Source organism: Phoxinus phoxinus, assembly GCF_949152265.1.
Source record: "Phoxinus phoxinus genome assembly, chromosome: 12".
NCBI classification, from domain to species: domain Eukaryota; kingdom Metazoa; phylum Chordata; class Actinopteri; order Cypriniformes; family Leuciscidae; genus Phoxinus; species Phoxinus phoxinus.
Genome location: NC_136887.1, coordinates 15,937,570 through 16,046,518, shown reverse-complemented (window position 1 = coordinate 16,046,518; position 108,949 = coordinate 15,937,570). Strand labels below are relative to the sequence as shown.

Below are 108,949 nucleotides of genomic sequence, written 5' to 3'. Positions count from 1 at the left end.
GCTAATTAAATTTTTTCACAGCTTGCTCCACCTCATCAACTGTCATTGTGTCTGTTTTCACTTGCAGTTCTGGGGTGAAATCCCTGAGGTCAAAATCAAAAGTGCTCTTTGGCTCAGGCTGGTTCAAAGACTCTCGGAAATGCTCAACCCAACGCTGGTCTTGCTCTTCTATCGTCAGCAGCATATTCACACACACACACACACACACACACACACACACACACACACACACACACACACACACACACACACACACACAAATCAAGTGTTTATTGTCCCATTTCCTCTAATGTGATCCAACTGAATTGGAAACTTGACCTATTTATTGTACAATTAAATGCTTATTGGAAACACATTTGAAAGAAAAGTGTTGCAGTAAGGAAAGAAATGTAATGCAATTTGTGCTGCCATTGTGAGGGAAGTGGGAGAAAATGTTAAGAGTTATATGTCTGTTCAGATATACAGTATATCGGTATATTATTATATATTCTGTTCTGTAATGAAAGTGAGTGCAAATGTTTCGAAGAGCCTAACACCTGAACCAGACATGATAACTGTTTTATTCATTCTAGAGTGCTGTCCAACATGTTTTGATTACTATAAAGCCGAGGACACACTTAATGACTGTAAGGCTGATTATTAATGTCATTTGATACTTACGACTGATCAAGCCCAAACGTGCCGTGTCAGAGACAGTTGCGTTCAGTCAGTATTCACAGTCTGTTTAAAATCTGCTCGAGTCATTGGAAACAGTCTGTAAGTGTGTTCAGTTCAGTCTTAGAATGTTTCAGCTCGTCGTTAAGTGTGTCTCCGGCTTACAAGTGTTTCCATGTTCTGTTCAAGTGAGGTGGAAGATATTTTGGTGAGGTTTATCAGGGAATGTTATAATTTCAGAATAGCTGTGTCTTTTGTGTGATTCATTCTTCTGTAGAGTCTTTAGAGGTCAGAGTTGAGGTTATTTACTCACAGCATTAAGCAAACCAACAAATCTCTAAAATGGAGGTTTGTTTTACCTTTAAAAAATGAGAAACAGCTCCCTTGCTACAATACCCTAACCAATTTAAGAATGCTACTAGTACAATCACAATATGGTGAATTATCAAGGTATTATTCTGCACTGGGTAAAAACAACCCAATGTGGGTAGTTTTTAAGCGCACTGCTGGTTAAATACAGGACAGAACACATGCTGGATTTGTACCATCTCGTCCACTATGATGACGACAGCGTGTGTGTTTTTTCTTCTCAGGGTGGCATGCTTGTGTCTCCGCGTTGAGATCTTCCCGGAGACGGACCTCAAGGGACGTTCAAGAAATATTTAGACTGGGTTCTTACATAATGGTTCCCCCTTCACCATCTGTGAGAGAGAGGAGGAATTCAGCGCACCACCCGCAGCCATTGTCCCAACGGACGCTAAGCCTGACGCAAACCAAGAGCCAGAGCTCTAGCCTGAGCCCCAGATCGCCCTGGAGCCCGAGCCAACCATGTCAGATTGTCAGGTGCGTGAGCCGGCAACATCATCCGTAAGTGAGGGAATAGTGTTGAAATACGAGAAGATGGAATGGAGCCCTGTCCCTTCAGCTAAGGTGACTGTAGATGCTCTAAACTCTGAGCCCCTGATTGATTTGAAAAATGATTGCACCCTGCCTTTTCCGTCACCCTGCACCAAGCCTGTTTCGTCACCCAGCACTGAGTTATTGATGCCTGTGTTCTCACCCTTCCTCCCACTCCCATCTCCTCTGCCTGTTCCGAGTCGTCAAATAGTGCCATTCCTGAAATGTCAGCTTGTTCCACGTCGGCCTAGAGAGTAATTCCTGAAATGTCTGCCTGTCCTGTATAGGCCAAGGAGGCTGTTCTTGAGAAGTCTGTCGGTTTTTCGAAAGCCGTTTTGTAATCCCCTGCCTGCACTGCCCAGTTCTTCAGGTCTTCATCTCCTGCTCGGTGCTTTGTGAATTCGCCTCAGACTAATTGTTCGCCAGTTCAGCCCTGGACTGTCGATCCATTTACTCTGCCTAGAACCTCTGTGCCCGTCAATGGCTGCTCGTCCCCAGCTCCGTCTTGGTCTCCAGGACCTTCTGTGTCGACCGGTCTCGTCGGCACTTTAGCTCCGCCTGGTTCTCCACCTACATCTGATCCTGCGTCTCGGTCGGTAGTTGACCTGGTTCCAGCCACCAAGTCTTCACCATTGCTCCTCCTTCCCTTAACTCCGAAATGGACTTTCGTCCTGGGGTTCCTACTGGGGATTTCACCTTGGCTCCTCCCACTATCATCTCCGCCCTGGGTATTACCGCCTTCAGCTCCTCCCTGGATTCTCTGGTTGGTTGCTCGGCCAAGAGTATCTGTTTGTCCCTTGTGCCTGCCCTGCACCCATCACCTAAGCCCCATCCTGTCCTCTTCTGTTGGACTCATTGGTTGATGATCTGCACCTGTTCTCTATTTCGTTGATTAGTTTATCTTGTGTTATTTTAAACTTTGTTCAGTTCATTGTCCATTCTCATCAGTATTATATTGGTTGTTCTGTTCTACATATTTGTAGATTGACGTGTTATTTTGAGTTTGTTTTCATTAAACATTCACTGCTTGAGATTAAATACACCTTTTTATTACATCGTGTTTGCAACCAGCGCTGCACATTTAACCCAGATGGTTATTTAATTTTATCTCATGGTTAGCCTATTACTTTTATTGTTACTTACAGATAAGTCAGTAAATCGTAACTGAATTAACAGTGATTTGACATAAAAATCATGACTTTTTATTTATTTATAGAAATTTAGTGTTTGTAAGTCATGACAATTTCATTTAAATCGTTCAAATTAAAATAATATTAAGACATAAAAATACAAAAACAGGTCAGTTTTTTATTAAATGTTTTATTCTTTCAATCTTTGCACTTTTACATTTTGTATGACTGTTTTAATAGTAGTGTAGCCTATACAATTGAGTGTAAAAAAATGATACATATATTTTATTTTATTGTTATTTCTGCACAAAAAAAAAAAACTTTTACAACAATGTATCAGAGCTTTATTATAATGGTCAAAAATTTAACTTTTAAGTGAAATGTGTTTGTAAAGTGAAAGTGTCGTGTTGCTGTCCTCTGAAGCCCCTCCCAGAGCACCAGAGCGAGGGGTCTCGGTATTTAAAGCCGGTCACTGCTGCTTCCAGCGCCGCTGTGGAGTGTGCGTGCAGGGAAGCAAAATGAAGCGCTTAACTTTGTTTGCTCTGGCTATCACATTAATCGCGACAGTTTTCGCCGCGAAATCCCCGTATCAAGCGGTTCTTCAGCACAGCAGGATAAGAGGAAGAACTCATGGGTAAGGGCTGTTTTGCTGTGAGTCTTTCATTGATTATTTTAAAGACTGTTAGCCGTTGTGTTCCCTAAATAGGATTTAATACAATGAGCACAAATAATGTCATATGACCCTCTGATTTATATGCACATAAACATGGTTTTGAACATCAGTAAAAAGTTGTAGCCTACCTTTTCTTTAGTCCTGTACAATGCATTAAGCGTTTGGTGAATGCATGGAGCTTTTAAAAAAGGGTGTGTTTATTTGATTTGCTTTGCAGCCCCAATGTTTGTGCTATGCAGAAGATTCAAGGAACGGATAAGAAGTACTTCACCAACTGCAAGCAATGGTATCACCGCAAAATCTGTGGCAAACCAACGTGAGTTAGCCTACCAGATGTCTTAATATTGAAAATCTGAAATGATATCTATCTATCTATCTATCTATCTATCTATCTATCTATCTATCTATCTATCTATCTATCTATCTATCTATCTATCTATCTATCTATCTATCTATCTATCTATCTATCGGACAGGTACTAGTCAGGATAACATTTTGCATTTTGCAAACATGTTCCAGTATTTTACTGTGCTGTGAAGTCTGAGCCAGTGTACCAGACATAATAAATATTTCTTCATAGGTAAAATAATACCATTGAATTTTCAAGTTGCAGAGGAAAAATCACTCAGGACATAACTAGATGGAAAATATTTCACCAGTGTCATACCAGTCTTTTCCCCACATTTATGGAACCAGATTGAAGTTACAGTAATGACTTATTTTCAGCATTTTCGTCTAAACTGCCAGAATGTGCAGAGATGAATATGTGAATAAACTTATATCACCTTTCCAACACAGTTTTCACAGAGGAGTTAAAATGCATCATCAATGCGGTTTGAAGTGGTTGTACTAAATCATATTTATTACCCTGAGATATATTCATAGCTTATGATAACTTTGGTGAAGCATTCTTCAAATTGCAACCTTTTGAAGTGATGAAGAGAAAATGTCTTGTTAAAGTGTTAATGACTGTTGTATGACACACTTTGACATCTTTCAGTCTCCGTTTTCCACCAGCTGCGTAGCTCATAAAGTTATAATTTTACACAATGGACAGATTAACTTTTGTTGGTAAAGGCCTTGTTTCTTTTGTATGAAACAGTGAACAGGGTATTTGAGTTCAAGTTGACGGTAGATATAGAAGGACGTTGTGTAGTAATGGTTACCATATGTCTCTTGGTAATTGGCTTCAGTCTTCATGGGGTTAAATTGCCTAACATCCTGAACAGTGCATTAATGCGAGGCTGACAAATCTGTGCCTTTCTGTCTAAAAGCTCTTCAGTGCTCCAGGACCTGGATTACAATTACAACTTGTAGAAAACACTGTTTGATTGACAGCCACTTAATGTCCCCACAGGGGGGAAAGGTGTTAAGAACATTCCACAGACATATATATAATATATATATTCAGGAGAAACCGCATGTTCAGTGTCTACAATACAAGAACAAAAATGATACTTATAAAATACAAATAAAAATCATAGTTGCCGTTTTGGTAGGCCTACAATACGTTCCATGATGGATGGTTATTAAGAATGTTGGAATCTGGAGTGGAGTCTGGAATGTTTATTTGGAGACATTATGTAAGAGATTAATGTTGCTTACATAAGGTGTGCATGCTAAAGTAGGTGCACCATCAAGTTTTGGGAGTTTTTTAGTTGCAGAAGTTTTGAATAATCCTGTCCTGGCTAATAATACTTTTTACTGAATTACTGTTTACGACACCATATGTTATGCATATTTTTTACAGTATGTATATATATATTTTTTAAATAAGTCTCTTATAGTACTCACCAAGGCTGCATTTATTTGATCCAAAATACAGTAAAAACAGTAATATTGTCAAATATTATCACATTTTAAAATGACTGATTTCTATTTTAATTTTTAATTTTTTTATGTAATTCATTCCTGTGATGGTCAAGCTGAATTTTCAGCATCATAACTCGAGTCTTCAGTGTCACATGATCCTTTAGAAATCATTCTCATATGCTGATTTGGTGCTTGAGAAACATTTATTATTCACTTTCAGTTGTGCTGCTTAATATTTAATGAACAGAAAGTTCAAAAGAACAGCATTTATTTGAAATAGAAATCTTCTGTGACATTATAAATGTATTTAATCTCACATTTGATCAGTGTAATGCATCCTTGCTGAATAAAAACATTCATTTATTAAAAAAAAAACGTTTGGATGGAAGTACATAAATGCAATGTTGTGAAAGAGTGACACGATTTTTCCCATTTCGTAAATATAAGGATGTTAGCATAGATAATTTAGAAAGACTTATTAATTTATTTAGCCTGTTATTTGTCATTTTCCATTATTTCTTGATACAAATGATTAAAAGCTGTCTGTTTGGCAACTCTGATCAAGAACAAAATGTAAGAGTGCACAGCGAAATCTTGAGATAGAGAAGGATTTGTTTTATTCATCTTCCCCACTTTCCCAGTTTCTTAGCAATTCTCAAGAAAGAAAGAAGGAAGTCAGAGTTGCTGTGGACGCTTGCTTCTAGGAAATGATTTCAGTTGGGAGTCCTGTAGAAGGCCTATCCCCAAACGCACACAAATCATTGACCAGGTCTCAAGGAGTTTTTCTGATGTGTTTCTGTGTGAAAAAAAGAAAGAAAGTCTTGCAGTGAAAGGTTGTCCCTTCCTCAGGAAACCCCAAGGTTGTGTTCTGTGGCATTGAAGTTCACTTGATTTACAGAGTTTCGAGGTTTTGGGGTGGGAGGAATTTTGTGGGAATAACTGCACTCTTTGTATGACTGGTTTATAAAGGTCAGTTCTGTGGAACATGATGTTTCCAGGTCACTTGAGGCGAGACTAATAACTTTCTTCAGCATTTACTCCCTATGCTCTCTTTTTGCTAGACACCTGGTTCAGGTGCTTTATTTTGATATATAATGGTGATAATATGGTTTGATAACTTCAGCAAACCTTTCAAATGTGTGTGCTTTTAAAGATATAATTAAAGACATTTAATCAAATTAGCAATGATTGTTGTCATCTCCTTTTTTCTAATTTAAGAAGAAGTTATCCGAGAAATCACTTTTGATATCCTTTATGGGAAGTGAGATGTTTTAGAAGACGCAAATAATAAATCAGCTGACCATTCATATACTGAAAATAGATTTCAACATAATCTAGTATAATACAACTTTCACAATACTTCTGGGAACCTCTTGTCACACCACTTGAAAGTGCACAATATGTATGTGGCCTAGCTGTTTATTTAGTCAGAAATCCATGGCTACCATCTTTGCTTATGTTGGCAGAAGACAAACAGGAGTTGAGTTACCATCTGTTTTGATAATCAGTTCAGTCTGCTTTCCTCTTCCGTACGTTTTACAAGTCTACCCCATGCCTGAATGTCAGGATTGTTGTCTTTGTTTAGATTTGTCTTCTAGTCTTCCACTCTATCACACTCTTAAGATGCTGCGGGTTACTCAAGCTAGTATGCTAACAATTTGTTGCAATTGGTATGCGAGCGACCTTTAAATAATATATAAATCAAATGACTTTGTCTCTAAGTGGTCATACCACTCATACCACATCATCGATGTATCCTCAAGGATTCTTCGGCAAAATATGTTAAACAAATAAGTCAAAGAGCTGTTTTATAATATGTCAAGAAAACTATGTAATAGCAGATTCTTATGTTGCATAAGCATATTGTTAAAATAAGCACAGACATATTTTACCTTAAGTCTATAGGCTTCAAAAGAGATTTAGTGATCATTATTTAGTCCCGTACAAGCACTTTTTTGTGTCACTGAAAAACCCTTACTCATGAAGTAATACAATGATTATTTCTTAGAAAAACAAACAAACAAAACAGGCAAACAAAGACACTTTTTTTAGTATTGAATTATTAGTAGCGACCTAAAATGATTATGCACATAAAGATTAACCGTGATCATAAATTAAGGAAAAGCTATGTGTCAATCTCTTGCACCTTTGTATGGTGGTTCCTAGGAATTTCCCATTGTTTTTATTGGCAGGACTACTGGTGTTAGAGTTCCCTCTCAGGAGTTTCCCCCTGGCCCATACTGTGCCTCTGGATTCTTCTGCATCTAAAGGAAATTAGATTTTATGACCCTCTAAGACCAACTTAAGCACAGGCCTTATTTATCATGGAAATATCTGGCGAGAAATCAAATGAAGAAGTACAGTATAGCTTGAGCCATGCAGTTTAAAACACAGAGGAGTGTGTTGGTTGTCTCCGCTTAAGCCCTCGCAATAAAGAGAGAAATATAGACCTGATTTCCTGCAGAACTTTTTGAAGAACTCCCATTTCCAATGGAATCTGCACCGAATCTTCTGTAAAACTCAATGAAGTGTAGAGCAATGCTTTTTTTTTTACCTTGTTCAATCTTTTTGTAGGGTGATCAGCTATGAGTGCTGCCCTGGCTATGAGAAGGCCATTGGAGAAAAAGGCTGTCCGGCAGGTATGTAAATAGAATTGCATGCATTAAAAGAGGTGTGTTGGTGTTATGATACAGCAATAAAAACTTGATTTGTTTTTCAAAGCTTTACCTCTGGCGAACATCTATAAAACCCTGGGTGTGGTTGGAGCCACTACTACTAAGATGTACTCTGAAAGAGCAAAATTGCAGGAGGAGATCGAAGGACCTGGCAGCTTCACATTCTTCGCTCCCAGCAATGAGGCTTGGGCTGCGCTTCCCACTGTGAGTTCCCAGCAATGCGTCTCCATAGATCATGTAGAACAAATAAAGTGTTCACAGCCTGTCGTATTCAGGCTATGTAGGCAAAGAGTTCCCAGAAAACATTATGTATTGTCTACCAAACTGTAAAAAATAGCAAGAAATATCAAGATTAGCTCAATGTGCTGTAGGAAATTCTGGATGCCCTGGTGAGCAACGTCAACATTGAACTCCTCAACGCTCTGCACTACCACATGATCAACAGACGCTTGACTTCTGACGATCTCAAGCATGGCTCTTCGTTCTCCTCCATGTATCAGGACTTTGATGTTCACATCCACCATTATTCTAACGGAGTAAGTCAAATGTGAATGAAATCGGTTTGCTGCTTTAACCAAGTCTTGTTTAGATTTTCTCACCAGAAAATATGTTGTTTACTTTATCTATAGTTAGTTAATACTATGTTGACTAGTGTTTTTGGTTTATAATAAGTATACAGTAAAAAAGTACTTAAAAATAATTTGCAAACTATTAGTTTATAGTGAATTTATTGTTCATATATTGTAGCCTCTACATTGTTAATATATTAATAGGTTATATACAAATAGTGAGTTCTTTTTTTATTGTCACTGTAATTAACCAAATTATTGTTTAATTAGCCCATATGTAAAGAGTTTTTTTAATGCCTTGTTAACTTATTAACTGTAAATAGTTCTCACAAAATGTCATTAATTAAGTGCTTTAAACCAAGTATTAAGTGTTCCTTAAAAAGTGTACAAATACATTAAGTGTGTGTGTGTGTGTGTGTGTGTGTGTGTGTGTGTGTGTGTGTGTGTGTGTGTGTGTGTGTGTGTGTGTGTGTGTGCGCGTGCGTGACTGTGTGTGTGTGTGTGTGTGTGTGTGTGTGTGCGTGCGTGCGTGTGTGTGCATGCGTGCGTGCTTAATGTATTTGTAATCTTTTTAAGGAACACTTAATACTTATGTAATTAATGTCTAATAAAGGTTGGTTTAAGCACTTAACTAATGACATTTTCACATTTCCTATGATCTAATCTAAAGCGAGAACTATTTACTCCTAATAACCAATTAACAATTCCTTTACTACGAGCTAATTAAACAATAATAATTGTGTTATTTACAGTGACAATGAATGTAGAACTCACTATTTGTATATAACCTATTAATATATTAACAATGTTGCGACTACAATATTTTAACTATGAATAAACTATAAAAGTTTGTTCATGATTTGTAAGTACTTTATTACTGTGTGCTTCTAAACTGTTACCAGGTTTGTTTGTTTTATTACAAATGATTTGTTGTGAAGTTGTCTGTACATTACCAAACCGTATGTTTTGTTGCAGATTGTGACAGTGAACTGTGCAAGGCTTGTGAAGACAGACCAGCATGCCACCAATGGAATTGTGCATGTTGTTGACAAAGTCATCACCGCCATTACAAACAATGTCAACTCTTTGATTGACACCGATGATGACTTGGACACTCTACGGGTAGATTGAAGGAGTTTACTGGTTCAATAGGCATTCAATTTAATTTAGTATAAATGGTACAAAGTACATTGAATGACTTTTTCCATTTTTATTTAGACTGCCGTTGCTGCTGCTGGTCTCACAAATCTGTTGGAGAACCAGGGTACCTACACCATCTTCGCTCCTACCAATGAAGCCTTTGAGAAGATTCCTCCAGAAACACTGACCAGGATTCTGGGAGATCCTGTTGCTCTTAAAGGTACTTTTGTTCTTCTTCAGCATAAGGCACTTGTCACAACTCATTTTACTTCCATAATGTGATGCATTTCTGAGTGAAACAAGATATCCGATGAGACAAAATGTTGAGTGGGACTCATTTTATCCATTGGGAAGTGATTGGATTGTAAAAAGTTGGCATTATAGTGCATACCAGATTGGAGCCAGGTGGTGGGAGGAGGTAAGAGAGATTCATTGTAACGTCAGCCCAACAGAAAAATGTTTCAGAAGCCAAGAAAGCTATTACATTTTGCTAAAAGATTACAAAGACAAACGTTTTGTAAGTAATAATGTGCACTTGTGAATCTCCCAGATGCTGCAACAGCAGTTTATTTTTTTTCTTCCAGAACAATTATTATGGTATGTCTTTTTCCAGTAGCACAGCTGTGCTGATGTTGAGATGTGCCGTCACCATGTCATCATTTTTTGGACTCAATCCACTTTAGATCTGCTGAATTACCACATTCTGAAGAACTTGCACTGCTCTGAGTCCATCGTGGCTGGAACTCCTCTGGAAACCCTGCAGGGCTCCGTGCTGGAAGTCGGCTGCAATGGTGCCGAGATGACCATCAACGGCAAAGCCATCGTCATGCAGAGAGATAAACTTGGAACCAATGGAGTTGTTCACTACATCAATGAACTCCTCATCCCTGACTCAGGTATGATCTTTAGGAGACTTTTAGATGCTGTTTTATGGTCAGTGTCATGACACATTTTGTAATTGTATTGCTCTATTAACCCTTAAACACATACCTCGGGTCTTTAGTGACCCGGGACGTCATTCACTACCCTCCTCCTCATTCATTTTTTGAAGTTAGACATTAAGATTCTTAGTATTCCTAAATCAATTAATTCTAAACAATATAAAAAGAAATTACTAAAGAATGTCTGTTTTCCCATTTTTACTTGACTTTTTAACCATGTTGTATTCAATGCTTTACTGTGCTTTCTTGTTTGTTTTAGCCAAGACCCTCCTGGAGCTTGCAGAGGGATCAGTTGTTACTACAGCCTCAAAGCTTTTTAAAGATGCTGGTCTTACTGATCATCTCATTGGTTCTGAGGCTGTGACCTTATTAGCCCCACTGGATGATGCTTTTAAAGGTTAGATCACTCCATTTTCATTAATCTAGCAAATGAGCTTTAAGAAACTCTATAACTGTAATTGTATAATTTGTGTGCAGACAAGAGCTTGGCCATGACACCCGACATGAAGAAACTGCTGAGAAACCACATTCTCAAGGAGAGGTTTTCCTCCAAGAGCCTTTACCATGGGCAGGAGTTGGAGACTCTTGGTGGATTGAAACTGAGAGTGTTTGTGTTCAGAAATGTAAGACTTTACATGTCAATCCATCAAATACACATAAGAGCCACGTTTTTTATTTCTAGCCATGTTGTAGCTGGCAGCGACGGTGGTATAGTTATGTCTGCGCTCTCACATTTCTGCTTTGTAATGGAATTCCCAGACCACCGGAAACCTCTCCTTTGGATCACCCTAACATTTTCCACAGCCCACTTCATGCTTCATCAGTCTTGTGAGAAAAGAGAGCTTTGAAACAAATGTGCTGATCTGTATTACCAATAACCTTAACCATTTCACTTGCTTACGTTGCAGAACCTGTGCATTGAGAATGCTTGCATTGCTGCCCATGACAAAAATGGACGCTATGCGAATATGTTCATTGTTGACAAGGTCCTGGCACCCCCCATGGGAACTGTCATGGACGTCCTGAAGGCAGATGATCGTTTTAGGTAAGAAGATTATCAACATGTTCAAAGGAAACTCCTTACAGTGAAGTCTTAAAGGGATAGGTCACCCAAAAATTACAATTCTGTCATCATTTACTCACCCTCAAGTTGTTCCAAACCTGTATGTGTTTCTTTCATCAGCTGTACACAAAATAAGTTATTTTAAAGAATATACTGCAGGTAATCAAACAGTTGCTGGTCCCCATTGACTTTCTATAGTATGTTTTCCCTACTATGGAAGTCAATGGCTACCGTCAACTATCATGTTACCAACATTCTTCAAAATATCTTCTTTTGTGTTCAGCAGAAGAAAGAAACAAAAACAGATTAGGAGCAACTTAAGGGTGAGTAAATAATGACAGAATTGTCAGAAATTTTCACCGTTATTCACTGAATCTTCCCTTCTGCAGTTGCTCTGAAATCATATAGCATTTGGTCAGAAGACACATGAGAACAAATGGCGTTTGCTCTCAAAAGACACCAGCACACCAAAGCTTTTAAGTCGTATAGTCTACTTTTATGATGTTTTTACAGTTACTTTTTGGATCTTGACACCCAAACGACCTTGTCCTTATATGGAAATAATGTTTGTTTGTTTTTTAACTCACCTTATGTATTCTACATAAGACAAAGTGTGTTTAGAACGACATGAGGTTAAGTAAATGATGACAGGATTTTCATTTTCCTTTTAAATAAGATTCTAATGACTGTTTAAGCCTATCTAGAGATATTTGGAGAGAAGGAGCTTCAGTACAAAAGATTTAACCTCACATCAGTGGTGCCAGAAATACTCCAAAAAAAAAAAAACGAGAAGAAAAAATGTTCCATCATAAAGGGTGTAATTGTTTTCACGGTCTTATTGAAAGGAAATATGCAGCTGCCGTTTCTCACCCACTTTCAAAGACCTCAATGTCAGTCGCTCAAAACGTTTTTTTTCTTTTCTTTTCATAATGATAATGTAGTTGCATGTTCAAACTTGAGGCTGTAATTTCTTCAGATTTCTGATGACCTGGGTGGAATTTGAGCTGTCAGTCTAACTGTCTTTATAGCCTAAAGATATACTCTAATAATGTGCTTTAATGAACTTCCATCCGTACAGCACCGTGGTTGGCGCCATTCAGAGAGCAGGCCTGACTGAGCTCCTGAACAAAAAAGGGACCCATACCTTCTTCGCCCCCACCAATGCTGCTTTCAGCGCAATGCCCCCCGCCGACCTCAACAAACTCATGAGTAATGTCTTTCAAGTGCCACTCTTGTTTCACCATTTGTGTTCATAAAACAGATGTTCAGTACATGATTACACAAGCTGGTCAGATTTGGGAATTCTGTAAGGCAGCAGTGTAAGTGTTTGTGAATGTGCAGCATATACTGACATCTGTTGTTTCCCTGACACTGTATGTTGTACATAGGAGAGCCCAAGGAGCTGGCAAACCTTCTGAAATACCACATTGGTGACGAGTTCCTGGTCAGCGGCGCTGTGACCTCACATACCAGAATGAAGCCCCTTGCAGGCGATAAACTGGAGTTAGGCACTGTCAGTACTCACAACTCCAATCAGTCTTATCTTATTATTGAGTGAAGAAAATAAATGCTTTTTAGATTGTGTATCTTCAATAGAAGTAGAGTATGGGTTGACATATTGGTACACTGCCGTTCAAAAGTTTTATGAAAGAAGTCTGTTCTGCTCACCAAGGCTCCATTTATTTGATACAAAATACAGTTAAAACAGTATTATTTTAAAATATTATTACAATTTAAAATAACTGTTTTGTTATAAAATAACTATTTTTTTTATATATTTTAAAATGTAATTTATTCCTGTGATGGCAAAGCTTCAGTCACATGATCCTTCATAAATCATCTTAATATGATTATTATGAAACATTTCTCATTGTTCTCAATGTTGGAAAAACAGTTGTGCTGCTTAATATTTTGTTTAAACTGAGATACTTTTTTCAGGATTCTTTAAAGAATAGAAAATTCTTTTGTATTTTTAAAAAATATTTTGTAACATTGTACTGTAGGTCTTTACTTTTGATCAATTTAATATGTAATTTCTGATTAAAATGATTTTTTTTATCTTATTGACCCTAAACCTTTGAACGGTAGTGTATACGATATATATATATATATATAATTTCTGTCATTATTTACTCACAGTTCAAACACTATGCTGTTATTCTGCAGAACACACACACATATACACACACACACACAAAATCATGAATCATCAAATAATTAACGAATCTGCTGAATCTTCACATTGAAGATTCATTACTAACTGCCGTTCTGTCGAAAAGGTCAGTTTGAAGATTCTTTAAAAATCTCCTTTTAGAGAAAAAAGAACATGTTTTTTTAACGAAGTCAGGGAGGGTAAATGATGACAGAATATTAATTTATGGGTAAAATATTCCTGATTTCATCTGATAAATAATTCATTATTTTTTGTATGACTTTCAGCGTAACTCCACCATATACGTGAACAGGGTGCCTGTTGTGGAGGGTGATCTGATGGCAACCAATGGAGTTGTACATGCTGTTAATGCAATCATAAAGCCACTGCGTAAGCCATTAGACAAATTTTCTTAAACATTTGGACAATAAAAAGATCTTATTTCAGAGCTTCATAACAGTGTGACGTGCCACTTTGTTTTAGCTCCTAAAATTGTGAGTGACCAGGCTGAAGGCTCAACAATCAGACGCACCTCTGCTGTTAGGGTTAGTATAATGTCATAAACTGTTTTTTTCCAATATCATTGTATTTTCCAATATAATTTTTTTATAGATATTATTGTCAAAATAAATTAAATATATCTTCTCAATTTTCCATCCCAGGCTGGGACTCATGGAATGAAAAATGGTATGCATTGTTCACTAACTTTTTTTTTTACCCCCACATAAATAAAGAGTCAGATATATTTCATCTTTTGCTTGTGATTGTATTGAGATGTAAAAACTAATGAATCTTAATATATTTCTTATCACATTCCAGATGATCTCTTCCAGAAGGTCCTGAGAAGTCAGAGCAGCAAAGCAATGTCTCGTGTTCAGTAAACTTAGCTCTGAAAAGTAAACCTGCAATTCATTTTAACCTCCACCACTTTGAGAAGAAGGAAACACACAGTCCTAAGTCTTATTTTGCGCAGTGGAGAGATGATCAGAAGACTAAGACAATCCAGGCAACAAAATACAGAATTCTGAAAATGGAAACCAGTTTGCGTTGCAAAGTGCAACTTTTTCACATGCCAAAGACCCTTGGATGAACAGCAATGTTTTTTTAGTTTTTTTAATATCACAACTTGATGACAGCGATTTGTTATGGCACTTCATATGTTTTGGATATTCATTCGACTTCCGTTTTGGACTTTCAGTCTGAATTATTTGAATCAGATGTTGGTTCAACACTTTTTATAACATTTTGTACTTCTTTTCATTGTTTTTGGTTGTTGTATTTGATATACCTGTAGCATGTTTGCATGGTTTAAGCTGGAACAAATGCTATTTGGGCACATGAAAACACAGACCAAATGTATGTCTTCATTTCCCATGATCTGCAATGTAAAACCTGTAACTTGTGCAGATTATTTGTCATGTTGTATCAAAGATATTTTGTAAAGAACCAAAGATCTCTTACGGCATATTTCATAATAAAATGACCATTTTGTAGCCACAGAGTTATAGTTTACATAGTCAGTGCCATTGAATGTAGTTTGCTCTGTCTGTTATAAGTCAATTTGTCAGTTCACTGCTGAATTCACAATGTGGTGGATTGTCATAACGTGGAAATGAATCTGTGTGGTAATTAAAAGTCTCACTCAGATGATCATTTGAAAGTCTGCTTGCTCCTATTATTCATGACTAAAGAAGTTCTTTATGTTTCATGTTTCTTTCTTAAAAGCAAATTTTTATCAATCCAAAATATATATATGGGGTGATATATATATATATATTTTTTTTTTTTTTTGCTTCCAGACCTGGATTGTACATTAAACATCTCCCAGAGACCCAATGTTGTTTTTTGTAAAAAGTAACAGAAAATTCCATCAATTATTAATATAATATAATATTAAGTTTAAAAGTCAAGTAAATAATCTCTCCTTGTGTGGTGCAGGTGGTTTTAGCTCTCTTCTAATACTTCTAATATTAGAACTGCCTTGCTTAAAGGAGTACTTAATGCTTAACATATTAGATGCTAATGTGTGATATCGCTTGTTAAAAGTTTGATTACTTAATGCAGTCTTGTAATTCAGACGTGTGGCATTAGAATATACAAAATTAAATGCAAGAATCATGACAGGGTAGGGAGCTAAACAAAATTCACTTTGAGACTATTTGATTCACTTGAAATGACTTCATTCCATGATATTGAACAAATTATGTTTGTTTAACTTATTGATTCATGTGGGACAGGTGCACAAGATTAAATCATGTAAATCCAACACAATATTTTTCCAGTGTGGGAGGGGCATTCTCATTCTAGAGAACATCTGATTGGACAAAAATCTGAGGTGCAGGATGAGTCATCAATATTTCGTTCCTATTTCCCAGAAGAGAAAAATACTATACATTTTAAAAGCATATATCTTCTAAAGGTGAATTTTGTCAGGAGTTTTTGTTTATGGCTGTACAGTAGATGACCTTAAGCTAACACATGGACTAAAGCAATAAAACTATTATTTACATTTCATGGGGTCTTTAAAAGTTGTTAAACCTATTTAATTTGCTATACACTCATAATTATATAGTTCATTGCATTTTATTATTTACATTTACCATTGTCCCACCCCCCTATCCATAGTCATACGTATCAGAAAATACCTGCCATTTTTGGATCTCAACCAACAACTGGAATCTGAAAACGTGACTGCCAATGGGAGCTTCCGTAATGACTTTACATGAAAAGATGCCTGTTGTTTAAACCTCCCATTTCGCTTCACTGTGCTTGTTATATCACCGCATACACTCTGGAATAGTTTGAGGATGTTAAACGGAGCTTCTGTACCCCGCAGCGGTCCTGGGATGGGATGTCTCGAGTTCCCCAACAGAGCTGGAGTAGGAAACATATGTGCACAGTACCCTTTCTCAGCTGGCAGCCCACACCAAACATTCCAACAGCGTTTTACTTCCATAGCAAGACACTGGCAGACTGTTTTGTGTCTGAGATCGAGGGCAGTGAGGTTTAGTGCTACTGAAACCTGCTGGCAAACACGCTTAAGTTAAGTTATTACAGTTTGCAGTGTAGCAACCAAAGAAATATTGAAGATACGCTCATCTCCTCTTAGAAATGTTTAACCACAAAGTTAAAATCATTACAACACCGCGCGGAAACAAATGTCAAGTCTAATAAGTCTACATCTGTATTAAATCCAGGATTATACTGTATGCCACTATGCCTGGGACCTTTATAAATCATTTGATGTCTGTTTTCCTTTAGCATCAATCCAGAGTAATCAGACATGTTTTGTCCACTATTTTGACCGCCTGCATTTAAATCAATCCGATAACCAGTTTAAATGTTGTTATATAGCGATATCAGTGGTGATTTACAATTCTCTCCACACAAATCGAAAAAGAAGTACACCTACGCACGGCTATTGTATCTCCTAATGGAAAACACATGTGTGGCCATTGATGGCTCAATATAATGTGTTCTCTCACTCTCTGTATATCAAAAATGTGCTTCATATTTGGTCACATCTACATGGTTCTATTCAAGTCAAAAATAATATTTAATTTGTCTGATTCTACCTGACTTCATTTGGTTATACACCAAACAGTATTTTTTAAGATCAAGTATAAATATAATGTAACAACATGTATTGATCGAACTATCCAACAGAGACACAAAGTATGACAAAATAGCATTGTTTGGCAACTTGAACCTTGCTTGGAAATGGAATATGCACAAATAAAGCAGAGCTTACTTTCAAACACAAGTGGAACTTATGGCAGTCGTTTCATGTCATGAGTTACGAATTAAATCTTTGTATTGCATGCAGCTGTTCTCTTTTAGCCTGAGTGATGGAGGGAGTTTTCATTGATGGAGAGGCTTACAGTAACAGAAACCAGCCAGCTTCAGTGTTCCTTCAAAAAGGCAGTGGCATAAAAAAAGACAAACTGTTTAGATGTGTGAAAGCAAAAAAGAATAAGTCCTTCTTCTGTCCTTATAGACAGACACAGATGTTTTGTGATCTGGGTGGATGACTTTGACAACATGCATGACCTGCTCTACATATGTTGCCCTCTGATTTGGCCTTTTGCTGTGTGGGCTTGACCCACAATAGCTCCCTTATATCACATTCAGGACACCCAGCGAGAACAGATTGTAGAACCAGGTTTCCAGTATCCATAAAACTCTCAGCTTGCGAAAGCCTGAGCCCTGTATGAAGAAAATCTGCGAGGACAAGGGGGAGACGCAAAGTAAAACAGGAACAGAAATTAAACTTAATCACCTCAAACTGCACAAAAAACATCTCGCTCCACTCAGGAAGAGTAATGGTTCATTTAATACCACTTAATAAACTTGTGGCCTCTGACACTGTTGTTTGTTACTTCAGGTGTCTTCAGTCCTTCAAAAATATTTTCCAAAAATAAACTGTGAAAAATAGTACTGTATCTTAATATGCAATATTGTTGTGTGTTTTAAAACACAGTTTTTCGTAAATCTTTAAAGAATCCTTTACATCAAGTTGAAAGATTTTTTTTTTTAAAGAATATATTAAATTGAGATTATTTTTTTTTTGAAGAGAAAGACTGACCCCTGGTGATTACTTCAGGATGTGTCTTCATGTTCCATCGAACAAGAAACACAGAAAACCTGGATGTTAGAGCAATAACAACTATTTTTATTGGAGTAATAAATGTGATTTGAAGCTACTGGTTTTCCAGGTTTTATTATAGTTACTGATATAAACATATACAAATATAAACATAAAACGTATTAAGTATTCAAAATATTTATTATTTTATCATTATTAGTGTTCTTGTGATTTAAAAAAAATGTATTGGAGGGGGCTACAAGGATAAGGTGTAACAATGGTCAGCCTAAGTGGACGGGTCATCAGGGGTGATTATATGATTTCAATATTAGGGAGGCTCAGTCCCCAATGAGGGTATTATTTAAAAAATGATCATTATATATTGTTTGTATACTAGGCATGAACAATACACTAGTTACTACACTACCAATCAAGGTAATCCCTGAATATTGAATTAATTTCTAATTTAAAATATCCAGCTAATATTCAATAATATTCATTAAGAATGACAAAATGTATATTAAATTAATGTAATTGTTTAGATTGGCAATATGGGTAAAATATTTTTTTCAACACATGTAATGTTTAATGTTTCCATGTGTGCAGTCAAATTAACTTTAAAGAAGTTATTCACATTTCTAATTTTCCTTCATGGAGATAACATGGACAATGTGCCATTAGTGGAGGATTTCTGTCACCTGTGAAAAATAAACACATTTAACATGAAAATGACATGAAATTACCACTATAACCACGTGGCTGCAGAGGACCACCTAGCTAATTTGCCATTTCCACTCTACTTTTATGGTGTGTTTGACTTATGGATTTATTATAAATTTAATATTATATCAAATATTTTGCAATTTTATTGCACTGAAGTAAGCCTATGAAGTATAGCAAGAGTAGGAAAAGACAAAGTCTCATGCCATTTAGATTAAAGGAATTTTATTAAATAATTCAATAAATAAATAGATAAATAAGCACTGTAAAAAAAAAATGTTGGTTTAACTTAAAAAAGCAAGTTACCTTAAAAGATAAAAAGTTGTGATAAATCATGAAAATATTTTTTTACAGTGCAGATTGTACAGTGAATGGGAAACCGTCTTGAATTGCTCCCGCATCATATTATGTAAACTGCATTTATGACAAAGAACTACACAGACGCAGATATCATAACAATCTATCAATAAATGCACACACCTTGTCCTCTGCGTTTGACACTGGCCCTGCGCTGCTACAGATTCAAGAACAAGCTGAATAACGCAGCCTAAAATATGGGCATGAGCCGAGCCCGAAGCCTACTGTCGGTGGGACTGAGGCGATCATGAATTACATGTTGTACTAGTTAATCGCAAATGTTTAGGGGGCCTTGGTGAAAATTTAAGTGCCTCCTAAAATGGCCCTAGTGACACCCCCTGCGGGTCATCTTGTATAGGACATCATGTCTTAAAAAAAAAAAAAAAAAAAGCCAGTGAGTGCATAGGTGGGATCACAACAGGGGAACAGAATGTCAACACAATGTTCAGATAAATGTGAATCATGTGAATTTGAATCTAGACTTACCTCTTGGCTAATTCAGGACAGTATCATAACCCTGTTTGAGATGCTTCTTCATTCACTTCTTGAAAAAACAGAGAAACCCTGTGAAAAACTCGGTGTCAGTTAAAGGTGTTTTCACATCTGTGCAGTCAGGCGAATGCAACTTTATCATAATAAGCACCATGTAGTGTGATACTTACTGTTAAAACACTTTCTTATTATTTAACCACGTACTAGAGGTGTTACTAAACGCTAGAATATACATACTTATAATGAACTTAAATGTATGCTATATGCTTATTGATTAATGATTATACATTCGTACAACCACTAGATAGACACACAGACAGAGACAGAGAGACTCTGTCTCTGTCTGTGTGTCTATCTAGTGGTTGTACGAATGTATAATCATTTTATTATTTTTCCTTGTTATATTGTTTATAATTAATTGATTGAGGAACAATATGGTTGATGTCTAACTTTAATAGTGAATGACGTCGCAGGTCACTAAAGACCTGAGGTATGCGTTTAATCTAATATTTTAATCTAATATTATAAACAACATAAGTCCATCTTGATAGATAGATAGATAGATAGATAGATAGATAGATAGATAGATAGATAGATAGATAGATAGATAGATAGATAGATAGATAGATAGATAGATAGATAGATAGCCTATGGTCTTTAATATAGGCCTAAATGTTTCTCCTCGCCCAATAATACAGATGGACAAACTAATTAATTTGAATATGACCTCGTGTGTATGCGCGAGTAAGCAAACACCGCGTAACTCACTCTCTATTGGCTGTTGCACTACTGAAGTTTTAAAAGCCAGACAGAGTGGAGCCAAGTTTCGTGACGTCACGTGACCGTAGCACAACTTCAAGACGGCCAAGGCATAACATAGCAACCAACTGTATCCTTCCGCCTTTATATCTAGAGTAGACTATAGACCTGAATGTATGTGGTATTCGCTCATGACAAGTTTGATTATATGCTGTACACATACATTTTTTTGTCACATAATTTTCACATAAATAGATGTATAGGCCCATAAAATAAGCCTAGCGCCTAATGTTGAAAGTAATAAAATAACAAAAGCCCGTTTTAAAATATCAAAATAATAACATGCCTAAAATAGCCTAATACTGTGTTAGAAATGCATTGCCGCGTGTTTTATAAATTGCCAACCAAACCCAGGTGTAAATTAGGCTACATTTTATTCACTTCGTTCGGTCAGAATTGACGACATTTTTATTTTTTATTGTATAATTCAATGATATCTGTCTTTTGGAAACATGAAAACCATACTAGGTAAGCTATAGGCTATATGGGGCCCGACACAGCAATAAATGCACATACTAAGAAACTGTGAATTGCAATAGAGGTAGCCTAACTGTATCACTTACAATTACTTTCGCCATCATATAGCCTAGTGCCTTCTGATCTAATTAGAACAGGCATTTTCCTCTTAGTAAATGCCTTCTGGTGTTGTCCATCTTACAGGCACAATAGAGATACCATCATACTCACACATAATACTATACTCCATTTATCACAGACATCTTCCTTTTGATCATCTCAAGTGCACTGAGCTAACAGAGCTCAGAAGAAGAGTGGTCGGTTGTCAAATGGGCGGATGGATATGCACTAATGTGCTTCGCCTCCAGTCTGTTTGACGCCAGGACGGGTGAGAGAGAGAGAGACGAGGGAAAGAGAGGCAGGAAAGAAGGGGAAAAAAAACTCCTTCATGTCGGTGTCTGTTAAACAGAGCAAAGGTCGACAGACGCTACACCATTTCATGAAAGGTATGCAATCTAATGATAATACATATAGCCGATAAAGACGGTTCAGCGGTCACTTATCAACTTTATTCCAGTAGGGATGGTGGCTTTTCCGCAGGGGGTGTTGAGAAGTGATTGAAAAAGTTTCCTTGCTGGGTTTTTCTTTTCATTTTTGTACGAATGAGGTGAGGAAAACACGTGAACGAAGTATATTTACATTTTATACAAATGATATTTAAATATGTATAACATGTTATATGCAGCATTTTGAGTTTGTAATTGTTATTTGGGTTTAATTAAACCGCAAATGTAAATGGCTAACTGGCTATGTAGCAACTCGGCTAGCAGTAAGTTAAGTTTTTACACAATAGAGAAAAACAAACGAAACGAAAATATAAGCAAAAATGTATCGTTGTGATTTTAGAAAGTTTTGCAAACGGATAATGTTATCAAAAAATAAAAGCGGTTTAAATTTAAAATTAATACCCATGTTTTGAACTCAATTCCACAAAGTTGTGGCTAAAATGTAGCTTAGCTTCACTCCTCTCGTTTATTGAGCCAATACATATTTACGGTTTATCTCTGATCCGCACATATTTACATAAAAAACCCCACGAGGATCAAATAAACAACAGTGTATTTAATAATAATTGGTGTGTAGTAGAAGAAAGTGACTGTTCGCATTCTTGTGAGGAGAGATGTGCGTGTCGTGGCGTGTCTTTCTGGCTGTGTCTCAAAACCTAGTGTGCTTCTGCCCACTCAGACAGCATTATGGGGCTTTATAATCTCAAAAACTAGTGTTCTTCCTTGGCTCAAACTTTCTAAACGTGCTTGTGATGCCCCAAGATGCTGTCTAGATGGGCAGCTGCCTCGGTTTTGAGGGACAGTTAGTGAGTCTGTCTGATATTAACCCCGTGAAAGCACATTCACAGAGCTTTGTTTATCGTTTAGCGACCAAATCGTTCATCTGAGTGGTAAAGTTTACGTTTTTTTCTCTTTGGTCGAGCATTTGAGCTGGTGTGATGAGCATTTGATCTCGCTTTTATCATTCATCCACACTTGCAGTCTTTGGAAATATCCACAGTGTCCTTCTCAAAGTTCATAATTGAAGCAGTTGTGAGGATGAAGATTGTTGTCAAGATATAAATAGGTGTTTTTTGTTTGTTTTGGGGTTTAAATATCGTTAATGTGTTCTGAGACTTGTTTGTTGTTGGAGTGTTCCTTGAACCTTAGATAAAGAGCTTCAAAAGGAAGGTTTTCCCTGGCCTTGAGGCACAATGACAGATGCTACACTTTAAATTACTTTCTTTTTTAAAGTATCAATGTCAATCCTTTGTAGAAACAGCATTTGTAAGCCCTCAGCTTGTTTTTGACCTTGACAGAGGGGAGGTTTAGAAACGGTCAGCTTGTAACATGTTAACAGAGATGGAGTGCATTTAAAGCGCAGCATCACCATGTTCCTGGCTTTCATGCATCACATAGTAAGATTCTGATTTGTAAGTGTAATATTGCTGGGTTTTTTTAGTTTTTTTTGCATGGGGTTGCATAAATATATTTTACGGCTGTCTTAACTTACTTAAAGGGACAGTTGTTCACCCTCAAGTTGTTGCAAACCTGTATGAATTTCTTTCTTCTGCTGAACACAAAAGCAGATATTTTGATGGACCCCATTGACTCTTATACTTTTTCCATACTATGGAAGTCAGTGTGGGTCCATCAACTGTCTGCTTACAGACATTCTTCAAAATATCTTCTTTTATATTACACACAAGAATGAAACTCATACAGGTTTGGAACAACTTAAGGGCGAGTAAACGATGACAGAATTTTTTAGGGTAACTATCCCTTTAACTGTCTTACTTAAAGGTCTTACTCTGCTCACTTTTTAAAAACAGTCTGGGTTGGTAAACAAGATTAACAATGTACATATACATAACAATAAATAGCCAGTGAATGAAAATAAACCTTACAATGGGTCTCATTCATTAATAATTGCTTGGATTATTTGTATTTATTCCGACTAATTCACAACACGTGCATAATATACGCAGATTACGCACATGGATTTGTGCTTACGTTAATGAATTTGGAGTATTCTGAATGAGCGACCGCGTGCCCGAGGTTAGAAATTTTAATATAACATGCCAAAACCATGTCCATATAAGGGCTTTCCTTTCGTCTCTCTCAGTAAACATGATGCTCAATAGGACAGCAAGATCCTAGAGCAATGCCAAGTGTGCCATCCTCTAAACAAGTTCACACACAAAAACCTATTACAAATATAGACCTCTGATTAACCCGCTGTATATCTGCATCTTTTTGCACAGCTATATCGACGATATTAGTTAGTATTTCAACATGTCAGCGGAAAACTTACTGACACATCCTCATATCCTCATTATCCTAAATTTCTTTGGTCAAGAATGAGTTGGAGATTGCTATATATTTCCTCCTTCCTATAGCTACCAAGCTTGGATGCGCAGTGAGGAAGCTTTCCTGTCATATATAGCCTATCACGTATACACACTTCAATAAGCCCAAAGAACGCAGGTTAATGTTTACATGTCGGGAGAAATCGGGGTATGGGGCAAAAATCGAGCTGTCAATCGGTTTATGCTTAAACCGTTTATTAAGACAATAAGTTACGAGCGTGCATGTAAACACGCTTATTTCATGAAAGTCAAAGTGAAAGCAAAAACCTACTGAGCTTTTGGCATCTGTCGCTGCATTAAAGACGCATTCTCTGAGACATTGAGATGAATCTACCTCAACAAAAGCTGATAACGGTAGCCTATCAACTATCTTAATGTACTGGCTTAATCATTTTCTTGTTGACCATACAAACATTAATGACAGTGAAAAAAGTAGAAGAATCCGTATTTCTTGTTGAACAAGTTGTTGTACTTAAGTTGAATTTTGAAGCTACATTTGATTTTCACAGATGACTGATTTGTGCAAACCTAAAGACTGTTATTAGGCCTATACAATTTTAGTGATATTATTAGGCAAGTTTATTTATATAGCACATTTCATACACAATGGTAATTCAAAGTGCTTTACATGGATAAATTGCTTACAAATTATTAAAATAATTTGTAATTGTATTGTTACTATTAGTTTAATTAAATGATTTGTTAATGAGCCGTGGAAACAACGAAATGCTGATGAACACGATGCCATTTTCATCTTTACAGTTTTGTAGTCGGTTTCAAATAACTTATAACAAAATATTCAAATAACAAATTTTATTTGAGGCGTACAAATCCTCATACGTGCGTGTCACAAGTGTGGTGATGTCGTTATGAAATTAGGGAAGGCACACATACAGTAATGTTTGTGTATACTACACACACACACACACACACACACACACACACACACACACACACACACACACACACACATAGCCTATATATGTATATGTGTATATATATAAATAATAGCATGTAACATGTACGTTTAAAATTTCATCTAAACCGGTTTGTAAGACCACCCAGAGATTTTTGTGTATGTGTGGTTTCAGTTGTTCCTACATTTAGAACAAATGTTATTAATTAATCATGATTTGTTCGTAAAAATGTTCATACGCACAAATCATTACTTGCGCACGGTTAGTGAATGAGACCCATTGAGTATGCCACATGATCAAGCATTTAAGTAGATGATATATTTGGTTAAAAAATCGGGTCGTACTTTGCTTCTACAGTTTTAGTCTGTATAGCGCTTAGTTTTTGCAATAGCAGAATTTGTTTCCATTGAGTCTCTGAATATCTGCCAACGTGTAACATCTGTCACGCATAGATGTTCATGTGAGTGCTCACATCTGTTGTCGATCTTAAGCTGTTACCTGATCATGAATAATATCAGTTGAATCGAATGTAATGCATTGAAGATGTATATCATTAGAAATGTGTTTTTCTCTGCATTCTTGATAGTGTTTGAGCCAGTGAGAACAATAGGGTGGTTATTGTTTATGTGCAACATAAAGATGGTCTATCTATTAGTGTCTACGATGTAAGGCTCCAGGGATGGAGAGACTGGATGGTGTCAAGCAATTAAACAGCCCCCCTCGTAACGACTGCATCTTCGTCTAAGATGGGTGTGACCCTATTTACAAAAAAAGAGAAATGATCTTGTTCTGGGTTTGTAAGAAAGCCGTATTTGTCTTATCATAGTCGAACTGATAAAATTGTAAGTCTGTCTTGCCTCTGTCGTGCTCTTAAATGTCACTGAAATGTTAGATGGCTCTTTCAATCTGGCTATTATACCTAATTGTATACGTAATTTGATTTTAAGGATAATGCATGGGTTGAAGCCCACTAGAGGCATTGCGACTGCACGACAGTCCTTGTAATAAATCAATTGATCCAGTAGAGAATAAAAGCGCCTCTTCCTTGGTCTGGAGCTCTACATTAGTGTCAAAATGTGACTCCATTATGATTTAGAAGGCTGATTTCATGTGTAATTTTGCAAATGGGACTGCCCTTGAATGTATATCATAATTACGAAGCAGCATTAAGATGCACATCTTCTGATAATCATGTTGCGGCTGTGGTCAGAATCTTAACATTATTTTCATTATTTGGGATGAAGCAGATGACTGTCCATTTTCATTTTAATGACATTATTAGACTCACGCCAAACATTTCTTCTTCGCTTTTTAAAGCAAAATTGCTTCCTCGCCATGAAATAAGAGCACAGAAAGAGTAAAAGCTTTAAGTGGGAGGCTTTAGTGACGGCTAGAAAAATCAATACGGGTAATGCTTTCTGTGCTTCTTATTTTGCAAGTGGAGCAGCTGAGTGTGAAGGCAGGATGGAGATAGGGAACAGGGAAGTGTGTGTTTGTGTATTGAGCCTCTATATTGCTGATCTTAGTCCTGTACTTCCTATTGTTAAAGCTTTGTTATCATCAGTCCCTCAGCAATAAAGACAGAGTGTGCTGGTTACAAGCTGATTGCTTGCCCATTGAACATAATCTCAGGAAGATTTCAGGAATTCAATCTCTAGATTTATTTTTACCATTATCGATTTGCCATTGATCAGACTTTAAAATAATGAGTTTTAATACGTTACGCTCTTGGCACAATTTACCAGCAAATGTGGCTTATCATACATTAGGCTACCTACCACAAAAAAATCTTTAATTTTTTTTTAAAACATAGTACATGGGCAGCTTATTTGACATGTTGCTTTTTTTAAGCCAAGGTACAGCGGCAAATTATACATGTTTCCGTCAGCCTAGTATGAAAATAGCTTTTCTGTATGCCTGTCAGCTCCTATCATAGTAGCTATGAAATATTATGTGCATTCTGCAAGTATCCAAGAAGAGGAATGTTTACATCCCTAAAAAATATGTCAATGACGAACGGGGTATGAAGTTGACACTTACCTCCACTTGGTATTTCTACAGTAATGAGTGTTTTTTTTTGTCGTGTGACTTAATACATCTCCAGTAAACATTTGACACATACCCATTCTTGTATGCAAGCATTGGTCTTACTGCAAATGCAATTTTTTTGGCAAATTTTAAAGAATTAGCCTAATTTGATTTAATTTTTAAATGCATTTGAATGTTTATTTTTAAAACTTTAAACCCTTGAAATACATATCCCCATTACTTGCTAGTAGAACTACCATACAATTTTTGGATTTAATTTTCAGTTTAACCAGAGCTGAACTTTGGGATCCATTTTTAAAAATAATTTAGCACAATCATTCAGAAGGATGCATTAAATTGATTAAAAGAGAGACAAGATTTTTATTTATTACAAACGATTGCTATTTCAAAGAAAAATGCTGTTCTTTTTAATGTTCTGTTCAAAGAATCCTGAAAAAAGTTTCACAGTTTCCAAAAAAATATTAAGTAGCACAACTGTTTTCAGCATTCATAATCATAATAAATGTATCTTAAGCTCCAAATCAGCATATTAGAATGATTTCTGAAGGATCATGTGATACTGAAGACTGGAGTAATGATGCTGAAAATTCAGCTTTGCCTTCACAGGAATAAAGTGCACAGCCATTTTCAGATCTCTCCAGAGATGTTCAATCGGGTTCAAGTCTGGGCTCAGGTTCAAGTCTGGGCTCTGGCTGGGCCACTCAAGGACATTCACAGAGTTGTCCCGTAGCCACTCCTTTGTTATCTTGGCTGTGTGCTTAGGGTCGTTGTCCAGTTGGAAGATGAACCCTCGCCCCAGTCTGAGGTCCAGAGCGCTCTGGAGCAGGTTTTCATCAAGGATGTCTCTGTATTGCTGCATTCATCTTTCCCTCGATCCTGACTAGTCTCCCAGTTCCTGCCGCTGAAAAACATCCCCACAGCATGATGCTGCCACCACCATGCTTCACACTGTAGGGATGGTACTGGCCAGGTGATGAGCGGTGCCTGGTTTCCTCCAGACATGACGCTTGCCATTCAGGCCAAAGAGTTCAGGTGCCTTTTGGCAAACTCCAGGCGGGCTGTCATGTGCCTTTTACTGAGGAGTGGCTTCCGTCTGGCCACTCGACCATACATTGGTGGAGTGTCTCAGAGATGGTTGCTTCTTCTGGAAGGTTCTCCTCTCTCCACAGAGAAATGCTTGAGCTCTGTCAGAGTATTGGGTTCTTGGTCACCTCCCAGACTAAAGGCTGATTTATACTTCTGCATCGAACCTACGCCGGAAGCGTAAGTTTTCCACGTTGACACGCAATTACACATGCTTGTAAAACCCAAGGGAGGGGTTCTTGCAGACCAATCGCAGCGCTTGTTTCCGCGTAGAATTGATGCGCTGTTACCTTTTTGGATAGGTGCACGTCAGGGAGGGTACGCCGTGCTACACACTGCCTACGACGTAGCTACGGCATGAGTTCGACGCAGAAGTATAAATTGGGCTTAAGGCCCTTCTCCCCCGATCGCTCAGTTTGGCCGGGCGGTCAGCTCTAGGAAGAGTCCTGGTGGTTCCAAACTTCTTCCATTTACAGATAATGGAGGCCACTGTGCTCATTGAGACCTTCAATGCTGCAGACATTTTTCTGTACCCTTTCCCAGATCTGCGCCTTGAAACAATCCCGTCTCGGAGGTCTACAGACAATTCCATGGCTTGGTTTGTGCACTGTTAACTGTGGGACCTTATAGACAGGTGTGTGCCTTTCCAAATCATGTCATATCAACTGAATTTACCACAGGTGGACTCCAATCAAGTTGTAGAAACATCCCAGGGATGATCAGTGGAAACAGGATGCACCTGAGCTCAATTTTGAGTGTCAAAGCAAAGGCTGATGTGATTTGTTTTCCCGGTTTTTATTTTTAATACATTTGCAAAGATTTCAAACAAACCTTTCACGTTGTCATTATGGGGTATTGTTTGTAGAATTTTGAGGAAAATAATGAAGTTTTATCAGCAGATATGGCCTGATGATGCAGATGTGCCTTTGCTCATATGAATATCTGACGACTAAGTAAGGTTTGTGTTTTTCAGCAAAAGTGTGCACCCTTCACTGAGAAAAGGTCAGGGAAAAATCTGTAGAAGGACAAAAACTTCATACAAGTCCCGTCGCTGCATTTGCAGGTGTTTTTTCCTACTTGTTAATTGTTATCTTTTTGTTAGAACATGTTAATTTATTATTTTTATTTATTTATTTTTTGACAGCATTTTCAGTATATAAATATTCTTAAGCATTAAAAGAATTATTTACAATAATATCGTTTATTGCAATTGGGAAATACATCGCCACCTAAATGACCTACCGGCCTACCTAAACCATTGAGTTCGAGTGGAGCATGTACTGTGAACGGAGCTGCTCTGAGGAGAAAGAAACTAGTAACCTGCATGCATGTAAATAATTAAAGCACTGTGCTTTACTCTGAAACCTGCAACGTATATATTTATTTAACTGAATTGCAGCCTTTGTGATCTAATAATAACACCTTTTATCTTATGAACTGCACAATTTGATTTGTACTCCTGGTGGAAGACAATGACATGTCAATTAAAGCTTGTGCTATTAATGTCAGAGCTTGTTTGAGAGCTCCTGCTTCCGTTGTATATACGTGCCTGTACGCAAACAGGGCTTGAACAATATAGGGGCAACTCTGTTGTACTAACACTGATGGCAAAATGTGAAGAGATTACCTACTTTACTTAATTTTTGTAGATGTTCAGCTGTTGCTCGCCCATCTTAACTTTACATTTCACTAATAATGATTACTGATCCATCATTCTTGTTTTACATAAAGCATGGTGTGGTTTTGACAGGACAAACACCATAGTGGTCTGGGAGTGGGGAGTGCTTTGAATAGTAACATTTTGTCCCGAAGAGCCAATAGGCTGATGTTTGGCAGCTGAAGAGGTCAAGGGGAAAGGAAGTGGCTACAGGAAGTGCCTCTCAGAGGTCTTATATCCTCTCTGTCCTGGTTACATGTGCAGCATTTTCAACAGCTGTGCTGTGCTCCCGCTCACTCTCGCCCTGGGAGCTCCCTGGGTGGGGCAGCGGGAGGCTGTTGCTTACAGATCCAACACAATGAGTCTGTTGTAGTTCACCATAACACATGGAAGATGGGTACATCCTAACAGTTATCTGCAAGACCCCAGATGTGCGCGTACGTGTGTTGTTTTTATAAATTAATAGCTGGTAGCTTTTTGTGCACATCCTTTGGACACTGTGTTTTTATGTATTTTTTTATTATCATTGTGGGCAGTAATATTGTGGTTTTAAATGTTTGGTCAAAAACTCGTAAGGAGTCTAATTGTATTGTCCAAACATTGGATTATATAATCTTAACCCGTTATTAACAACTGTGTAGAGCTGAATAGCTGGAGGGTCATTTTTCGTCATCCGTAAAAGGCTATGTACTTATTTATTTTTCTGTCCATATCAATTTTAAGTTAAAATTTATGTGAATGCATAGGGATAGTTTATATCTTAGATCAGGAGTTCTCAACAACCTTTGTGACTCCAAGACCTTCCATTGTCCACAACAATATTTGAAGACTCATATAGGCTATTTGGTATAATGACAGTTTGTGTTTGTTTCAATGTGCAGTAGCTAGGAGTGTGCATAAATTAAAATAAGAAACTAAAGTAGTTATTAATCAAATTTCAGCTACATTTTCTTCAGGGATCCCAGTCTGAATTTACATGACTTTTCCAGTCGTTTGTGATTTACTGGATAATTTACATTCATTTTTTAGGTCTAGAAACTACACTTTTTAAAATGAGGCATACCTCATATATCCAGGTTTTTTTTAAGATACAAACATATTTTGATGATCAGGTGCATTAAAATAAGAAATATCTTGATTTTCAGTTATGCTTATTTCAAAGCTTTTGTCTAATTGTAAATAAATTAAGTTGGCTGTAGTCACCATTTCACCATTTTATGTCTCAAGTCTCTCCTGTCAGATATTTGTCATCATTATAAACTGCCTACACATATTTTATTTCCAAACTAATGTCAGTTTCTCTTTTTGTTGCAGGTGCCCCTTCTTGAAGTTTCAACCTCTGGCCACGATCCATAACTGGCATGGATTAGTCTCTAATATCTAATAGCTGTCTCATCTGTATTTTCAGCCTTAATTCCTCAATTGCCCTTTACACTAATTTTCGGAGTGGTTGTGACCCAGTTCCACCCCCTGCTTCACTGCAGGCCTTCCTGAGCCCTGAGCACCAGCAGCTGCGTCCTGCCTCAACTTCCTGTCCTTGGTCCTGCAAGGCTAAGCTTGTACACTCCCCGCCCCCCCCATATACACAAACACACACATAATCATCTTCCTGGCACACTGCTGGTCGAGAGAGCTTCAGATCCCACTTCCTGGTGCAGCTCGGCACTATGACCTCCATGTCCAGTCTGTTCTCCTTCACCAGCCCGGCGGTGAAGCGGTTGCTGGGATGGAAGCAGGGTGACGAGGAGGAAAAATGGGCGGAAAAGGCTGTGGATGCTCTGGTGAAGAAACTGAAGAAGAAAAAGGGTGCCATGGAGGACTTGGAAAAGGCACTCAGCAGTCCTGGGCAGCCCAGCAAATGTGTGACCATCCCCCGGTCGCTGGACGGGCGGCTACAGGTGTCCCACAGGAAAGGCCTCCCTCACGTCATCTACTGCCGTGTGTGGCGCTGGCCTGACCTGCAGTCCCATCACGAGCTCAAACCCCTCGAGGTGTGCGAATATCCGTTCGGTTCCAAACAGAAAGAAGTGTGTATCAACCCATATCACTACAAAAGAGTTGAAAGTCCAGGTAAGTCATGACTGGTGTGTTCATATTACTCGTGACATAAGTCTTGTTATAGTATTTCTTCTTATACTGCTTAGTTTTGTGGAAACGCTGCATTTGAGTTTTCTTTGATGAATTCCAAAGAACAGCATTTTTTCTTTACTGTCACTTTTCATCAATCCAATGAATCTTTGCAATAAAAAAAACTTAAACTTGCTTACCCCAAACTTTTGAATATTAGTGTATTTTTCAACCAAGCGCTATTTAGTCTCAGCAATTTAATATTTTTTGATGAACAGTGTTAAAACTCATTTGACCAATCACACATCATTAAATCCTTATCGACTGATTTCATCTGTCTGTCAACTCAGTGTTTTCTTTTGAGAAGCTACCGTTGACAGTAAGCAAACAAAAATCAGACAAAGATTGGTCAACATATATGTACCCTGTGAGGATATGCGGCCTGTCTTTTACTCGGCATATCCAGTGGTATAGACCGTGTTGACTATCAGATATCTTTAGCCTCCAGAGGCCCTCTGATCTCTGTAACCTCTGTTGCCCTCTGCTTAGATTGAGATGTACACTGTATTGAGCTCTTCAAGGGCAGATATCACATGTCACTCAGGAGAGAAAACGCATTTCTGTTGAAGCTGGAAAACTGATCTGTTGTGCCTTAGCTATTACCTTGGAGCCCGAGCCAGCCAATTGACACACAGATGTCAAGGATGCTGTTTTTTTTTGCCATAAATATTTAAAATAGAATGTCAGAATGATCTGTTAGGATGTTTAAAATGTTATCAATCTTTTCTCAGTGCTTCCTCCAGTTTTGGTGCCACGACACAGCGAGTTCAACCCTCAGCACAGTCTTCTAGTGCAGTTCCGCAACCTGAGTCACAATGAGCCTCACATGCCTCTAAACGCCACCTTTCCAGAGTCTTTCCAGCAACACAGCGGAGGGAGCTCCTTCCCCATCTCTCCAAACTCGCCCTACCCTCCGTCTCCCGCCAGCAGTGGCACCTACCCCAACTCTCCTGCAAGCTCTGGGCCATCCAGCCCCTTCCAGCTCCCAGGTACACACAACACCAGTCAAGATATTGATAGACCTTTCAGGATATTTTTGCCAGTGGCAAACTGATATTTTCATTTTCTTTGCCGCTGCAATCGCAAATGGATGCGTGACGCTGAATGATTAACCCGTGATATGACGGTGAGTTGTGCACTGTCGATTCCTGTCAGTAAACAATGGAAATGCCAGCTAAGCAGCACACTAAAGCCCAGGGACTTCAGTCCTGCTGGTGGGTGCCCATCACTTGGCACTGGCCCGCACTTCCTGTATTCTGCATCAGAGTGATTTGCTGATGCCTGCATCCGTAGGCTGGGTGCACTCAGGCAGAAGGGCAACAATGTTTTATAGCACTGTGGGTTAGAACTAAAGCTGGATTTATTCATAGAAATTGCTCGATTCATTGCAGCATCTGATCTGCTTCAGTGATTAAACAATCAAAGTACTTGAATCTTTGACGTATATGGCATGCACATTGTGAATATAACTTATACAATATAAGGTCCTTTTTGTGGCAACAGCAGTCTTTAGTGGGATAATCACTGGTGTGGTTGCAACAGCATCAACATTTAAACATTACTGTGTGAAAATAATGTATTAGTATTTCACAATATTAGCCTTGATGAGCATAAGAGACTTTTTTCAAAGACATTTTTTCTTTAATTACTGACCCAACTTTTAAATGGTAGTGTAAGATTGATCAGGTTTTTTTACAGCAAAAAACGGAAAAACACCATAATGTTGTTTTATTTGTTCATGTAAAAAACAACAATCTGATATAGCTGATCCACCAGACGAGCAATGTGACAGTGCTCTTTTCCTTTGGCTTCATTGAATTTGTCTGGAAACATGGTAACATTAACTTATCAAACCCTTTTTAAAATTCTTCTTGCATTAGATAACATCTTCCAAGGATTTATTTAGAGCCGGAGGTGTTTTTTTTTTTGTTTGGTTTTTTTACTATAATCAGTTTCTGGAAGAGATTGTATTTGAATGCAATTTGCTGTTCTATGGGACATTCAGTGGTTGCATGCATAGATGGTAAAACAAACACTTCTAAAGCAATATGTATGTCCAAATAATAAACAACCCTGCAATCATGTATTCACACTTGCTCGGATTATACAGTCAACAAAAAGCTTCTCTTTAAGTGGTTGTTTGTTTCTCTGATTGTTTCCACATCTTGAATATATGTATGGTGGGTGTTTGATGTAAGGGATTTGTGAAATCTGAGACTAAAAGGTTTCCATAAGATGTGAAGCAGCTTCCTGTAAAGAATAATCACAATTGAGGCTCTAGGGGATTGCAGTGGAAGCACATTTGTTTGCAGCAGGCTTCATCGTCTGACCACTCTCTCTCTCTGGTGTCTTTTTACCAGCTGATACCCCTCCTCCTGCCTACATGCCTCCAGATGAGCAGATGGGACAGGACGGGTCTCAGTCCATGGAGACTGGCAGCAGCAGCTTGGTTCCTCAGAACATGCCCAGAGGGGGTAAGAAACTATTAACATCCTAATCAAAAGTGGTCTAGGTGTGATATCAAAGAACATATAAAGAACTCCCACAAATCTGAGTTTCATCATGTAGCTTGTTCATTTCGGTAGTATTTGTCATAGCCAAAGGTCAAAGCAGACTTTTGAATAAAGGCATACAATTTGAAACGCTTGAGACGGCCCAGGCTGTTGTGATTGGTCTTCCACTTACAGTGCGTGTCGGAAACGAAACGCACATTGTCATATCTGAATTCAACACTTCCTCAACACTTGTATATGCAGTGATAAGGACCATAAAAATGGCATTGGTTTTACGGTATCAATTCGAGCCTGCAAAGTGGATTTGCTTTCACAGTAGGGCTGAACGATTAATTGCATTTGCGATAATATCGCGATTTGATGATTAGACTCTGGTCACGTGACACGCGATCGTAAAGCAGTCTGCACTGCAGATGATGCATCAACTTGGCACGCTACGCATATAGGCCTGGCATAGGCTCCAGGAAAGAACAGTTTGTTTAATTTATGTGATTGTGTTATAGATTATCTTCAATGATTCAGATAATTTCAGAATCGAGTCTGAGCTTAGTTTTAAACACAGATGCGTGATGACGCTGCGTGCGCTTTTTAACAACCGTATGCTGCTTGCTTCTAATTCCTCTGTCACACACACACACACACACACACACTCGAACCTTCAGAAAAATAGTCTTTCATACAGTTCGGAAAAGTTGAAGCGAATTGGACATTCGCGGGCTTCATTGTACTACTAGATCGTATGGCACATATGCGCTGTGAAATACTCGCGCTTTCACTAGTAGTGCGCGGTCTCGCCCGCCGGTATTTTCCTTACAAATGCTCTATAAAGGCATCGTATGTATTTTGGAATGCAGTTGGCTTATATATTAAAAATAAAAATATGAAAACCATCGACAAAAGCTGCTTTCAATTTCAAATACTCACGCCCGCTTTGTGAAGAGCGCTCTCACATGCGGCTGTGAGCGACTCTGTCTACGTGTACTTGCATCTCAAAATGCGTTTATGACGCGAAATTAATGTAAACAGTCAGTTATTAAACAGACAGGACAAACCACATCTTATATTTCAAAAGAGATCTGTGCATTAGTGTGAAGCAGCTTATCGTACTGAAAGCACTCTTTGTTTATTGCTTGTAATGTTTTTTCCCCGCTTTATTGATAGCTTTTATGTTTTGAAGATATTCGTTGATATAGCCTATTTAAATTTCTTAACATGTAAGTGTATTAATTTCGTTTTTAAATGTGTAATTATTTTTAAAAGTAGCCAACTTATAATTACATATGTAATGAAATAAATATTTGAAGTTTTATTAATAAGATTAATTAATAAATAAAAAAAGTTGATCGGCTCATGAGGTTCCTAAAGATTCTCATCCATATTTTACAATGATTTATTGCTTGTGTTTGTTGAATAATATAAAAGATAAAGAGCTTAAAAAATAATCGCATATTAAATCGCAATCGCAATATTGGTAAAAATAATCGCAATTAGATTATTTTCCAAAATCGTTCAGCCCTATTTCACAGTGCAGAAAACAGCGTCATCTCGACAACACAAACTTTTCCGGGCTACAGCTACAGTGTTTGAGGGTCAAAGTAGATGCTGTTCGGGGGCAGTCAATGAAGACTATAGGCTGGCATAATGCAAATTTGTTTCAAATAGGGATGGCGAAAACTAAAAAAATTCTTGACCGACCACCGAGCCTCATTAGCCGGTTGAAACCGGTTAACCGATTAGTTTAAAATATGCTACGCTATTTGAAATAACAGCCATTTCGAGCCGCGCCATATCAAAAGCACCAAGCTTATGGCAATTTATTGAATGGTTGGAGCACGTCAAATGTTTAGTGAAGTGTTGTCCATACTTCAACTGAAAACCGCTTTAACTAAAAGCTCAATCTTAGGATTTAAAGGTACACACTGTAACTTTTGCCGCTTTAGCGGTTAATAAAGAGAACTGCATCAGTTTTGCGGAAGGACATTGCAGCCGGAGCTACTTCTCTCGTTTATGCGTAGGTTTGGAAGATAGATTCATGATGAACTTGCTGATTATATAAATTTTGTAAATTTTAAATAAAAAAACAGTTAGATTGTTTAAATTTAAGAATCTGTATTGGTTCATCAAAAGAAGAATTGATTCAAACCCAGCCCTAGAAATGACTTGTAAAATGACCAACAACAGTTCACTCTTTGTACATAACATTTGGGGGCGTTTAGCAAATTAAATGACTACTTTTTTCTCAGAAGCACTCATTGTAGCAACCTGGCACTTTGAAAACACAACTGTTTTGTGGCAGACCAAAATAAAACCTGTGCATGGCAATTGTGTAAAGCCAGACAGTCCGATTGTAGGTCACAAAATTGACAAAGCTCATCACGCATGTTACTCAAAAATGGCAAGTCACACTAACAACTTCTGGAGTTAAAAACATTGTCATCATGACTTGGGCATCCTGAATTTCTAACACCGTTTGCTTGTTGTAACTGCTAAATCCCTTTGGCAGGTATCCCCCTCTAATCTCTCCAGTATGTTTATCTAGCTGATGTGGTGAAGTATCTGAGCGAGTTGAAACAATAGATGGCTTAAGCTCAAGGTCTTGTTTTATTTTCCTCTTTCAGATGTGCAGCCAGTGGAGTATGAAGAGCCCAGTCATTGGTGCTCTATTGTGTACTATGAGCTGAATAATCGTGTGGGAGAGGCTTACCACGCTTCCTCCACCAGCGTTCTGGTTGATGGATTCACCGACCCATCCAACAACAAGAACCGCTTCTGCCTGGGCCTGCTCTCTAACGTCAATCGCAACTCCACCATTGAAAACACCCGCCGCCACATTGGCAAAGGTATGCATGCAGTTATAATGCACAAAGTGCTCCATTTCACTCAGTCCTGGAAAACCAGTAGGAGTTATGAAACCCAGTGTGGGAGGTGAAAGCTCTGCTGTCGTCTAACAAAATATTTTAGATGATGAAATAAAGCTGAAATCAAATAGTATTATAAGAAATATTTAAATATAGTAAAATATACAAAAATTACTAACTGAACTAAAACTGAAAATCGATTAACTATTTAGAAATATTTTATCTAAATAAAAATGAAGAATTTTTTTTCCCAACTAAAATGAATGTGTAAACTGAAAATATTAAATTAAAAGCTAATTCAATTAATCTATATACCGGTACCTGTTCAGTAGGATGGAAGCTGTAACGAGTGGAAATAAAGTGTAGCCCCTTTAAGAGCTGCACGCGCTCTGTTGAACTGTCGGCAGTTTGTATTTTATGTGCGCCTCGAACACCCCATGTATGCGGCGCCAGGTTATTTCTGTTTGATGCTCATTCTTATCCTATTTTTGTTTATCAAGTAACGCTGTGGACGGTAGAATGTGTGACAGACAGTTATGGCGCTTTTCCACTGCATGGTACGGCTCGGTACGGTTCATCACGGCGCGGAACGGTTCGGCTCGCTTCGCTTTTCCACTGCATGGTACGAGTCGACTCGGTACGGCACGGTTCGGTTCGCTTTAGCTCGGTTGCTTTTCCACTGCAGTTAGTGCCGCTTCAAAGTGGGTGGGACTGATCGTTAAGTTGTAGGTCCGGTGGTAGCCGTGTGCGGCTAAGAGCTGTGCTACTTCCGCTCCTCGGCAACCAACGAGAGGAACGTCTGCACCTCGTCCACTGACCACGACTCAGCCATTTCTTGTTTGATTTTTTAAAAACTTTTTTTGTCAAGTAAAAACTCTAAAAACAGGTGCTACCGCGTTGGCTGTTGTCTGGCTATTTAAATATAGCGGGTTTAGTGTCTCGTATCGCAAATACAATGACGCTGAAGTGACTGACCAATCAGTGATCTGCAGTGTTTTCACGTCACATTTAGTATCGGTACGGTACGCTTGGAACCTCAACAGAGGTGGTACCATTTAAAGCGAGCCGAAGCGAGCCGTACCGTACCGTACCATGCAGTGGAAATGCGCCATAAGTGAGCCGTACCGAACCGAGCCGTACCGTACCATGCAGTGGAAAAGCGCCAAAGCGTGCCGTGCCGTACCGAACCGTACCGTACCATGCAGTGGAAAAGCGCCATTACACGAGTTCGATTGGGGAATAAAGTGCAAGTTGTGAGATGCCAATCGCCTCCGTGAGTCTGTCTGGCCTCTGTAATAACTTCATCTGTGAGCTATCCCTATTTTTCCTCCTGACACAACGCGTTACAAAGCATCGGACCACGAACCGGCACAGATAGTCTCCGAAGATGTCTACTAGTCCATCAACACGAACGCCAGGTCAGCATCGCTGTTGCATCCATTGCTGCTTTTTAGCTTTTGCCAACGAGTGAAAGCCTGATCGAGTGAGACTCTTGTCCGGTTCCTCATGCGGTCAGTTTCTCGTTTTCTTTTCCTTGACTCTTCCGACCGCGTTTTCTTCGTCGACTCTGCCATGATTCACTTCTGAAATGCGTGCTAGTGTCTGTCATAGAGGCTGTTTCATAGATTGTTGATGTATGTGACGTCGTGCCGTAAAGCAAGTCGTGATTCTCGCGAGATTTGTTGGGGGGCCACCTCTCAAACTTGCATTGCTGGTTTTTCCAGCGGCGTCCCCCCCAGGCTTTGCTTTCGGGATGATTCGCCCTACTACGAGTTTGTTTACCATCTAAATGACTTTGAGGCTGCTATATTAAGGTACAATTCTTGCACAGTGTGCCTTTAAATGCTGAAGCGTGTGCATTCTGATTATCTGTTTTATTGTTCTGGAAAAAAGCCGTTGGAAAAACGCTCTGTTCCTCTGTGTTGTTTTTATAGCTGTTGTGTGGACTTCCCTATTCTATAGAATTGGAACTATTATAGTTATCGTGCTGTATGGCCCTTTAAAAGCTTTCAGATGATTCATGGTGGGTGACCTGGTTGAATAAGACAATTGTGTGCTAATATTACAATAACAATTCCTCATCTTCACACCTAACAAGGTAAATAAATGTTCTCAAAGAGAATGTGTTTGATTACAATGATGAATCATTGTTGGACTGTTATGATTCACTATGGAATTAGATCACAGGAAAACCTACAATAATTGAATTTGTTTTTGAGTTTCTCTATAATAAAATATATCAGTAAAACATCTTTCCTGTATTTGACCCCTCAGGTGTCCACCTGTATTATGTCGGAGGAGAAGTGTACGCAGAGTGTCTGAGTGACACCAGCATTTTCGTCCAGAGTCGGAACTGCAACTATCATCATGGCTTCCACCCCACAACTGTCTGCAAAATCCCCAGCGGCTGCAGCCTCAAGATCTTCAACAACCAAGAATTTGCTCAGCTGCTTGCTCAGTCTGTCAACCATGGTTTTGAGGCCGTCTACGAGCTCACCAAGATGTGCACCATCCGCATGAGCTTTGTAAAGGTACGATTCACCATTGAAAGTTCAGGGAGGAAGAACCAGGGGCATTTCCTTCAAGCAGGCAAGAGGCAGTAGTGCCTTAGAAAATTGGATGAGAAAATTAATCCATATTACAAATATAAAACAATGCAAAAAGTATGAAATGTGATATTAAAAAGTGTATAAATCACTTGTTTTTCTAAAGTAACAATGACCAACAGCGACACCAGCAAGTAGAGTTACAGTGAGAGTCCGTGTGTCTTGTGCCTCCTCTGCTCTCATTGAGTTTTAACAGACACCCTAAAGCGTGGGGGGTAATTGAGAATGAATGGGAGAAAGTCACGTGAGAGGCAATGCTTGGATCCATCACACTATGATTGGATGGGATTGGTTTGTGCGATACATTTTTTTATGTGCGCTTTGAATTAACCCTTTAGTTAATTTTTTGGAATAAATGTAAAAAATCTAACTTGTTTCTAATTTATTTGTTTAGGGCTGGGGCGCAGAGTATCACAGACAAGACGTGACGAGCACACCTTGCTGGATAGAAGTGCATCTCCACGGTCCCCTCCAGTGGCTGGATAAAGTCCTTACACAAATGGGTTCTCCTCTGAACCCCATCTCTTCTGTCTCATAATGATGGGCCCCTCTGGGCTGGGAGGATTTTTTGTTTGTTTTTTGTTTTTTTAGCATTTTTCTTCTTTTTTTTCACTTTTGAAAGAAAATGAGGTCTTAAGGGCTGAACTGTTTACACTACCTGCAGAAGGGTTACCGAATCCTGCAGCGATCAGAACGAGAAGAATGAACTGGGGCCACAAGCACACCTGGCAGAGGAAAATTCTAGGCAGTGACACAAAATGGACTAACTACTGCTTTAGCAATTGCCTTCATGTTTGTTTGTTTTTTGCATTCAATTGTTTTAAAATTATGCTTGTATGACTGATTTTCTCTAACTGTAGGTAATCTAGTAGATGAATTTGACATGCTTTCATGTATCTCTACTTCACTTTACACCAGTTGAAAATGGCAATTTCCTAGTTCTATGAGAATCTTTTTAATTGCTATGTCTAATCCCTGTTATTCACAAGGCATTTCCCCCTTTATATGTTTACTGTTAGACTCAAAGCTCATTACAAATGTTTCCTTTTTATAGCATCTGTTGCCTTAAGCCTTAAGGCAAATCAAAGTTACTGCTTTTAAATAAAGTTCTTTTATCTGATAAATTCATGGTAATTTGACATGTTTTTTATATATATTATGATAATTCAAAAAGCTGTTATTCTCTAAAAAGTACATATTACATATAAAGACTGAGATGTCAGCTTTTAGTGTTTAGTGGAATGTGTCCTTGCACTGCAGTTTATAAATCAAGAATATAGAAAACACAAAATTGCAAAGGTACAGTTTACACGTATAGTAGATTTGTATTTCATTAGCGCTGCATGATTGTGTTTTCTATACAAACTCCTAAAAGTGGAATCCGTGGGCATGGAGACTGAACTGGACCATGATGTCTGTTATTTGGTTCCCTCTACTGGACAAGTAGTATTTTTAGTACAAGGCGTTTCTGTTAAAATCACAATTTAGACCTCACCAATTTGAGGAGCATTGCAGACAGTCTCTCCAAAATAATAAGGTATTACACTTTGTTTTACTTGTAATACATGCATGTTGCATGCACTTACTATAGAAATAACTGTAAAGTATGCACAATTACAAGCAATTAAACCTAACCCTACACGTTGTTAGTGTATATTACTCAGTCAGTACTTGTGTAGTTTTTACTCTGTATCAAGGAAACCCTAAAATAACCAGTAATAAAAAACAATGTACATTTGTAAATTACAACTAAATAGCATCTGAACGAACTGTATCGTTTTATGAATGTACCAACCCGATGCGTAAATAATAAAAAGGTAATAACAAAAACTGACAGATTACTTGACAGCTCTAACAGATTCCCCGCCGCGCTCACTCACGGTAATGTGCACCAGAGCCATAGAAAGAAAGGGCTCTGATGTGCACGATTGTCATGCGCGTTCTCGCACGCACATATTGAATCCAATATATGTAAATTAATTTTAGTATTAATTTATGTACATGCAAATTATATTTTTGTTCTAATTTACTTATGTTTATGAGCGAATAGTTGGTTATAAGCTATATATTGTTAGTTGCAGCCATTAATAGATACACCATAAAAACATAGAGTAAAAAAAATGACAGAATATATGGACTGAGGACATGGGTATTGACGCAATTACGTCATTTAAACTGTTTTCGAACTGTTTTTTTTTTTAAACCTCTTTTAAAAAAAAAAAAAACCTTTTAAACCAAATTATCCTTTAATGGAATTTAACCTATGATAATTATTTTTTATATATATTTTTTCAATTTTATGTTTGAAAAGAATGCTGTAAAATGTGTTAATAATTGTAAATATTTTAATGTTTTTATTTAACCTTTTTATGTTCATTTATATATGTTGAATTAATAATTCAATCATTCCTGACTGTATTTTCAAATCTTTAAAATCAATGGAAAATACTGGCTCTTTGAAACGAGCTCTTTTGAAAGAACCGGTTCGCTGGACCGAGCGAACCAGGGAACGAACGAGCGAACTTGGCTAGTTTGACCATAGACATCATTGGACTGGTGGCCGTTGATATGCTTTTATTTTGAAATGGGAACTCTTGTAGGCGTAACCATAGCGATCGGTTCAGCAGTCTCAAAGCTGATGTGCTGTCTTCACTCTACTGGCAGGAATGAGCTCTCACCGGAAGTGAGGTGGCCTTTCTCGAGAGCAAGCGAAAAATAAACACGTAGCCCTGACTACAAGAGTTTGGAAGCAAGAAGATTGCTTTAGATGGAAGGATAGAAGCACGACGCTTTCATAAGAAGAAGAACGCAAAACAGGTAACGTTAATCAGAAATAGGTAAGACTGTAGGTAACGTTAAGACACAGTGCGTGTCATCTCAGTACTGACTGCTTTTAGCTAGTCGGCCAGTTCATACTTGCCAGCATATGGTCACATTGGTCAGGTTATTAAAACACGTCTTGGCGGATTTAGTTAGTATTTATTATCTGTGTCGTAGATTAATAACTACTGTCATACTGTATTTCGTAGCATTCATGTAACCGTTCAGTGCTAATGTAAGTTAATGGGTGCTGTTTTCAAACAGTCTGCAGCTAAGTTACGTTAAGTGTTAAAAAGACCAACATAATACAATGTAACTAAAGCTTAATTTTAGTCATTTCTGCTTTTAGTAATATTTAAAACATCCCTAGTTGTGTATGCATATGCATACTGTAATGTGGGCCCTTACTTTCACTTCAGTCTACTAGACATGTCTATTCGAGGCATGTGATTTTTCCATATTTAGGGTTTTCGTTTTGTTGACTGTTCTCAAGCGGTGACATATATCATGTCTAAATATTGTGGAAGTCAATGGGTGCGTCAACTCTCTGGTTCCCACCAATATTCTTCAAAATATATGTAACAATGACAGAATTTTTGGGAGAAATATCCCTTTAGTTAATCTTTAACAATAATGTACTAGCTGACAGGGTTCCCTGTGTAGTTTACAACATTAGATTATTTTTCCCTTGAGAAAAATTAAAGTACATGTATATCCAAATGAATTGATATTGAATCAACATCAAAATTGAATCACAAGCTCATGAGTCTTTCTCCTTTTTCAACTTTTTTTTAAAATTTGCAGTACAATAGTGTATATTATTGCAATATAAAATATTTTTTAATTATTTTTAATTAGAAAATTTTCTTTTAATAATAAATGCCGGGGGGAGGTGTGCTCAGGTTTTCCTCCTTTAGCTGATGGCATGCCTGCAGCTGAATGTTGTCAATATGCTGGTGTTTGTTCGAGTGTCATGAAATGTTGCTCGTCCTCATCATTGATTCTGCAGCTTGTGTCCTTTTTGAGAGCAGTGCATTTTCTCCTCTCTGCAGTGCAAGATGGTGCGAGCCACTCTTGTGACGACCATCAGTTTGGCGCTGACTGGCGCAGTCATTGCCCATGCCTACTTACTCAAGCACCAGTTCTACCCGACTGTGGTGTACCTCACCAAAAGCAGTCCTAGTATGGCAGTAAGTCACCGTTGGTTTATTCAGTGTCAAATGTTGATGGAAAGACGGGTGGACACTAAACTATATACTTTTTCTTTGACAGGTTTTATATATTCAAGCTTTCGTGTTGGTTTTCCTTTTGGGGAAATTTATGCGGAAGGTCTTTTTCGGGCAACTAAGAGCTGCTGAAATGGAGGTTGGTGTCTAAATTTACAGTGTCCAAGGGCAAACTTTTTTTTATATTTTTGTCATTGTCATTTTTATATTCTTTATATTTTCAGCACCTGATTGAACGCTCCTGGTATGCAGTGACGGAGACCTGCTTGGCCTTTACAGTCTTCAGGGATGATTTCTCCCCTCGCTTTGTGGCCCTTTTCACTTTGCTGCTTTTCCTCAAGTGCTTCCATTGGCTGGCTGAAGACAGGGTGGATTTTGTGAGTGAATATTGAAATGTTACATTTTATATACAATGCATACAATATATATAGGGCTGTCACAATTGTTGGATGTGATTAAATTAAAGGTGAACAATGCAGGTTTTTTACCTGAACTGAACAGCTTCGGGGTCATATTTATTAATATATATTTATTATGCGCTGTAATTATTTACATGCGTGTAAGTTGCGGCACTGTTCACAGCAAATGCTGCTCCACATGAACTGTCTCAAACTCAGCATATGCTGTGAGTTTGGGTTGCTTAAAACGATCGTCTGGGAACGCAATGTGCATCATTTAATCAAATTTGTAAGGTGAATCATTTATAAACCTACGCCAACACAGGAGAATACATCAATATGTTTCTAAATATGCGAACTGTTCATCGTGATTTCAAAATAAACGTTTAAACCTTCGCCCTGAGTTAGCATGTTTTGATGTCCAGATATTCTTCTTCAATGAATTACAGTGGCTGTAGCATTTCTATCGCAAAAAAGTTGCCAAATATAAAAAATTAAATGGATATTTGAAAATAAATGTTGTTTGGCCAATATTAAACAAGGATTTTATCATGCTGTAAAGTGTAACAACCATAAATCGAGATGCTCTGGCTTCACTTTTCATTATTTTAACCAAAAATGATTGCCTCTAATAAATATTTGTAATCAGTCTATTTTTGTGACAGCCCTAAAATATATAGCCTATAATTTTTTGATACTAATGTTTTTATTCAATTTTTAGATGGAAAGGAGTCCAAATATCTCCTGGGTCTTCCATTTCAGAGTTCTCTGTGAGTATATTAAGACTGGGTTTGCTGCGGCCTGTTATCTATAGCTCTTACTTCCTTTTTATTTATGAAACTACTTTACCAAGTAATTTTTTTGGACATGCAAATTTTTTGAGCTGCACCTGCATTTTAAAATTGAAAGCATTTGACATTGGACTGCCTTATTTGGAGTCACTGTGTTGTGGTATTGCATCATTTCATGAGCGTGTCACTACTGTTCTTTTTTTCTGGTACAGCTCTTATGGTGTTGCTGGGAGTGTTAGACTTTCTGTTTGTCAATCATGCGTGTCACAGCATTATAACAAGAGGGGCATCAGTGCAGCTGGTTTTTGGATTTGAGGTGAACATCAATTTAATTCTAGTTTTATTATGTCTTAGCTTGAGTGAGATCCTGCTAAACTGAATTTCATTAATATTATTGAAAGGCCCATTGACCCTAAACTTTCTCACATGGTGGCCCTTAACTTGATGAAGTTGAGCAGTTTAGAAATCAGAACATATTTTATACTACTAGAGTTTTAAAATGCCATAGACTTAACAGTAATACGAATGCTGCATTTCTTTCAGTACGCGATTCTGATGACTATGGTCCTCACCACCTTCATCAAGTACACCTTGCATACAGTTGATCTGCAGAGTGAGAATCCATGGGACAATAAAGCCGTCTACATGCTGTACACAGAGCTCTTTACAGGTACGACCCAGAGAACCAGAGCATGGGATGCGTATTATATCAAATAAGCCTATTTACAGATTGACTGATGTTATATTTATCCATCAGGATTCATCAAGGTGCTTTTGTATATGGCGTTCATGACCATAATGATAAAAGTGCACACCTTCCCTCTGTTTGCCATTCGGCCCATGTATCTCGCAATGAGGTGAGCGATGCATCATCAGATTCCAGCTATGAACCGCTGCCTAGCTTGTCTTTATTCTTTTGTCGTGTGCAAAATGTTTGTCTTCATCAGGCAATTCAAGAAGGCAGTAACAGACGCCATCATGTCTCGACGAGCCATTCGTAATATGAATACTCTGTGAGTGTTTCTCTAAAATATCTTTTAATAGGAAATGACTTCTTACGTTTTATTTTATTATTCATATTTTTTATGAATTAAAAAATGTTTTTACTATTCATTTCTTTATTTGTATTTTTTTCTTTTTGTTTAGAAAAAAGTATGTTTATTTTGTGTATTTAATGTTTTGATAATTTTATGCCGTTTAATATAATAATAAAAAAAGTTTTTTCTTTATGTTGTGCCGTTTTTAATATGTTGAGTGTATTAATAGTTTTCTGAGTATTTCTCAAATCGCTGGTTGCCATGCTTCGTCACAGCTATCCTGATGCCACCCCTGAAGACTTGCAAGCCACCGACAATGTGTGCATCATTTGCAGAGAAGAGATGGTGACTGGAGCCAAGAAACTGCCGTGCAACCACATCTTTCACTCAAGGTTCATGTCCACTGATTGACAAATCTCAGTTCCTTCAGTGTTGATATCTGCATGCATATTTCAAATGGTCTTTTCCTCTCATTGTAGTTGCCTTCGCTCATGGTTCCAAAGACAGCAGACGTGTCCCACCTGCCGTATGGATGTCCTTCGAGCATCCCAGCCAAACCAGAATCCAGCCCCAGCTCCTGCACAAGCACCGGCCCCTGCTGCTCCTGCTAACGCCCCCGTACCTCCGCCTGTCAATGGTAAGACCAGGCCGGTTAATCTGCTGATATTTGGCTGTTTTCAGATTGCTCATTGAGATTGTATGCCTACACTTCTGTGCAGTTGCTCCAGGTATGATGCCTCAGTTTCCTCCGGGGCTGTTTCCATTTTGGGGTCCCTTCCCTGGCGCACCTCCTCCTGCTGCCCCTGGTGCACAGGCAGCCCCTGACACGCCACAGACCAGTACCGATGGAGCTCAGGGATCAGGTGAGCATCTGTTCTACCTCCCTGTGAAAACGTAGAATACCCACGATTCTCATAAAAACTTCTCACCATCTGTCATGTAGAATCAGGAGCCAGCAGCTCAACTCAGCCGACTGCAGACAGCGCCTCTGCTGCTCCTGGAGCTATCCCTGGATTCCCCTTTTCCATGCCGCCACCTTTCCCATCAGCTCCATGGCTGCCGATGCCTCCACCTCCACCTTTTAGTATGTCAGAGTGGTCAAAATGCTTTCTTGTTATGTAAAACAAATGCTTAGAAACGTTCCAGGTCAGATATTTGAGTAAACTGTGATCTGTGTTTACTAGTGTCATCCATGCCACCGCCACCATCAACTCTATCCACCATGTCAGAGTCTGAGCTCAGAGAACTGGAGCAGGAGGGCAGGCGAGGTTTGGAAGCCAGGTTGCAGTGCCTTCACAACATCCACACATTGCTGGATGCCGCCATGCTCAACATTCACCACTACCTCAGCACGGTGGCTACATTAAGGTATGCAAGTGTTGCTTAAGGTTTGATAGAGAGTGGCACGTCCAGTTCCTACCTCTGAGATCCCCGTGTTTTTTCTAAACTTCCTGTTTAGTCCGCCAAGATCAGAAACCAACACTGGTGAGACGAGTGCATCAGTGAATATGGAGTCCTCACCCTCCCCGGGCAACACGGAAACCCCCAGTCAGGAGAACGAGGCTCAGAGCGGTGAGTGGAAGGAAAAATAATGCCACAACTTCCTGAATGATTGAGCTAATATTGTATAAAAATAGTAATATTTGAATTAACACGCCCCCTAATACACAGCATGACTGACAGTGAAATGTGCAGTCATAAAATCTGAAACGCGTACTTCTAACAGTATATAATATATATGTATATGTGCACCTCCTACTCTCCTAAACGATTTAAAACACTAACATTCTAACACACAGATATATATTATGAACTATGTAGCCAATTGGGCGCCTGGGCCGCATGTTAGTACCAGGGTCATTATATTCTCTTGTTCCCAGGTGAATCTGTGAATGGAGCTACAGGCTTTTCTCGACCAGACTCGACCACAGAGGAGGACAAAGACAGGATGGAGGGAGATGAAGATGGCGGCGAGCCGAGCGCCGCCGAGTTGAGACGCCGTCGCCTCCGTAAACTGGAGACCACGCCCACTCCTGACCACTGATGATGTGATACTTTTAATACATGACAGTAGAAACGCTTCTTATGGACTTTTTGGGCACTTGTCATGTTGAGATGTCAGATTATCTGAGGAAAGTTCATGTGTTCTTAGATGTTATCTAAATGAGGCACATCAAGGCACTTCCCAGTGTATGGAGGATTTGTCATTGTCACGTGTACAGAAGACTCGGGTAGAGAACTGGTTTCTGGGTAACCATGCGTGAAGATTTAAAGGATTTAAAAACCTTGCACCTTGAAAGTCAGCCGTGACTATTGAATCGAGTATTGGCGAGACTTTCCTCTCTTAATGTGATTTCTGTTTCTCAGAGGATCAAGACGGTCTGTGGATTTCTCATGTGCCCTTAAAATTTGATGTTTTCCCCTTCTTTGTGTATTTTCATTATTTCTAGCTCTACATAATAGATTTTGTTTTCTTAGATCTTTTTTGGTTGTGGGTAAAAGATGACCATGAACCAAATATGAGTAAATTAACTTAATGTACATAATGTATAAAGTGTTTTAATAGGAGGATATGTACATACTGCACAATAAACTGTTCGAAACAGTCTGGTGAGTTTATGAAGTACTACTGTTCTAAAGTTTTTTTTTTTTTTTTTTAAAGAAATTAATACTTTTATCTAGCAAGGATGTATTAAATCAATAAATAATGTTACAAAAGATTTTTGATTTCAAATAAATAGTGATGCATAGTGAAAATGTGAACATTTTTGGCCGATACCGATAACCGAATTTCTTTAAAGAAATTGTATAACTGACATCTTGGCTTAAGATCTCATTATCATGATGTTCTCATTTATAATTTCATGTACCGGTAGTCTGTATGACAGACTACATGATGAACAGTGCGCATCTGAAGTGTCTCAGCTGAAGGTAATAATCCATTATTTATCTGCTTTTATTTTTTAGCCAAATTTTCTTATCGGGCCGATAACAACATTAAAAATGAACATATATCGGCTGATATCGATATGGTCCGATATATTGTTCATCTAAATGCTGTTCTTTTAAACTTTTTATTCATCACAGAATCCTGAAAAAAAATTATGTTTACACAAAACATTTCAACATTGAGAAATGTTTCTTGCGCAGCAAATCAGCATATTCGAGATGATTTCTGAAGGATCATGTGACACTGAAGACTGGAGTAATTCATGCTATCACATTAAAATATAAAACTGCAATAATATTTCACAAATATTTCTGATCAAATAAATGCAGCCTTGGTGAACATAAGAGACTTGTTTCAACAACAACAAAATCTTACCAACCCCAAATTTTAGAACGGCAGTGTACATTTAATACAACTATTTCTTAACAAAAATGACCTAATATAGTCCTAATAATGAGTAATTTACCTAAGGTAATATTAAAATTGTTAATCATAAGGTCAAATGAGTTATAAATATTCAGTTTCTAAAGTCTGAGTAGTCTTTACTGAATTACCAAAAATACATGAACGCACCATATATGTAAAAAGCAAGTTAAAAATGAAACTGTTTAAATTAGTTTTTTATTAAAGTAAATTGGCAAACATCAGAGCACAAAGAACCAAAGTTATTGCTTCCTAATGCCCCATTTAAAATGGAAGGAAGGTCACCATCCCACACACACACAAAAATAACATCAGTTAATACATTTCAAAGAATCTCTCATGAATGCTAAAAAGATAAATGTGGTTATAACTCCTTTAATCCTTGTAGTAAAATCATTATCTGGTCCCTTTTATCATGAGCATCTAGTCTGTGCTCAGCTTTAAAAAGTCAAGGTGCAATTTCAGAAGTACAGATGCTTCTGATGCATATCAGTGCAAACAAACCTATTGAGCTACTCAACAGGAAGAGGTAATGCTGTGCTATTGCCTGAGAAGGTCAGCGGAAGATCTCTGCAGCTTTGCGTAGCGCTCAGGTCTGTGGAGTGGAGTAAAGCGAGTGGTGTTGGTTGATCTGGTCGCTCCTGTTGAAGAGGAGTGGAGTCGTCTCGCTCGACCCGAACCAGCTGTTGGTGCGGACACTCGGTTTTAATCACTATATCACATCTGATCCCATACATGAGTTGTAATGCTCAAAGCCTGATGAACACATTACCTGCTATGAGGATTGATACTGTGGCTCCAGAGAGAAGCCGTGTCATCATCCATTCCTCGAGGATCATCAAAGAAATATGACTGTGAGCTTTGTGTGTTGCACATGGCCGGGCTGCAGTTCTGAAATAAACGACAAAGCAAATGTCAATGACGGACCTTTTTTTTGTGCTCAGACCTATTATTTTATTAAAAACGCATTTCATGACTGAACTAAATTTTTTATATTTTGTGGGGATTACTCTTTTTTTTATATATATATATATATATAGGAAGCCAACATTTAATGCAAATATATATATACCGGTATACATTTTCTGTATTTAGTTCCATAACAAAAAAGAATGAAAAGCAAACTAGTTTTGCATCTGCCAAAAAATATATATATAAATTATATATATTTATTTGTTTTTTGGCAGATGCAAAACTAGTTTGCTTTTCATTCTTTTTTGTTATGGAACTAAATACAGAAAATGTACACTACAGTTCAAAAGTTCGGGGTCTGTAAGGTTTCTTAATGAAAGAAGTATTTTATGCTCAGCAAGGCTACGTTTATTTGATAAAGTAAAACCAGTAATAGTGTGAAAGATTATTACAATTCAAAATGACTGTTTTCTATGTAAATATATTTTGTAATGTAATTTATTCCTTTGATGCAAAGCTGAATTTTCAGCATCATTACTCCAGTCTTCAGTGTCACATGATCCTGCATTTTATATTTATTTCAATGATATGAATGTACTATATTTTAGTTTGATAATATTTTTATATTTAATATTTTATTAAATTATATTATATTTTTTTACTTTTTGAGCATATACCAGAAAATTACATTTCCAACTTGAACTGTCATGAATCTTGAATGCTGTGGAGCACAGACTTAATTTTGGACTCTTTTTAAAAACACAGGGCAGATTATTGCTGAAGTGAAAAAAAGTTATAGAATTTTACATTTATTATGAAAAATGCACAAAAACACTATTTTAACTATTTTCCAAAACACGTTTTACTCTAGATCTGCGAGAAATTAAAAGCCATGAATCAAAACAAGTTGTGTTCCAAATTTGATATCTAAAAATAAAAAAAGCTTTTTATTTGGGCGCAGTACCAAACGTTTTTGGGAAATTAATTTCCAATGCGGACATTTTTAAATGCGAGAAGTACATGTGTGACTATTTTTTGCACGACCATTTAACCTTTTCAAATCATGTCCATGCTTTTTTTTTTTTTCACAAAGCAAGTGCCAAAACCTTTACCAAGTTTCGTACCATTCGTTCATACCATGAAGTAAAAAATTCTACAAAACATCCCATTTTTTAGTCAAAACTGACCAAAAAGTACCAGAGGGTTAACAGAAGTGTATGAGCAAAATAAAAGATAAAGACCTTTTCTTGAGGAGGCTGGCGAACTCTGAAGATAAGAATGAGCAGGCCGGTAGGTAGCAGCTCCCAAATGAAAAGAACTGCTCCAAAGATAATATAACCTCGGTCTCCAAGTTCACTCTGAAGGTCAGCCTTTGAGAAGAACACGCAACCATCACAAACTGACCAGTGAGAGAAATACCCTTTCATTAGCAACCAACAAAGTGCAGCTTCCCACCTGATCAGAAATGTTGTACCAGTCATAGTCAAAAGCCTCGACTTTTTGATTCTGAGATAAAAACAGCACTGCAAGATTGTAGCAAGCCCTGCTAGAGAAGAGCAAGATTACACCGGCCCCCAACACCGCAGTCCGGCAAAGCCCCTGCAAACACAACACAGCTGGAAATATCAAACATACCAAAGTTTTCTTCTTTATCATGAACAGCAACAGATTTAATCTTGAGTAGATATTTAGCAGACACTGTTAACCAAAGAGTACCATAAACTACATTAGAATATTTCAGATTAAACAAGTAAAATAGATTGCGACTACCATTTGAGCTCAAGTCCTTGCAAAGTACGTACCTTACTGCGTAGATAAGGGGTGGAGGTGGTGGGCGAGAATCGAGTTAACAGGAGCAGAGATGTGGCCAGACACACAGCTTCCAGAATGAACAGTAGGTCATTAACCAGAACCCGAAGCAAAACCAGCCTCCAAGTGTTTTCACCAGCTTCTCCAGAACCTCCATGCTCTCCGAGGCTTGCGCAAACTATGTTGACGCACAGGAAGACGGCACTCATGGTGGCATACACACACCGAGCCGCCCGCCTGGAACGCAAAGTTCACACACAAACGCACACAATTATTGGGAAACTTGTTTCTGAAACTACAATTCTGCGAGATATAAACTCACAATTGCGAGTTATAAAGTCAGAATTCCGAGTTATGAACTCGGAATTTTGAGAAATAAAGTCAGAATGGTGAGATTTAACTCGGTATTGCGAGAAAATATCAGAATTACGAGTTACAAAACTCGCAATTATGAGAAAAACAAATCCAAGTTTATATCTCGCAATTTTGCCTTTTTTTCCAGAATTGTAAGATATAAACTTGCAATTCTGATGTAAAGAAATTTGAATTGTGAGACAAAAAGTCTCAATTACCTTTTTCAGTTTTTATTCTGTGGCAGAAACAAGCTTCCATACAATTCTCATTAAACAAATGATATCCATTCATATTAAGGCTGTAGATTTAACGTGTTAATGTATATTAGTTACGGGGGGAAATACGTGTACAAAATTTGTTTGCCCAAAAATTACAATTCTGTTTATATACATTTACTCACCCTCATGTTTTTTGAAACCTGTACGACTTTTTATTGACCTGTATGACTATTTATGACCAGATATTTTGAAGAATGTTGGTAACCAAACTGTTTTGGTCTGTAAATAGATCTAAATACCAGTTCAGATGCAGCTTCTGAAAAAAATCATGGCTGTTGTAACTTTAAAGGTTTATGTGTAATAAATTCTATGTTGAATATGTAAGATATTTAATTCTAAATCTACTTTTTATAATAACTATTTAATGTTTTTTTCTTATTTAACACAAAGACTTGTAGCTTTAATTTACTTTAATCTTTTGGGGGAAATTTCTCAGCTAAATTTAATGTGCAAATTAATTTGCGATTAATTGATTATCACATCATGTAATTAATTAGATTATTTTATTCACTTGACGGCACTAATATGCATGTATGTGAATGTAGTCAATGTACTCACAGTGCTTTGCTGGGCTCAATGTGGAATACACTTCTGACTTTGAGCAACTCCTGTCAAAATGAAACATTGTTATTAGGGAGTGGATTGATTTCTCAACTGAGCAAACATCATACAAAACTTTCTCTATGTAACTTTTACTTGACCTACCTGAGTAAAGTAAAGGTTGAAGAGACTCAGAGTAAAAAACTGCAAGCACACTGGGAAGCAGTAAAGGAGCCAGTAGACTGGAGTGGGCAGGTGGTTGGCCGCGAGGGCATCACGGAAATAAAACGAGAAGAGTGTTGTGCGAAGAGCTGCCCAGAACAGGCAAAGAAAAAGAAAAATACTCTGGTAGCTCCATCGCTTGTGCCGGTAGAGCAACAGCAACCAAAGCTGAATGTATACAACTAAAAAAAGAGCCCCATAGAGACAGGCGTAAAGAACCGTGACACCCAGCTGTACTGATGGGGCCACGGCTGGTCTCATGGGAGAAGGTGGAACTGAAGTGTGCATTATGATGATGGATGTCAGATTTTTTTTTATACAAAACAATGTATAGACCAAAGCATCAAAATAAAATAAAACCAAAATTGTATATAATATCAGTATAAATCATGTTAGCAAAATGGTCAAAAAAAATTCAGCCATACTGTCTTTGTCTGATTATCATTATATGATATATTTCGTCACATATGGTGAAGCCAGGATCAAACGACACGACGAGAAAAACACACTTCTGAAAAGTCCTTTGTGAGAATGTTCCTTTTCAACCTGTGATCTGCAAAATAAAAGTGAAAGCGTTTAATGTAACTAAAGTAACACAGCCAGGTTTTACATCAACTCAAAAAATGAACACTTAATGTCAAGACCACCATCATCCTCATCGAAAACAAAAGCATCTTTTACCTGACAACAGCCATTACAGTAACAACTGATTGGGAGTTTTGACAGTCGCGAATGACAGCACGACTTTAGTTTATTCGCTCGACCTGTTCATCCTCACGGTGTACAGAACAGCTTTTAATAGTTTTTAACTGTTTAACTCATTCGAACACTGAAACATTTGTATCAAAACTACTTTGTTTAGACTGATACAAAGTGGCTAGCTGTGTGGCTAACGTTGCTAGATAAGAGTTTAAAATCGATTTGCTAGTTCATAGGTCGGTTTTGACATAAATATGCGACACACATTCTTTAAAAATCCCCTAAACTATTACAAAAATAAATTAAACAATACCTTTACAAATGACCACGAAAGACCATAATCGACGTGACACATCCAATAAATCCTTTCCCTCATCACTAAAGTCCCGTTCGTGTTGTTTATGCACTGCGTTTATCAAACGGACTCATCTATGGCGACATCTAGCCGTACATACTGGTAATGACAAACGTAAACAAACGTGACTTCCTCCCCCTCATGCAAGACCACGCCCACTACGAAGAATGGTAAACAACGATGTACTTTCTCACCAAACTCTTCAAAGGTACAGAGTTTCAAAAAGGGGAAAAGAGGAACAAAGAGATCCGCCATCTCAATTTTTAGGAAGTATTTTATTATGTAGTGGGCGTGGTTTGTACTACTGGGTGTGCTGGGCATGAAAAACGCCCGTTGCATTACCGCACTTGGCCTGTAGGGGAGCCCTCAATCAATCAACCAACCATGGTACTACTGCTACCAGAGCCCGTCATTCTCATGTACTAGTAGTGAGAAACGGCGGTTAGTTTAATTTTGCGCCATCAATAACCGTCATGTCATCGGTCATTCCTTCCTTTCATTATGATTTATACCTGCATTTCATTACACGAACTGATTAAAGCGAGCAAATCAACAACTTGGTTTAAATAACAATTTCTTAAGTTATATATAAGTCAGCTATATATACTCTAGGCTAACTTACTGTATTTGATAAACTCATAATTTCATAACATGAACAAGAGTTCTGTCAGTCGCACTGATGATGTGCGGTCAGTATAGATTCTCAGGCTGTGAGTCAGAGGTGGTTTGTAACGTCTGAACTCAATAGCGTGTTTAGTAGGCGAGGTTTTTCTTCCTCACTTTTTCCTCTCGCTCTCTCTTTCTCTCTCTCTCTTTTTTCTCCACTGTACCGCACTGTGTGAGCTGTAGTTCTGCAGCCACGTCGCAGACAGATACAGCATCTCCTTTATCAGCGGTGTCCGCCTGGACCGACAACAAGTTTACTACCTCGTACGGATCTTCATACGTTTTGTTTTTAGCGTTTTGTTTTTGAAAATAGTGAGTCGTTTCGGATAAGTTGAGAATAGTTATCGCCTGTGGTCATGGTGAGTAGCTTGCGTGCTAACTAGGGTTTCAAACTTGCTGGCTTGGTGTTTAAAAAGGTTACAGCTTTTTTTCTTTAGCGTTTAAACATTTCAGTTTGTCGCACACACCTTCTAAGTTTCTGACCTTGCATGATGTTAGACAAACGTTTTGCTACTTGTTAACCAGTCTTGCATTTAGAGATCAAGAAATATGGAGTTGATTATACAGTATTATCTTTCTATTCTATCTGTCTACACAGTCTTTGCATCTTAAATAATTTTGCATTTTATACTTGATAATAACATGTATGTACCAAGTGTAAAGAGTGTCTACAAACAACACATTAAATATACATTATTTGTATTCACCTTTTATACTATCTATATATCTATAGTCTTGCATTTTATAATTGCTAACAACATTGTGTATGTACCGAAGTGTAAAGAGTGTATGTATACAAACAACAAATTACATATATATGTTACATGTGTATACACCCATTTTGTTATGTTTTTGCATTATATTATGTTTTTGAACTTATGCTATAGGAACCAGAGGATGTATATTTTAGATCACCAGAACAATTGATAGACGAGGAAGCGAATGAGAAAGCAACATCCGAGAGGAAGGAGGATGGAGAGGAATCCCGTAAAGCAGGGAAACCACCGTTGTCCCGCATCCCTACCTTTCAAAGCTCCATGGGCCGCAAGCGAGTCACCGTCCAGAGTGCAGAGTCATCACTGAAGATGGATGGATCCAGCCAGCCGGGCCAAAAAGAGAAAGCTGGCTCTACAGAGGCTGGAAGAGTGAAAATGTCAGTATCTGGGGGGAGAGAAAAAACACTGCCCATCCCATCGGCTCGTTTACCCACAAGCCTTGCTGATGTTCTCTTTGAAGGTGATATCTCGGATCACACCTCCACTCTTTTAGCTCCGAAAATAGATCAATCCCTTGATCAAACGCCTGAGATTACAAAAGACTCTGATCAGGATGACATGTCACTGCAGCGACCCCCACTCAGGAACATCTATGAGGCCGATGATCTCGTCGTAGAGCCTGTGTCTGAATTTGAAACTGCAAGTGCAGAGACCGCCTCAGAAGATGAGCAGATGTCGGCTCAGGATGCTGCTGTAGAGGATCTGAGCTCGTGCTCCTCCGATGATCAACTCGAGGCCACGGATCAAGCTTGTGAAGAAACTTTGAGTGAGGAAAAAGGAAGTGTATCCCAATCACATTGGACAGAAGAAAATCGTGTCACAGAGAACAATGTGAAACAGTGCTTTGTTTCAGATAAGGGTGATGGATCCACACTTAGCGGTCAGGATGAAACCGCTAAGATGCAGAATCCTTTAGATAGTAAAAAATGCATTAAAGAAACACGACCGGGAACCAAAACTGGCGATACTAGTCACACAAAACACACCCAGGCCAAAACATGTACACCCTCAAAGGTGAGGTGAATTATATTACATGCAATATGCAAAATTAATGGGTTTTGCTTAGGCAAGCATACTATTGTTGTTCCTGTTGAGGAAAGGCATGCGATTACCTTTCTAAGTGACCAGACATAGATTTACCCTGAAGAAGGGAATCACTGCAAATCATTTTCTTGTTTTCCAGTACAAATATCTGAAAAAAATGTAATTAATATACATTTACTTAAGAATCAACAAGGCATAATATATTACGCTTTCTGAACAATTTATCAAAATAAAGACAGTTTTCTGTTTAAAATATGGAAAATAACTGCCAATGGGCTAAGAAAAGCCAATTTCCCCTTAATATTATTGTTTTGGCACAAACAAATCTTGTTTTAGGCACAAACTCACATCATTTTTATACAAAACAAGACTCAATAAAATAAGTCGGTTTGCTCCTCAAGTAAATGTATCTTGTTTTAAAAAATGTTGAGATGTTTTTGTTTTGTTTGTTTGTTTATTGGAAAATGTGACAAAAATACTAGGTAAGAAAAAAAAAATACTGTAGTGCTAGCCATATCTGCAGACCAGAATGTCTTTCTCTGGACTAATTTGACTTCTTTGATTTGCATACATATACAAATTCAAAGTATCTGATTCTAGTTGCCTTAAAATATTTGTTTTGCCATCAAAGATAGATCAGAATTTCAATAGAAGAGGATGTGAAATAAAAATGCCACAAAACAGCAATTTCATCACTAACAGATATCTGCATGATCTTGTTAGATATATGCTAGCATAAGTGAATAGTATGTCTTTCATTTGATTTTTATATTGTTTTAGCAGACAAAAGGAAGGAGCTTTTTCCTTTTCTGTCTCGTGCCCTCCATTCTCCTTCTTTTGGGTGGATTTGCATCGCATATCTGGCAGTATGGAGTCCCTAAATCCATGTCTCACCTGATGTCACAAATGGAGCTTCACTGTCTGGAAAGTTTCTGGATGCCTCAAGAGACGTGCATCTCTGACTGTAGGTGAGGAAACAGGTCCTCGGGAATTTTGAACTATTTAAATGGCGAGTTTGAGATGTTTAAATGTGTTTCTAAATGTTGTTTGTCAGGCTCACTCTTGTTGAGAGTGTCCCAGAGGGCCTCAGCTTCCCTTCCGGCTCGCCACACCTGCCAAGCATTTCAGAGACTTGGACTAATCTACTAAACAGAGCAAACAGCTCTGTCCACATTGGTGCTTTCTATTTCACACTCCGAGATTCAGACCTGGGCCTTACGGAGCCCTCGTCTCTGCTGGTATGTTGTGCCGTGGAGATTTTACTGTGCATAAGTGAGAATAATGCACTCTAGGCTATAGAACATTCGGCATATGATCTAACAAGATGTGGATAATAATAGGATAGTATTGATCCTGGTTATATGGGAAGGCAGTTCATTTGTATCTTTTCTATAGGGCAAAAAAGTGTTCAACCTAATGAAGCAGCTGGAACCAAAAGGAGTGAAGTTGAAGATTGCAGTAAACGCCCCTCAGCCATACATTGCAGACACAGATGAACTGGTCGCAACAGGTACAACAGCATGTCTGTTGCACACATTGAGAATTGTAAGAGGTTGAATGATTTTGAATGGATGTTATGCAGCCTTTTCCCTAAAGCTCACATGCTTTTTCTCTTTTAGGGGCTGACGTCAGGGGAGTTGACCTGCAGAGCATCACTGGAGGCATTTTGCACACCAAACTGTGGGTTGTGGATAAGAAGCATATGTATTTAGGGAGCGCAAACATGGATTGGCGTTCTCTTACCCAGGTGAGTCCGAGGCTGCGTCCGGAAGCTGAAAAATGCTGCCTAAGATATCCCACAATCCTGTGTGTTCGATTCTGTGACGGTAGAGCTAGTGTGTGAAACGTATTAACAACCTATGGAACTAATGAGGAACTCAGATGGGCCAAACAGGAATCAGTTTTGTGCCAGAAAAAATGTCTGCAAAGTCATTGCTTGATAGGGCAGCTTTCGGACGCAGCCAATATCTATCAATGTCATTATCTTATTGGATGGTTAATGGATCTTATTGGAGGTTTCTATTGATATGTAATTTTTGTTTTGTTTTTATTTTATTCATTATTCAGCGCAGTTTATTAGACTAAAATGTCAAAATGGCCATCAACCCAAATAAACAATCCTATAAATATAAATGCTTATGCTAAAATATTTCTCATATTTCTGTCAATATTTCCACTAGGTGAAAGAGGTTGGAGTGACTGTGGAAGACTGCAGCTGTCTAGCACAGGACGCTTCACGGATATTTGACGTGTACTGGGACATTGGAGCTCAGAAGAATGGATCTCTACCTCCTTTCTGGCCAGGCCGGTTCTCCGCGCTCTCCAGTTCTAAGTACCCATTAGCTGTTAAATTCAACGGTGTCCCTGCACGTGTCTATTTGTCTGTGAGTTGTGTTTCTCTCACAAGTTGTTTGGTTTTTGTTCACCATATTCATAATATATATTTTTTCATTGCATGTTTCGCAGTCATTTTATTCAACCCGTTCACAATTTCACTCATTCTCTGACTTTTGTGCTGGCTGGTTTTCATTTACTCCATATGTTTTTTTTTTATGTATTGTGTAGAAATGTTGTCTTTTTGTCATATTGCCACCTTTTTCACTTTTAAAAAATTGTGCTTTTTAATGAATACATTGCATGGACTATATGTATTGTCCTATATCATTCATTTTTATTTGTTTCTAAACATGACATGCATTTTCTGTGTGAGCAGAAATGTAGAGAAATGTTTACATGCCAATGTTTGACTTGTTCTTTTAGAGTTCCCCTCCTCCTTTATCATCACATGGCCGTTCTGATGACCTCTCAAGCATCCTGTCAGTGATTGCTGATGCTGAGCGCTTCGTATATGTGTCTGTGATGGACTACCTTCCCATGTCCCAGTTCACGGAGCCCATTCGGTAATCTCTACCATTTGATATTGAGTAAAACTAAAACAACTAAAACAAATTAAAATAAGCGTTAACTGAAATAAAATGCCCCATTATGCTATTTTAAAGGTTCTTATTTTTGTCACAATAGGTGTACATGCAATTTTCTCATAATATACATTGCAGCATCCCATTTTTTCTTGCAGTGTCTGAAACTGTTCAATAAAGGATTTGTTCTTTCGAAACCCCTCATTTCTGAGAGCCTACTCTTCTCTGATTGGTCAGAGGGCCAAGTCTGTTGTGATTGGTCTAACACTTAAAGCGCATGTCGCAATTTGAGTCCTCGTCTTTTAAAAATGCAGAAAACAGCGTCTTCTCGACATGTCGACAATTTTAACCAAAATGCAGGTCTTTGTTGACTTTGTTTGCGTTGAGACAGCCAATGAAGACACGTAACTTTGAGCAAGACTGGTAAGACTGGTTTAATAAGACTGGAATTACTATTGACCCATTTCAGCCAGTTCAGAAAAATCAGTTCTTTCTTTTGGGAGACAATAACAACTTTTTTTTAGGCACTTTGATCTTTGAAACACACCTTTGACATTCACAAACAGCACATGAAAGGTAATATCTGGAAAAGCATATTAGAGGCACTTTAAAAAAATACTTTGGCAAACAGCTAGTAGCCAAAGCAACATTTCTCATTTTGATATACTAAAATAAATCAAACGAAATTTTTTTTTTAATAAAATGTATAGATTCTCTTTAAAAAAAATCAATAGCTAATAAAATTACTAATTTAACTAAAATGAAAAATGAAGTTAATCATTTTTAAAATGTATTAAGTGTGCACATATGTGGTGTTTAATAGCTTAGTTTGACTAGTTGAAAGATTGTTTTCCGTGATTTTTATGTAATAATGTCTTTTATGTCATGTAGGTTTTGGCCTGTCATCGACTCGGCCCTTCGTGAGGCTGCTTGTACCAGAGGTGTTGAGGTGAAGCTGTTGGTCAGTTGCTGGAGTCACTCTCCTGGTGCCATGTTTGTCTTTCTTCAGTCTCTGTCAGTCCTCAACAAGCCCCCTCTGAACTGCAAAATTCATACCGTACGTTTCTCTGCTCTTTATATTTTGAAAATGTTTTTTTATTTTTTTAATCCAGGCATCACTGATGATTGTAATGCCTATGAACCTTTTATATACAGAAAGTTTTCGAGGTGCCCTCAACACGAGAGCAGCAGAGGATTCCGTTTGCACGTGTCAACCATGCCAAGTACATGGTGACTGATCGAGTTGTTTACATTGGTATGTTAGCTGTCTACATGCACAATTTTCACACTTGCATGCTTTTCCATATTGCAGCGATCTGACGGCAGGTTTCATCATAAAAACCTGCCAACAGAAACAGTCCATGTTTACATTTTGAAGCGCTGCGAATATGAGTTGTGCAATAAAGTCAATGTCATATTCATAATCCTGCTACAATGATCGATTGTTATATTGTGTTTTACAGGAACTTCCAACTGGTCTGAGAATTACTTCACCCAGACGGCAGGGGTTGGGCTTGTTGTGAATCAGACAGGTTCTGCAGTGGGGCAGGGCCAGCAAACGGTTCAGAACCAGTTGCAGAAGATTTTCCAGAGGGATTGGCATTCAGAATATGCCCAACCCATCACCGATGTTCACGCAGAACATTGTAGCGGAAAAAAGCTTACATAATGTACCATGTTCTTTATTTGTTATGTTGCTAAGCATTATGATTAAAAAAAACAAAAACGTCAAAAACCAAAAACTCTCCCCTGCGGCATTCCTGCCTACTGATAATTTATTTATGTTTTATGTATTTGCCAAAAGGATGCTGTGCATTTTTAATGTTTGTTATAAATATGATATTAATTCTCTCTTCTTCTTTTTTCATCAAGTGCATTTATTGTATATTTGCATTACGTGACATTTGCCAGAATAAGGACAAGATCCTTGAGCAAGCACTGATATATGATGTTGAACTGGTTAAACATGCATGTCAATAAAATGTTGTAATAGGTGCCTTGGCTAAGTTGGCTGTAAAGTTTGTTTTCAAAATAAAACTACTTTTCAGTTAGAAAATGCTTGTGCTCTGTTGTTCCTGTAATGACATTTATCTTATTTAGGTATTTGTTTAGGTCTTTTAGTTTAAATCTTTTTTTAAAGTTGACATATATATATATATTACATAGTTTAATGCATCGTAATTTACCTAAAACAAACAAAAAAGAAAGATGTCAGCCACTTAACAGACAAGCTGAAACTAGGCTCTACAGCTAATTTTAGACATTTTCTTTAAAAAGAAAAGTGAATGTTGGACGCCAACACATAACATAATTTAAAATGTGTCTTATATGTGCATGTTAATTTATAAACAGCAAATTTACAACAAATTATAACTTCTTCAATTGTGAAGTAAATGTTGCTGCTGTGTCTCAAAACCTAGTGAGCCCCCTACCTAGACTGCGCATTTAAGCGTAAGAATGCTCGTGCCCATGAAGACCAAATATGCTATCTAACTAGGCAGCTCACTAGGTTTCGAAACACAGCCTGCGCCTTCTTCTCTGCGCAGGAAGTGAAGGCGCGGAGGAAGGAAGGAAGACGCTAAAAATGGCACGAGAAAGAAGCCCAGCTTTATGGCTTCACACTCAACCAAGTGTAACTCGTAAAATGCCGGCGTGTCACAGAATACTCTTACTTTTATGGCTACTCCACTTTTCTTCGGTATATTCAGATATAACGGACGGGAATGCGGAGCACTTAAAGCGGGAGCACTCGCTCATTAAGCCATATCAGGGTGAGTAGCTGCTGTAGCCTCCTGCTAGTGTTGTGGTTCGTTCTTGACGTCATTTAGCCTCATCATCACTAACGTGCTTTACGTTTTCTGTTCACTACCTTGAGTAGGATTTTACCTTTTATTTCGTAATGTCAAAAATCGTATTTTATTGGGATTATGTATCACAGGGAAATAAGTAGTCTACAGTAGAGTCTTTACTCTTTTACAGGAACACAACTTAGTGTAAACAAAACTGCAGCGCCTTTATTTGAACAGATGTGGGTAGTTTGCATTTGTATTGCAGTTTGTATTGCAGTTTGTAAAGAAATCTGCCTTCACACGCAGATCATGCAAATTGTTAAAACACTATTTAATTGTAAAAAATAACATTATTCTTGCATAGCACATTGACACATTTTGTACATGCATACATGCTTAAATATATCCAAATATTTAAAAAGTAGCAGAAAGCAGTTTTGTTATTTATACACTATAAATGTACACATATTTACATGTAACCATGTTTTATTAAGTAACATAATATTAATATACCAATCTACTTAAATGACCAAAATCTGCTTTGTACTGTACCTTGAAATGTGCTGACAGCCACCATTATAATACACAGTTTAATTTTTTAAGTGGCCTATTCATAAATATGGTCAATATGTAGATGGTGCACAGTCATAAACAAAAACAAAACACCATCAGAGTAACATACATGAGGATAAAATAATGTATGAACATTAATTAAAACACAAAAATTGTAATACAGACCCCCCTAATTTTACATTTCTGGAAACAAAGTCCAGAAATAAAATATAATCTCATGTGATATAATCTCAGGGGCTTCTGGTAATGTCCTTTTACTTTTTTTCACTGTAAATTATATGGTTATTCATAGTTTTTACTTCCAAAAACATACATTTGACAGACTATTTCACAGTAAAATGACATCTAATGTTATAACATTTACAAAAGTTCACTGTATGTGGTAACTTACAGTACTGCAGCATTTTTAGTTGTTTTTTCTTTCTGTAAAAAGAAAATATAGAAATTTACAATTCTATATTTTCATTGTGGTCTCAGGCTTTTGAACCCCAGTGTATGCGATGTCTAGTTAATGTTTATCTCATAATATTCTCATGGTTTGTAGTGTGTGTACAAGCTTCACATTACACTCTTGAGAAGCTTGTGACTGACATCCAAGACACTGTAAATAAACTGTGAATAAATTGTATGATTTAATTTATCTGACGATCAGGTGTTGGAACGAGTCCCTCGAGTCAGTGGGACTTTTGGGGAAGTACTTTAGTAACCAGCCAGTATGTGCGTCTAACTCCGGATGAGAGGAGCAAACAAGGCTCCATCTGGAATACAGTGGTGAGTAAAACTTCCTTGAAGAACTAAAATCCTACAGCTGGGGGTTTACAAACTTTTTTTTTTTTTTGTCTGCCGAACCCTTTAGATGTAACATATTTCCCTTGAGATAATATGTCAATATTTGAAATACATATTTGCATGTTAACGGTTCTCTGATGCCCCTTAATGGTCACGTGACATGCATATATATATATATATATATATATCATCTTTTTAAGTGTTTCATTTTGAGTTTGAAACTGGACTTTTTAAAATTTAGGTTATTATAGTTAACTGAAATTAAAACTAAAACAAGTCTGATAAACCTACTGCTGTCTTTGTCCTCAATGTTAATCTAACAACAAAAGACAGAGAATATCAGTAAATGCTCTTGACTGATTGAGCCCTGCTGGAGCGGCTCTAAATATTAAATTATTAAATTAAATTAAACTACTAAATTAAAGATGAAAATATGATAGAGCAATAATATGAACAGTGAAAGTAACAGTAGCTCCTACAATATATTTTAACAGGCATAATTAAGCATGACAATAAGTTAAGGAATTCACTTATATATCAATTTACTAAGCCAAATAAGTTGATTCATATTCTTTTAGTTTCTCTGCCCAATATAAAAAAATAAAATAAAAATGCAATAAACTCTGCATCGGCAAATGCTAAAATAAAAGTATCCGTATCGGACTTGTTCTGGAAAAAGTGGTATCGGTGCATCCCTTATAATTATAATAATTTTATTTTACACTAAAAGTTGCAGTACCGGTAATATTTATGTCTTAAAGATGTCTTGGATGCGGTCACATAAGAGAAATGTCACGTGAAATTTCACTGGCAAATAATGTCCGTTGTATGTTATCAAATGCATCTCACACTTGCTTTCAAACCACGCATCTTCCTGTTGATTAAGTCTCAATTCATGTATCCAACTTGAACCCGATGCGAAATCTTTCGCCCTCATGCCAAATTCCCGGTCACGTGATTCCTATTTAAACGAGTGATATTTGATTGTGAAAATTCCCCAAAATACCGCATCTTAACAAATGCAAAACATGTTTACATTTGCTATATGAGTAATGTTAATTTTCTGCCTTTTGTAGCCATGCTATTTGAAGGATTGGGAGATGCATGTGCAGTTTAAAGTTCATGGATCAGGAAAGAAGAATCTCCATGGTGATGGCTTCGCCATTTGGTACACGAAGGAGAGACTACATCCTGGTAAGTTTGAAAGCTGTGATCCCGTGAAGGAAAATGGCAGGTTCAGGTCCTGTATTAAGCACTTTCTCTGACCATTTCCATTGCGCACTTCATGATTTTAACTGTAATGAGTTATAATGCTGTCTATATGTGTGTGTAGTCCATCTGTGATCCATTTGCAAGTCTGCTCCTTCTTCCCTGCAGTTGATTGTGTCATACTTTCATTTAGGCCCAGTCTTTGGAAACCAAGACCATTTTGTAGGCCTGGCTATTTTTGTGGATACCTTCCGTAATGATCTCCAAGGAATGGATGTAAGTGAGCCGTACTCATGGGTCCTTCTTTCTCTACAGGCACCGTGTTTGGAAGTAGTGGCAATTTCCATGGGTTGGCCATTTTTATAGACACATACCCTAACGATGAGGCTCCGGATGTGAGTTGAGAGATGTAAAATGTTTGTGTTTTTTTTACCGACATTTGAATAAAAGCTTTGCTTTTTCATGATCAGAAATTGACTTGAGTAAATGCAAAGATATTTATATCCAAACCAGCTAATATGTTTTGAAGCTTTAAGAATACTGGACTTCTGGCATGTTTTGTCTGCTTCTGGTCATCTTCATCTGTAAACTGAACTTTAAGGGATAGTTTGAATACGGTTATGTGCCAGGTATTTGCTTTCAGATGTTGAACTGAGAGAAGAATATCTTTTATTTGGACTATCCCTTCACTCTCTTTTGATTTGCTTTGCTTTATGTTCCGAAATGATCTTTCAACAATTTTTTTCAAGTAAGCAATGCTTTCCTTGTTTTGCCTGCATCATGTGGTCCATGTCATTTTCTTACCCTCATCATTCATTATTTGTTGATGAAGCATTTTGTAAAAAATATTCAGTGTTTATTATTTCGATTTTTGTAGTTTACAGTGACCTTTTATAAATATATATAATTCTGTTTGATTTAGGAACAGCTGTATAAAGGTACAAAGTACAATCAATTGGTAACTTTCAGTGTATTTTTGTCGTCAATATAGAAAAAAATTAATTAAATAAATTTTCATTTTGGTCCTCTAGCGCTCTTTTCCCTACATTTCTGCAATGGTGAGTAACGGCTCCTTGCCGTATGATCACGGGAAAGACGGCCGGTCTACTGAATTGGGGGGATGCTCTGTTGAAGTCAGAAACAAGGATCATGACACATACCTGGCTGTTAGATACTCCAAAGGCAGACTCACGGTAAGAGCTCGATAAGTTTAAATGGTAATAATCAGGATAGTAGCAAAAAAAACAGTAATATTGTGAAATACTATTACAATTTAAAAGAACTATTTTCTATTTTGATACATTATAGAATGTAATTTATTCCTGTGAATTTTCAGCATCATTACTCCAGTCTTGTCATATGATCCTTCAGAAAACATTCTAATTTGCTGCTCAAGAAACATTTCTTATTAATGTCAATGCTGAAAACGGTTGTGCTGCTTAATATTTTTTCATGATACTTTGATTAATTGAAAGTTGGAAAGAACAGCATTCATTTTAAATATTAATATTTTGTTATATTTACATAAATGTTTCTACTGTCACTTTTGATCAATTTAATGCATCCCTGGTGAATAAAAGTATCAATTTCTTGAAAAAATATAAAAAAACGTACTGACCCCTTACTGACTTTTGAACGGTAAAGGCACGTTCACACCAAGGGTTCATTTATACGACAAAGGCGTTTTTGGGCCCTAAAAACACAAGCTTTTGAAAACGGGTTTGTGCACAAAGTGAAAATAATACTGTAATCGTGTCCGTGTGAAAACGGTGACGTCATGCGCATGAGTATTACATGTTCGGTCTATATGTGCGTAGTGTTTCTTTACAAAGTGATATCGTCAAATACTGGCCTGGATTTAGCATACTACAGTGTTTTTAGTCGTTTTCTTGGATCCATGTGAACGAGGATCGTTTTGACAATGTTGTATGTACTCGAAAAACGTTTATTATAACCATTTTTTTCATGACTTTCGTTTTCCATTCCCTGAACCTTAGAATTAATTTAGATTTTGCATTAAAGAAACATGTGAAATGAGCAACAGCTCAGTGGAGAATATGTTTTGAGTTTCTTATGATAAGTCCTTCATTATATGAAATGTGCATAGAGGTTTTTCACAGCTACTGTATATTATGTTTTCACAGATTATGGTAGATGTGGATGACCGGAACGATTGGAGAGAATGTATTGATATTGGGGGCGTCCGCCTCCCTACAGGATACTATTTTGGGTCTTCCGCGGCCACAGGAGATCTCTCTGGTAACTGTTAGTTCTAAATCTCCACAGTAGTCCTGATGCCTTTTGCAAGAACTCATGGGCACTGTTTCTTCTGTGCAGATAACCATGACATCATCTCTATGAAGATGTACCAGCTGATGGTAGAACATACTCCTGAGGAGGACAACCAGGACTGGACGAAGATCGAGCCTAGTGTCAGTCTCCTCAAGTCGCCAAAAGGTAACGCAGCTGATGTGTAGTGGCAGACATATTGTTGGCAGAAGGATCTTTCATTCAATTGCTTGTCATGTTTACATGTCTTCTCCCTCAAAACAGACAATATTGATGATCCAACGGGAAATTTTCGGAGCTCACCCCTCACTGGCTGGAAGGTCTTCCTACTTCTTCTGTGTGCCCTGCTGGGAATTGTGGTTTGTGCAGTTGTTGGTGCTGTGGTCTTCCAGAAGCGTCAGGAGAGGAACAAGAGGTTCTACTAAACATCTGGATTTTAAAGAACTCTGGAGATTGTAGCTGAAAAACATTAATGTGAATTTCGAACGGCTGTACAAATGTTGATATTGTTGAAATGCTTGATTGGAAGGAGTTGGATTGGTGGCTTCAAAGAAACCTTTGTTTGTTGATTTATGTTGGTCTGTCTAAGTTTGGGCGTGCTTGCATATAGTAAATTACACATTTTCAATGTGTTCATCTGTAGTACTTCTTTATTTCTGTGTATATGCTGTGTATACACTACGTCTCTAAATTCTTGGTGGTTTTATTATTGTTTTTAACCCCTTAATCTGTACACATTGTTTTGTTCTGATCTGGAGTGCTAGTAATACTGTGTACAACCTGTATGATTTACTTAAGAGGGTTTTAATGGACTGCAAAAGAAATCAGACTAATGAAAATGTTCTCCTAAATTGATCAAATCAATGTAAATATTTTAGCTTATTTTCTGAAGTTACTGCCCCTTACTACGGTCCCTTCTCTCTGCAGTATATTGTTTCAGCCTTGTTTTTTAACCAATATTGAACAAAAATAAAAGAAAACAAATTGTCATTTTTTAAATTACTGCAGGGTAACAAGAATTCAGCCTTGTGAGTTTGTGTTTCTTACGTCCCTTTTGCTATTTTTCGCATATAAAAGAAGTGATTGCAATGCACTGATTTACAACAGTTTCTGAAAGAAGTTCCCAAACGTTTTCTGTTGGAGAGCAAATGGGCAGTGACTGTAAAATGAGGCTTTTGGTGAGAAAATAAAGCAGCTATAACAGTTGTCTTGTTAAACATGTTTTCCTTTTTCTTTTTGTATTAGTTTAGTCATGTGTTGTACTATATATTCATCTTAATTCTTAAACCACTCCAAATTAATTCCAGGAATGAAATAATTATTTGTCCTGAGTCTCCTGACAAATATTTTAGTCTAATAAAAATGTCACTAACAATGATTTTGTACAACTCCGGATCGATTCAAATTCGTATCGTTTTGTCGCTATGTAAACAGTTGAATCCTTTGTACGAAGCTCTGACACATCTGATAAAACCGTTTTAAGTGTTGATTTAGTGTAAATATATGACTGTTTCATTCTGTGAAACTTGTTGTGACGTCAAACATATTGGAGCAATCTAGTGGTGTTAAGAGTAGTATGAAGCTGCAGACTCGGAGCCTGCTGCATCTACAGTCCCGCACCCAGAGTCCCGCATTCTCAGTCCCCTCGTTTTTCGAGACAGCGCCACCTATCAAATAGGATCGGATAAACGCATGGATAAACCACTGATCTATATAATGACATGTCATCATGGGATAAACACGAGAAGAACCGAAACGTGAGTATCGTCAATTTTATTCAATGATTTCTTTTTTAATCAAACTACTTTATAGCTCATCGATACACCAACATATGAACAGTCTATTTAATATTTGTAATGATAGTTTGTAACAAAATTTGAGCCGTTAATGTATGTTTTTTCGCCTTTTTCCCCCGAAAATATTTTGATAGCTAACGTTATTCATTTATTTATTCATTTAGCAGACGCTTTTATCCAAAGCGACTTATAAATGAGGAGGTTTTTTGAATGCAATTGAAGACAAAAATAAAGTCACTAACACAATTCTTTCTTCCTTTTTTCTTTGCTTTGTCCTGTTTACAGCAAGATGACAGTGATTAAGGTGATCTTTAAATAAAGTACAGATTGTTTATTATTGGTGTTTTGTCTATTATTTGAGTTTTGCTTCACATTCAAAATATCAAAAAACAGGTTTTGTAATGTTAGCATGGAATAATGTTAATTAGACCATTATATGTTGAACTGAAAGAAAAAATGGAATTTGAAACATTGTACAAAAACAAACTAAAACATTGTAGCAATATAATATCACATAATATTTTTCAGATGATAGTTCAATCTGTATTTGTGTCCGTTACATCAGTAATTTCCTTTTAATTACACCCACGCTCAAAAAATAAATACTGGGTAATTAGTTAGTTTGAGAACACAATGATTATTATTATTTTTTGGTACATGCATTAAGCAGGGAACGCAAATATTTATTTGGATAACTTTAAATAAAAAGAGACCGTAATCTTGCATTCCAATGTTTTCAATGGGATTTGGATAAGGGTGTTATACGATCTTCCGAACAGCAGGTGGCGCTGTCTCGAAAAACGAGGGGACTGAGAATGCGGGACTCTGGGTGCGGGACTGTAGATGCAGCAGGCTCCGAGTCTGCAGCTTGATAATGTTGGGTGTTAAAGTACACGCAAAAACACTTGAGCTGTGAACATTAGATGTCGTCTAAGATCTTAAGACAGTACAACCCCTTAAATGGACTGTATCACTTACAGCCTCATTTTCATTTGTTTTAAATTAAATTTGGCATCTGACCAGATCCATTAATCCTTGGATACATATTTGCAGTAAATATTATATATATATATATTTACTTTACTTCTAAATAAATAAATAAAAACTATAACTTTTACTCTACAAATCCCTCAATAACAAATAGACAGAAAAACTTGGATAATCAACATAACGTGTCGTTACGTGGCATTGGAGTCTCTGCGCAGGCGCAGTTTACTTATCACCGGTAGTGTCAAGATGGTGGCAATCAGAATGCAGTTTACACTTTATTTGGTGGTGTTGTTAAATATTTACAACAGTTTTGTGTCTGCGTTGTACTTTCATATCGGCGAGACTGAAAAGAAATGCTTCATAGAAGAAATACCAGACGAAACCATGATAATAGGTAAGTAAGAGAAGCAGAATAAGCCAAGTTTGCAGTGCACGTTAATGCTTAGCCTAGTGCTAACTAGCAGGTTTGTCAAGTAGAGTTCATTCGTTTGGTAACCAGCTTGACTTTAATTAACAAAAAATAAGTTACAAAAGATCATTTATACGACTTAACATATAAGTAGACATCTACCGGCTTACTGGTTTGGTAAGCAAGCTTTTTTTAAAACATTGTAGCTTAGTTCTTAGGTAACGCCATAGTGATCCATCCGGCTGCCACTTTGACTCAAGTTTGACGATTATGTAAATTATGAGACACGAATCTGATATTGAAATAGCATGAATGCCCAAGTGACATTATATGCAAATGATTGCAATATCAAGTGAATATGATGTAACTCCATCTAACTCTAAGATAATAACGACTTGTGTTTAGTGTATTTCTTACAGTTTGTTCTAACCTGTTTAGGTGCTCAACAAAGTAGATGTGTTTATGACTTTGCGCTCTTTCCTTACAATTGTGAAATTCTGTTTTAAACAGGTAACTACCGAACGCAGCTCTATGACAAGCAGAAAGAAGAGTATTTGCCTGCAACTCAAGGACTTGGGATGTTCGTGGAAGTGAAAGATCCCGATGAGAAGGTCTGTTTGATTAAAGATTTGTGAATAAGTCCAGTTTGTTTGTTTTTCCATCATGCTCATTTTCTTATCTTTTCTGGGTTTCAGGTGATCCTGTCCCGCCAGTATGGATCTGAGGGCAGGTTTATTTTCACCTCCCACACACCCGGAGAGCATCAAATCTGCTTGCACTCAAATTCTTCCAAATTTGCTCTGTTTGCTGGTGGGATGCTTGTGAGTTAACTTTGTGCATCACATCTTCTGGTTTCCTTAAAGTCGCCATGAAATGAAAATTGACAGACAATTCATTCTTTTTTTTTTTTTAATGGAATATTGCAGTATTTATTATGAGTTATCTGTGCACATCATTATTTTTAAATTCATGTGCCCTCGTAATCTTTAATCAAAACAACTTCCCCCTCCCTATTGCAACCACATCTCATCTCTTCTCTGATGACGTGTTTACTGGCGCTGCTGTCATTCACATGAGATCACAGCAACCGCAAACCACAGCCATCCATACAATTCCCAATGGACAAAATCAAGTCCCGCCCTACAATTTTCTTGTTTGGGAAGCCTTTTCATTCAGACGTCATATTGCGGAAGAAAAGTCTATCGTGACCTCTGTTTCATGCCAAATTTAAAGTATATTGCTACAAGTTTCTTCCAGATAAATTGACAAAACATTATTGCAAGTAAGGATGTGTTAATTTATTAATTATAAAAAAATATATAAATATAATTGTTTATATATATTTTAAAAAATATAAAAATGCATAGATATTATATATAGGTGTTACGTAAAGTCTAGAGCACCATCTGTTATTTATCTACCTATTTTTGCCTACTTTTTCTTTTGAATTTTCAATACAGCGTGTTCACTTGGACATCCAAGTTGGTGAGCATACAAACAACTATGCAGAAATTGCTGCCAAAGACAAGCTCACGGAGCTGCAGCTGAGAGTCCGACAGCTGATGGAGCAGGTGGATCAGATCCAGAAAGAGCAGAACTATCAGAGGGTAAGTGTCCTGCAGGTTTGGCATCTGAGATCTGGCTGATTCAGAGCCACCGCAACCAAATTATTTTCAAGGCATTCTTCCACCGATGCAGATAGAACATGTTAGTGAAACATGCAATACAAGCATAAGCACCACTTTTGCCATTGCTATCTGCGCACAAGAATGATCCTTACATTCATCTTTTTTTTTTTTTACTTTCAGTATCGTGAGGAACGCTTCAGACAAACCAGCGAGAGCACCAATCAGAGGGTTCTGTGGTGGTCTATCGTCCAGACGCTGATCCTGGTGGCCATTGGTTTTTGGCAAATGAGACATCTCAAGAGCTTCTTCGAGGCCAAGAAATTAGTATAGAACTGTATTTGGATTTTTTTTTAAATTGTTGATAGAGTACACACAAAATTTTGAAGATCGCCCGCTTCATGTGTGGTCCAGACTGCTGAAAACTCGACATGCTCTCAGTTCAGTACTTCTCACCCTAAATTCCCCTGGTTTATACTGCATCGTTTCATTTAACATCGCTCGTTTCAGTGCCGCACCCCAAGTAATGTGAATCTAGTTTCTGTTCAGAAATGCATTACAGTTTGTTCTAAACTGTATGGAGGTGATAGGCACTCAAATAGTTTACTGGATTCAAAACACAAATTGCTTAGTGGTTGCCTTACAATTTTTTTTACAGCCCCTTAAGTTGTTAACCATAGTATTTGTTTCAGAAAGCCTATGAAGAAATGATCTGGGCTGTGAGTGTGACGTTTGCCTAAATGTCCTTGGATTATTTGTGTAAACATTTACAAGACAAAAAAAAAAATGTTTATCCTGGTGGCAGGTGTAAATTTCTTCTGTTGTTTGGTTATGCAGTAATTAGTATGATATTTAAAGGTTTGCTCTGAGTGAATGTTTCTTGGTTTCCTTTTTTATTCTTTATACAATTGGTTCATGTTTTCTCTTCTATACCCCCCCCCCCCCCATTTTATTTTTGTTCATCATCATTGTGATAAGGATCATGTTAGTATTAAGCGTTCTTCCCTTTTGATAGCTGCACTTTGACTGACCTCAATGAATTTGCATAAGTGTACATGTTTAAAGTGTATATATCTAAATAAATGGCAAAATGTAGTTATCAAAAGGTAAAATGTTTAATTGTGAGTAATTGGCACATTGAAAGAAATTATATTAAAAAGTTGTTTTATTTTATCATAAAAAGCTAAATCCCCATTATCCATTATCTATTCATTTGACTGAAGCTTTGACAGATTTTAATCGAATGAGATTTCCTCAATTCCCTGTGATATCAGTAATGTCGTCTTGCACATACATTATTGTCATTTCTCATCTTTATTTTCCTGTTGTCACTTGCTCAGGTTGATGTAGAGATTTCAGATTGTTTGCCCCTCAAAGTGATCTGCCCAGAATACACTGTAAAAATCTAAAAAAAAAGATATTTGTGTTTGCTTTTTCAGTTACCATAGCTGGTGTCATTGTTGTATTTTCTTTAGAAATAATAATAGCATGCCTTTTGAGTGTTTTGTTACACAGATTATTGCTCACTGAATTGCTTTGCCCTGTCATTGTATTGTTTTTGTTGTTGATCATTTTAGTTTATAAGCAGCCACAGGGAAATGGGTTTAGCTTTTTTATTGGGGATAGGGGAGGAAGAAGTTTGCTGGTGAGAAATCAACCCAAAGTTGCACTCAGAAATAAAGTTTCCCGCTCCCCCAACATTGGCTCAGTTTTAATGGCCACGTCACAGTTGTTTGGGTAAGATTATGGTGAGGAATTAATTTACTAGTGGAGTGTTTTACTACTACTACACACCTTGGTCAGACTGGCTAATGATATGAGACACTGTGTTGGCAGACATGCATACAGTAAATTCCAGACATTTACTTTTAGGCGTCCTATTCGGTAAACGTAAAGAGTAGATTGTGCCTACCATAGCAGCTACATCTTTAATAGGATGTGTCATAATACTATGGGAATGACGGTGACCATGCGATAGCGTAAAATAATCGGTTCGTTTAAACGAACTATTCAAAAGAACCGATTCACGGGAAAGAATCGTATTCCACATCACAATTGCTTTTGAGTGTAGTCATTTGTACATTTATTACATGACACATTGCACTCATATTTCCACAGTCTATTGGTGACCTTCGCTTTGTGCATATAACGTTAACTGTATACAATTTTTTTTTTTAAATCGCAATATGTGTCTAATGTCTTTAAATGTAGCTGTCAGGTCAGAAAATCCTAGGAACTTTATTCCGCACACTGTTTCCAGAGGAATATTTTAAAGACGGACGATTCCAGCCAGCGTGTAATTTTTTTTCTTTTGTCACCGTTCTCAGTTAAGTTTGTGAACGTTTATCGTCAATGACGCGGCGTATAAAATAAGCCAAAACAATATAGTATGTTAGCGGCTTGTAACACGCGTAAGACGGACGTGTCGTCCTAAAGCCATCACGCGAGCTCGTGCGCGTTTTATTTGTCGTAACCGTTATGAGTGACGTGTAACTGAACTCACGAAATGCTCTAATTAGACAAAACTAGGATGAATTAGGTTTATATAGATTGAGATAGAGTGATTGGCGTCGCACCTACCATGCAAGATAACGTTTAAACAGACAACTAGGAAGAATGTGGTTTAAAGTTATAGATCATTCATGATGGAAAGAGACAAAATGCACTATTGCAAACGAGAAATTTGATTTGAACATGTAGACATGATAAGGATGTATCGGATATTGTGATCTGTTTGTCTGCTTCATGCGTGGTACAGTGTTGCACTGACAGGCACAAAGATGATGTATTCTTCACGGAGAAAACCTGTGCTGTATTTCAAAGATGATAGAAGGTAAACGCTTTAATCATAACATGCAACATGTGATCTCTCTCTCTCTCTCTCTCTCTCTCTCTCTCTCTCTCTCTCTCTCTCTCTCTCTCTCTCTCTCTCTCTCTCTCTCTCTCTCTATATATATATATATATATATATATATATAAACTTGTTCCAATTGCTGTAATTATTTGGAAATGCGGGTCTATGGATTTGTAAAAACCCTCTGTGTGTATGAAAAGAAATGTAATCTTCGTTTGCTAGCAGTTGTTTCATGTGTTTCAAAATTTCAAGAAGTGAAAGTCAAAGGATGCAGCATCATGGAGAGGTTCAGTGAGTATAAGTGTGAAGTTAAGTGTGAAGAGTTTTAACCCTGTAAAGCCTGACATTTAAAATCATAATTAGAATTTTTTTTATTGAACCTTCAGTCAAAAAATGTAAGACTTTTTTAAATTATTGTTATAATTTTTTTGGTGAGCATTACTTTTATTTTAATATTTTTTTGCATATGTTTTATATAGAGTATAATATTTGATGCATAAAGCTTTATGGCTCAAAATGGAGCTCACACTCTAGGAGGAAAATAAACGCACACATTCTATTCAGAGGCCCAAGCTGAGCAACTTTGGAGCAGTTGCTGTTATGTACATGGCCAGAAAGTAAGATGGAAATATGATAGCTTGTGATGTAAATCAATTAAATCTTTATAACAGACTACTTACATAAAATGAATATAAATATCAGTAGTCACTCTATATCTCCCAGTAATATGTCTTAGTAAGATATTTCAATTCTTAGTTTTATCGTTAAAGTTCTATCATTTCAATTGTGGGAGGCAAAACATATAATGCGATTCAATAAAATGATGATTGAGAGATAAACATCTGCAATGTTAATCAAAAGCCTGATGGATCATATTTGATATGCATAATTTCTTAGTAAAATGTTAGTGAATAATCGAGTAAACATAATTTGCTTCAGTTCAGTAAGTGTTCATCTTGCAATATTTATAACAATATAAAAGCTATTCTTATGTTTACTTCATACAAATCAATACAAATTTCCCAGCAATAAGACGTGTACCACAACCTGAAGGGGAATGTTTTTACAATTATACTAAAAGGCCATTTACTTACTAAAAAGGTATAAACTATTAATCAGATAACATAGGGCATGTAGTATATTTGATTCATAGTGTAGGTTTATTAGCACAGGTTTTTATCATGTTGCTAATTTAGAGCCCTTAAAATTTCATGTATCAAATATACAGTATACTTTATGGGGTTAAGTCTGGTTGAGCAAGACAAGTTGTTTAGAGATGCATGGTATTTATTTTCTAGGAAAACTAACCAGAAGTATTGATGACTCATCTTGTACTCACTCATTTTGTCCAATCAAATGCTCTCAAGAATGAGAATGTCCCTCCCACTAATACTGCCTGTATTCGCCTGATTCTAACCTGCACTTTGATTTGTCGCAACACTTACTTCCTGGCTTAAAGGGAAATGCGTCAGTTGCACTCATTAAGCAATGTCATGGGTTATTTAAAGTGCTTTTAGTGTGTCTGGAACGGCATCTGCATAACCACAAGATGCTGACCGTTGACTTTACGGTTTGCAGAGACTGTTATTATCCTTTTATTGAATCCTTTTAGCTCAATTGTTTATTTTTCACACAAATGCATTTCTGCTTGCAGTTTTCTGTCGAGGAAATGCACCGTCTGGAAGCTCTTCGGGTTCTGCATGGTGTTTGTTTTGGGGTCCCTTCTTTGGGTGCAGCTGACTTGTTCAGGAGACATGAACCAAACTGTTGGATACAGCCACCTCCCTCATCAGCCTTGTCCCATAGAGAGACAGTCCTCCTCTGCTGATGACCCCTCCTGGGGACCTCACAAAATGGCCCTCATCGTGCCATTCAGAGAGCGCTTTGAAGAGCTGCTTGTATTTGTCCCTTACATGCACGCTTTCCTCAACAAAAAGAAAATACGGCATAAAATATTTATTATAAACCAAGTGGATCGCTTTCGGTGAGTAATTTTACTATGCGTCTTAAAGGATTAGTTCACTTTAAAATGAAAATTCTGTCATCATATACTCACCCTCATGTTGTTTCAAACCTGTATGAATTTATTTTCCTCTGCTGAACACAAAGGAAGATATTTAGAAGAATGTCAGTAACCAGACAGTTTCTGGGTCCCATTGACTTCCATAGTATATACCGGTATTTTTTTCCTACTATGGAAGTCAATGGGACCCAGAAACTGTCTGGTTACTGACATTCTTCTAAATATCTTCCTTTGTGTTCAGCAGAGGAAAGAAATTCATACAGGTTTGAAACAACTTAAGGGTGAGTACCGGTATATGATGACAGAATTTTCATTTTAAAGTGAACTATTCCTTTAACTTTTTGTGTTTGCTAGTGATTCTTTAAAGTGCCCCTATTATGCTTTTTCGGATACTACCTTTCATGTAGTGTTTAAACAGCTGTTTGTGACAATGTCTGCAACGTTTCAATGATCAAAGTGCAGATAAATTATTTATTATCTCCCCCCCCCCCCCCCCCCCCCAAAAAAAAAGAATTGCTGAAACGAATCGTCAGTTACTCCAGTCTTACTTCATGCGGTCGCAAGTTTGTAACAAATTTGAATAATGCCACCATATAGTCTACATTGGCTGTCCACGAACAGCATCTACTTTGACCCTCAAACACTGTAGTTGTACAGTAGCTGAGGCCTGGAAGAGTTTGGTTCGTGTTGACGACATGTCGAGAAGACGCTGTTTTCTGCGCTGCGAAAGCAAATTCACTTTCCAGGCACTTCCAACGGATATGGACTCGGATATTGAATTGATACGGTAAGACCAATCACAGCTGACCAGGCCATCTGACCAATCAGAGCAGTGTAGACTAATCACAACAGATCAGGCCATCTGACCAATCAGAGCAGAGTAGACCAATCACAACAGACTGGGTCATCTGACCAATCAGAGTAGACCAATCACAACAAATACGGCCATCTGACCAATCAGAGCAGAGTATACCAATCACAACAGACTGGGTCATCTGACCAATCAGAGTAGACCAATCACAACAAATCCGGCCATCTGACCAATCAAAACAGAGTAGACTCTAGGAAACAAGGGGTTAGAGAAACTGAATCCTTTATCAAACGGTTTCAGACTCTCTGAGAAAATGTATATTATGAGAAAATGAAAGTGTTTTTTTACCTTAGATGCATGTAAACCTATTGTAGGAGACACAATTGACCCTTCGCAGGTAGTTTGATTGACAGGTGTTCTGACCAATCATACTTCGCCATTTTGTCCGACAAAGCAGTCAGGAGAGTTAGTAGATTAACATGGGAGGATTTGAACTTGGAAAAACGGAGTGTACTGACGCCTTTCTGCGGTTAAAACAACATTCCTTCTTATGTTCATGCATGTTTATTTGATGCTATAAATTAACTAGAAGGAAGAGATGATCGGTTCACGAGCAGCTTTAACTGAGGCTCTATACAGCGATCTGTCAGACACATTAAAGAGCCACAAAATTAATTGTTTAAATTTCTTTTTTAAATTTTAATTTTTTCAAATTTGAAAGGTGAGATTTTGTCAAAAGTAACCTGCTCTGGTCTGGTCTGTCCTGTCTGTCAGCGTGTTGTCAGTGTCCTCTCTGCTCCGCAATGTATTTTTAACTGCGTGAGAACATGGTGGGGCGTGAGAGCGGCGTAGCTTGTCAGACATAGCAACAGTAACTAAAGGGGGCGGGTCTTTGCGAACGGTCAATTAAAGGGGTAATTCACCCAAAAATTAAAATTACCCCATGATTTACTCGCCCTCTAGCTATCATTCTTTCAGACGAATACAATCAATTATATAAAAACATGTCCTGGCTCTTCCAAACTACACAAACGCATCGCTTCGCTTCTGAAGGCCTTTATTAACCCCCGGAGCCGTGTAGATTACTTTCATGAGGGATAGATGCACTTTTAGGGACTTCAAAACAGAAACAGCCATTCACTGCCATTTATAAAGCTTGGAAGAGCCACGACATTTTTTTTAATATATATATATTGTATTCATCAGAAAGAAAAATGTCACGTACACCTATGATGGGTTGAGGGTGAGTAAATCATGGGCTAATTTTTATTTTTAGGTGAACTATACCTTTTAATAACCTTTACAATAGCATATTAGGGGCACTTGAATCATTGCAGGAATAAATATGTTATTTTTGCTGAAGGCAATATCCATTACACAAGTATAATGGAGTAAAACAATCTGGATTTTGACTCTCATTTTTGTCAGGTTCAATCGTGCCTCTCTTATTAATGTTGGCTACATGGAAAGTGGTAATGACACGGACTACATTGCAATGCATGATGTGGACTTGTTGCCCCAAAATGAGGATCTGGACTATGGATTCCCAGAGGAGGGGCCCTTCCATGTGGCCTCACCAGAGCTCCATCCCTTATATCATTATAAGACGTATGTGGGAGGGATCCTGCTGCTTACCAAGAAACATTATCAAATGGTTAGAGAAACCTGAATACGTTTGTACATTCAGTATTGGTTCCAAGACTACAGAATTTCATTGCAAATTACAATTGCTTGTGATTATTTTATTTTTCCTATAGTGCAATGGGATGTCAAATCGCTTTTGGGGATGGGGAAGAGAAGATGACGAGTTTTTCAGAAGACTAAAAACGGCTAAACTTGAGGTACAAAAGAACCGAACACTTTTACACTATTTATTCCTACGCTCCTGCTTATAGGATTTATAAGGAGTTTGTGCCGTTTCATTTTCGAAGTTATTTAATCATGACAATTCAAATCTCTGCAGCTTTTTAGGCCAACGGGTATTACTACAGGAACTAAAACATTTAGACACATCCATGATCCAGCCTGGAGGAAGAGAGACCAGAAGCGGATCGCTGCACAAAAGCAGGTAGAAATAAACATTTTTAAAAACACCTCAGCGCTCAGAAGTAGTCTCTTAAGACTCTCAAAATACAGTAAAAACAATAATACTATGAAATATTATTACAATTTAAAATATCCGGTTTCTGTTTGATTTTTAAAATGTAATTTTTTCATGTTATGGCAAAGCTGTATTTTCAGCATCATTACTCCAGTCTTCAGTGTCACATGATCCTTCAGAAATCATTCTAATATGCTGATTTGATGTTCAAGAAACATTTCTTATTATCAATGTTGAAAAAGTTTTTTTTTTTTGGTGTGGAAACTGATCATATTTTCAGGACTCTTTGATGAATAGAAAGTTCCAAAGAACAGCATTTATTTGAAATATAAATCTTTTGTAACATTATAAATGTCTTCACTGTCACTTTTGATAAATGTATTGCTTTCTGGCAAAAACAAAACAAAAAGTTCTGGTCTTAAGGTTTTGAGTGGTAGTAGCATACCTTAAATGCCAATGGATTAACACCATGGTATGATTCTGTATTAATCAACTCTTAAATTTGATTAATTTCACTCACATTGCCAACATTTTAAATTGGTATAAAGATGTGGATTAATTAATAAGCTGTATTCATAAAATATCTTGCATAACCATGTAAAACATTTGAACATGTTTGGCTGAATTTATATTTATAATGATCTTGAACATTTTGATCAAATACAAATATAATGAAATATATAAATACCGGTTTATTAGATCAAATATAATATTGTTTTGATAAATTTTGGTCCCTCCATAATTCCCATGATTCAGTTTGTGTTATTTTGTAGTTTATTGTAATTGTAAGGTGTGGAAAGGTACTTCTAATAAAGACTACGTATGTCGACACCGCTTAACTGAAGTTTACAAACGTATACATTTCCAGTCTTTCTAAAATGAAACGAAGTTTGTCCGATGTTTTCTGATCAGTAGATGTTTATGTCGTGACAGCATGTCATGATGCAGCCTCTTGTCCCAAAGTTTGGATTGATATCTGTCTGCTTTCGGCAGGAGCAGTTTAAGGTGGACCCCGAGGGTGGCCTCACTAACCTCCGCTACAAGGTGGAGTCCAGAAAGGAAGTGACCATCAGTGGAGCTCCATGTACTGTCATCAGCATCGTTCTAGAGTGTGACCTCAGCCAGACCCCGTGGTGCCAGTCCAGCTAAAGTGCGTGAGCAGGACCTGTAACTCAAGAATGAGACGCAGTCTGGTGGCAGGAAAGCTTTCACAGATTATTAGTGCCAGTCACTCTGTGATCGTCTAACCAAAAGGACTTGAATATGTGACCGTGGGGAAAGAACTTTTCTCTGAGGATTTATTTTTATAGGACAGTGTTGTTGACTTCATGATGAAGTGCTGCCTCATTTTTTTTAATTTATCAATGGACCAATGTCAGGTACTACACAGAGTTTGCATCATCAACTTTGCAAATACGAGCATCCAAATGTCCGATTTTTAATGAGTTTTATAATATTTTAGTTGTAGTGGTGGACTGTTTCTCTTAGTGCAATTGTGAGTATTTGCTCAGCCCTGTCTTGACAAATTTGTTTCTTTTTTTTCTTGAATTCAAAATCATGTTTTGAAAAGGACAATATTATATATACATGAAATGGGTTTAAGGGTACTTTGATTGTATTTGCACAATATTCAGTATTTATATAAAAAAACAAATGTTTCCTAATTTGAAGTCTTTTTACTTACCCCCACATGTTTCAGAACGCATGGAATGCTGTTACAACGTACACTCACAGGGTTATGTAGAGACCCAATGAACTTGAGGCATGAAGCTATATCCAAAAAAACAGGTTTCGGTGCAAATGTTAATAAAATCCAGACACCACATACCGGTACTTGTTTTCATTAGCAATGCCTGAACATAAACTGTGAATGAGTACTCTGCCCAGACTAAGATGCATTATTGTGCCTGTGGCAACAAACTGCTATACAACTGCACAGAACATGTTTGCCAAAAAAATAAAGAAAATATGACTCAACAATTACTTTGTCTTTTTAAAAAAAACAGTATACTACACAGTCACCAACAGCAATAATTCTAGTTTGAGTGTGGAAAGAGAATTTGTCGTTCCTTCCCCCATTTATTTGTATATTTTTTAACACTCTTAATCAACATCCTATCCCTTCTATTTGGAGATGTTGCAAGAAAATGGATTTCAAGGGAGGTTTGTGTACATGGTGCCATTAGTGCATCCTGTCTAGTTTCACAACATTATCCAGTTTAATGAAGTTTGCTGTGCTGTGTTTTCATGAACTGTTGCTTAATTTTATTTTCAGCAAATGAATGGCTATTGATGTCATTTTAATGATTTGTTAATGTTTTGTTGACCTAAAGTGTCAAAGGTTTGGACACACTTGATGGAATTTGTTTCTTGTTCGCTTGCAAGCCTTCTAAATGTTGAAATATCTGAAGTAGCTACTAGTTAAATGTACTTTTTGACCAGAGAGAGAAATGTGTAAAGAGGAGAAGAGCTGAAGTCAAAGGGATGTTACTACGATGAAGCTTATGTTTTGATTTTGAACATTTATTGTCACAGTATAAATTTTCCATACTACTTTTTTCTACTTTAGTCTTACTCTGTGTTGAAAAAAAGAATATCAGTAATAATAAAAAATTCTAGTAAAAGGTCACAACTCTCTACTTATATCTTAATGTAATAATAATGAATGTTCTTCATTCTCAGTGATTAACACACAATGCGGAGCTTCAACAAGGATTCACTGTCTGCAGCAGGTAGGCTACTATGATAATGTTGCATGCATAGTGAGTCACTCACTATGCATGCAACATTATCATAGTAGAATTTAGATGAAATTTACGCCCCTGGGTGAGTGTAACATTAGCCTATGTATTTCTTCTGACTAATCTGGATCGCAAATAACTAGCCCCCCGGTTTCACAGGCTTAAATATAAAAAAATGAAATTAAGATTCTGTCATTAATTACTCACCCCATGTGGTTTCAAACCCGTAAGACTTTCGTTCTTCGGAACACAAATGAAGATCTTTTTGATGAAATTAATCGGAGATATTTCTGTCTCTCCATTGGCTGACAACTACCACTTTGGCGCTTCAAAAGGTTAATAAAGAGAGATGGTAAAACTAATCCGTAATCTGAAGAGACAATTGCTTTAGGCTGTATGATGATGAACAGATTGAATTTAGGCTTTTATTCACATATTTATAAACATGCATCAACTCATGCAGCATCATTTGTGGTAAATGGAAGCTCAAGCATGTTCACTTGATGTGCGAGAACCAATGAGGTTCATTGTGACGCAGCACGTTTGAGCTTCTGCAAGAAGAACATGAGTTTTGTTTTCGCATGTAAAGCAAGTTTGGTTGAGCTTCTGTCTTTAAAACAAGTGCCGACCATATATGTTTTCAATTTATCGATTTTAAAAGCATGTCTAAATGCATTGTGTAAATGGATGTGATCTGTGTCTTTTACACATTGGTACAGTAGAGGGCGTTGTTTGTACACTTTTTTTTTTTTTTTTTTTTTTTTTTTTTACATTTGGCAGACGCTTTTATCCAAAGCCACTTGGGCTGCCTACATACATTGCATTTTTCAAGGTACACATTTTTTGCATTACACAGACTGTGGTTCACAACACCACACACCCACATTTTTCAATCCTTAAGCAGCAATCATGTCGTGTGACATTCATGACATTCTATTATTAGTGGATAAACAGGCATGAGTAGACAAATAAATACTAACTCCTTAACTGACCTATTTTTATTTATTTATTTCAAATACATGTATTTGATGCCCTACACATCATGCAAATACTGTTGAATGTCATAATATTTGTATTTTATTTTCAGTTGTTTTACGATGAGGACTATAATTCAGGCACTTATTATTTTTCTATATAAAAAAAAATACTTTGCAAATAATGCATTCAGCAGTTAGAAAGGTTTTTACTGTGGCTGTCTTATAACACTATAAATAGATTTGAGTTCTATTCATGGTCTGAGAAGAGAAGTTTTACAATTAGCTTAATTCAACCTTTTTTTGTCATGTATCTTTGATTTGTTAATTTTTTTTCTGTGAATAAGGGATTTCATGAACATGCTATTTTTTCATAATGTTCCTCAAGTCAATAGGTATTGATGGTTATCCATTTAATTTAGCCTCTCTGAGTCAGCTAATGACTAGTAAAATAACCAATCTTGGCTTCTCCGTGTTCAAAGAGGGTTTAGTTCCAGGCAGGGGAACAATAATCACATTTTAACTCGCCTTCACACCCAGAGTGCTTACAAAAACTCCAACTGTTATAGCCTTTCAGCTGTGCACACTCTGCAATCAATTGCCTGAGGCAAAATTAATAGATGTTAATGGCCATTTGTATTTGAGGCAAAGGGGACAAAATTGGCCAGAGAAAGCTATTAATTATATGCAGAGGGACTGAGAAGGGAGGCACAAGAGGGCTGGAGACGGGCTGCTTTGGGGCTCAATGGGGTCTGTGCCCTGCGTGGTTCACATGGGTTTCCGCTGGGTGGATTGTGAAAGGCCTGAGCAGGGGGGCTTTTGTGTGGCTCCCGAGCCACGATTGTTCCTTCTCAAAAGGGTGACATCTGTCCAGGGTTTCCGAGACTCTGATCCACCCCATTAGCCTCCATCCTCTCTCAACAACTTATTGCGTTTGTAACTGACAAATGAGACAAGGAGAGGCACTCGAGACATGTCAAGCCGAGAGATCAATGCCCAGTTCCCTTGATCTGTGTCTGCTTCATTAAGACACCTTCATAAACTCCTTAACTAAGCTCAGATTCCTGAGTTCTCTTGTTATGATGACGTTATATTTCTATCCATAAAATAAAAATAAGTGTTAGATGCAGTGTTAACCATATTGATTATTTCACTAGTTAATGTTATTGTATGGCTACTCACCTAATGGCCCATAAATCAAACAAATCTATAAAATAAAAAATATAGAATTTTCTCTATATAATTTTCTTCACTTGTAAGCCTATATCATTTTAATAAACCTCATTAAAGAATATTCCTAGAGAAGATAATAATTTGATAGCTAAAACAACAAAATAAAAAAACTAGTAGGCTAATGCTGCAAATGATAATAGCAAATGACATGGATGCATGTGGTGTGATTTTAATTATATTTAATATTTTATTGTTATTATTGGCATATTGTATTATTATTAGCCTACTATTATTATTAATTGTACTAGCTACAACGAATTTTTACAGTTGTAGGCTTTCATTCTTACTGGTTGTAGCCTCACTGTAAAAAAAAAAAAGGCATTTTTTTTATTTTGTCAAATCAACTTATCAACTTAAATAACATTTTAATTTTTTTGTGGATTAAACAAAAATCCATTGTATTTTTAAATTTAATTTCAATGAACTAGGCAACCAGGTTACTTACTTTTTAAAAGTTCAACCAACAATATTTTTACAGTGCAACGATAGCCCATTACTGTTTAGCCGCTACACATAGGACTAAGATAAATAATAGATAATTTAAATGCAGTAGCCTAGCAAGGAAACACTTTCAGAATATATTTTTTAAATATGATAAATAGGCTAGTGTGTGAAAAATTAACGGAAATAAATAGGCTATTTCTGGGCTAGCAAATAATCTAAATGGGTCGTGACGAATTATGAGGCCGTTTATTTAAACTAGCCTAGCAAAACAAAATCTATAAATCCCTTTCACTTCCGCCTATTTCGCAAAAATAGCCTAAATAAATAAAATAAAAATTATTAAAAAACAACATCAATCACAGTGTAATAAAATTAAACAAATTGTAAAGCAACCTGCTGATGATCACCATCATAAAGATTCAGTTTTGAAGCTTCAAAAACATTTGAAATGTAGCTATAACCTTCATAGATTCTGTTCGGACCGGTTCATACACATCCGTTCATGTGTTGTTGAACTCTTTCTGGTCAAAATAGCCTACAGAATTTCTTTACACAACACAAAATGGCTCGCCGATCTGCGCATGCGCAGCACACCTCGCTGTCGGAGCTGAGAGAGCAGGTATTGAAGTTGGCTCATCATGACGAGCGCTGGCGCACTAGCTGACGGATCATCGATCACGAGAGCTCGCAGCGATCTGACTGCATCGGAGCTGATGCCTGCTTCACATGATCGAGGTTTGCTCTGACAAGGACATGAATGAGATGAGATCTGAATGACTTAAACACAACTGGTGACAGAAACTCACACGTCTATTTAGCAGCTATTGGAAGTGTATTGCAACCCACGAAATTGAAGGCGCCAAAGGAACCGTATGAAGTTATGGATTGTAGAGGGACTATATAGATATTGTCTTTTTGACTTTTTTTTTCAGACGTAGGCTAATCATCGGTTGACTTGTTCGATTTTTTTTTTTTTTTTGGGTTGCATTTAATTGACCGAGTATTTTTTTATAGCCCATCACAATGTTCCAGCACAATAAGAAGTGCTTCACTATTGAATCTCTTGTGGGTAAAGACTCTAATTCCTCAAGTGCCGCTGCGGACGAGCCCATCAGACCCACTGCTCTGAGGTTCTCTGAATCCATCCATCCTTCCCCCTTTGGGAGCTGCTTCCAGAACTCAGGCAGGACACTGTACAGCAGCAGCCCAGAGATGATGTTCACAGACCCGGCCACTCATTCCACCAACTCCGGGCTGTCTCTGCGTCACCTCCAGATCCCCACACAGCCCTTCTTCAGCCCTCACCATAGGGAGCCCCTCAACTTCTACCCGTGGGTGTTGAGGAACAGATATCTGGGACATCGATTCCAAGGTAAAGATCAGTTCTGGGAAGTTGTCATGGAGTGAATGGAGAAAATGAAATGGGGCCCATGAAGTTAAGAAAAGCTTAATAACTACAAAAAGATTGAAAAGATTTTAAGTATGAGGGTTGGCAAGGTTTTCAGCAGGTCTTTGGCCTATATTGATTTTATGTTTTATTTGAATATCATACAAAATTGTTATACATGGCGATGCGCACGTGCGATGCGATACATGCATCTCATCTGAATATTAGCCTATTTTTTATAAACATATCGATTTTAAAAATAAAATAAAAAAGGATTTCAGATTCATGAGAAAATTATGCCGTCCGAGTTGTGTTAGTCTATTTGAAAATGGTTTGAGTTTAAATTAGACGAATTTGACCAAATTATCAATAGGCTAAACGTAAATTGAAAAATAATTGTGTAGTTGTCATAACATTAGGAAAGACCGCTAATTTATTTGATCATCCGTGTTATTAAAGAAGGGAACGTTGTTCGATACAAATATTTTTTTCCGTTTGTTTGAAACATATTTAGCTTTCATTGTGTATTATAATATAAATAATTAATTAATTAAGATAAGATAATACAGATAAAGATTATTATCAAAGCATATACATTTAAAAATAATGATTAAATAAATATAGCTGCTATTAAGGCTTTTACTTAAATTATACTTTCATCATAAGTTCCATCGTTTAGGATCATTTTAATACGATAAATAAAGATTATATAATAATAGATTTATAAAATAAAATAAAAACTAAAGTAGCCTACATTATTTTACTGTTGTAAATATTTGTTTGTGTATCTTCTTAAAGATACACCGTATTTCTACGTCGTTTCCGTTTTATTTTTTAAATGTATGATATCATCTATTTCAATAATTAAATTACACTATTGTGGGTAGGCCTATACAAAATTAATTACAATTACATATGAATATTTTCATGAGCTAGTCGAAGTGCTACATGCAACATCTTTCTTTTACATTTGTGATTCTTCCACAGAGTAAACACATTTGTTATTTTAAGGCTCATAAACATTTACAGCTCTTAAAATTACCATAATAATGCAAACACGGTGAATGACATATGTTAGCTTTTTAAACAATTATTTGGACAATCACTTTACCTCATGGAATTAGGCAGCTGTAGTAATTGAAAAAAAAAAAAAAATCAGCCTTGAAATGTTTGTTCCTTTAAGAGCTTTATTTTAATTTGATTGATTTTGTACATTTTAATCTCCATCTATGTGAGATAAATGTTTCTTCAAACTTCTTTAATTCATTACTATTATTATTAAAAATCAAATACAAGAAATATTGTTTGATTGATTTGATAGTCCTGTTTGCAGAGTCCTTTAAAAAGTGTAATGGATACTAGGAGGTCCTATTTACCAGGCAATTTGTTAAACTGCTATCGGTAGCTCTGGCCGGTCTGACTTATTGCCTGCTGGGCTGTGATGAGAAGCCCAGACACATGTGCTGTTATAGGGTCCTAGGCTGCAGCGCAGTCCTCGAGGGCATTGCTCAGGTAATTGGTGGAAGTCAGAGGTTGTTGTCACTATTACTCAGATCCGGGGTTCAGATAGAGCCTCTTTGTTTACACACACAGCCGATCCACTCTCTGATGGTGTCCAATAACCTAGAAAACTACTGTTTAGACAAGACTAAATGCAGCCGTGGGGATTGGGTGGGAACGGATCACCTATCGAGGAGAGTGTCAGTGCTAATGTGTCCATGGGTTTTAACTCTAGCACTTCCTGAATGGGAAAAGAGATGTGTCCTCGGATCCGTCATGCGGGACAAGGTAAACAGGATCCCAGACCGGCCTGCTGTTGTACATGAGCAGGGGTTCGTGTTATGGGTACGATTCACAGACTGTGACAGTGGCACTGATGCATTTTTTCTGAGATTTGTGCGCTCTCAGGTTACAATACAAATCTGTGAGGTTCCAGATGCATAAACAGTGTCATCAGCAGACTTGATTGTCTTTCTTTTAGAGGTCGCATTCCAAAGCATAATGTAATAATATGAGAACAATGTAATAATAATTTAATAATATAATAATAATAGCAGTAGATTTAGATATATTTAAAATAGTGTAGGCCGCTTTTTACTGGTAACATAAGACATTTGGCATTATCAGGTCCTCCTGATATTCTCACAGATATTCCCCAATTGCACTGATAATACATTATATTTAACATTATATTTAGTAGTTTAATGTAGTACTGACACTAAAACTCTGTAAACTTTTTTTTTTTTCTCACACAGTCATTTTCATTTTGGATACTATACACAATACAGATTGTCACTATCCACGGTAGTTTTTGTATTTTGTGTAGTGATAGATATACACAATATATTGTTACACCCTTTATATATATATATATATATATATATATATATATATATATATATATATATAGGCCTATAGATGTATGAACAGTGTGATCATTATCAATCTACTTTTATTGATAGATAGATTGATTGTCTTTAGAGGCTGCATTCCAAAGCATGATTCAAAAATATTGTAACAATGTAATAATAATGTAATAATAGCAGTTAACACATACACACACACACACACACACACACACACGCACTGTAAACAGTGTTATCAGCAGACTTCAAAAATAGTGTCTTTTTTTAGAGGCCTCATTCCAAATCTTACGTCACAATGTAATAATATAATAACAGTAAAATTGCAGATAATAACAGTAAAATCTTTTGGAAATATATATATATATCGCTTTTTTTTTTTTTTTTCAAAATTGCTTGGAAAATATTGAAATCAAAATTTCAGGGAGGCGGTGTAACGGGGAACACTCATTCTGTAGGAGAGACCAAAGGGTACTGTCTCTTTCTTTCCCACTATAGGCCACCCTTCTCCCTGCCTCTAATGAGAACGCCACTGACAAGACCAAGCTTGTTTGTGCCAAGGGAATGGTAGTAAAGCTGATCTGGGTGCCATCTGGTTCCCTTTTCCTCGTGTTGGGGGCTTTCTTGCCGTGGATAGGCCAGTGTGTGTTTGAGTCCAAACCCCCGGAGGGTCTCCCAGCTCTTCAGGAGGCTCGAGTCTGTGTCAGTGTTCTGGCCTGCTACTAGTCTGATCCACCACCTCTCTCGAGAGACACGGAGGTGATGCCACACATGCTGATGATGCCAGGCCGAGAGCACTGAGCCTACACCAAATAAGATTTCGCTTTGATTTTAAAGTTTCGAAAAGTTGGCACTGTAACACTGAGTATTCGGTTTCGGTTGGTTGGCGCTCAGTGCACCTTGAGGAAGGTTTAAGGAGGGCTTGTCAACACCTTCAAACCGCGTAGAACTCATTATTTACATTCTTCCGCCCTGCTTCCCTCATTTTTGCACGGAGATGTCTCCATTGTTTTTGCCTCTGGTGTTCAAAGCGTTTTCAGCACACCAGCTGAAAGCAGTTGTCAATGACAGTGCTGTGACAGAAAATATGCACCTTTTAGCAAAATAGAAGTAACATTATTAGGACCTTCGGGAAGTCTCTGCTAATGGAGGCTTGCGACAGCGACCATTACGAACTAGTCATTCTGTGCATGCAAACAAACGTCTACTTTTCCGTTGTGGGATGCCTAGAAATGTGTGTATATGAAGCATCGCTGTGTTCGAGGCTGAGAGTTGAAGTTGCTTCTCTGTGATGGCTTAATGCTCGTCTGAAAGGAGTCAGTTCAAAGCTATTGTCTGCAGATAAAGGCTTGGTTTCGGAGTTTTTAAAAGACTTAAAGTCCGAACAGCCTCATGCTAATCCTCTTTTCATCTTCTGGTGATGCCATTAGTGAGCTTTTGTGCTCAGAATTGGTGCATCATTGTGCTTTCTTTGACGATCAGTGTTAAACATTTCAATGGGTTCTGTGCACGCTCAACTTTTATGGATTTAGATTCAATTCGTTTATCTAAATTTGTGGTTTAGAGGATTTAGTCAGCCTTTGCCATTGTGAAAGTTTCATTTCATAACTTCCATTTACTGCATTAATATGCTTTTAGCAATTGCCACTGATGTTTTTGGCAGCTTCACGGCCTATGTGTGGGCATGGACCAACCGCATTCATGAACCCAGCCGAATTGCGTGCTCAGAAAAAGTCGTTATTGAAGCAAACACCTATTTGAGACGTTTGCATGTTACCGATGTACATTTGCGGTTGCACACCTGATGCGAACGTTGAAACCTTTTGGTTATTTTTTCATTGACAAAAGATCATGGTCTGTCGCTTCTATCCTCACTGTAACCGCTCCGCGAGAATATTTTGTTTATACGTGATTGCGGTCATCACCTTTTCTGAAGATTCTTTCAAGCGAAGCTCTCCAAACACTAAAGTGGTCACATAAATTACGCATCCATTTGTTTATGAAAAATGTTTTCTCTCTTTGTGTGTTTGCAATAAACGGCACACGTACTCTGCCCTCCAGATGTTGTCTGGGGTCGAGCGAAGATCACGTTTGCTCTGATCCTGATGGGGACAAAATTTTACTATTGCCATATGTTGAATATAATCAGACCAAATCTAGGGGATTTAGATTTGCTTAACTGACAATTAACATATTCATCACAAATGTTTTTGCATCTATTCAACCATGGGTGTCTATTTATTTTTTAGCAGCCTCGCATTTGTATGAAAATCAGGGTAATGCCATATATTATGAGGGCCGAAGGTTAAATGCACAGAGAGCCGTGTGAGTGTACAGACGTTCGGTTGGTATGAATGATGCGGTGTGAACACACTTTACATCAGCCGTGTCTGGAACTGACCTGGAATTATTCAAATCATCTCATGTGGCTCAATTAAGACATGCAATCCTGTGCTTAATGTCATTGCTATGCTATGTAAAGCACTTATTTTGTATAAAAGCATAAAGAGCCTTTGGATAATCGATCTGCTAAACGAAGAAATGTCAACGTAATGGCTGCCATTAGACTTTTTGTGAAATTCTTTTCATAAGAAGAATTATGAATCATTTTGTAATGTCACACACTTCAAAAAAGGAAAAGGCAATCCAATGATGTCATTAGGATTTCAACAGCACCATACTTAAAACTTAAACAGTGAAATTTTCATGTAAAACATGTGGCGCTTAAGTCACGGTTTAAAATGTACACATTTGCTTGTGTTTTTGTTGTTCTTCGTTTATTCATTTTAAACCCCACTATAAAAGTATCCACTGATTGACATGTACTTTTTATTCCCCTGTTTCTTGTCTCCAGGTGACGACAGCAGTCCGGAAAACCTGCTGCTACACGGGCCTTTCTCTCGCAAGCCCAAGCGCATCCGCACGGCCTTCTCCCCGTCGCAGCTGCTGCGGCTGGAACGTGCCTTTGAGAAGAACCATTACGTGGTGGGAGCCGAGCGCAAGCAGTTAGCCAACGGCCTGTGCCTGACAGAGACACAGGTAAAGGAGGCAGAGGCGTCAGGGTCCATCCCTTCAGCGCGCGGCTGCATTCCACAGCGCACACACGCACACACACACACACACACACACACACACACACACACACACACTGCTAAAGGCATGGGATGTGAACACGCATTTACTCATCCAGTTTACTCACAGGACGGAAGTAATTCATCATTCATTGCCTTGGGATAGGCCGTATAAATTCCAAAGCATACAACATGCATGTATTGGTTATTTTCACAATCGGCTTCACAAACATTCATACGTACTTGTATAGGATTGTTAGGCTTGAGCAATGCCTGTTGTGACATACGGAGGGGGTTCAAAAGTATTAGACACCACTGAAAATCGGGGAATACATCTGAACGATAAAATAAGAAACTTATTTTAGACTTTTGGACACCTGCTACACTGTAAAAACTTATATGATCAGTAAGTTATGACAAGATTTGTTTTTACATTGCTTTAACTCATCAAAATGAGTTGAGCAATTTTCAAATTTAAGTTAAACAAGATTCAACACTTTTTTTTTAGTGACTTTAAACATCCAAGTTGATTGTACTTAAAAATTTAAGGCAGCAACTTTTTTTTACAGGTTATATGAATCTTTTTATCTAAATTTAAAAGATTCATATATGAATCTTTTAAATTAGTTATTTTGTTACTTTTATTTCTGGATGTTTTTTTAACATACAGTTTTATACGGATACATTTTTACATTAAAAATATAATTTTTTCATTAATTTTTGTTCAAATGTTCAAAATTTGGTGCATAAATAATTTTTTTTTTTATTTAATTATAAAAATGCAATTTCACTTGAGGTTTTAGACTTTTTAATGAACCTTTTTAATTACCGGTATTACGTTTTTGCAGTGACTTTTATTTGTCATGCTTTTTATTTTACATAGTTTTATTCGTATTCTAATATATTTTTAAATAAAAAAAAATTATCTTTAATTACAAGTTTAGTTCAAATGTGCATACTGATAATATCATTTGTAATGACCTTTATTACAGTAAATTATACAAATGCAAAGCATTTTATCTAGTGGTTTCAGACTTTTGGACACCTGTAAACCTTTTTTTGATTTACTGTTTTATCCGTGTCAAGCACGCTTAGTTAGAATATGTTTCCACATATCGTGCAATCACGATACATGATTTCCTCACCAGATTGAGAGATTACGTCAACAACAATCTTATTCACATGAGCAGCAGGCATAAGCATGTTTTTATATGGCATAATAATGTGCCGCCACAGTATTTTAATAGCAAACATGGTATGGGGAAGACATGCTTTATAACTTTCTTTAATAAAAATAAGGATAAAAAATACATTTTAAAAACATATGAATTAAATTATTTCTAATATATACTATCTATTATTATATATTCATTATATATGTAACTATTTGTCTGTGGCTAGATAAGCTGATATATTGAAATGGCCTCTTTTTCTCGTTCTTGTTCAGGTGAAAGTCTGGTTCCAGAACAGAAGGACCAAGCACAAGAGACAGAAGCTGGAGGAAGAGTCACCAGAGTCGCAGCAGAAGAGGAAGGGCAGTCAACATGTGAGCCGCTGGAGGGTGGCCACGCAACAGGGCAGCTCTGAGGACATTGACGTCATTTCAGAAGACTGATGTCGTGCGGCTGCGTTATCTCGGGTAATAAACATCAGTCATGTTGACGGATCTCTGCCACACACAAAAAGAACGATGTTTTTCAGACAGACAGTGTCATGAATTGAACTTGGTGTGTAAACTATAAGGAACTGAGTCACAGTCGACCGCCACTGACTTCTGATCGCGCACAACAGAACAAAGGACGTCAGCTGAAAGACTTGACTGTAAAAGACTTCTGTATGCAATACACATGGACCTCTTCAATTTGGATCGCATTTCATCTCAGAGCAATGGAGACTTTTTTTGTACGCTTTTTTTGTGTGTGTAAGTTTTCACTTCTCTCTTGCTCCTTTGTTATCAGTCAGAACATTTCCATCATAAAGAAGTATAGGACTGGATGACGAAAGTAATAATAAAAGAACACCTTAATGAATAGATCGATTAATGTTTTGTAGTGTTAAATTTTAGAGATTCAATGCCCACAGTCTTAACACCAATAGGTGTACAATACATAGATGCCATTAGATGTACTTCTAAAAAAAAATGGATGTGCGTATTTTATACAAACCAGGCAAACACTTCAAATTTAAAGTGACAAATATCCGTCAGATATCCATTTGAAATGGTTCTATTTATTCTGAATGAGTGAACTTTTCTATGCATTTGAGCTCCAAACCCAAAATTGTATTTTGTGTTTTACATGTGGGTTAAAGCTTACTGAAGATTTTACATGTGTCGTGTGATAATTATTTTTCTTTCATGTTTGTTACCACAACGGCTGTTGAACTGAGATAAATGAACTAGAGAAGCTTAGGAATTTCTTTACTCAATTAAATACGAGAAAAAAAAAAGCAGTCTAACCTCTAAGACCCAGAATGGTTTGTAGCACTTCATAGCAGATTGTTTGTTTTTTTGGGTTTTCTTTAAGGTGATAAGCACTCACTGTAACCCCATTCGTTTGTCTTCATTGTTCAGGAATCTTTTGGTATGTGTGTGTTGAACTTTTTTTCTGCAGACTATTAGATAATAAAACCTTAACTTAAAGACTGTTTGGGAATTATGTATCCTTTGTTATTATAAATATGCTCTAAGCTGCTCATTTAGCAGTGATTTGTCTGTTTTTTTTTTTTTTTTTTCTTCATGCTTTTGCATTCCTGAGGAGCCACAGCTTAATTGGTTCAGTTACATACAACAGACAGGTGTCATTAGACAGAAATCCTTCCAGCAATAGTGTACTTACATGCTCACTGAACATATAAGTGCTTGAAAGTGAACAAACATCTCCACCTTTGGATTTACATGTGCAAACAGTGTCACGCCAAAACCTGTTCAAAACAGCACTGTATCAAACACCATTACCTTCGCTGGGCTGTGAAAATACTTATAAATATGTTGATTTAGTTTGTTTTGTATCATTTAACTGTTCGCTTACAGTCTGTGCATCTCATCTGCTGGCTCATTAAAATAATTTTATAGATAATGCTGATTTGGCACTCAAGATTTTTTTTCTTTCTTCAAGGAATGAATACCTTAATTCAGTAAAGATGCAATAAATTAAAAGTGACAGTATTGTCTATTTCAAATAAATGCTGTTCTTTTGATCCTTCTATTTATCAAATAATCCTGAATTATTATTTTTATATCAGCGTTTCCACAAAAATATTAAGCGGTAGGCCTATAGGCTAACTGTTTTAAACAATGATTTTAATAATAGGAAATGTTTTTTGAGCATTTTAAAAATATATTTAAGCATAATTATTTAAAATGGTAATAATAGCCTATTTCACAATATTTCAGTTTTACTGTGTTTTTATCATATAAATGCAGCATTGATGAGCAAAAAAAAAAAAAAAAACATTAAAAAAAAACTTAATTATTCCAAACTTTTGACCGGTAGTATACACACACACACGCACGCACACACACACACACACACGCACATAGGCCTATATATTTCAGTCAGCGGAAAATGCATCCATGTCACCTTTATGTACTGTAATTTACACCAGCTAATCTCCTTAAGGGCCCGAGGGACAGAAATTTATTAAATATGCATATTTGCATCACCTTAGATGTTAATATACAGTAGCCTCATTATCAGTCGGTCGCAATGCCTGTAAACTGTGAAAGATCATAAGAACAATCTATTCATATTTTCTTTAATTGAAGAAAAAGTCCCCTGGAAACAACACTTCTGAAACGCACAGCAATAACAAAAAAATAAAAAAACATATTATACGGCCACAACACTTCAGACATGATAGTCTTAATTTAAACACCCACTCCATTAAAAAACATACCTCACTCGAATAGTGTAAACAAAGACTGTTTCCATCTCGCAGATTCTTACAGATGGGCAGCTTAGTTCTGTGAGCGTATCGAAACGAAATAAAATTGAGAACAACAAATGTATAACCTCCCAATACATTTTATTTTGTGTGGGTAGTCAAACTTCACTAATGTAACATGGCCACCGAAGTCGCAGTGTTTGTGTATGCAAAATTACCACTCTCAGCCTGTATGAGTAATGCTCGCACAGACAGGACGCTATCAGTGTTAACACATGATGATAAATAGAAGGTTGAGCTAACTCTGCAGATTAAAAGTGATTTTATCACAGATATGACGCAACATATGTGAAAATTCTGACAATCACACAGGCCTAATCTTCAATTACGCGTGTAAAACAGTTTAGACTGACTGATTGCTTCACTGTTGGAGTCACAGTTTATGAGCAACAATATCCGAATATCCTTCTGTGTCAAAGCACATTGCTTTAAACAAATGCTCATTAATTTTATGAGGGCTATGCTACTTACAAATATTTCCGACTAGCTACCTGCCCCCGTGTTGTTGCCATGGATATGAAGAGGTGTAAACAAAAGAACAGATGGTTGAAAGCATGTAGGTGTAGAGAGCAGTCTGTGATGTTTCCCAACTATGTTAAGTGAAATAATTCATCTAACTCACAGTAATTTGATCTGGACTGATGCCAAGCGGAGAGTGGGCTACTGATTTGGCTTCATCAAGTTAATCAAAACTAGTGATGCTTGCTTCTTTAAATCCTACAAACCAAGTTTGTCTAACAAATGACAAAGTTATCCAAATTCTTTTCGTACATACATTTTATGTTCCTGTCTGTTGCTATAATTCAACTGAAAAGCTTTGCTCATTGCTTTTAATTCTCTTTCTAATAAACGTTGAAAATAATTTATAATACAATTACTTTGATAAATAGGCAGCATGTATATTTATGAATTTGCTGTACTTTTGTTTATTTCTATAACTTTTTATCATTTATAGCATTTAATGAAACGTATCATTTAAATTATGTTTTTTTATTTTGTATTATTATGCTTATGCGTAAAATAATTGTATGATCAATCAGTTGTAACAACATTTTTTACATTGGTTTAACTCATCCAAAATAACTTAAGCAATTTTCAACTTGTTTTAATACGATTTTTAAAAGAAGATTCAACGAATTTTTTATGGCAGTTTAATGTAGGCTACAGCATTTATGAAGCTCCATTCTTACAGATCATTAACTAAAAAAAAGTTGTTATAAATTACTTAAACATCGTACTTAAAAATGTAAGGCAGCAACTTATTTTTTTTTACAGTGAGGGCTGAATTGATTTGAGCAAAAATATTTTTTAAACTGTAAAATTGTGAAATATTATTACTATTTAAAATAACTGTTTTCTTTTAAAATGTAATTTATTCCTGTGATGCGATGTCAAGCTATGTCAAGCTGTATTTTCAGCACCATTACTCCAGTCTTTAGTGTCACATGATCCTTCAGAAATCATTCTCAGGCCTAATATGATTTGCTGCTCAAGAAACATTTGATCTTTTTATGTCAAAAACAATTGTGATGCCTGATATTTTTGTGGAGACTGTGATCATTTTTCAGGATTCTTTGATGAAACGAAACTAATAAAAGTTTAACGTCTAACAAGCAATAAGATATATTTTAGGGAAAATCTGTGTAGCCCCGCCCCTTAATCGGCGCTAGTGTTCTGTCTTCCGGTTTAGCTATATTTACCATAGATATTTACACAGCAGCATAAAGGTAAGATCTTGATTAATGAACAGCTCGTTTTAAAATCTTCCCGTTTATATTTGTTATGACACCCGCTTAAAACATATACAGTGCTTATGATAACTTTGGTTTGCTCTATAACCCACTTCGATAGTGCCATAGTAACAGCAGGTCAAGCGAAAAATTCTCAAGATGGCACCGCAATTGTTTTTCAGGAGCAAATTTGACAAGTCATTTAATGACTAATGTTGCTGTTAAAATTATTGATTCAAATATGTTTTATTTATAACTTGGTGTAATTTATGATATCTGAGGGTTAAAAAAACTGATCTAGTTGTTTATCAAGATCTAACTGACTAATTTGCCTTATTTGTGGCTGTAGCCTATCAACTGCAGCTGAGCAATTACCATGTGTTTAGAGGGTAAGAACATACAGTACCTCAGTGAGGCCATGTCATGTTCAATTAGGTAGGCTATGTGTTTTTTAATTACAAGTATTCATAAAATTATCTGAATAACTGTGCAAATGACTAAACTTAACAACCTTCTGCTATTAGTTTATGGGTTGCCATGATTACGAGATCCACTGGAAAATTAAAACACGACGATGCAGGATCCTACTTTAAGATTTATTACTTTTCCAAGGCAGAATTATTTGGTATTATGATGTACAAAAGGCATTATAATGTCGTACGCCCTTGCTGTGTCCAGATGACAGGATCAGAATGTGTTATGTGGGTGGGTATATGGTATGTGGGTGGGTATACTGGATTCGGGGATGTTTAGACTTGAGAAGGGGGAAGTACATGCTAGCTCCTTTTGAGTCTATTGTGCAACTTACAGTAGGGAGGGCCATCTCTTCAACCTATGGGACAATGTCACTCAATGTCACTCAACAGCTACAAAATTACAGCTCCGTTTATTGAAACTGAAACCATAATCCAGTACATACTTTTTATTCTTCCATGTGAAAATGACATGAAATGTCTTTACTTTTTAACATTAGTTTCTTTCCTTTTTTATGGGTGGGGGTTAGATGTGCTGCATGAAATTGCTGCAACTGATGATACCATGACAAGAAGCAGTGTGATTTACAACACAAATGATATGATAATTGCAGGCTGGCAACTTTCAGGAGCTAGTTAGCCAGTTTTATGGACTGGAAGAGCTTGTTTCCTCTGCTGCCACCTGTTTGGTCTGAAACGATTGGCTGCGGGGCACTTGAGAAAAGGAAAGCAGTCACCCAATTATAGGGTACCGACAGTCAAGTCTAGAAGAGTAATTGATTGGTTTTTGTGAATCAGTGTTAGGAGCTCTAATGAATGCACACTGACTGTTGGCGATCCAAAATCCTTGAGCTAAACCAAGCACGCTCACCAGTGGTTGAATCGATCTTTCAAAAGTAAATTGCTTCTGACTTTGTGCTTGCGTAACAATATTTTGATTGGCCAGGCTTTTTTGTGTATACACAAAACAGTCAGTGAGAGTTTTCTGTTTTGATTACAAATATTTGAATTATTGCAGACATGCCGCTTTGCTTCTTTGAAAACATACCAGCTTCTTTTGTGAGTGACTGTGTGTTTGTTAAACACACAGACAGAGTAATTACACAGAAGAATCAGTTAATGTGGCGTGTTGAATGGACAAAGACCGCGAGGCAGTCAAAAGAATCATAACAATCATTCAAGTCTTTGCAGATAGAAATCTTGTGAAATATGCAATGAAATATGTAGGCACATTTGTGTATCAGTCAAAAGCTATGAATGATAATTACACATTTAATATAGCCTACTTAGTAGGCATATCCTTTGTATTGATAAATGCTCAAATACAGAGTAAATCTTTTATGCATAATCTGAATGTGTATAGATTTTACTAGCAGGCTTATTTTTCAGTGAAAACAAGATATAATTTACAATAGTTTTCCACTAATTTGATTGGCAGAGTAAATTTTATTTTTTTGATAGAATAAATATATGGACTAACTTTGTCAGAAATGTTAGTATTTGATAGGGTTAGCCTAGTTTACCAAAAAAATAAAAATAAATTAGGTAACACTTTATTTCGATAGTCCACTTTAAACATTCTACTAACTATCAGTAACTTTGCAGCAACATGTCAACTAACTGTCATTAGAGGATTAATAGACTGTCTGCTTAATATTTGCTAACACTTTATTTTGATGGTCCCCCAACAGATATTCGACTAACTATAAGTAACTTGGTTGGCAACTAGGCCTACAAGTCAACTTATTCTCCCAACCCTAACCTAACAGTCTACAACAGTCTTCTAATACTCTAATGACAGTTAGTTGACATGTAGTTGCAAAGTTACTTATAGTTAGTTAGTAGAATGTCTAAAGTGGACTATCGAAATAAAGTGAAATAAAGTGTAACCGAAAATTATCCCATAATTTACTCATCTTCAAACCACCCTAGTTGTACCGGTATATGACTTTCATCTTTCAGCCAAACACAATTGGAGTTATATTAAGAAATATCCTGGCTCTTCCAAGCTTTAGAATGGGAGTGAATAGAGATTTTGAAGCCCAAAAAAGCACATCCATCATAAAAGTGATCCCAATGGATCCCAAAGTTATAAATATGGACATTTTACTTACAAAAATGCATAGTTTTGCTTCAGGAGGCCTTTATTAACCCCCTGGAGACAAATTACATTTATGATGGATGGATGGATGTGCTTTTTGGGGTTTCAAAATCTCCCATTATAAAGCTTGGAAGAGCCAGAATATTTGAAAGAAGAAAGTCATAGCTACACCTAGGATGGCTTGAGGGTGAGTAGCCTAAATTATGGGATCATTTTCATTTTGGGGTGAACTAACCCTTGAACCTCTTAATTATTGAACTATTGTATCAAAAATTATTTCACACTTGCAATCGTGATATTTCTTAGATTTCGTAATTCTATATCGTTTCCCGGCCCCACTTCCGTCTTGCATCTTTTGTCATTTGAATGGATACACTGTGGATTTTCTGACATGTGTGAGCTGTTGCTCCTTTGTTTCATGCGGTTCATGTAGAAAATCCAACGCTTGATTCCTTGCAAACAGCTTGAGACACTCTGACGTGCGTGTTAAAAACAGAAAAACCAGGCCCAGCAGATGACTTTGACTGACAGCTGATAGAATGACACTTATGGCTTTTTGCTTATACCAGAAACAGTTTTGCATGGCTTTCACACAGACCTGTGACTAATTAAGTAAATCGACTTGTAGCCAAAGACTATTGTGCATGCTCAACGCGTGTAAAAATACTGCAATTCTACAGTATCATATCATGCCGGTGATTAATAAACATTGATGAGCGCATTTCTTTCCCTGCCAACGCCTCTCCTCCCAGCTCAGCTATAAAACTGACGTGCGTCCCCATTGGCACTCACCAGACAGCGCGAATCAACACCCGACAGCAGGTTTTCTCCAATGCGATCACGCATCCCCTATTTGTGTTCTAGCACATTACTATTTAAGGGGCCCAGTCTGGTTCTGGGTGCAGAATTATGATGATAATCAGTGCATCAGCATCATGGCAATCCGGTTGCTGTGACTATATTTACCAGTTCCTATATTTATGGATGACAGTAAAGAAAGAGACTGACCATTGACAGTCACATCAGTCTGAGAAATTTACACCGCATCCTTACACTTCTTTCTTATGGCCATCATGCGTAATACTTAATTAATGTATTGCTTAGCTCCTAATAATACATATTAAACATTATTATAGCTTAAAATTACAATGGATATTTTTAGAATTAGAATTAAAACGTTGGTCTCTATCTCCATATGTGGTTGAAACATACTTTTGCATGTCACTTGCAGATATATTACGCTATTTTTACGCCAGTTGTGTTTCGGTACTGCTCGTTTGCGTGGATGAATCCAATATTTTCAGAATCTCCATGGTGTGATCGCCTTATCTGAGCAGATCTGTTAAGTAGCCCACCACGGTATATGAAAAATTTCCAACAAAGCCTATAAAAAGAAAAAAGACATCTGGCACAGGTCGGACTGGCACAGATGCTATTTTTGAATACAGACTCTACACAGTTCGAGGTTTGTTTGTTTCGACATTCACATTCTATAACCAAACTCACACACGTACATTTTTAGGATGCACAACCAACCATATATTCACTATGAAATGAACCTGAATGGACAAATAGGCCCTGTTTACACATGGTATTAAGATGCGTTTTGGTCGATTGGATCACAAGTGGACAATGCTAAATACAGGTGTAATGGGGCCTAAGGGTGTTTTCACACTTGGTTGACTTAAAGGAGTCTGAGTTTGGTTCTTTTAAAGAGAACTCAAGTGTGAAAACGCTCTACAATGTTTTGAGCTTGTCCACTTTCAACCACTTCCAGAGGTAGTCGAAAACGCATTCGATTTCGAATGGATTGCTTTCGTAGTGTAAACGCTCATGTGGTCGAATGCCTCAAAAGACTGTCTCGCCGCCTACTGACCTAATGCAATGTTATGGGAAGCGCCCATAGACCCTCCCCTCGAATAAATCAGGACAGAAGTGGTTGAAAGTGGACAAAGAGTTGAGTTAAAATACCAGATGTAAACAGGTATGTGTCTGCCTCATCTACTTGTGATCCAATCGACCAAAACGGATCTTAGGCCCTGTTTACACCTGGTATTTAGATGCGTTTTGGTAGATTAGATCATAAGTGGACGACACTAAATACAGGTGTAAACGGGGTCTAAATAATTTTGAGCTTGTCCACTTTGACCACTTCAAAACATAGTCGAAAACACATTCAACCGGATTGTTTTCGTAGTGTAGCCTAAACGCTCATTTGGTCGAATGCGTTCAAACAGCCTGAAAAGACTGGCTACTCTCTGCCTACTGACCTAACGCATAAACATTATAGGAAGCGCAGTAGCTAGACGGGATTTAAACTTTGTAGGCTGAAGACCCAAGTTTGATTTGAAGACAAAAAAAATTTACCAAGCTTGATGTTCTCTTACCATTCCAGATTTCAAACACTCAGAGCTGTCAGAGCAGAAACGAACGCTGATGCTCTCTGTGTTTTTCCGTCGTCTCCTTTCACGTTCATATGTATATTGCGCAAGCTTATTTTGTCCAGTTGATCTATCTGAAAAAAATCCATACATTTACCTGCCCATTGACCCTTCCCTCAAATAAATCAGGACAGAAGTGGTTGAAAGTGGACAAAAGAAATGGATAAATGCTGCCTTCATGTGCTATCAGAATTACCATAAATACGAGTTTCCTGGTCAAAAATTAGACATGAATGCCCTCTCAAGTCGTATTTACCACTGGGAAGTTCCCAAGATGGGTGGGCCAGGCATAAACTTTAAAGAGGGGAGAACGATTGCGAGCCACTCTTGTAGCCATCGCACAATGTAGCCATCGCCTTGTCTCGTTGTTAAAGTAGTGCATATTTACATGAATAATCATTGTATGTAGTATACACTGCAAAAATAGCCTGTATTTGAATGTTGGCCAATGAACAGGAGATAAAGCATCAGATGAGTGCTGGTCTGTGTTGCTTGAAAATAAGAAACCCTGTCACTGATTTATTTCAGGCCACACTGTGCAGGATGATAACGTGCTATTTAGCCATAGGCTAAAGGCCTGCTGAATGTAAAGCTTTAGATTTATAGCCATAGCCACAGTAGATGTGGAAACTGTGTGGTCCCTCCAAGATAGAGCGGACGAAACGGCAACTATGAAAAGCATTAGCCTCAAGTGGGTATTCAAAGTGTTAAACTCAGAGGTATCGTGTGAGAGACTTTTGAATATCTAGCACTTGTTTCACAACGCTCCTTAATTGCTGCTTTAAGCACAGAAGAACGTTTTAATATCAGGCCTCGGGTTAAAACTACGTTCCTCCACACTTCATGAAAAGACACGGTATTTCCCTATTATCTGCTCTGTCTTGAATGTCACAGTAAAATTCCTCCTCATAGTTTTTAATAAGCTGCAGTTATCGTGTTGTCTCCTGAAAATAAGGCTTAAACATGGTAATCCAGGAGGGAAAATTGAGACGGGCAGAGTGAGCATCACGTAATTTTGGCCTCAAATGGAGACTAAACATGAAGAGGGAAAGCTGTTTGGTAAATGCTGCTTTTTCAACTCGACCTTGTGACTATTAGTGCGGCAATTCAGTCCCACAATTAAATGTCTGAAGTAGGCTAACTAACCTCTAATAACACAATGATTAATGCTGATTAACAAACTTTACTAAATAGATATAAGCCAGGAGCACCTTTGTCATTAAAGGCAAATTTGCATTATGGTATAATTTCACCATCTCTGTTCAAAGGTGTCAACGTTTACTCCAGTGTTGCTAATTAATTTTCTCCCAAACAGGATGGTTTTATTCAAATGAGCCAATCCCTTCATTAGCACACCTGTGCTCTGCTCCCTCATTAAAATTGGAATCCTGTAAATTTTTACATCCGCAGACAGTGGCTCTGTTACCAAATATTGAGCAAGGTAGCACTGTGTTAATTAATGTTATAACGAGTCGGTGAGTCAACGAGGACTGATTTGCATAACCTGTGCAAAAAAAACAAAACCTGCCGAGTATTTGCTCGGTGCGATTGTCGGAGGTCTCTTCACAAAATATATTGCATTGTGTTATTTTCTACCCTCCGGCCCACTAACACACTCACTGACGCCCTGTGGAGAAAAACGCATAGCAGGAAATATCAAAGAAACAATGGTTCATTAAAATGCACTTCATAAGTCACACGTTGTCAGATGGGAAATTGATAAGATGAACTCTATTTTTTTTTTTGAGCACTATCAGTGTTTCACTGCATTATGTATGGAGGTACTTAATATCCATGCACCAATCCGTTATTGCCATGGGCATGTCAGCAGTGCCTCGATTCAACGGAAGCAGCTTCTGAAATCTGAAAAATTTCTAATTAAACTTGAAATGAAAAATATATATATAATTATATATAAATACACAAAAAGAGACAGGGTTTGAAGGGGTTTATATATAGTAGTAGGATGGGGGAACATGCCCCCCTTAAGAATGATGTGGATTTACTTTTAAATTGTAACATGTTTACATATAAGTTTAGCATATGCAGGATAATGATGCACCAGACAATGTGGTATTGTAGGAAATAAATAGAAGCATTTGCTAATTTAGTTGTCATAGCACAAAATGTAAAATATAGTATGTAGTAATTATAGTAATTCATAGTAATTTATGTGGTGCAGTCATAGTCAATGACCCCTATTAAAGCCAAAATTATTAGTAATGGAGTGTTGTCTGTAGGATATTCATTGATAATGTATATAATGCTGTGCCTAAAGTTTTATTAGACATCTGACAATGGTCAGGATAATGCACTTTATCTCTCTTTTTGTATTGAACACTTTTTTTCTTTTCTCCTTTTCCTCGTTTTTCCTTGTCGTGAAAAAGCAAAAACACTCAAATGTGTAAAAAAAATATATTTTTAATATTTATACATACATATATATATATATATGTGTGTGTGTGTGTGTGTGTGTGTGTGTGTGTGTGTGTGTGTGTGTCATTAATGTAAAATACTAAATAAAATGTTTTATTAAAGTTTTTATTTTGACAACTTAGTTGATAATAATTGAATAACTGATGACAGACAAAGCACAAAGAGATTCATCTGAAAAATGTAAATAATTTAAACTATGGTAAATATGGTAAAATTATTCCATAATGTATATATACAGAGGCATATGAATATTTACTTATTTATTTGCCCATATTTTAATTGAAAATATGTTATAATAGCCACACTATGAATGCAAATTGAATGATTTAACTCAACTAACCTATATGTTTTAATGAGATATATATATATATATATATATATATATAATTTATATATATATCTATATATATATATATATACATATATATATATATATAGTATAAGTACATAAAATATATACAGTTTTTAATATATTAAAAATGTTTATATTACACAACTGGAATACTTGATTGTGATTTTCTGGTGTCAAAGATGTTTGTCCAGTGCCTTATCTTTTTCACTGTCCAGTCGAATCAATATTTCATGTCCATTTATTTACTTCTTAGGTAAGTGAAAAAACCCTTTGAGGGTGATACAAGACCCCTCTGCGTTGTATCGGATTCGGGACCCAGTCTGGGTTCATTTTACCATAATAACTAGCTGACTGAATATCCCTTATGTATTACTAAAAAGAGAGATGTCTTGGTTATCTCTGTGGAATAACTCAATCATTCGCTATGGCATCACAGATGTAGGCTTCAATCAGGCGTCTCTTTTGTTCACTTCACTCTAATAGTCCGCAGACCAATTGGTGCTGGCGCTGTCTAAATTGGCCATTTGGACATGGGTTATTTATTGGTTATTTGTTTAAAATGGACCGCGGGCAAAGAGCAGGCTTCTCTCTTCCCTTTAAATGGTCTTTTGTGTGATGTGTCCTGGGTGCACTCTTCACTCATGCATGCCAAGTGGGGTGTGGTGCCCACGTCCTGCAAATTAGCAGGCCTATTTCCATCCAAAAGTTTGGACAGCTCAGACCAAGCGTTACACACTGGGCTAAAGAGGGCGGCCATGACCACTGCGGTTGGGCCAGAGGCTGCTCTCTCAATTCAAAACAGTTGACTTAGTTATTACAACTAGGGATTACCCAAATAGTTTTACCATGCTCTGTTAGGTTTTGCTCATGTAACATGAGCCAGGATTGGCTGCAGGGAGGCTTGTTTATTTAACGTCCATCGTGCTCGCTCACGGGCGGTTCGGTAAGGTGCGCTATGAATCCTCATTGTTTTCCCTGCTGTTGACAGAGTGGAGGAGAAGATTTGACGAATGCATTAGCAAAGAAAGCACATACATCATTACAGTGACCTTGTCAAAGCATCAAAGCGAAAACACCAAACAGAATGAGCGCTCGCTATATATATCTGCCGCGTGCTAAAAAAGACTTTTGGCAGCGAATGATTCATCATATGTTTCTGTTAATGAGAAAGTACGAATGCGCAAGGCTCTTTGCCCGAGAAGTTGGTTGCACAGAATCTTGGCACAAAACCGCCGGTGTGTGATAGAGTTAAATAAATGCACTTAAAGTTGTAATCATAAGCATATGCACCACAGTCTGTTGTGTTATTTTCCAGCACGCTAATCACCAAAAAGCTAATTTAGTGTGTCCTGCCTGTTCAAATTCTGGAAAGACTTCACAGTTAATAATTCATAAGCACTTGCTAATCTCACTGTAGGAGTCTAATTAACGCATCATTAAAAGCATAATTCTGATAATTATAATTTCTCACTTTTTAAATGGGAGCGCCACAGAACCGAGGAGAGCGAGGAAGGGTGTCTGTACAGCCAATTTACTCAGTGAACCAGATGCCAGAAACAGGAGCGGGGCGCAGGAGGAAAGAGCCCCAAGTTAGGGCGCAAACGTCAACCGGTACGCCCCAATTAGATATTAGCGATGCATTCAAGTGACAGTCCTACTAAATGCAATGTTGACTCGTGTTTATAGTAATCTGATAATTAAAGATGACTTAAATAATACATTTGAAGATTCGATTAACAAAGTCACACCACAACTGTAAAGAAAAGGCTAATTCATTTCATTAGGGAACATTTTCGAGATTTTAATGCCATACGTAAATGTATTTACAGGGAAATATTGGTGTAAATGACTGTGCCTTGCAGTTCATCCTTCTTTTATTATGTCATCAGAAGATGTGCCGGTGTGAGAAAGACCCCAGATGTTCTTGGTGCGGCTGCCGTCCAAATCAATTATTCCACTCTCAGCATGAATTCAATTCTCCTGCACTCATCAGAGGTGTGAATAGGTAAACATCACTCTATCCTCTTTTTCCCTTATGATGCAGCACTGCATAAAATGAGACCATGGGGGTTGTGCAAGCGGAGCTGAGGCTTGTATATATAGCGGCTGGTGTTGCTGTCTTCCCATCACGCCAAATGGGGTTAAATACGGCACTGATTTCCCTAATGGAACGACACAAATCACAGGCCTGTTACAGATGTGTACCCTTGTTGATGCTCTCTGGAAGTGAACGATTAGGCTCTTCCTTCTCATGCTGCTTGATGGAGTGATTAGATCAAATATCCACCTTCTAAAGTGTCTGATGATCCGAAAGTCTGCCGCGCACCTGTGTTGCGTTTGATGAGACTTCACGTGATTCAACCTGAATAAAGATCCATTGTATTTGCTTTCACACCTGTATGCGATCGGGAGGTGAGAGCTTCGCCACCTCAGGTGTGGGAAGGATGTCGACTCTCTTTTGTGTGCGAATGCGAATGTTGTTGTGTGTGTCGATGTGGATTTGTTTTTTGCGTGTGTGTGTGGCACTTTTCATTTTGGTAGGTTTCTTACAAGTCACAAACTGGGTTCAAAAACAAAGACTAGACAAAGAACAGAACTTTTTAAAAATGACTTGAGATGAAAAGAAGGGTCATACCACAGAAACAAAATAAAGTAAATTTGCATCATTAAGAAAGTTTTACACTGAAAGAAATGAATACTTAAAAAAAAAACATGCACACTCACATGAGATGACAAGAACATTTTGTTTTGCTAGTGTGACTTTATGATACTCCCTTTGCATGTTTAATGAGCAACAGTGCTGAGCGCCTTCTCCAGCTCTGTCAAACACTGGCTGTGGGTTTGTTTTCGTGTTAAATATAGTTGTATTATACCCATCCTTCAATAACACCCTCTTTGCCAAGGCTGTATTAATTCGACAGAT

The 108,949-nt window shown here is 37.3% G+C and overlaps 9 protein-coding genes across 16 annotated transcripts; 8 read left to right on the top strand and 1 right to left on the bottom strand.

Annotated features, from left to right (window-relative positions):
- The first annotated feature begins 3,118 nt into the window (after positions 1 to 3,118).
- tgfbi (transforming growth factor, beta-induced) lies at positions 3,119 to 15,366 on the top strand. Its single transcript, XM_079630599.1, has 17 exons — positions 3,119 to 3,315; positions 3,572 to 3,670; positions 7,741 to 7,805; positions 7,888 to 8,045; positions 8,213 to 8,377; positions 9,386 to 9,532; positions 9,629 to 9,770; positions 10,234 to 10,446; positions 10,751 to 10,888; positions 10,969 to 11,114; positions 11,400 to 11,536; positions 12,633 to 12,763; positions 12,943 to 13,067; positions 13,994 to 14,096; positions 14,190 to 14,251; positions 14,369 to 14,393; positions 14,526 to 15,366. The coding sequence occupies exons 1-17, from the start codon at positions 3,200 to 3,202 to the stop codon at positions 14,585 to 14,587; spliced, it is 2,034 nt and encodes a 677-aa protein (XP_079486725.1). The 5' UTR covers positions 3,119 to 3,199; the 3' UTR covers positions 14,588 to 15,366.
- A 5,825-nt stretch (positions 15,367 to 21,191) lies between these two features.
- Positions 21,192 to 41,663, top strand: smad5 (SMAD family member 5). 2 transcript variants are annotated; one of them, XM_079629953.1, is made up of 7 exons: positions 21,192 to 21,641; positions 31,070 to 31,825; positions 32,614 to 32,871; positions 34,243 to 34,356; positions 37,014 to 37,235; positions 39,528 to 39,784; positions 40,254 to 41,663. In XM_079629953.1, exons 2-7 carry the CDS (start codon positions 31,423 to 31,425, stop codon positions 40,395 to 40,397), a joined length of 1,398 nt encoding a protein of 465 aa, XP_079486079.1. In that variant the 5' UTR covers positions 21,192 to 21,641; positions 31,070 to 31,422; the 3' UTR covers positions 40,398 to 41,663. The 2 variants fall into 2 exon arrangements, with proteins under 2 accessions (XP_079486079.1, XP_079486080.1); XM_079629954.1 differs by having other exon boundaries at positions 21,625 to 21,802; positions 40,254 to 41,502.
- Positions 41,664 to 42,317: 654 nt separating this feature from the next.
- Positions 42,318 to 49,089, top strand: syvn1 (synovial apoptosis inhibitor 1, synoviolin). Of its 2 annotated transcripts, none has more exons than XM_079631656.1 (16): positions 42,318 to 42,676; positions 43,732 to 43,869; positions 43,952 to 44,044; positions 44,130 to 44,282; positions 45,025 to 45,073; positions 45,307 to 45,410; positions 45,638 to 45,764; positions 45,852 to 45,951; positions 46,042 to 46,107; positions 46,407 to 46,523; positions 46,611 to 46,768; positions 46,851 to 46,994; positions 47,075 to 47,215; positions 47,316 to 47,499; positions 47,591 to 47,703; positions 48,012 to 49,089. In XM_079631656.1, the coding sequence occupies exons 2-16, from the start codon at positions 43,738 to 43,740 to the stop codon at positions 48,173 to 48,175; spliced, it is 1,845 nt and encodes a 614-aa protein (XP_079487782.1). In that variant the 5' UTR covers positions 42,318 to 42,676; positions 43,732 to 43,737; the 3' UTR covers positions 48,176 to 49,089. The 2 variants fall into 2 exon arrangements, with proteins under 2 accessions (XP_079487782.1, XP_079487783.1); XM_079631657.1 differs by having other exon boundaries at positions 42,516 to 42,696; positions 48,012 to 48,904.
- Positions 48,796 to 54,945, bottom strand: gpr137 (G protein-coupled receptor 137). Of its 2 annotated transcripts, none has more exons than XM_079631658.1 (8): positions 54,632 to 54,945; positions 53,563 to 54,172; positions 53,416 to 53,465; positions 52,219 to 52,462; positions 51,872 to 52,015; positions 51,658 to 51,786; positions 50,277 to 50,395; positions 48,796 to 50,187 (listed from the first exon to the last, which is right to left on the bottom strand). In XM_079631658.1, the coding sequence occupies exons 2-8, from the start codon at positions 53,905 to 53,907 to the stop codon at positions 50,094 to 50,096; spliced, it is 1,125 nt and encodes a 374-aa protein (XP_079487784.1). In that variant the 5' UTR covers positions 53,908 to 54,172; positions 54,632 to 54,945; the 3' UTR covers positions 48,796 to 50,093. The 2 variants fall into 2 exon arrangements, with proteins under 2 accessions (XP_079487784.1, XP_079487785.1); XM_079631659.1 differs by having other exon boundaries at positions 54,301 to 54,751.
- A 147-nt stretch (positions 54,946 to 55,092) lies between these two features.
- Positions 55,093 to 62,150, top strand: pld7 (phospholipase D family, member 7). 2 transcript variants are annotated; one of them, XM_079631500.1, is made up of 11 exons: positions 55,093 to 55,698; positions 56,227 to 57,129; positions 57,943 to 58,127; positions 58,214 to 58,397; positions 58,555 to 58,669; positions 58,779 to 58,906; positions 59,340 to 59,543; positions 59,920 to 60,059; positions 60,969 to 61,134; positions 61,233 to 61,332; positions 61,541 to 62,150. In XM_079631500.1, the coding sequence occupies exons 1-11, from the start codon at positions 55,696 to 55,698 to the stop codon at positions 61,744 to 61,746; spliced, it is 2,334 nt and encodes a 777-aa protein (XP_079487626.1). In that variant the 5' UTR covers positions 55,093 to 55,695; the 3' UTR covers positions 61,747 to 62,150. The 2 variants fall into 2 exon arrangements, with proteins under 2 accessions (XP_079487626.1, XP_079487625.1); XM_079631499.1 differs by having other exon boundaries at positions 55,331 to 55,698; positions 57,940 to 58,127.
- A 398-nt stretch (positions 62,151 to 62,548) lies between these two features.
- Positions 62,549 to 69,262, top strand: lman2 (lectin, mannose-binding 2). Of its 2 annotated transcripts, none has more exons than XM_079629955.1 (8): positions 62,549 to 62,848; positions 64,092 to 64,210; positions 65,305 to 65,422; positions 65,631 to 65,713; positions 66,469 to 66,630; positions 67,582 to 67,696; positions 67,775 to 67,894; positions 67,991 to 69,262. In XM_079629955.1, exons 1-8 carry the CDS (start codon positions 62,662 to 62,664, stop codon positions 68,149 to 68,151), a joined length of 1,065 nt encoding a protein of 354 aa, XP_079486081.1. In that variant the 5' UTR covers positions 62,549 to 62,661; the 3' UTR covers positions 68,152 to 69,262. The 2 variants fall into 2 exon arrangements, with proteins under 2 accessions (XP_079486081.1, XP_079486082.1); XM_079629956.1 differs by lacking the exon at positions 65,631 to 65,713 and adding an exon at positions 65,753 to 65,832 and having other exon boundaries at positions 67,991 to 69,214.
- Positions 69,263 to 70,723: 1,461 nt separating this feature from the next.
- Positions 70,724 to 72,897, top strand: tmed9 (transmembrane p24 trafficking protein 9). The gene is made up of 5 exons (XM_079631524.1): positions 70,724 to 70,906; positions 71,432 to 71,532; positions 71,617 to 71,742; positions 72,382 to 72,528; positions 72,730 to 72,897. Exons 1-5 carry the CDS (start codon positions 70,759 to 70,761, stop codon positions 72,877 to 72,879), a joined length of 672 nt encoding a protein of 223 aa, XP_079487650.1. The 5' UTR covers positions 70,724 to 70,758; the 3' UTR covers positions 72,880 to 72,897.
- Positions 72,898 to 74,261: 1,364 nt separating this feature from the next.
- Positions 74,262 to 82,315, top strand: b4galt7 (xylosylprotein beta 1,4-galactosyltransferase, polypeptide 7 (galactosyltransferase I)). Of its 3 annotated transcripts, none has more exons than XM_079631523.1 (7): positions 74,262 to 74,294; positions 75,305 to 75,379; positions 77,055 to 77,384; positions 79,663 to 79,888; positions 79,992 to 80,075; positions 80,198 to 80,302; positions 81,329 to 82,315. In XM_079631523.1, the coding sequence occupies exons 2-7, from the start codon at positions 75,327 to 75,329 to the stop codon at positions 81,482 to 81,484; spliced, it is 954 nt and encodes a 317-aa protein (XP_079487649.1). In that variant the 5' UTR covers positions 74,262 to 74,294; positions 75,305 to 75,326; the 3' UTR covers positions 81,485 to 82,315. The 3 variants fall into 3 exon arrangements, with proteins under 3 accessions (XP_079487649.1, XP_079487648.1, XP_079487647.1); XM_079631522.1 differs by lacking the exon at positions 74,262 to 74,294 and adding an exon at positions 74,758 to 74,842; XM_079631521.1 differs by lacking the exons at positions 74,262 to 74,294; positions 75,305 to 75,379 and adding an exon at positions 75,554 to 75,691.
- Positions 82,316 to 86,365: 4,050 nt separating this feature from the next.
- Positions 86,366 to 95,194, top strand: emx3 (empty spiracles homeobox 3). The gene is made up of 3 exons (XM_079631088.1): positions 86,366 to 87,099; positions 92,332 to 92,516; positions 93,996 to 95,194. The coding sequence occupies exons 1-3, from the start codon at positions 86,751 to 86,753 to the stop codon at positions 94,161 to 94,163; spliced, it is 702 nt and encodes a 233-aa protein (XP_079487214.1). The 5' UTR covers positions 86,366 to 86,750; the 3' UTR covers positions 94,164 to 95,194.
- The last annotated feature ends 13,755 nt before the right edge of the window (positions 95,195 to 108,949 follow it).

What these genes read in the sequence shown, in the direction of transcription:
- smad5 (XM_079629953.1), top strand. Translation starts at nt 31,423, where the DNA reads ATGACCTCCATGTCCAGTCTGTTCTCCTTCACCAGCCCGGCGGTGAAG. An exon ending in CAGCCCCTTCCAGCTCCCAG is followed by an intron (nt 32,872 to 34,242) that starts GTACACACAACA and finishes TCTTTTTACCAG; the next exon opens with CTGATACCCCTCCTCCTGCC. An exon ending in TCAGAACATGCCCAGAGGGG is followed by an intron (nt 34,357 to 37,013) that starts GTAAGAAACTAT and finishes TTCCTCTTTCAG; the next exon opens with ATGTGCAGCCAGTGGAGTAT.
- pld7 (XM_079631499.1), top strand. An exon ending in CTGCACGTGTCTATTTGTCT is followed by an intron (nt 59,544 to 59,919) that starts GTGAGTTGTGTT and finishes TTGTTCTTTTAG; the next exon opens with AGTTCCCCTCCTCCTTTATC. An exon ending in TGAACTGCAAAATTCATACC is followed by an intron (nt 61,135 to 61,232) that starts GTACGTTTCTCT and finishes TTTTATATACAG; the next exon opens with AAAGTTTTCGAGGTGCCCTC.
- b4galt7 (XM_079631521.1), top strand. Translation starts at nt 75,633, where the DNA reads ATGTGTTTCAAAATTTCAAGAAGTGAAAGTCAAAGGATGCAGCATCAT. An exon ending in CCAAGAAACATTATCAAATG is followed by an intron (nt 79,889 to 79,991) that starts GTTAGAGAAACC and finishes TTTTTCCTATAG; the next exon opens with TGCAATGGGATGTCAAATCG. An exon ending in GGATCGCTGCACAAAAGCAG is followed by an intron (nt 80,303 to 81,328) that starts GTAGAAATAAAC and finishes TGCTTTCGGCAG; the next exon opens with GAGCAGTTTAAGGTGGACCC.
- emx3 (XM_079631088.1), top strand. Translation starts at nt 86,751, where the DNA reads ATGTTCCAGCACAATAAGAAGTGCTTCACTATTGAATCTCTTGTGGGT. An exon ending in TCTGGGACATCGATTCCAAG is followed by an intron (nt 87,100 to 92,331) that starts GTAAAGATCAGT and finishes TCTTGTCTCCAG; the next exon opens with GTGACGACAGCAGTCCGGAA. An exon ending in TGTGCCTGACAGAGACACAG is followed by an intron (nt 92,517 to 93,995) that starts GTAAAGGAGGCA and finishes GTTCTTGTTCAG; the next exon opens with GTGAAAGTCTGGTTCCAGAA.
- lman2 (XM_079629955.1), top strand. Translation starts at nt 62,662, where the DNA reads ATGGCACGAGAAAGAAGCCCAGCTTTATGGCTTCACACTCAACCAAGT. An exon ending in ATGATCTCCAAGGAATGGAT is followed by an intron (nt 65,714 to 66,468) that starts GTAAGTGAGCCG and finishes TTGGTCCTCTAG; the next exon opens with CGCTCTTTTCCCTACATTTC. An exon ending in TCTCCTCAAGTCGCCAAAAG is followed by an intron (nt 67,895 to 67,990) that starts GTAACGCAGCTG and finishes CCCTCAAAACAG; the next exon opens with ACAATATTGATGATCCAACG.
- gpr137 (XM_079631658.1), bottom strand. Translation starts at nt 53,907, where the DNA reads ATGCACACTTCAGTTCCACCTTCTCCCATGAGACCAGCCGTGGCCCCA. An exon ending in ATTGAGCCCAGCAAAGCACT is followed by an intron (nt 52,463 to 53,415) that starts GTGAGTACATTG and finishes TTTGCGTTCCAG; the next exon opens with GCGGGCGGCTCGGTGTGTGT. An exon ending in CCCCTTATCTACGCAGTAAG is followed by an intron (nt 52,016 to 52,218) that starts GTACGTACTTTG and finishes TTGTGTTTGCAG; the next exon opens with GGGCTTTGCCGGACTGCGGT.
- syvn1 (XM_079631656.1), top strand. Translation starts at nt 43,738, where the DNA reads ATGGTGCGAGCCACTCTTGTGACGACCATCAGTTTGGCGCTGACTGGC. An exon ending in CTGAAGACAGGGTGGATTTT is followed by an intron (nt 44,283 to 45,024) that starts GTGAGTGAATAT and finishes TTCAATTTTTAG; the next exon opens with ATGGAAAGGAGTCCAAATAT. An exon ending in AGCTGGTTTTTGGATTTGAG is followed by an intron (nt 45,411 to 45,637) that starts GTGAACATCAAT and finishes CATTTCTTTCAG; the next exon opens with TACGCGATTCTGATGACTAT.
- tgfbi (XM_079630599.1), top strand. Translation starts at nt 3,200, where the DNA reads ATGAAGCGCTTAACTTTGTTTGCTCTGGCTATCACATTAATCGCGACA. An exon ending in TCCACCATTATTCTAACGGA is followed by an intron (nt 8,378 to 9,385) that starts GTAAGTCAAATG and finishes GTTTTGTTGCAG; the next exon opens with ATTGTGACAGTGAACTGTGC. An exon ending in CGACCTCAACAAACTCATGA is followed by an intron (nt 12,764 to 12,942) that starts GTAATGTCTTTC and finishes TGTTGTACATAG; the next exon opens with GAGAGCCCAAGGAGCTGGCA.
- tmed9 (XM_079631524.1), top strand. Translation starts at nt 70,759, where the DNA reads ATGGTGGCAATCAGAATGCAGTTTACACTTTATTTGGTGGTGTTGTTA. An exon ending in AGACGAAACCATGATAATAG is followed by an intron (nt 70,907 to 71,431) that starts GTAAGTAAGAGA and finishes TGTTTTAAACAG; the next exon opens with GTAACTACCGAACGCAGCTC. An exon ending in TGAAAGATCCCGATGAGAAG is followed by an intron (nt 71,533 to 71,616) that starts GTCTGTTTGATT and finishes TCTGGGTTTCAG; the next exon opens with GTGATCCTGTCCCGCCAGTA.